The sequence below is a fragment of the Lepeophtheirus salmonis genome, chromosome 1, assembly GCF_016086655.4.
Source record: "Lepeophtheirus salmonis chromosome 1, UVic_Lsal_1.4, whole genome shotgun sequence".
Taxonomy (NCBI): domain Eukaryota; kingdom Metazoa; phylum Arthropoda; class Copepoda; order Siphonostomatoida; family Caligidae; genus Lepeophtheirus; species Lepeophtheirus salmonis.
This window is the reverse complement of record NC_052131.2, coordinates 33,610,392-33,754,570: the sequence shown is the minus strand read 5'-3', so window position 1 is coordinate 33,754,570 and position 144,179 is coordinate 33,610,392. Positions and strand designations below refer to the sequence as shown.

Genomic DNA, 144,179 nt, shown 5'->3' with positions numbered 1-144,179 from the left:
AAATCAGAGAGTCGGCTAAGATTTTGAAAAATTACATAATGTATCAAATTACTTTATTGTAGCTTCATAACGTGGAATTAAGGTGAGATTTTCGTCAATCAGAATGACACATCTTGTATGATTCTACGAGTACTTAACATTGTGTGTTTTTGAACTTTATAATTTGTCGCAGAAACTGTCATTTTTATCTGTTTGATAGCCGTAGTGGCTAAAAACTTGATCTAAATATTTTTTTAGATTATTTATAAAAAAAATTAATGAGAAAAAAATATCTATAAATATTCGACAAACTTTCTTCGATTATATTATTATCGATACATAATTCTTCAACAATAATAGTCCATTGTAGGTTCTAAGATAGTTCCCATTATTAGAACGGAAGAAGAAGAACTGTTATTTGAACCCACAACCTATAAATTCAAGGTCAAATCCCTCCCCCAAATGATGCGTAATTATTGCGTAGAGTTATGCGTATCCGTTTGTCGTTGTTGTTAGATTGTATATGTAGTATTTTTTTATGTTATTATTTTTGAATAATTATCGTTGTCTTTTAAGGGTTTTTTTGTTACCTTCCAATACTAAAAAATGACAAGAGACTTACTTTTAAGCTTGGGTATCATAGCCAAACACACTCACAGACAGATATAACTTTTTTCTCATAAGTGAGTTCTCATTTAGTGCCTACTGCATAGGTTGATACTATCTACTCGTACCCTAATGTGTTTTTGTTCTTTCATAATGATATCATTCTTTTCCGTTTGTATATTTATTAAATTTGCTTCCGTTTCTCGTCTCCTATTACAAACATAAATACACTGTTGGTAAATTCATGAGAAATAAGATGGTTCCGTAGTTTATAGGAACTCTTAAAGGGTAAAATCATCATATCTAATTGCATCTCACTTTTTTTTTAAATAAATCCACCTTATCGAATTATTACCCGCTATTGTTCAGAGTAATTGTGCATCGGCAGAAAGACAAATAAAACTTTAAAAATATACAAGATAACTCCCCCCCCAGTGTTACTTTCCATTTTTCATGAGCATACTCACCCGTAGCTACTCAATATCCATTCATATTTGTTCTCTCATTAGGACTGAACGAATGATACGAAAAATTCTTAAGTCCGCTCACTAATAAAAACATACAAAATTCATATTACATTATATTCCATTTACATAAGAGAGCACTAACAAAAACAAACTGAAACAGCCCTGGGGCATTTGATGTCAAATTGACCAGAGTATGTTACCCAACCATCTCAGATTTGGATCATTTTTGGTACAATAGTTCAAATTAATGATTTGATCAAGTGTGCTCATTTCCGCTCAAAATTTTTAGTCGTTCATTAGATATAGATACTTGTCTAAGTCCCTTTTTGGACAAATATTTGCAACATCGCTTTAATGTCTTATTACCGGACGCAACTGCTTCTTGTATGTTATTTATACAAAAGAGACTAACTCTTGAAATTTGGTACTTAACAATTTAGAAGTGTGAAGATTCCAAAAATGCAGTCAAAAATAGAATATTTCTTATGACATTCATTTTGATTATTTTTAAATCTGATACACTGGATCAAGAAACTCTAATGAATATACAGCTTTTACAACATGTTCTAAATATGTAGGAGTATCACTTTGCCAAAAAAAATGTTGTATTTTTAATCATAGCTCCCAGAGTAAGATTTTAAGGTTTGGTTACTTATCTCTGTAAATTTGGTAAACTTTACGTACGTGTTTATACACGTCATTCATAATATTGATTAGGAGTTCACAATAAAAAATAAAAGAATAAAAGAATAAATAAGTAGTTTATTGTATATCCCTTGTTTTATAAAGCTGGACATAACGTTAACATAGTTTGTTCATTCTTCGTTTTGACTTTGAACTGTCGTTCTGTCGCTCTTATTGGTTTTATTATCACAATTGAAAAGGCTGATTTAGTTACCAGAGTAAAAACATTAGAAGACTATATTTTAATTGCGATTGGTCATCTAAATAAATTTTTATGTTACGCTGTCTCAAGCAGATCGCCTCATAAATTTGAATGAAACCCTTGGCAATGATCAGGTCGTTGTTTTAGTAGTATTTCATTTGAATTTTGATGCTACGTAAATACAAATAGAATACAACCCAGAAGAACCAACTAAGGTGCATCATTTTGAGCGGAAACTATAAAATTTGGAAAAACCAACAGAAATATCCGGGTCCTTAGAGCAGAACTCAGCATGAAGTTCTTTCAAATTGAACAGAACTAACCTTGGTCTTCATATATGGATATATTCCTTGAGGTACTAACTGAATGAAGGAAAACTTGTAAGAATTTGTTGTCTCAGTAAAAATATCACAATTTTCTGCTTAGACGTAAGACAATATAGTATGGAGGAGCGTGGTTACAAATGAAGTTCACGAAAACAAAGATATAAATAATAAGTTTTTCCATCTTAGTCATATGAGTGGCCTCCTAGACATGATGCTTGTTGGGTTCCCAATGCCCCTATTTCTCCAATCCCAGAGTCAAAACCTATCGGCTAGAAAATGAAGTTTAGTCATCAGGAATTAAATAATGATGATATATGGTTAGGAAAAGATAATTGACACTTTAGGTTGCAAATTCCAAAAAAATGGCGAGCTAACAAATAAAAACCGCTAAGCATAACTATTTAAGTCACCCCCCCCCCTCCTACCCCTAAGCCAAGTGTCCTCTTTTTTGGAAGTCAAAATATGACCGCCATAGATATATTTTAGGGTTTTTCACTCACCCAATTTTTTTTAATGTTCCTTTAATTGGTTAGATGGAGTTGCACTGATCAAGTATAATTAAACATTATAGTATTATAATTACTCCATCTAACCTAAGAATTTTGAGTGAAGTCCATTTACTATATATATATAGTAAATTTCTTTCTCTGGGAATGAGCTGAGCGCGAATTTACTCACATTGAGTTCAAGAGAATAATTTATCCCGTGATCGTTGTCCATGAGCTACGTCGATTCGTTATCGATTTTTCTCTTTAGGAGGACTAGGTCAATTGTATTTATCGAGGAGACGTATTTTTCAAGGAGAAGTTTTAAATTTATGACATTATAGTATAAAGTTAGACATTTTTGACCGATATTATTATTCAAAAATTTTAAATGATGTTTTTTTTTTTTTTTAATTTCAACAACAAAAAACTATGCAGAAATACGAAACATTTTTCCCACATAATTCTTTTGAGAACAACCACTGTTTTTGACACCCAATATTAAACATTTGACAAAAATGGGGCCCAGTTTGTTTTCCCCATGGTTTCTTCATCCCCCAAACAGTGCCCCAATACATAATTATTAGTTATTATTTTTACTGATTTTGAAGGCAAAAACATCTTCATTTATTATTAAAATAAAGAGATAATAAATCCCCAAGTTTCATCACTTAATGACACAGCTTCAACATAGTGAAACACTCCTATCATTCAATTGAGTTAAGGAACTTAATGTTGTTATAGACAAACGTTTGAAGCCATTGAAAAGTTAATTAAACTTACTTCTATTTACCTATCGTTCAGTGTTACGCTTACCTCTTTGAGTGTGTTGTAGACAGCAGCAGGTAGCCCCTTACCATATATGAACATCTACTAACTAGGTTGGTACAATTAGAGCTACATCAATATTGGATTTAAATTAAAAATTAAATACAAAGAGGTAAAGGAGGGCCGATCCTACTCGTACTAACTGGGGTATCTGTATACATAACTATAAGTGGGTATGATATTCCCAATAGGGAAGGATTGAAAAAAAAAGGTTTAATTATACTTAATTAAAAACTGAATTCTCAATAATAACAAAAACAAGAGGAAGATTCTAGTGCAGGTATTATTAGGAGTAAGGATATGGCTGGTTAAGAGAGATTGAATTATGTGCATTTGTTTATATTTATGGACCATTAGTTCATAATCCTTTAGAATAAATAATAGGATGGTATTGTATGTATACCTATAGTTAACCAATCTATGAATTCTTTTGCCATGGAAGGGATTTGTGTAAAGAAAAAACTAAGTTTAACAATTAAAAAAAGAAAAACGATTGATGAGTCTAGTCTGGTCTTTTTTTCTTTTTTGTTCATTATTTAATAAGTCGTGTATGAGTTAACATCTCCCTCTAAAAGAAGAATTCTTGCCTATCTTTGATGTAAATTGATTTAATAATACATAATTAAATAAATTTATATAAATTGAAATATAATTATTATTTTTTCACTGCACCAATGCTATTTTAAATGTATAGCAGTAATTTATTTATTCTCAACAAAACCATATAAAAGAAAGCTTATATTAAAAAGAGTCTTAATTCAGTAATAGCTTCCACCTTTTCTTTGTAATTATACACAAATCCCATCTCTAGCTATGGTATACACTAATAAGGGATGGAATACTAATAATAAATACATACATTAGCCGTCAAAATAAACATAGCTGCACGCACTAAATAAATCATATATTTTATATATTGGCCCAACTTTTTTATGGTCTTAATCTACTTCCCTCTCCTTGATAGTCGATGTGAAAGTAATATATCCGTTTTTTCATATCCCATATGACTTATTTTACATCCGGGGCGAAACAACCTACAATCTATTATTAATCAATTTTTAAGAGTGAAACAGCTCTTAGATGGATAAATGAGAACCTCTTAACCTTTTGACAAGTCATTATAGATGTGTGTAGCCTAATGCTGTCCTGCTAGAACACAAGTCCCCTCCAATTGATGAAAGCTTTTTGAATTCAGCTTCACTTTAGTGGTTTTAAACGGCTTTCTGAGACATTTTTAGGTCCTGGGCAATAGAAACAGTACTTATACTGTGACTGGCTAAACAATTACCATAATTATACCGACTATCGGTTTTATAAGACGTGCTACATCTTTTATTTCAAATTTACCGTAAAGGAATTGAGGAAACCGAAATTGTGCATGATTGACTGTTAGACTATTCAAACCCATAAAACAGCTCATATTTTTAGCTGCCTGGTTTGTATTTTCACCTTAGTAATAAAGTTTTTAGTCTTAAAGACGTTGCAAGAAAATAAATATAGTCATTTACCTAGTACTGCGTAATACGTGTATATATTTTAATTTGTTTCTTCAGTTTTACTGGTCAAATCTCGTTTTTTGATGACAAGTCTTTGACATACTGTTATTAAATATACTTTCAGAGTTCATTTATATCAAATCAGAAACACTTTAATACGTATTTATCATTTTTGACTACAATAACTATTTTTTAAATTCTTAAAAATACGACATTTTATTTATCCTCCCTTCATTTGTAGAGTTGATATGTTAAACATGACAAATATTTATATCTTACAAACTTTTTATAATAACCTGAAAATTTCAAAGGAAAAACATGAAAAAATCATATCTTTCGATATTTAAAAAAATTTCAAAATAAAATACGTCCACGAAGGACCTCTTTTTCGGACGACGAAAGGTTATTATTATTATTATTTTTTTTTTTTTTGTACCTTGGTACAACTATATTTTAACTTATTATGATAAAAACATTAGTTTTAATTTTTTAACATATTAAATACAATATTCTTCAATATTACAGTAAAATCCTTAGGCAATGGTGTTCTTGTGCTTCTAAATTTATATAACAGAATTGGTACTTTGGAAGTTATGTAATTAATTTCCGTTTGATATGGGCCGGTATAAAAATAGGAAAAATCTTTAAGCACAAGATGCAACTTAAAATTGAAAAAAAAAAACACTCAATCACTTGGTCCATTATATTAATTATATGCGTACACTCGAATAAAAAATGTTGGAATGCCTCCAGTGATTGTTTACAGAAGAAACATGTTCTCTCTTCCGATGTTTGCCATATAAACTACCCAGGGTTAGTAAGTTGATAACTACTCTATACTTCATCAGTAAGTTTCATCAGTAATTGTTTGTTATCCTCTTAAGGCATCTTATTATCTATCTCTCCGACCGAGGCATTAAAGCCAACACTATACGAAAGGTTATTTTATTGTTTAGATGAATAAAAAAAAATCCTACGGTAGCAAATTCCAAACTTTTGTCATTAGGGTACAGTCTAATGTACAGGGTGCTAAAGCTATCTATGCCACCCCTTCGGTGCACTCTTTTGGCCAAATAAAGGGACAAAGATTTTTGATTTTTTTTTTTGAAGAATAGTTTGTTCAAACTTGCGCTTGAAGATTGAAGATATTACGTATTGAAAAAAAATCATTTTCACCGCCAAGATAGCTTGTACACCCTTTATATATTATATTTTTTTCCCCCTATTACCCATTTTATTATGAGTCATAACACAAATAACTCTTCAAACAATTACAAAAGCAATTTGATAAAGTTTCTTCAGGATTGAATGGAAATGTATTCATTTTTTATATAAAATATGGTGTGGTCTATTGAACTACGAAACCTTACTAATTCAATAATTAATGAAGGTTGAGGGTTTGAAATTTATTTATATTTCAATTATATCAAAGCATAAACAATTAGTTACAAAAGAGAACAAACTTGAGCTCTCTATCTTACGTAGAAATCGAGAAAATTAAATTTGAACGTGATTGATGAATTTCAATTCGAGCAGTTGGGCGTCTACAGGACCACCGTCTTCCCAGTCAGCAAGACTGAGACGATCGAGAGTAAGAAGGGCTCTGTCAAAAAGGCCAAACTGTACCCGGAGGAGAGGAAACAGCCTATGGCAATCCTCTCAAGTCCATGAGAGCCCAAGCAAGAGATATCGGGGCTTAACATTAAAGTGGGTTGAAAGAGCCTGTGAAGGTAAAGAGGCCACTTTTGACACCAGGAATGGCAGAAACTAATCTTCTCCGTGGTAAGACTCGTTTGAGTTCTTTTGAACTCTTTTTTTGACACTTTTGCCAACCCCCAGCCCTACATCTCTACTGCCAACCCCCTCGACTACCACTTTTGGATGGATGTCGAGCGAAAGTCTTGCTGTGGACGTCATCCAAACACCGAGGACATAAAAGCCATGGCAGAGGACTACATCAGCAGCGGGTGACAGGCCTTCCACCACCGCCGCCTGGAAGTCATCATTGCCACTAAGGGCACCTACAAGAGAGCGCATCCATTAATTTCGATGACATTATATTGTTAATAAATAAATTATACCTTGTTGAAGCTAAAATTCAAAATGTACAGATTATAATGAAACACTCGGTATATAAATCTTTGACGTCAGTGAATAGGCTCTATTGTAAAATAGGTGATGTCAAATCTGCTTCTACATAGATAGTATAATATTTCCTTCCTCCTCATTCTGTTATAATTTGAATAATACTCATATTGTTTATGTATGAAAATTTGCAAGTATTATTATATAATTTAAATATACTACTGCGACATAGATTTTGCATTACTCAAATTTGAATATTTTAGTATGCAGATCTAATTATCGAGAAGGGAAGAAGATTTGTAGGATATACTATAATAACTAATGAGCTCAAATTATTATTCAACGTTTCCTGATAAATAATATGTTGGTATGTATGTGTTTGTCCGTATTTTGTTGTCAGCTCTAGATATTTCTTTTTCCCTATTCAATTTTCTGATCCTTGATTAGAAGAGTTAGATGGGTGCAAGAGCGTTGTTAACTTATATTACTTTGTAAACAAAGTGACAGAGAATGATGCCATCTTGTAGTCAAATAATACAGCTCCATGAAACATAATATTATGAAATATAAAATATATGTATGTTACTCACAACAAGATTACCCTGAATATTTATGTTATGTCCCCAAGCAACAGACTGTAACATCACCTTGCGGATAATAAATTTTCCTTGATTTGCTCATGCCCTATTAACTTATGGCTAGCTATGCAAACTTTAGGCCTTTATGTTCCTTTTCTGATATTTAAAGAATGAAATCAAGCTTTGAGCAGTTCCCAAGAATTATAATGATAATATAAGAATGTAAAAAGTTATTACAATTACTACTTATGACAAATTTTTAATACTATAAGTGTCTGATATATTATTAAACTATTATTTGTCTGTCTTATTTTGACATTCAAAAACAGAACAATCATCCACTATTTTCTTGGGATGTACCAATAAATCGAAATTGGTATCGGAATCGGCAAGAATAGTCTTTTTTTTTTTTTAAATTAGTATGGGAATTGGCTTAATAATATATTTATTTAAGTGGAATAATAATAGACCTTTATAACAAAATGCAGGTCATGACAAATTATTGGTCTACAATAACGTTTTTATTGATATTGTGAGTCCTCAAAACACAAAAATGACCTTCAAACTCTTCAACAGATCCAGGTTTGGCCTTGAAACCTTATAAAACAGTTAACGTTTTTATTATTCAGAGCCATATTCGGCCATATAGACAGCAATCAAAATTAATAGCAACTGATTAATAACAATACAGCATTTCCTGAATAAACTTTGAATGCACAAATCGCATATAATGATAAAGTAAAACTTGAGACCCCTATGAATACCTCTCTCAATGTATTTAAAGGTTCAATTCTTGCACAAGGAGTTCAAACATCAGGGATGTCAAGTTTCAAGCATTTGGGGCGATATTCATTTAATTTTACTGCTAGAAATTTGCATGTAAATGCCTATCACATTTGCCTTTATCCATTGAAAGTAAAAAGACTATTCAGTAATGCTAGTAGGAAAAAATTGACTCCTGAGGACAGAGAGGAAGTAACTTTTTTAAATTTCAATTTACAACAAATTATAACTATGATTTATAAATTTATTCTTTTTTTATTCTTATAGAATTTGGTTGCTTAGGACCTTTTTAAATGGCAAATATAAACAATCTTGACGTCACATGAAAATGCTTATTAAGGGTAAAATACACTGACAAGAAAAAGTTTGGAAAAGGGTTCTAACTAACTATGACTTTATCATCAGGTAACACAATAATTAGGTTATTAAAATGAAGAAAAAATAAGGTTAAATATGGGTATAAATATTTATTTGTAAAAATCAAAGTATTTTTGTTTAAATTTTAGCATCATCAAAAAATCTTCCCTTTACCTCCAAAACTGTTTTACAGACTTTTGGCATTCTCGCTCTTACCTTTACAAGATGAGCAGGTCTGATATCATTCAATCATTCTTCAGAATGTTCCACAACTCATTCTTACTTGTGGGCACTTTTCCCAAACTTTTCAATCTAGGTGCTCCCACAATAGCTCTATTGGGTTCAAATCAGGAGATTGAGCTCGTCATTGCTTAATAAATAAGAGGTGAGAAATTTTTTTCTTTTCCAATAAGTTTTTGTAGAGCTTGGATGTATGTTTTGGGTCATTGTCTTGTTGAAAAACAAACTTCCTTCCAATTAATATCTGTCATGAAGGAATAACTATCGTCTTAAGGATAGAATGATAACCATTCTGAAGGAGTTTACTACCATTGTCTCATACTTGCCAGGGAGAAACATTACATATGAAATTAAGCCTGTCCAAAACAGACAAATAATTACAAAATATTTAATGCATAAATATATATTTATAATAATTTTTATCGTGTTATAGTAAAAAATATTAATAAAGTCATATACATTTATGAAAATGACGAAAAAGTAATTTTTTCCAAACTTTTTCTTGCCAGTATATGTTGCCGAAAAAGTATTTCAATTCCATTTCAATGCATGTGTTAAATTTTACTCCTTGTCTTTCTCCTTACATTTAAAAATAATAATAGTAATATCAAATAGTACATGAAATAAAGGCAAGTCGTGCATGCATCAGGCCACTGATTATATCTATTACATATTTTGTTTAGTTTGCTATATATTTATATGTATAAAGAAACTAATTGAGACTACTATTACAACCAACGTCTATCTATGTATCACAATGTCACGACGACTTACTGAGAATGATGGAGTATTAATGATAGCCAGTCCTAGTAACAATTTACATAATAAAATTTAAATAACTTGTTCTTCTTTATTTTTCAAAAAAAAAATTTAAGTAACCTTGACCTTTTGGTAGTCCTTCTTTTTCTTCTTCTTTTGACACGGCACAAAAGATGACTTTTACTCAATTGTCCACAACAGGAGGTGTATCTATATCTTTGGTCGACACAACACGTGAATCCACAGCAGAGTTAATTAAGTATGTTCATAACATGTATTTCCGATAAGTTAAAAATTAAGAGATAATCTATGTATTTTATACCCAGAGTTCCTATTCATAGCCAATGATCCGTGATGACTTAATGAAGTGTTATGAAAACGTGTTCTCACTATCAATAACTATATACATACGTGACGTGGAAAAAATGATATGTTTTACCTTTTGTGACAGAAGTTATACACAAGGAGAGTTCATACAATGGATGGAAGCATTCCCATAGTTAGGGTCTCAGACCTGGGAGGGGAATATCAATTCAGATCTGAACTTTATGTTCCAAAAAGCCCTTACAACATACAGTGTCGTGCACAACAATTGGAACAAACTTCGGCCTCATCCAGATCCTGAACAAATACATTGTGACGATTTTTAGGTTTTATTTATTAGGAAAGATGGAAATAGCATATTAATTTTTAATATGACCTCCATGGGCCTCAATGACTCCCTCAATTCTCCCATGGAGTAACCATTTTATTACAATACATAAAAATATTAATCTTGCATAAACAGTCCCAGAGTTGGTAATAGTAACTTTACAGTCAAATTATGGTTTTAGCATTAGTAGATCTCTTAAATAAAAAAAGAGGTTGCATTATTTGGCCTAGCTTTCAATTTTCTATGTGTTACACTTTTTCAATAAGAAGACGCTAAATGGAAACATTTCTGAATTTCAAACTGTATTGCAATTAGACCGTGTGTTACCTTTTAAAAAAGTTGGTATGTCTGACATTTGATTATACTTTAACTCTTACAAGGCAATATGTGCATTTATGAAGTACAAACAATCATAACCATTTTACTTCCAAAAGAAAAAATTTAATATTCCATTAACGGTCCCAGAGTTGGTTCCAATTGCATAATCTGGACCTACTGCGCCAATTTGAAATTTTTGAATGACAGGAGATCAAATGGCACCAATTATAGTACTTCAACATAATTTGTTCTGGTGTTATTCCCATTCAAATATTCTTTTTAATTTGAAATAAGAAAAAAAACTACTTGATGAGCGAATATAAGTCACCTGTGAGCAGGAAACACTGGACCGTGATGAGCTCATACGATTAAAAGTTGGTTACAATTGTAGTGCAACGCCCGGAATACAGTGTATCCAAATAAATACTCAAAGGTAGCTTTGTATCGGCCCTTAATATGGGGCTTGCAGTCTGTCCTTGAAAAGAGTCCCAAATTTTGGAGCCCCAACTAGAGGGCATCATATTCACTAATACGATATTTAATTACTTTACCAATTGAATTTCTTTAGTAAGAATCTAAGTACCCTTTGATGTATGATAATAGTTTACCATAATTCTTAATTTAGACATAATTAAGTATTTAATCTTCTTTTAAAAATTGGTAAATATTAATAGATGAAGACGTCATGGGTTAATAATCATAATGACGACATCTAGCAAAGATTGTTCTATTGGATTACTTTTGCATCCAATTCGAACGCGTTCTTAATATTTATGATGGCACCAGAAGATTCATCAAAACTTTGGGATTGCCACATTCCTAATAAAAGGATAATACGGGGCTTAAGCAGGGCCATTTTTATGCAGGTAGTGGAAACAAGTGCCACATAAGCCCCAATCTTGAGGGGGGCTCGCGTTTAGAGTAATTTTTATTTAAAAAATTTAATATTTAGGGGGAAAGGATTAGCCTTTTGAAAAATGGTCATTTAAAAATAAGATATATATTCTTATCTTAAATAAACTAATTAAATGAAATATGAACACAATTTATTGAAATAGGTCATATGAATATTTGTTTAAAAAGAGTAATAATACAAATTTATCTTCTATAAAAACGTCATTGGACAAATATCTTGAAAAATTTAACTAATTTTTCATACAAAAAAGGTCGTTTGAAAAAAGTGATTTATAATCAGACAGGATTTAATTTTGTTAAATAGTGATAGTACACATTTACTTTTTGATTTTAGATAGTTTTGAAAATCATATCAGATAGGTGACGTCACTCATTGTTGAATAAACGGAAATATATTTAATTTGGGATTTTAATACCCCCTTATTTTTTTTGTTTCTCCTTATATTATTTTTCATTTAGAGGTTTTAGAAGATTAATTTTTTCATACAAAAAGATACATAATTTAATTAACAATATTTCTTATATTATAGTTGTGGATAATTAGTTGATTAGATAATTAGTTATTGACAATTCTGCAAAGACCTTAAAAATGTTGTTTTTTCCAGAATATAGCCGTTTTTAATTACGCTATTATGATAAAAATTTCAGCCATTTATAATTCTCGCATGGAACAAAATCTGATAACATAAATTTTAGCTCTCAAGAATTATTATGCGTGGAATAATTCGCATTTTAATCATTTTGAAAATTTCAAATTATGAAAAAGAAAACTGTCAACTTATGTTAGAAATATATGACTAGCTTTTATTTATGAGTGCCGCCACAAGGTGGGAATTTTTGTAGAGCACCCTAGTAATAATTTGTTAGTATAACACAAGTAATTGATGATAGATAATGCTGGAGAATTATCTTTAATAATAAACTTTTATAATTTTCTGAATAGTACATTCAAGACAAAAAATTTGAAGTAGAATAAGGGTGTCATTAATAATTATTATTTCATAATTATAAACCTAAATTATGTTTTGTTACTTGTTACCTTTTAGATCTTGGCTTCTAGTTCCAATAACTAGCACGACTCCAGTTTTTTCACTTGTGCATACATCAACTTTAGTAACTGCTGGATTTATTTTTTAATTCGTTTTTATTATAGATTGATTGCTGTGTTGAGATTTAGTTTACTGGTATGTTTTTTCAACAAGAATAATAGCAATTTTAGTGCTTATATTTGTGTAGGATTTTAAAAAAATTGTTCCTTCATCAATATTATAGTAAGGATTATAATATTCATTTTGATCTATTGGACACAACTTTGTATTATTTAGATTTAAGAGAATTTTTATTCTGACCGAAATAGAGATTAGACTGTATTAATATTTTGGCTTTTCTTAAGATTTTTTTTTTTTTCTAATATTTATATAATGAAGTTTAATTTTTAATAAAAGATTAATTAATTTTTTTAGAATAACCTTTTTTTGGTAAAAGATATATTATTCTTTTGTGCGTCTTAATCAATTATGTCCATATTTCATTTAATGACTTTTCTTCAATTTGATTTTTTTAAAAGACTATATTCATTTATTCCAAATGAAATATGACATAATTTTTTTATAGGAATGACATTAAAAAAATGATAATCATGACATATATAACCCCCCTTGATGGCAATGGGCCCTGCTTATAACTAGACCCATATTCAATCATATTTATATAGTATCTAAAAATTAGCAAATTCAGCTTTTGACAGATTATCTTTCTATTTATTTATTCCAATTGGCATTCCTTTTCTAACAAAGAGTTTTTGCACAAAGGTATAGATATGTATATCTAATTGACTAATGAGCCCTACCTATAATGGATGACACGTCAGATCTATATATATATTGGAAAACTTGGAGTATTGCACTATTTGTTAAAAATTTCTAACAGTTTTTGTATCATACCTACAATAATATACTTAGTTGCCTGGGTTTGTTCAATGTCCATATATACTTACAAAAGTACATAATATTAGGACTACAAAGAAAGAATGATAATAATTAATCATTTGAAACAGTGTAGATAAATTAGTATCATTTTAATGTCTGAGTTATGTCTTGAAACAACCCTGACATTAAAATGATTGTCTTTCTGACAATTTTTTCAAAATCTTTTTATAAAAAATACCAAATTTGAAATTTTAGAAAAGTGACAAAAAAAAAGATCTTTATAGGAAAAACAAATTTAACAAAAAAATTTTTTTATGAATGTTACTCTTTTTTAGGAGTCAAGATTTGACCACCGAATAACTTTTTTTTTTTTTTTTTTTTAGAAATGACAAAAAAAATTGTAACTTTGAATTTTTTATATTTGAACCGTTTTTTTTTTGGTTTTTTTGTTTTGTTTTTTTAAAGACAAAAAAAATTTGAAAGGATATTCAAACTTAAAAAAATTCACAAAAACACCTTGTCTTACCCCAAATTTGACAAAACAACTTTTAGTCAAAGTGCGTGCAACTCACCTCCCCCCAACCCATTTCCTGTTATAGTAATCTAGTTTTTAAGTTTTAAATAGATTTGAAACCCTTTACATTTTGAAGAACCCTGAACTTTACTCTAATTTTCTACGGAAGGAGCATCAAAACCGATGCTGTAGTTGAGGTAGGAATCCATTTTTTCCATAAAAATAACGGAGCTTGGATGTATTTGTGGTCAACTATCAAGTTTTTACCCTATAGTTGCAACTTGTATACAAAAAATTCTGAAAAAAATTGCTCAAGTCAAATAATATATTTTAAATAACAAACATATCAAAAGAAAAAGTTATTTTAAATAGCTATGGTATGGCCCGTACTCGGAAATAATAATTTTAACTATGGCTATAATGGCTTCTCCACAAACCTCAAAACTAAAAGTTCCTCGTCATTTTGCACAAATTCTAAATATGTTGAGTAATGATGCAGTCGAGTTCTGTGGGTCTACAGTATTTTTAAGGAGTTTATTCATCCAAAATCTTTAAAATGACTAATATGCTTTTGAATAATTTTGTACCAAAATTTGTCGTAATTTTCACGGAGATTTTCAAAGAAGTTAATAATCAATTCTAAATAAATCGCAATAAAATTAGAAAAACTTGTTACACAAATTAATTATTAATTAATGGTCTGGACAGAAGGAGGAAGTAAAAAGAAACAATCATCTTAAAAAATGAGTCTAATGGAGTCAGTGATATTTTAATAATTATGCTCAATATTCAAACTATGATGATATCAAAATTACTACATACAAATTTAACAATAAATATAGGAGGTTCAATTTTAGCATGTGGGATTATTCCTTGAATAACTGGGATTAATTTAAAAAGAAATATTCTCTTTAAAATAGACTATTAAAAATTCATGAAAAACTTTTGATTTTGTTCTAGTACAACAAAACATTTCTCAGAAATATAAATAAAAAAAAATTATAATTGAATTTTTTTTTTCCTTCTTACTTCCCTTAGTATTATGACATTACCATACTTTTAAAAACAGCTTTATTACATAATAACTTAATGACTTCCATATATGTATATTATGTTATATATTTGTAACATAATACGAATGTTCTAATAACCCATGGCATATTATGACGCATGAAAACCAACACAAAGGCGTATAAAACACATTGACTTTACAAAAAAAAAAACCCAGAAATCATGGAATGAAGGAGAATTGTGTCATAAAGCACTTAAATAAAATAGAAGGAACACAAAATAAGGACACACTTAACATATTTGTACCTTAGCCAAAACAAATATAGTGCTTTTATTATGGGCTATGTATCCATGTACTGGGTGGAAACAGAAATTGTACACAGTTTTCATAGTATTCTGGAATGCTTTATAATTCTTTGATTATATTTTCAAAACTATTTCAGCTATTTTTCTATTCATTTATGTCAACATACGTTGTTATAAAGGAAGGCTTCGTATTATTGACTCCACAATTCTATGACGTTTTCTAGGAACGTGACTACAGAATGAGGACAACAAACTTTCAGTAGCATGACTAAATTACGAAAAGCGGGATTTTTATGGGATAGAGAAAAGACAACTCAAAATTAAATTGTGATATCATATATGTATATAGCTATATTTATGATTCAATATGTTTTTCTTCAAATCAATAACAGGCAACACACGCCGGTGAACAGATGGGCAGCTCTTGAAGATGAAGGCCATGCCGTACTAGGCTGTCATGATGGAAAATTTGGATGAGAGGTGTGGCAGATATTATTCTCCGAGATGGCTCAAACTGCAAAGTCAAAGGGGTTGAGGTCAGCGTAGGAGGAGGACAACACGGAGGCAGAACATATGCCAGTCGAATTATTGCTGTAGTAGTTTTTGCTCTTCTTGGCTGTATGGGGTTGTAATATATTTATTGATGATTTAGGCAATCTGAATGGAGATACCAAGGGTCACTGTAGCCTTCTCAAAACTGACGCCGGCGTGGAGGAGATTCCAACCGCTTGCCTTTTTTGTTGTTGCTTCGACTTTTTGAAACTTAGAGACATGTTGTCAAAACAAAATATACTTATTTTTGTTTCATTTGTCGTTTGGTTACGTAATTAAACCTATTTATGAAAAATAACGGAGATTAAATCGTAATTAAATGCTACTGCAAGTATTGGGTCTTCTCTCTTTAGAATTTTTGAGAAAACTTTGATAGTTGTGACTGATGTTTTTATCAAATCCATATTTTTTTGAATGACATTTTTGTAGAAAAGTCAAATAAAATAAAAATCAACCACAATTAATATGATTTTTGAAAATGTGACATAAAAAAACAAATTTTGAGAACGTTTTTTGACGAAAACGCAGTCTTTTCGACAAATTTGAACAAAAGATTTTAATAAAGGAACTCTACACCATACCCTCCCTATAGTCATGTATAGATTTTCATCTCAACATGGGGCCAGAAATAATAATCAAATGAAGTAGCATCTGGCTTTGACTTCTCCCAGTAACTGATATATTTATCAAAGAATGATTGGGTGATTGTCGTCTGGAATGTTGTTTGTGCATTATAAGCCGTCTTCCCAAACACTCCCGTTCACTTTGAATAATGTTGGAGTGTGACTTGCACGAATTAAAATGTTATCCTTAAGTCAATTCATGCCATTCTCACATTAATTAAAAAATAACAGCAGCTACTGATATTTCAGCGATACTATGTAGTCCCGGCAATTTTAAAATTACTTACTTACAAACTCAGAATGTTAGGTTTTCACCCGGTATAGGTGGATTGAGAGTAGCCATTAAATATTACTTAACTTTGTTGTTGTTATTGTTGAACTGTGTTGCTTTGTTTGTGTTTTTTTTGTTTAAAAAAAAAGCCTCCATCATCCAGTCTAGAAATGAACTGGAAAAAAAATGATAACCAAAGTAAACCATTAGTCAAAATACTTATGTATCCATATATATTTTATTGTTTGTGTGGTAGTCCAGTCTTTGTTTCCATATACCCAGTTACGTAGAACGGGTTCCTGGTTCTGTCTTGTCATATATCCTTCAAAACAAAGATAGATGGATATATTGTAATTCAACAGGTCGGACAAAAGTTGATAGAACCATTAATCATTCCATTAAGTTATTGGTAATTTTTGATTTTAGTTATAAGTATAGATCTGAAAATGGTCCAGGTTTCAAAGTTACTCTCAAAGTGAGCATATTTTTTATGTCAAAAAATAATGCGTGTGCTTTTTTGGCACTTTGAGATTTTGACATTTTTCACATCTGTACAGACACAAAACTGCATTACAGCACCACACAACCAAGAAGAATCAAAACTTATCCAACAACAAAGGGAATACCTCTTGGCCTCCTTTCATGTGGCCTTCTCCAGCCCTGACCTAAAAATCCCTTGACTTTGTAGTTTAGATTGACTTGTACAAGAAAAAATTTGGGATTTGCTCGGAGCTGCCATCATGAAAGTGTGGTACGTCATAGACGCGGTTTCTATCGTCAAAATCGTCAAGGTTTTCGTAAATTAATCATGCTATTGCAAATTTTGAGTTCCGACTCTGTAAAAAGTAGGAATGAATCATTCAAAGGATGTGGACATTTAAACTGAGGCTGTAGATTTCAGAAAGTATTTTTTCTTGAATATTATTTATAGTTTATAAATACTAAAGAGGCTCAAAGGAACGAAGATACAAGACGGTTAAAATACTAATGAAGCAAACTAAAATGTATTTAAATTACAGGGGCTTCCGTAGGACTGTGTATTCGGAGAAGAGGCTTAATTTATCTGCAAAAAAATTAAAGTTACATTTTAAATTGAATATTTTATTTAGCCCAACCCTTGGTGACGCTCCTGAATTGTGTTCACTCATTCAAACACTAGGCTGATACTTTTGTAAAGCACAATGAGAATAAATCTGCAATGTTTATCTACCAAAATCCCATCCCTAGCTATGGAGGAAGACATAAGATTAAAAATAATATAACATCAAATACGTGACGTAGTTTCTTAAAGGTTTTATTATCATATGTATATTTGAAGTCCACTAATTGGAGAGGTATGATTGTACAAATCACATTTTTATACATCATTTATTCATTGTTGTCTCTTCATAATATGAAGTCCCCCCTTCTCTCTACCTGGTGCCGATGATGGGATATTAATGACGATGAATCTTATTAATTCATAACTATTTTTTTGTATGTAAGCACCTGCCTCATGCACACGTATTCCACTCCAATGGATGGATGGATCAGCGGGATGATTCTTTAGTTTTATTTATTCAGCTTCTTCCGTCCTTCTGACAGTCCTTCCTTTTTCCAATAAGTTAAATTGTACTTGTATTCATGCAAAAGAATCATCAATATCGAAAAGGAGGGGTTGAAGGTCAAATCCTCCTTTCCTTACCATGTATTCACATATGTAGTCACTACCTCACTTATCATAACCCTTACAAAAACCGCATGCAGGAGCTACATATAGGATCACAAAAAAAAGTCACAAATTATGGAATAGGTGGGTGAGGGAAATGTACGTACGGAGGGACGAACCCACGAAAATAAAATAAAAATCATTCTTTTGTTGTTGTTTGTTTGTTTTGTTTGCTTTTGAAGGGCTCTTGAGGCTTGAATGAACAAGGAATTGATGTTTAAAATAACAAAAGTACGAGAAAGAGTACAAAATGGAATGACCATCTCAGTTCACTCCTTAAAATATGTAGAATATATGTAGTACGTCAGCTTAAAAGCAATCATGCACAAAAATCAAAAAAACGGGGAAATCCCAATATATAATTTTACTTGATATTTATATTCAGCCCAATCATTCATATATTTATTTGAGTTAATTTTAGTTTTTGTACTCAAGAGTTTTAACTGTAGTTTAGAATATTTATTTGGTTTCAGAGGCTTATATTGGACCCAATATGGATTTTCAAATAAAATCTATCAATTTATCATTTTTTTGCGACGATCTATTTTGACTAATTTAAGTGCAATTTACAGTGCCTCGCAAGGGTTAATAAGAATAGTCTATTGACAGAAATAGAACAATAATTCGTCGAAAAATACAAATGCAGTCCGCAAACATTTTGAGACTAGATTTCATTGGAGAAGTTTTTAATAAAAACAGTTTTTTTACGTTTAGTGAAGAATTGGAAAGGAGGGAAATTTTGACCAAAATAGATTTTAATAGGTGGACATGTAGCTTTTTAATTACGTGAAAGGAGCGAAGAACAAAACAATTCGAGAAATACTGATGGCAGAAAACGATAAGAAACACTTCTTACGGTTGATTGAGAGGGCTCCAGAATGTAGGGTTTGATTTTTCCTCTTATTGGTTAAAAAATCGAATTATTGGTACTTTGGTAGTACTCAGGCAAGGCCTATCGAAGAAAGGATTTGCTTCTTCTGTGGGAACAATATAGTGACGTCCAACCATTTTTTATTTTAGTGTAAAACAAAGAATATCATATGGGCCCACTTAATCTGGGAATATTTTTCAAAATTCAACTTGATTTTAAGACCAAAAGATTTCTGTTTTATTTATATTGGTCATGGGTCGGAAAAAAAAATATTTATAGTAATCAAAATACAACATATTTTATAAAAATTAAGAAGTACGAGATCCTCCCTGTCTCCCTGTATTTTAACGGGTGTATTCAATATGATTGAAGTTTCTATTGAATCGACGATGTGTTGCGTTGAAATATAGTTCTACTGTTGTACAAAAAAAAAAGTATAATTCTTTGAATGAACAAGGAATGGAAGTTTAACAATAGAAATCACAAAAATATAAGCCAGTAATGACCACATGACCTTTCCCCTCAAAATGTATATATTGTACAGGGTCGTTCAGATACATCCATATCATTTTTAAGATCATCCTGAACAATAAAGAAATGATTTAACTCGTTTAAGTCATTTTTAAAGTGAGAGCTTGAGCCTTCGCTTTAATTTATTTCCACAACTTTAAATTCAAAACAAGTATTTACATTGGAGGAGATGCAGAGGAACATCATCATCGAATTGGCTTGCATGAGTCATAGCCCAGCATACGTCAATATGACGGTCGGGTATCCAAAGAGCACAGTCTACGACGTCTACAACCACTGGAAGTAGGAGGGAGAATATAAGAGAAAAGTGCACAAGTCCTAGAGTGATAAAAACGCACTCCCATATTCTTCGAAGGCCTGAAACAGTCCATGAAGGCATTTCCTGGGACTCCGATTAACGCTCTTGCAAAAAAGCGCCAAGTAAGCCGGGCAATTGTCTCCAAGGCCATACACACTGGCCTGAGTATGAAGTCATACCACCTATACAAAAGACATATCCTTACAAACACAATAACGGGCATCCGGAAGAAAATTGCTAAACGATTTGAATTCCCAAGGTAACCAAACCGTCTCTTTTTCAGATGAGAAACAATGGACTGTCGACAGATCCCACAACATCCAGAACAAAAAATGGTTGGCCACAGAAAGAACTAATGTCCCCATGTCTTTAAAACCAAATTTTTGGCCCGAATCATGACTTTTGGGGCATTGGAAGAACGGTAGTGTCCTGCCTCACTTCTTTTTTTTAGGCAGAAAAGAGGGTGGGTGCTGATAGTTATTGTAAACTCCTGTCGGACCAAGTGAAACCTTGGAATGTTGTCGAGTTCCTTTTTCAACAAGACTCAGCCCCCTCTCACAAGGCCTGCAAGACCCAAAACTTGTTAAAATAAGAAAAAGTGTCCTTTTGGGACCCCCTTACCAGGCCATCTAAATCCCCCGATATAAATCCCATGGGATTCATATACTTCTTTTAGAGGGAGTTAGAAAAAAAAATGTCTGCCAATTAACACAACAGCATTGACTCCTTGAAGGCCTCCATCATCAACTACTGGAACAAAGTATCCCGTGCGGATGTGGACAAGTCTTGTTAATCCTTTAGGCCTCATATTAAGAAAATGATTGGGGAAAATGGTGGACACATTGAATGAATTTTCCTTACATGGTTCACTTATTACAGTTAAAGGTGGTCCGGATTTACCTGAACAACCCTGTAGGTAATAGTGTTTTTGGTATAACGGTGTTTTAGTAGTACTGGGGTATTGACGCATTTAAAACAGGACTATGCTAAATTAGTTTTGGAACCGGTACTTACAATTAGAGATAGAACTGTGCTTGGAGCCGAAGAAGTGGCAGTGGCTACCCCCTTTTTAAGAATGTTTCTGAAGCCCCCCTAAAATGTTTATCATACCGGGTGGCTCATTGAAATTTGAACACTTATTAATTTAATTATTAATGAAGGTGATTGAGATTAATTCATATTTCGAGATATTAAAGTATAAGAAATTAGTTACAAAATAAAATTAACTTGAGCTCTCTGGCTGACGTACAAGTCGAGAAAATGACACTTGAACGTAGTCGACGAATTTCTATTCGTGCAGTCCAAGCCCTTGGGCGTCTCCAGAACCACTGTCTTTTCCGTTAGCAAGTCTAAAACATTGGAGAAGAAGAAGGGCTCTTTCAAAAGGCCAAAATGGACATGGAGGAGATAAAGAAAACAGACAGGGCTAAACCACTCAAGTCCATGACAACCCATGCTAGAGACCTCGGGATTTCACACCAGACTGTCCAGAGAGCTGTTAAAAAGTGGGTGGAAAGAGCCTTGTGAGGGAGGAAGGTCACTTTTGATACCAGCAATGATAGAAACCCATCCCCTTCGTTGATAGACTCTTTAGAATGAGTCTTTTGAATAATTTTTTGACACTTTTGGCTCCTCTACAGCCCTGATGCTTCCTTCTTGACTACGCCTTTTAAGGGCATGTCGAGGGGAGGCCTGCAGTGTCCTTTATTCATATATAGTGGTCAACAAAGACACTGTCAGCCATGTCTAGGACTCGATGACAGAGGACTACAGCCACATGGGGTGACAGGCCTCCCACCGCCGCCGCCTGGAAGCAACCATTGTTTCTAAGGACGGCTACATTAATGATCCAAAGAGCTCAGACACAAATCTATTTATAATATTAATTTTGTTGAAATTCTATTGTTCAAAAATAAATAAATCTTGTTCAAGTTCAAAATTCAAAGTGTTCAGATTTTAATGGATAACTCGGATATGCCTATCTAATAAGTAAACCATCTATATAAGAAGTTATATAACAGCGTTGATTTTTGGGATTAAGCACCCCCCCCCCTCCTCCCCAAATATTGAAAGCTTCAACGACCATGCAGTAAAGTATAATATATTTTCATAGATTATCCGCATATTAGAAGAATTAAGATACACGTTGGCATAGACTACATGCAATATTTGCATCGGAAATCCACGTGCATACTAAAAAAATAGCTGCATTATTTGAGTATGTTGATATTTAAAAAGAAAAAACACATAAAAAATATAGGAAATCATTTGTATTTAAGATATATTCATATCAATTTCTGCAAATGTCTAAATATTGCTATTTTCTTCCGCAAATTTCAAAAATTGACACTTGTTTAGTTATTCCAAACATCTCAAGGTGTATGATTGCCTATTCCTTGATATTAATATACTTCATCCAATCATGCTGTTTTCTATTAAGCTCTCATCCATAACAATTAATAACCTATGTAATCCTATGCACAATAGCTCTAAACATAATACACTTTTTGCATTTCTATTCTAGTACCCTTGAAAAAGGGCAAATCCTTTAAAGTGCAATAACTAGGCTGATAGCTATGAAAAAAGGAAATCTATTAAATAATTCTATTTATAATTACTATGACGTCAGATATGTACTTGTGACATTTCTGCAAATATACACTTGTCCTCAAAAATATTATACCCTTGTTCAAAATTAATATTATTCATACCCCTATTAATATCTCCCCAAAAATCTCACAAACTTGTTAATCTTTATCCTTAAGTTATTTCATGACTTCAAAATGGTATAAATACCGTTTTGTTGGTCAAAGGTTGGCCCCATCAAAAATTAACTCGTTCATCGCATAATATCTAAGGTTTTTTTTGTTGCAGCCTGTATCGGATTATAGAATAACAAAAGTGGCAGCAGTGGGCTCTATCTAAAAAACAACCAGTGCATAATTAGTAATATTGAGAAGAAAAAGAAATAATTATTTATTCTTAAAATATGAAAATAAATAATTAAATTTAACATTGCTTATGATTTACTAACGGCAATTTCCCAGGAAATGAGAAACACGTAGTTTTTATAAATTTAGTAAATTTGGGAGTATAAACGAATTAAAGCTACAGTGAATCAGAGGGTGGGCAGCTTCTTCCATTCCAATAACGCCCGTAATCCATCAACAGGATAATTTACACTGATTTTTTAAAGCTGTAATCAGTCTTATCTTGCTTCGATATTGTCGTTGCTTTTAGTATGTAGTAAACAGTAATAGGACAATTTATGGAAACCATTACCGCTAATGGACATTTTTCCAAAATGGCATAACGTAATTGTCTATAAATGAATGTCTAAAGGAATTTAAATGAGTCTTTTTATTTAGCTATAAACTTATATTATTTACATAAAATGATATTATTGGTCGATAATGTTATTTGAATTCCTTAATACATTGATTATTTTTTTTGAATAGATTTGTGTAAATCTGGTGTGTAGGGTCGAAAAAAATTAGCCATGACTTCCCTCAGACCTGTAACTATCTTTCCTTGCCCCTCTCTCTCCCTAATTAAAATTTTGCTGTTAAATTTGAAAATACTTCTTTAAAAAAAAGCAGTTTTGTCAAAAAATGAAAGTATGTAATCAAAATTGAAATTTAAGAAGATAAAAAAAACCATTTCTTATATTAAAAAAATTTAGAAAATTTTAGAAAAAGGTATTTTAAAGTTATTATATAAAATTTATTTTTTAAAAGAAAAGGTCATCCAAAAAAATTGACTTTAAAGCTTATATAACATTCTGTCAAAAATTGACCAAGTTTTTCGGTAAAAATTAACAGAGAACCATCCAAAAAAAAATCTAACACGGCTCTGACTCCCTTTTGAAGGGTGTGTTATCCGCCATTGCCTGTAAATTCAAATGATAGACCTCTGACTACACAACAGGAGATTAATGATCATATCATTTATAATAATCCTGCGATAATTTGACATTTTTTATATTTAAATATACAATATACTAGTAGTATTAGAGAAAAAAATTGATACAATCTCATATTCCTAAATAGGTTTTTTTTGTGTAATATAATATAACATTTAAATAATATTAAAATTTGGTTCAAAAATGTCACGCATAATATAATTAAAATAACTACGTTATTTGCTAGGCGCAGTAATGTCCCACTGAAGTTCGAGGATCCCTTGAAAAGGGATAAATGTTAAGGAACTCCCGAATGTGTTGTCGTGCTCACATAAGTCCAAAGTTTCGGATATAGTGTTATTTTGTTGGGATAAACGTTCTGAGCAAAAGTTATCAAAATTGGTAAAGATTACTGATAAAAATCGTGTGTATTTTAGACATATTAAGGAAAAAAAGTAACCAAAACCAATATAGTAACCTTCACAATTTGAAGAATATTTTGCAGGGCATCAGTTTGGCTGATTGACGTTTCATTATATCAGCTACAATCAGTTGAGAGCAGGGGGGGGGTCAGAAATATACGAGGATATTTGTTAAAGTTACTCTGATGACGATCCTCAATTCTATTCGGAGTCCAACACGGATCCACAACAAACCCTTAGGGCTATGTTCCATCTTTTAATAGCCTACACGAATGTTCACTCAGGTTTTGAATATAATTCAATGTATTAGAAAATGATGTTTACTACTCCTGAGTTAAATTACAATGACAATAGCGCTGCAAAAGACATTCAGAGCTTCTTCAGATTACCTATTAAAAAAAGGTCGTGCTAAATAAATACACACGATTTACAGGGTTGCCTAGATAAATCCGGACAAAATTCAATTGATAATAACACAGGTACTCTTGTACTGAGTTCACATCAGAGTATCGTAATTAAAAGGTTGCAGTCTTTTGTATAATATTCTTCCGATTTTTGTATCAAAATAAACACTTAGAGTCATGGAGCAAACCAAAATATCCTCGTTCATCGAACTTGTGTCTAGTACATCTACACCAGTTTCAAAAATGAGGAAAAGGAGGAAAGATCTCAACATAGTGCCAGAACTTATCATAAAGTCCCTCCTAAGGTTTCTTCCGGGTCTGAGAAGGATTGTGACCGCTGATCCATCCTTGAATCAGACAACACTGGCCAGGAGGAAGGGTATGGCTAGCAGTACCTTCCTAAAGGCATTGGAGGAGCTTGGTATATGTCTGTGCGTCATCACACGGAAGGAGGTCAGGTTGGGCCACTACAAGACTCTACTCTCTAGGCTAAAGACGTCAAATGCAGGTCACACCATCATTTCCTCAGACGAGAAATATTCACTATTGAACGCAAAAAAACTCTTAAAATGACATATGGCTTTCTATGTCCAAGGACAATAGGACAATGTCCCTTATGTGTACAAGCCAAGAACTTCAGCTCCATTATGGTCTTGGTGTCATCGCCAGCACAGGGAAGGTCATGCCACCATTCTTCCTCAAGAAGGGAGAAAAGGCCCATTCTATTGTGTATGTGGAGTGCTAGATTTCCCCTGTGCTTCTGTGGGCGCAGGCAAACGTCCCTGAGTCCTACGTGTGGCAACAGGACTCTGATCCTGCCACACGTCCAATATCAGCCAAGAGTTCATCTGCACCAAATTGTAGGATTTCTGGCCCTCAAGACCTGGACCTCCAACCCTCCCGATTGTCATTCCTTGGATTACTTCTTCTAGGAAAGGTTGGAGAGGGAGGTTAGCTCAAATCACTACAACATCGTGGACAGCCTGAAAAACATGAAGAAGGAGTGGGGGAGGATCTCAGCTGGAGAGTTGGAGAATGCATGCAAGAGCTTCGGGGCTATGATCAAGAAAGTGATTGCCGCTGAGGGGAGTCACATTGAATAAAATAATACATAAATGTTAAACAAATAATTGTTGTTTTATTGCTTACATCTGCATCTGGTCTACAATTTTGGAAAGACACTTTTGAATTTTATACGGATGCATCTTGGGACCCCTGTACATCAATACTGATGACCAATAACCATGCCATAAATTTCCAAAAAAATGTGCACACTTGACATGGAATCCCCCTACAGGAAATCAATTTGGAAAAAGTAATTACACTTAAATACATATGATCCAAAAATTTAGAAATATTTTATCTTTTTTTTTCTTCTTTTTGTTTTGGCTGCTCTTGACAACCTAATTATGATTTTCTTTTTTCCTTTCCTTCTTTTGGATGCATACTTAAAATGCATCACCTTGTCTGGCAGAGAAAATGAATTTTGCTTTTGAGCATTTATGTACACATATTAAATACATAGGTTATAACCATGGATATTATTTTACTTAGTACACACCTATGTTTGTTTTTATTAATAATAATAGTGGTAGTAGATGTATATGTACTGTCTTAAGGTCAATCAACCTCCGCATAGCCACCTCCCTTTTTGTGATAAAAGTATTAACCCTTCGACTTTGTCAAATATTTAATCATGTCTGTCTTGAAGACAAAAATAATACTTATTCAAGTACGTGAAAAATCATTGTCTTTCATTCTTCAGGTAAAACTTAAAGGTAAATATTCGTGTTGAGACTCGGTATGAACGAGTTTTTTATTGGGTTTGGTCCTGAGTGATTTTTTCATGACCTATCTGAATCGAATTCTCTATTAAACCCCCGGTGTCAAACCCTGGACAGAAGTCTCTTTTTCTATTTAAGAAAATGTAATTTTTTTTGTCTGTGGGATTGATCACATCTGACTTTTTTGTAGACCGAGTTTTACCAAGAGTCTGGTCCAGACTGAACTAATTCGGTCTTACAAAAATTGATATTTGATCGGTCTAGGATTTTTAGACCAAACTCCAACACTATTGTTAGTACAAGGCATTTCTCAGATTTATTAGACGTCGTCGAGGAGACAAACGTTGCCTAAAAAATATAGAAGATAATGAATGACCATAGCAATCCTGAGTTTTACTCACCATTTTTCATGAGCACACTAACACGTAGTTACTCAATACACTGATGAAAGACGTCCTCTCCTCAAGAATGAAATAAAATAATAGTAGCATGAAAAAAATAAAGGATATGGCTGATGAGCCAGAACAGTACCTGATTGTAGCTACATACACTCCATACTACATACAAAACGACTCTGCAATTTAATAAATATGACTATATTGTTATTTCTTAGATCAAAAATATGAATATAATACGCATCAGGGAGCACTATACGTTTTCATTGCACCCTGTAACACGCTCAATTCTGCATGCAAAACTCCTGCTAGATGTCACTAATATGACTACATTATTATTTCATATATCAAATATAGCTGTGTCAAATAAAGTCTCATGATTTAAATTAAAATTTCTAGCTAGAGTTAACATTTTTGGGTATTTCAATTAATCTCATAAATTTTGAACATAAAATCTATAATTGATCAAAATATGTCTATGAAATATTGAGATGTATGTATGTATTTATGATGTAAAAAAAAGTTATTGGATATTTCTCCTTTTTCTTGATATTGATTTAAGATTATTTTTTAGTCAACTCACTCCAAAGTATGTATTTACATATATTCAATACTAGGTGAGAAAATAAACATTCAAAATCAATATTTGATTACCATATATATCTCAAAATGCCACATTGCACAATCGATTGGTTGACTTTTTTTCAAATTTTGATTACGAGTAGTACAGAAAAGGTATGATATGGGTTGAAAATTACCTATGCAACATTGCATTGTCCTACGAGGTCATCTTTAGGTTGCACATCTCGATCAAATTATGAAAAATGGCAAAAACTCTTTACTTCGTGAATATTGATACTAGGAATACATTTTAGTTATTTTGCATGAAATAGTTTGATAGATATTTTTCTAACCTATAAAAAAATGTTGTTTTTTTCAAAAAATTGTCTTATTAAGCTTAAAAAGAGAAAAAAATTAGGAAAATTTGATGGTCTGCGTATAGTGCACATCATAAAGGATAGCTTTAGAAAAAAACTTTATTAACCTTTCTATGCAGTATGCCCCATACATGGGACATACTGAATTTTGACTAATTATGTTGTAAGCATTTCAATCTCGTTACAAAATAATGACTGTGTATATGCTCATAGTAATACAAAGTTGGATTATTTTCAGTCCAATGGAATACATTTTTCCTCATAACATAATGTATCAACTATGAAGTTATTAGAATTAACACAAAAATCAGCTAAAAATTAAAAGTAATTCATTAAAAGGTTTGGTTTTTTTTTTTTTTGGTTTTTTTTGTAGGCAAGAATAATATCAGTAATTAATGTAAAATAGGGATTAGTGCTGCATTCTAATCTTTATTGACGAAGTGAAGAACTTTTTTAACCTTTAAAATTTTGCATGGGATGTGTTACCTTAAGATGGCATTGTAGGAAAATGCAATATTGTAAAGGGGGTCCTAAATTTTCCGAACTAGGTGTAATCGAAATTCGAAAAAAATGAAAAACAAATTCTTCAATGCATTTATCTTTTAAAAAGATGAAAGGGAAAAATACTCATCATCAATTGGCCAATTGTTCTACCATTTTCTTCCAACTGCTTCTAGTTTTTAATAGTTGAGAATTATACAGCTAGAATAGGTAGATATCATTTTGATTTCGAAAAATAGTCGAGAAGATGGATCATTGTGATTTTTATATCTACTTAGAATAAAAACTTACAATATATTCACTTGTCAGATATCAATTTGTATACTTCCCTTGTCCTTTATTAGTATTCTGAACGTTGATTGGATGAACTCGTATGACGTATTATTCAGTTGTAAACAATTCCTTACTATAAAGGTCCGTCCGTGATTATTTATAAAATTCCGACTCACAAAAATATGAAAAACTAAACCTCTTAGAACCAAATACTCTATTGTAAATGAAACCTAGATTATTTACGCTTCAAATGAACTCTATTTTGGCGTAAAAACAATTGAAACCCCAAGCCGTTATTCATTTTCAAACAAAAACCTTTTTTAAAATTTAAATTGCATTTTCTCAAGATTGTATATAAAATGTAAGCAAACATTTCAAGTCGACGTAAAATTTGGCAAAGATTTCATTAATTTTTAAGTGGATTATCGTACTCAATTAGTTGGCTTAAACCAGGGTTATGAAGTCGGTAAATAGAATTCCATACTATGACTCCAGTATTTTGAATGTCACTGATTTATACAAATTTTTATTAATTACACAACAAATTATTAAAGAATTCACCTTGATCTCAGGTTTGACAGTTAACTTTCAAAAGTCATAAATGATGCCTAACTGTGGAGGAGGTTAAATATTAAGAACTTTGAAATGGTTCCGGCCCATAAAATATTGGGTACTGTGGTGACATTGGATGAGAGTGACACAATTGAGAATTCAGAATAAGGAGCGGAATATCGAAATATACATCTCTAATTGGAAGAAATATCCACGCTAGAATCTATATATGACACAGGCTTGTTTAATTAAAAGTCATCCATCTTTTGAAGGTCGCCCCTTTCTCAAAGAACTTTTGGATGAGGATGGATCAAGTTTATAGTTGTTTTTTTGTTTCTGACTGGACCATCCAGGATAATTACATAGAAGAGGACTACGCCTCCCAAAAAGTACGGTGGATAGGGATTGATCTCCATTATATTAGCTCATGAGATAAATGAAAAAGACTAGGTACTGGGGTAGGATTTATGAGGAAAAACTGAACAGCATAATAGGTTGTACAATTGAAGAGATAGAAGATAAAGGCCCAACCCGACTAATTGACATTTTGAGGGAAATAAGTCAAGTCCTTTTGGAAGGCAAACTTAGAGATAAATGAAAGCCCTACCAGTAATGGAATGGCAAGAACCGGTAGAAGATAATGGAAGGCTTACGTGCTCAGCAAACACATTATTTAAGAACAAAATAGATTTTGTGGGGAAGGGCTTTAATGACATACCAAATGATAGTATTAGGGAAAAACTTGAGAGGTTGAGAGTTTTAGCGGGGGAAAATATAAAAAAAAGAGAATATGGACCTAGAAAAAATTTATTTTGTTTTATCAGAGGATTGAATAATAATTACTTGATGTGGGTTTTGATGGAAAAATCTAGTATATTGGTGTTTTTGGCACTGATAAAAAGAAAGATTGCACAAAATGACATGATGATCACGCTATAAAGCTATTAAGCAGTCTGAGAAGTGGTTCGATGGATTTATCTCTGTACAGGTAACAACCAGAACTCTTTCTCTAGGTAGTATAAAGTAACATACTTACTCGCGTACAAAAAAAAATTTACAAGAAATGAAATGGATCAAAATCTATCTATTGCTAATACATTCATAAGTTTCTGAATATAATTTATGTACTCGTAACCGAGGAACAGGAATACAAAAAACCTTGCATTGCAACGTTACTCTTAACTTTGATTACATTGACTATTCACAAGACTAAGTAACTAGTTCACAAGTACTAGCATGGCTCTACCTAACAAATAATTTAGACTTTAGAGATCTTCGGGAATTGTGATTGTATGGACTAATGGACTTTAGAGCACGTTTGAAATTTGTGAAGTAAACTTATAATTGAGTTACCTTTAATTTCTGTGGTCAAACTCGGAGTCAGTACAAATTTTCCGACCCTATCAAAAAAGGTACCGAAAAAGAGTTAAAATATTCAAAAAGTTTTCAAAACCAAATTGAATACGAAAAAACTAATTACAGAATCGTAATCAGGCCGTCTACTACTAATAGAAGTGAATATGGAATTTTGTTGACTTGTGTAGTTAATTAATATACCTTAGATCTATTCCATAGATCGATTTGAGACATTGCAACAAGTACGTCTAATCACAGTATATGTGTTGTTGGGTGACGGATACTTATCTATTTTCCGTCTTTTTATTCATTTAGAGGTTACAGTACATTAAGGGATCATTCTTCAAAAGAATAGTATACTTATTTGTAAGTGGTATCTATATACAAAAAAAAATAAACTTCCTATTTTGAGACTAAATCCACGTCTTCTTTAATAAATAGATCAGGGCTTCTCAATCTTTCTTGCTCAATTTCTTCTTTTTTAGTATTTCATAGGAAAGTCTAACAATTCATTCCTTCTTGAGGACATCTGTTTTAAATGAACATGAATATTGATGATGTTAAGTGAGCCTTACTTTCAACAAGATATTCAGACTTGTTGGGGGGAGGGGGGTTGAATTTAATTTTAACCCTTCTTTTTGGATAATATTTTAAACAACTTCGAAAAAAATACTTTTTAATTTCCTATTAAAAAAAAAACCTACACCGAAAAATAATTTTTCTTTCAAAACCTCACCTAATCACATTTTACTGTAGTTTTATTTTTGTTTTTTTCAATGTATGCATCAAATATTTATACTGTCGATGATAAATTTTATATGTTCAATGAATCAAGATGTAATTTTACCACAGGGTCCACCTCGCAGAGGGTCTAGGGGAGGGGGTATTACCCCTCACTTTTTGCAATTTATATAGTTATAACAATATTTTTAGAGATAGCTAAGAGAAATACATAAATTCTTTTTTGCATAGACATAGGCTCAAAAAAGAATATATATACCATGTATTGCGTTCCTGACAACCACTATGAGCCAAATCCTATAAAAGATATAAACAGATACAGTTTAACTATTTTATCACCAATATTTTAACCCTGATTTGAACTATATATCATGGAATTAATTCATATGAATTGGAACAGAATTTAGTGGGAATTTTGTGACGTGATTATATAGGCGCGAACCAATATATTTAGATTGTAATTGTCAATTGAGGGAGTAGAAATTTTCTAAATTTAATGAATAGTGACATGTATAATTAGACATCTAGTTAATATACTCTTTCCTACGATTAACAACATCCACAAATGTTGGATCCAATAAATTAGTACTTAAAATGAAGGAACTTTAGTTGATTTGAAAACAATAAATCCTTGATATCCTAGATATTTCACAGTTAGCCCGCCTTTCAATTAACTCAAACAGAATTGTAAAAGGAATTTCGCTTCTTAAACTAATCCAAAGATTCTATCAACAGAGGACATATTTCTTTAGATTTGAAGATTTTGATATGATCAGAAAATTGATTACGTCTTTTTCTTATACATCATCCTCAATATATTTACAACCTGTGTAGAAAACGGCGTTATCTCTCCAACGCATAAGTTATGACTATATTTTGTTTTCAGCTGTCGATATTTCTGTTTCATTTCCTAAAATCATTGTTCTGAAGATTGCTTATTTGAGTTCGAATTGACTCTTGTTAAGGTGTAAAAAATTCCATAATATACTGAGTCCAACAGGGAAATTTTCTGAAATCAAGAAGCAAAACCAAAACCTTAATAACTTTTTATTAAAAAAGTATAATGAAAAATTTTATTGGAAAAACTTTTAGGAATCAATCTCAACATGAATGATTCAATATGGCTGCTTCCAGCCTTTATCACAGCCTCCAAACGAGGTCAGAATTTGTCTCAGGCTGGCAAAATTGAGGGGATTGAGATCAGGACTGGAAGAGGACTAGAAGGTCTTGTCCCAGAAGTTAACAAAATGCTCCTTGCAAAAGTTATGCGTCTTCAAGGCCATACGTCTTGGGTCCACACATAGTTCTTTGCAAAATAGTTAGCCTTCAGCCAGGGTAAGATTTCCCACCTCAGACCCGATTTTCTCATTGGGCTTGAAGAAAAAGGGATCCATTTTCTTCCATCAGAGGGCACGAATGTTTGGGCAGGATGTTTTGTCCTGAATGTGCCCTGAACTTCCTCAGGTGATGCAGCTATAATTCTGTCATTTTTGCGGTTCAAAACCTGGTGAGGAGATGGTTTGGAGTCCTGACAAAGCTCTTAAGGCCGAGGTCATCATAAACTGCCCTCCTGATAGGGATCTGGTCCACATTGAACTCGTCAGCCAAGTGGCACATTGATACTGTTGGATCTTCCTTGATCTTGGCCTCAGGGACTTGAGAAATGTTTTCATCTCGCTTCAAACCATTTCCTCCACTTCCTATTTTCCTTTTCCTTTTGACTCCTTTTTCATTCTCCTTAAAACACCCTGATGTTCCTGAATGTCCTCAAGGTCACGCCGACAATGTATAAAATTCTTTTTGGATCAACATCCGCGTCGAAAAGATCCCAAGCCCTTTGTCTTTTTTATTCCTGTTTACTCATTTTTCATCCGATTTTGATCAAATCAAAACAATGGGCAAGAAAAACACCACATTTATCAGAGCATTGCTTGAGGTGTCACTTGAAACCTTTGAAAAAATTTCCCTGTCGCACTCTGTAAAAGTCCAGTCCACACGGCAACATTTTCTAAACGATGTTGTATTTTTTTACTCATATTCAAAAAGTTTCGCATTCACACGAGGAAGTAATCTACATTATCCGAGCTAGTTAAAAATATTTTTGTATCTAATGATAATCTTATTATTTATGTGTACTTATTCAAGAACGGGAAATGAGAGCGCATTTAGCAAGTAAAAATTAACTCCACCTATTTATTTGAATAATTTGTTTCTACAAATTATTTCTTGTCCAATCTACTTAGTTATTTTACACGTAAACAGCGTTGACAGACTCATCCACTCTAGAAAATGTTTTGAAAAAATATCGCTATAGGCAAAACAGAGCGCCGGCCTCCTTTAGAAGCAAGCTCAAAACGAATAAATATTTTGCATTTTTCTCAGAAAATATTTCTGTGCGGAAGGGAGTTAGATAATAAATCACAAAGTTGGGGAGAATTTGATATAACTATTAACTAATTCAGGACCGAATCTATGTCTATTGGAAGATGAAAGGTTGAGCGATACAATAAAGGTCACAAAGTAATAGAGTCATTCAAAAAACAGACTCATCCGACTATACCTGATAACACTTAATATATATATCAATTATGCAAATGTATAAAAAATATATATGAACAGTTATGCAAACTTTCTAATACCTAATTCGCATAGAAAATATTATTATTATTATGCGAATAAAGAGTCGAGAATACCAAGTCGTTTTAAGTCACATTAATGCAGCTTTACTTTAATCATCAGAAGCAACCCATGGTTCATTTATAAAACTTTCTAAATCCTTAATAAATTAGTAGATGTCTACGAATTTGTACTTACTAAACTAAATGTTATAGTTCATTTGACATTGAAATTTCCTCATGCTTCAAGGATTTGATCGTGACTTTTGTAAGGGAATATCCATTTGTTGATTGTTAAAAATTTATAATTTTAGTCTTTTTTGGTTTGGTCATACTCTATTAGGCCGGAGTGCTTTGTTACAATATGTGCATTGCAGAAATAAGTGAAGGTTGTTGCAGGGTGTTTGAAACAAAATTGTTCCTTGATACCCTTTTGATCGTCTGATGCAAAGAAATTGTACTAGTAACTTACAAATACGTATTAGTTAGAGAGGGTGAGCTGGAATCAAACCCTTCTTTTCCAAAATCCTATTCAATTCCTAATCCGGACACAAGTACTAAAAATCTAATAGGTAAAATATTATTATGAAATATATCGAATGACTTATATTCTGAGTGTATATGGTTCGTTTGGTTACGAGCTAAAGTCCACATGATTTTGAGTCTGTAACGAGTTCAAGCCCATGAAAAAGGACTACAGTTCTGTTAGGGATTATCATGGAAATCAAATAAAAACGATATATTAAATTATCAAAATTCTATACATCCCAAAATTGTATAGTAATAGATTTGAAAAGGCTACTTCCATTTACATTACGCCCTTTTCTGGCCACAAATTTAATGTATGAAGTAAAACTTTTTGTTTTGTTGTGAAGCAAATTTTTTTACTAATTTCAAATTTATAACTTACTCCGATAAATATTATCATTTTTCTAAAAAAATAATATTAATGAAAAAAAATATATTTTATATTTATTTACTGTTCAATCGTGTATGTAGATACGTATTTATATTATAGTGAAAATTTAGCATTTAAAATGAACTTATGTATTGAAATATAAGGTCGACTTAAATTTATAAAAAATAAAAGAGATAGCTACGACTGTAAGAACGACTAGTTAATCCTTAGAACCGGTGAATGTTGAAAAATTCTTACCATATTTATTTACTGGCCGGACCGATTAGAGAAAAGACTGAAAAAAGGGGAAGGAAAAAATACTGCTTAGGAAGTCAGCCCCAGGACCGATCCTAAACATTACTGATAGATAGTTATGTGTAAGTCCTTATTTAATTCAGTCTCATCGGTGCGGTTCTGTTCAGTCCAGCATATCAGTCCTAAAATTTATAAAGTTTGGTCCTTGATAACGTCACTCAACTGATTTTTGTTTTATCATTTCTTGTTCTGACAGTCCAAAGGACTTATAGCTCTTAAGGACCGTCCCAAGGACTGATAGAACGGGACGGATCCGAATAAATAATGACTCACACAATACTACTGATACCCCTTAATATGAAAATACATTGTTCGCTTATATAAGGGTTACATGTATTTGCATATCATATTTTTTAAGATAATTATCTACCTGGATGTTCCTCCATACATTTGTAATTTATATATTTAAGCAACAAGAGAAAAACACTACTACAATAATTTAAATTAAATTTTTTTTTTTTTGCTCTATTTTATAATAGCCTTGACTATCAAAAAAAAAATCGCAATACCTTCCTTGTAAAGAAAAAAACACCTCATTGCTTTAATTACAATCCTTTTGTGTAGCTTGTTAAATAGAGATGCGAGCTATTTATTAAGCGCGAGGTTTCACTGATGAATTGCACTCATAACTATTTTATCATTATCATAAATCTATAATATACTCGTATAAATATGCATACTAGTGATGGGTTTTGGTATGAAAAGCCAACACCGGTCTGAAAATGATTTTTAGTGGAACAAACTAATTTGCTGATTTTAAAAAATTCGATCAGAACCTCTCTTATAGAAAAATTTCGGTCTGAATGGGTCGCATCCGATCACGACAGATTTTATGGATGAATTTCTGATGACGTCATAGGTCTTCCAAATTATAAACGTCATTAAAATAACGTCATATGAAGTTTTAAGTGTTTCACTAATTATATTTGTGCAGATCAAGGGTATCCAACTTCAACATTTCTAATCAATGTGTGTGTCATTATCAAGAATAATGGTAAAAAACAAACACAGACTACGGGAATATGTTTTAATTTGTACGTGCCAGTGAATATTCCTCAGCGTGCTAGCAGTAGCATGCGTGCCATAGGTTGCCGACCCCTAGTGTAGATCATAAATTAAGTGGATAGAAAATGGTCCATAGATTGAGGCCAGGAAAATTTATTTATATATTAATAGCGAAAATTATCGGTTGAAAACGATTAAATTTCGGTTTTTTCTCTGATCTGGACCAAAATACTAGTCCAAATCAATCAGGGGAAAAAAAACTTAAGGCCGAACCCGAGCAAAATTCGGTCTCGGACCGAGTCTCAACACAAGTAGTAACCATATCATTCATACATTGACCTAAAAATGACCTTGATTTGACCCTCTCAATGAGATTACTGCATCATTTAAAAAAAAATTATCTACCTTTCTCATGGTCAAATGGTTTATTATTCTGATTCTGTTTTTGTTGTTTTTTAATCTTGTTTCTCCAACCATTCTCATATATATTGAATGTAAAAATAAGGACTCACTGTGCAAACAATTTAATTGCACAAGTCAATTTGAAAAAAAGGTGTCCAAATGACGAAAATGAAATAAAAAACAATTCTTTGACAAGTAGTTTTTAAAAATATGTTATAGTTTAATAAATATTATACCATCAAGGTTTCGTGTTTAATTTTATTCCCTTGAAAAGGGGATGTCCATGAAATTACAATCATATTTTTTTCTTAAATAAATATAAATATATTGTAGAAGTACAATTAAAACACATCCATGGGTGTTTGTCTTTGAGGGATATAATTTTATCTCTCAATAAACCAAAAGTTATTGTACACTGTAAAAACATGTAATTTAATTGGTATTAATGATTAATCAGTTTATAAAACGAATACTCTTTACATGGTAGACGCATTCTTCTTTTTAAACGAACTAAGAGCTATTTCTTATTTTTTTATGTAGAATGGAAAAGTTATGAAATTATATTTATCTTATGTCATCTGAATAATATTTATTAACACAAAAAATTATTTTAATTCCTCAAGAACATCATTGCACAAATATTTTAATTAAATTAGATTATTCATTTCATAACTTTGATGATATAAAAAAAAAACATAGCCTGTTCCATGTTTAATTCGTGTTTTGTTTTTGCTTTTTTTGTGAGGTAGTTGGAATGAAAATCGTATGTATTTTGGATATGTTAAAAAAAGAAACCAAAAATCAAAATGACTACCTGAACTATTTGAAGAATGTCTTGAAGGAGAGCAGCTATGCAGCTGTCATGACGCTTCATTAGATCAGCTGCAATCAGCTGTGACGAGGGGGAGAAGGAAATAAATAAAGATATTGACAAGAATTACTCCAATGTCGAGCCCAACAAAAACTTATAATTATGACTCCGCAGCAAATCTTCAAGGTTACTCGCTGTTCAATCAGGTTTTGAATATAATTGAATGTAGTTGAAAAGAAGGTTCACTTCTCAGGAGTGAAATAATAATGACAACTGCTAAGGAATATAAAAAGTATTCTTCAGATTACATTTTTTTAAACGAGCTAAAAATATACCTGATCATATTACTAGACGTTAGTATTGTTGACGTAAGCTATTTTTAGATCCTTAACATGCAAGTTTTATTAGAATGAAAATCATTATTTTCATTGTTGAACTGGGATAATATTTGGATGTAAAAATAGGATTGAACAAATGGAAGGATTTAAACTTTTATATTCTATTAAAAATCTATCCAACTATTACCTAGTTTTATTATATAAATGACTCTAATATATTTTTAAAATATGCTATTGTATCCTTATACAATCTTATTTACATAATGTATACAATTAATTAACTACTAGAATTGATACAATTCTATATACTTTTGTCTAATTATTTTACCTTTATAGTCCAAATCTATCAAAAAAATAATAATCATTGTATTTATCCAACAATATTACTTTGATTCTATTCAAGTATCACTCTCTATGATTGGCATCAAGTAGCATTCAAATCAGGTGTGAAGTTTCATAATGATTTAGTAAAAATTTATTAATTTTATGTTTTAAATATAATATTAACCATGAACTCACAAGATGGCGTAACCTTCAGTTATGATGCAATTTATGACATCCGTAGAATATATAGTTATACTAAGATGCAATGGTTTTTCAACCCATTCTAAAAAAGTGTAATATTTAAAATCCTTCTTTATGTATATAGACAGAGTTAACATTCACACATCAAGTGCTATCTCTGGCGTATGTGCATCATTTAATTCGGCAACGTTACATCAATTAGTTCCGGTGTGAGGATGCATGGCATTGTATGGAACTTTTGTAGTATTATTTGTTTCATATTCTCTCTGTTTGTTTTGTTTGAATAGCTCTACTGTGAATTTTTTAATATTTTTTGGCAATAGTTGATATATTTATGACGTCATATCCCTCAATTATCAAGAAGTAAATAAGCTATATATAAGAACATATATTGAAGGAGACATATATTTAGAGGAAGAAGATTAATAATTTGATTGTAGGGATATGAAGCAATTTCAAGCTCGGAATCAAAATCATGAGGGATTGCAGCTATGTCTACGAAGAGGAAGAAGTAATCCATCTGCTCAATCCTTGTTGTTACTTAAGTATCATCTACTCTAAAGCAGTGATGGTCTGTCTCAGCTAAATATTATTAATACTGAAGAAGTGAAATAGATCCCATTTGTAAGGGTGTGAGAATATAATAGTTTAGGTTTAGGGCTCATTAGTTTAAAGGCTATGAATTTTTTCACTTAGACTATTAAAATATTACAGTCCTTGCCCTTCGGACTAACTAAAAATATATGACCAAATAATCCATTTTCATATTCTTTTTTCTGTTTTAATAAAATTACAAAAATATTAATTTGCTTAAATGTGATATCACTCCCATTATACCTAAATAACAGTTCATTTAAATTCGGACTAAAAATATTAACATTTTGTTAATAAAATATATTTGCAGAAAAAACCTCACTCTCTTCTAAGGCGTGATACAAGTTGGTGATCCCAAGATACTTAGAGACAAGGTAAGTCAGTCTTCATCTTTTTAACCTCGCCAGGCGGATATGACGTCAAGGCGATAAATAAAAGTGCTCCCTAATATAGTCGGTTGTTTCTATTTACAAGTTCATTAATTATATTTATATATCCAGATATTTTATATATATGACGTCACATAATTGGGCGTGTGTATCAATAAAATTCATGAAAATAGCGTCTCTGACCTACACGGGCTCTAAGTATATTGGACAAATCCTTCCTTATTTGCTAAGAAAAAATATAAATACAAAGGTGAAAATCCAGTGTGGAATGGGAATGTTAAAAAAAAAGAAACTGAAAATCAACATGGCCACACTAACAATTTGAAGAATGTTTTGTGAGGAGGAAAAGAATACTGCTCATGATGTTTCATTAGATCAGCTACAATCAGCTGTGACAAGAGAGGAAGGAAAAAAAGAAATAAAAAGGACATTTACTCCGATTTTAATTCCCAATTCTACTGTAAGTACAGCAAGGACTTAGAATTATAACTCTGCAACAATTCCAGAAGGTTCGACTCCGTCTTTTATAAGCAGACATGAATATAATTGAATCTATTTTGAAAAATAGATTCACTACTCAGGAATTAAATAATAATGACAACTGCTAAGGAAAAGAAAATTCATTCCTTAAACTACCAATTAAAAATTAACGGGCCAGCTAAAAAAAAAACACACCGGATTTACATGTCTATCAAAGGATTACACAGGAGTTCAACCAGGACTCATAGTAGAATTGGGAATCGACATCGGAGTAACTCTTTCCAATGTCATTTTTAATTTCATTCTCCACTTCTTCCCTCGTCGAAGCTGATTGCAGCTGATATTATAAAACATCATGACAATTAAGCTTCTCTCCTTCAAAACATTCTTCAAATTGTCAGAGTGTCCAGTGTCCCTGCTGATTTTCAATTTCTTATTTTAGCATGCCCGAAATACACACTATTTTCATCAATACTTATGAATGTATCTGTGTCCATTTCATAAAGTGAAATTAATATTTCAGGAGCGTCGACACTGTGTTTTATATGGAAGACTTTACTTATCTAATAATTATATATAATATAAGCTTCACATTAAAAAAAATAAGATGAAACTGGTACATTGCTCAAAAAAAGGTTAGGGACACCTTCTTTAAATTTCTCCCCAAAGTCAATTATTTCATGACCCAGCACTTTTATTAACGGATGAATATCGTTTTAACTTACGCACCATGGGCTAATTGTGAAAATGACTATGTTTACGCCTTTATTTGTAGGTATATATTACATAAATATAACAACCCTACTATCATGATCCTCACTCTTGGCGTCATGGGAAGTGATATATGAACATTGTACGCATATATATACATAATATTACATACATGCAATCAACAAATCATCACCCATGCCAAGAGATCCAATCAACAGGACGTTTGAATGAAAGATAGTTTCATATCCAATTGAAATTTGATTTGGCATTCAATAACGACTTTTAAGGAATGATAAAAGCCCTCTTATTAATCCTTGTATGAGTATTTACAATATCCTACTTATTACTTAGATGCAAGTGGCTTTATTAGGTACATAACTGCATAGGGTAAATATCCATTAATGTAATTAATTTCAATATAAATATGTTAGCTGCTACTAATAGATATACAGGGGCATCTGCAGGGGGTGGGCTGGAGCTCCTTCCTTATTGCTCTTTACTATAAAAATTCAAAATTCGATATATCTTTTTTTTATATTTTATTGCTTGAAATTTAATTTTTGAAAGTTTGTTTTTTGTAAACAACTCTGGTTTTTTAATTTATTTTCCCTATTTAACTATAAATTTTTGAAAAAAAAATCTGAAAAGTTTTATTTTTTAACTATTTTTCAATTTTTGAAATTGTTTTCCAAAAGTTGATTTTCTATGAATAACTATGGATTTTTGAAAAAAAAATAAAAAAATTTATTTTATGCAACTTTTGTCTCAAACGTTTGATTTTTTTTTTTAAATAAAAACAAATCGAGCTTCCCCCAAAAAAAAAAAAAATATATATATATATATATATTTATATGATCATGCAGATACTTTTGGCATATTGACATTCCGATAGGGGCAGATTTAAAGGTGTATCGGACCTCAACCCATTAATGTAGTAATAAATTTTTTTTAATATTTTTAAATGAGACATTTTAATTCAACTAATATGGTTGTTAACAAGAGGGCAAACATCCCCCCCCACCCACCCCGGAAAATGGGCGTTCTTTTGGCCAAGAAAGAGAAAGTGATCATGTGATCAATATAGGCAGATCTAAATAAATTTGAAACATACGTATATGCAATTATCTTTGATTTCTCAATATAAATCGTCAACGATCGGAACCAAAATTTTACGTACAAAAGCACCACAGTAAAAGAGTGTTCCAAATACATTTCATACAATTTGGTAAAGATTTGTGAATAACTCAATCTAAAGTCTAAAATAAAGCATTATTTATTTTTGAAAAAAAAAAATAATTGAGTAGTAAAAAATCAATATGAACTACGGATGAAATTATTATTTGATATATGATCTTTTGTAAGAGCAATAGGAGAAGGTGGGAGTCATTGTATGTTAATATCCCCCTCTAAAAGAAGAATTTTTTCCTATCTTTGGCATAAACTGATTTAAAAATGCATAATTAAACTAATCTAAAGGGAGCGGGGATCAAATTGTCGCCAAAATATTTTTCTACGAAAAACAACACAAAATATACATTTTTTAAGTTTTTTATTGAAAATCAAAACTATGACGAGCATATAGATATAGAATAGCCATTCATTCAATATAATCACCGTTGGCATCAATAACGGCTTCAATACGGCCTCTGAATCGGCCACAGGCTCTTTTCACCATATCATTGTCCATGTTGCCGAATACCTCCTTGATGGAGTCCATCAGGCTAGCCTTGGTGCTATGGAGATGTCTGTTGGTATGTCTCTCGACATAGCCCCAGACAAAATAGTCCAAAGGATTAAGGTTGGGAGAGTTAGGAGGCCACAAATCCTTGGTTATGACGTCATAACAGTTCTCGGTTAACCACTGCATGGAGATTTTGGACACATGGCAGGGTGCTGAGTCCTGTTGCCACATCCGGGGCCTGTCTCCGGCCTTCATGGACCTGGTAGGGTCATCCTCAACCATCTTTTTTACCTTGTCGACAAAGTCGGTGTCCCTGACCTCCCTGTCGGCGCCCTCCTCCTTGGGTGCCCTCTTTATGGTGGAATCAACATCCCAGGTATCCTCTAGCTTCTTACGGATACGCTGAACAGTCTGTAAATTCACTCCTAAGGTTGAAGCAATCGTTGAATTTGAGATTTCACCTCCATTATTAACCAATGCCATGACTACGGCGGACCTCGAAAGCTCCTCGTTCCACTTATAGCTCTTTATCTCCTCATATGATGACGGCATGATGCTAACTGAACTACGTATTATCAGCTGACAAGAATAGCTTTCTTATTTGGTGACCGTTTTTTATTTTATAATGTCGTCTTCAAGTTATCAAGGTTTAAAGTAGGCAACAATTTGATCCCCGCTCCCTGTACATGAGTTTATATATAATTATAATATGTTCCCTCCCCTATTTGAAATCTAGAATGTTCTTTATTGCAGTTATTCATTTATCTCTCCAAAAAAATATATAACAGGCAGCTGATATTAACAAGGATCTAAATTTAGGGCACCATATGTTTCACTCCAACCTTCTCCTCATTTTTTTTTTATATTTTTTTTCCAAAAAGAAGCACCTTTAAACTAATATTTTTATTATGTTGTACATTTTTAAGTCCATTTATAGCAAAGATAGGCACTAATGCTTACTTCAGGTGGATAAGTTAACAGCAAGACGACATATTTAATAATGAATAAATAAGAGGAAATATCCCACTCAATAACCGGTTTTCTATTCCCAATTTTTCAAAGTAGTTTTTTCATTACAAACATGTCAACTCTATTTGTACTTAATCAGTGCAACTCCATGTACCCATTAGAGGAACATTAAAATAATCTGGCAATGATTTACGTGTATAGAGAATTGCTGAGTCCATACGAGCACGATAGGCGTTAATTTAGGACTTACCCCCCGGTTTTGATGATTTTAATGATTGTTCCATGGGATGTCCTTGGGCCCGATTTGGAGTTTCCTTAAAACTCCATACTGGACCTGGTCAATGAGTACTAGAAAAAGGAGAGTGTACCCATATAGTGGGTAAACAAACTCAGGCTTATATTTAAAAAAAGGAGAAGCAGAATAAATACAGAAGATAAACCATATAAATAAATCAGTTCCATGTACTAATTTGATCGGCTGGAAAAAGTAATTTCATATGCAAGTATAAAGTAAATAAAATGCCAAATTTCAATTGAATAAACATTTTTATTACAATTTGGAGCCATCAAAGAGTTCATTCCTTGTAATGTATATATTTAATTTATGTAACCACATATTAACATTAAATTATTAAATCACAAACCTCCCAGATATGTTGTCTAATTTCACTGTTATAAATACTCGTAATATATTTATTATAATTGAGAGTGATATGTCGTCATCCCCCACTCCAACGAAAAAATGTCTGACGTCGGTCTGAGCAAAAGGCAAAGGAGTAAAATTTAATATGTTCAATTTTTCTCTCGAGTGACGACTCTGAAGTAGGTTCCCATCGACCAATTGGTGAAAGAATGAAATAGGATGACTCATGAAGAAATACTTCCTGACTTCTTACGTACAGATACAATCCCAATGTTGAGCCATAGAAATTGCTGAAATATAATGGATTCAAATATTTGCTTAGTCTTCCAGAGTCGGATTATCTCCAAACTTTGGAAAACATCAATCAAACATTATAATCAACAACTAACTAATAATAATGAACAGCTGAGGAAAAGAAAATCCATTCTAAAGATTTAAATGTGAAAAAAAACCGTCGAGCTAAAAGATACACATGATCTACGTCACTAGACGTTAGCATTGTCGACGTCATCCATTTTGGGAGCCTTCATAACCAAGTTCTATAGAATAAAAACCCTTCTTTTTCATTAGTATCAAGGAAAGTAGTGACAATGGAGTCACCGGGAAAATGAAACAACACATAAAATGGTTAAAACCTTTACAGCCTATTTAAAATCCATGCCTCTAATGCTTCATTTTATTATTTAAAAAAAAAAAAAAAACAGCAATAAACAAATATTTACTTTAGTCTGTGTTTGTATAAATAATAAGAAAACATTAATGACCTGGGCGTGAACCTACGCACATTAAGTTTAAGCAAATAATTTCCCCCGAGTGTATTGTCCATGAGCTACGGCGATTCCATCAGTATTTATACATTTTAACTGGATTCAGATCTGGAGCGCGACACTATTGAGTAAAATACAGTAATTTAAATTTCGGAACGAAGTACAGTAGCACTTTGAGATACAAATATCCCAATTAACCAGTTTTTACAATGTTAAAACCTGGATTCTGAGCAAAAATTAGCATTGACTAACAAATTGGTCGATAATTGGCGACATAATGTGAGAACTGCTTCAACCTTAGTATTTTTTAAATTATTTATAATGTTATTAATTGTTTTGACGTACGAGCTCCCTCCAGGAATGAATATAACTCGTATGTCAACAAATAACTGTTTTTTATTCATTTTAAATATCGGCAATTGTATGCAGAAGTAATAGTAAATAAAAGTTTTTTGGTCTGATTGGGGAGTCTATTTAATATGAATGAATGAATGGGAAATTTATGTTAGCCTCATGATGATTAATTAAATAATTTTTTTGCAAAATTTTAATCAACCCACATCTTTTTATGGCTGTAAATGTATTAATAAATTGTTGCAATAAAAATAGCGATTAAATCAATTGGAATATCGTAAAATATCAAATTGATAAATTATTTCAAATACAGAGAGTAAAAATAAAATTAAGATTTTTTAGAGCAGCAAAAGTCTAGAATGTAGAACATAGAGGACGCTTTGAAATTCTCCTCATCGAGTGTCATTATATTTTACTTAACTTCATTTGTGTATTAGGTTATTTTTTTTTTAAACAGTTAAAACTAACTTTTATAGTTCTCTATATTTTGAAAATGGAATCTAAAAATTTTAATAAACTTTATGGAATGGAATGATTCTAAATGTATGATTATACAATCCATAGTTGATGAGTTCAGAAATAAACAATAAACCTAAGGTAATATTGCTTTAATATAATTATTTTTCCATCAAAGGAAGTCAAAATTTATAATTTTTACTCGCGAAAACTCTATCGGTATTAAATATTAAACAGAAGATAAATGAGTCCAGGATTGCTCTTCGAAAATTTACGAAATTTTTCCGTTAGTTTCCTACGGATCTGTTTTTTTTGTGACACTATTTGAAAACTGTAGAGGAAATACAGTTTGTCACTTTAATTACATCCCTCTATTTGAACTTTTTTTACTCAAAGTAACGGACCTCAGCAATGGTTCTAAGAACAAGAGAATCAAATATGGGGTGACTCAAGGAGTTCTAAGAAAGGAATGAATTTGCTGTGTTCTCCATGACCTTTTCTGTATATAGTAATAATAGTAGATTTTATTACATGAGCTACGTGTTCTGACTTTAACTTACATATTATGTATATATGTAGATTCAATGTTGGTTAGACTCTGTCCTTTAAAACGACAGATCTTTATGGACTGATATATATATATATTTATCTATAAAGATTTAAGTGGAACAACATCTCCAAGTCACCTTATGTCTGGACTTGGAGATGTTGTTGTTTTTTTGTTTTTTTATCTTAAAAAAAAAACTCCCCAATGTTAAGTCTATTTAGATATAATATACATGTTAAGGTTGCATAGGACCGTGATGTAGGACTAAAAATCGGTCCCGTACAAGTCAGTCCAATCTTATCAGTCCTTGAAAAACGTACCAAATTTTAAAGTGCCCTCAACAAGGCATCATTTGCAGTAACATTAGCATGAGAAAAGTAAGAAAAAAAAGTATTATCTGCAAGGAAATGAGTCAGTCTGTAGCTTGTTGATAAAAGTAAATTAGTTTTTAAAAAGTGGCGCATGCTAAGAATACTTTTAAGAGCGCCCCCTGTATGAGTAACATACCCTATATTTTATACAGAATGAGCACCCAAAACGGTTATTGCTTGAGAAGGAGGATAAATAGAATAAAAAATAAAGCTAAATCTATTATTTAAACATATCATAAATTTGTTCTGAGTTGTCTCTTCTTGATTCCATTAGAATAATGTTTTTTCGTAATTTAGTCATGCCACTGTAAGTTTTGGGTTCCACAGTGTACTAATTATTATTCAGGGAGTTCTACTATTTTGCCACACCAATTTCTGTCACTTTGTTTACAAACTATTCTAAGTAAAAAAAAAACCACGTCTCATTAGTTTAGTAAAACTGAGTCATCTTTAAATCACTTATTTTATGAGGTTTGGTGTTAATTCCCATAATTTGTAGGTTATTTCATTATTTATTTTATGAGGGACATATTTTATTTATTTATTTTATTTTTTGAATGTATTTTTGGACTTCCTGAGATTTTTTTTGTATACTATATAAAAACAACTTCTGCTCATAAATCTCTTTCCCTGCTTACTCATCTACCACCTATGTATATATTATATATTGTATACTTACCTTTGTATAATATACATACATACATGAGTGAATACAATCTTCATTACTTTAACCTTTATTTTAAAAAAAGTCATTTGGTTACAAAAAAAAAAGATAAGTTCTAATAATTTCTCTCAATATTTAGGAGTCGCGCAACCTTGGGTGCTTTTTTATTAAATAACATTTATATTGTGTACAAGTTGGGATTTTATAAAAGTAGTAAGTTGTATTGGTAACAGATTGTAAACGTAAAATATAAATGTTTTTCGTCAATTCAAGCAATTTTTTGGCAATAAATTGAATATGCTAGAAATGAAATGTATTTCAAATAAAAAAGCAAGAATTAAAAAAACTTTTAAACTTATTTTTTTATATATAAAAATAGATTAAATTTAAGATTTTGAAGCTGTACATCAGTCAATTAATTAAATGTGTTCAGTAAAACATTAAATAAATATTTTATGAATGATAGTCGTTTGCCAATATATTTACATAGTTAAAACAGAATTAAAATATTTATCAATCTTATTAATAAAATTGAATGTTAATCAACAAAAATTGTGGATGTTAATTTAATAATGAGGTCCCTGATGTATATCTTGACGTCATTTAACAAAGAGTGATATATTTGTTTTGCATACAATTCAGTCGCTTCCTAAAGATTTTGAATGGACTCGGAGTATACGTAAATTTTTTGAACATTAACATTGATAATATCATAATAACACAGCTTTTCATTGTTATTGTCTGAGAAAGTACGAGGATACTGCCCTTTTCCAGATGGCAAGTAGTTTATCAATAACGATGTCATTTTTGGACTGAAAAAACTTATTCAAAAAATTAAAAAAGGAAAAACGGTTGTTGCGTGTGTTCTTTGTTCTTTTTGGGCCATTATTTAAGAGATCATGGTGGTGTCAATTTTTTTCTCTCTCTTTCTCTCTCTCTGAAGAAAGTATTTTTGCCTATCTTTGGTGTAAATTGTTTTAAACATGCATAGTAGAATAAGAATTTAAATATAATTACAATATTTGACTGCACTAATGCAGTGTCTAATGTATGTATCAGTAATTCATTTTCTTTCCCAAATTGATATAACAGGCAGTTGCTATTAACACAAGTCTGAATTCAGTAATACCACATGTCTTGCTCCCGCCTGTTCTTCGCACTGATTTTTTCTTTGAAAAAATGACATCACTACTCATCAATCATTGGTACTTAGTAGCAACATTTTGTACTTTGGAAGTTTCTTCATAATTATGGCTATATAGCTAACAATTACTCGCGGGAAGTGGCGTCGAAACCATAGGGGCCCCCACTTTTTAGACTAAGTGTAATATTCATTTAATAAAGATGTCTAGTAGGGTGACTGTGACGTCACCATTATATAACTTGTACCTCCCATTTGCAAATGATTCTCGCACCACAAATTGTGGTTATTAAATCCCGGTTCTACCCGAGTCCGAAGTTCATCCCCCGTATCTATCCATTTCTAAGCAAATAACCAAAAACTCTATGTAAATAACTATCTTAAAGGCTCTTAAATGGTTGCCCTTTTAAAGGATTATCCGTCAAAATTGTTAATTCACATTTTAACCTCTATTATTAATCCACTAAGAAGGGAGGAGATTAAAAAAAGTTGTAGCTGCAAATTTGTGGAGTAGATAGGACACAATTAAAAGAGTTTGATTCAAATATTAGGACAAGGTGATCTATTTTTGGATCCCAGATATACATATGTGCAATTCATATTAATATGTAATAGTGATAATATAATAAAGAAATTCGCCAAGAAAAATGATTGTAAATTATTGAGAAAAAATTTAATTGTGGAGTCATGAAATTCATTACACTCCATGAGAAATAATATATGTATATATACTCCTATGTATGTAGATACCAATAAAGACGCCCGGAAATACATATGAACTAAGTACTTATTCTAGATTGAAAACGCCGACAAAGTCGGGGTCAGCTCCATCATAGTAATATCATTAATCGATAATAATAATTATTATAGAATGTAAAAATAACTCTCGTTCTTAAATAAAAATATGTGAGTATCAAAGATAAACCTACTTTGGAAGAGTCAACCAACTTATCATTTCAAGAGAGATACAAGTTTAAATAAAATGGATCTTTTAAAACACGAATAACATTAAAACCACAGAGACAGATAATTCTTACAATTGTATATTCAAATCCTTCCCTACTTCTTTTTTATTAAGAAAATCAAAATTTTGCTGTTTTTAGTGGTCAGCTGTCGACTTTTCTGCTTATTTTTATCTTTTCAGTATTTTAAACTAGTCAAGGGCTTTGACTTGAAATTCCTAGACCGGTCTGAGACGTTTATCGTTTTTTAAAACCCGAAACAATTCGATCTGGAGGGGTGTCTTACTAAAATTCCGTATGACTTTCTTTTTTTTTTAAGTACATTTCTAACGGTTTTTTTTTTTTTTATTTATTTATTCATAAATTGATTGATCTTGAATAGATCCCCCTTGAGACCGAACCGAAATATAAAAGATAATGTACAACACCGCTTTGTTATAGTCATTTTTACAGATGGCCCAGATGAGGACAATTGACTAAAAATGAGTTTTATGTGTTTAGTGGGAAGAAGATGAAATTTAATAGATTTGATTAAAAAATGAATAACAAGGATAGCACATTCCCTTCCAAAATGGTTTCAAATTAGACAAATAATAATTAAATTTTTGATCCACAGACGGGGCACAAATTCCAATTTCCTGAAAGACAACTTTTATGATAGGACTAAATTCCTTTATGAATCAAAAATTGTCCGCTCCAACGAAATGCTCTATATGAAATAGTGAGGTTACTAATATTTTCGAACCTAGTTTGGTACCAAAAAAGGTATTGGTATCTTGGTACTTTTATAATTAAAAGTACAAAACAGAAATTTCATGAAAGGATTTTCGTTGGAGGTGGAAACTAAATTTTTTTAAATGTGAAATATAAAAGTTGTGTCATTGGTAGGCCATGTTTTTGATGAAATTAGTCTTCAAGTACAATATCAATTATTTATTGTATTGTTACCGTGTGTGTGTGTGTTGTGTGTGTCTAGTTATCTTCATGTTATTAAAGTAATGTTTCTTTATTCGACGATTCCCAATACCTCAGAGGAATTCCGGGTACTACCGCTATTAAAGGAATAAAGTTATAGAAAGGAGCTTTAATAAATTGATAAAATGTGTATGTGTCCCAAATTTGTAAAGTATTTGTTATTAATATTTGGACAAAAGTCTCCCCCTTAAAAATGAATATCTCTCACGCCTATGGTAGTATTTCATGCATATCTTCAAAAAGACCCTGAGAGATATACTTACATTAGAACATTATCACTCAACCTCCTACTTGAAAAAAATTATATTTTTATATAACCACATACCTAATATAAAATTACGTATATATATTAATCTTTCTTAAATGGAACCCCCTTCCTCTCTCTCTTGCATTTTTTATTTTATTTAAAGAATTATCCTTCAAAATTATAAATATAAAAATATTATCCCTAAAATAGCATCCCTTCTCGTCAGTGCCTATCTTTTAATATCTCACAATGCTTTAAATGTACATATTAGGTAATAGTAGCGATACACATGCTACGTGGCTGAATAGAGAGGGTATAAAAACAGAGAATGAAGGTAGAAGAAAAGAGACAGAGAGAGGGATTTAGAAAGAGACCGAGCAAAAAGGAGAACAGGGAGATACAGCGAGAAGAAGGGAGATTTAGAAAGAAAAAAAGGAAAAGAGGTTTTATTTCGGTCAAAAACAGCCTCTCAATGACCTTGGAGGCCCAAAAAAATATGATAGAAGCATGCTTGGTTATTTTATACATCTACTTGCTAAATTTCAGACTGATCTATTAGACCGCTTTGGATTCCATGATTGATGATACAAAATGCATACTTATAGATATGTATAAGATATACCCATGAGGGTTTTTCTCTCCCGGGATCCCGTTTTACCAAAATTTCTTGTAGTTTTATACCTCCGTTAAATTGGAGCTTTACTACAACAACCGTCTTAAACGTTTTAGCTTAAGAAATGTAATTTTTTGGAAAAAAATTACAAAATTATATTTCCAATATAAATTTTTTTGAAAAATAAATTTTTTGTAGAAAAATTTCAAATATTAAATTTTGCAATAAAAAGCAAAGATTCCTTTATTTTGGGGGGTCTACTACCCCTCCAGTACACCCCCTGCGGACACACAGAGTAATACCGGGGAAACGGTGTCTGGAGATCATATTATGACCGTATCTATATATATAATGTGGAGTACATATTGTTAATATGATGATGATGTAGGGAGGTGAAAAATGAAGAAACAGGAGTTATACTAATAGCAGCAGCAGAAGAAGAAGAAGCTATTTGGACAATGGTTGTTTAAACCTTGAAGTTAAATATAGGTAGAGAGAGATATAGATTATGCCTATGTAATTTAATTATTTCATATTAAAATCTGGGAGGAGATGGAAAATTAAAATATATATCTAAAAAAATATACACGCACACAGATGGAATCTCAGTTGGTGTTTATATTTATTTAAAAAAATACATTTTATATATATGTATATATATTTCAACACCTTACCACCTATTCACAACGACAAATATAATTATGGGTCCACTATGGGTCACTGCACTTCCCATTATGAATACTATACACGTACCAATATCCATTAGACTGTTTCAAAATTATAGTCACAATGGAATTTTAAACGAGGACAATGTTTTCTCATCATTTTCCTCAATTTAAGCTAATTTCGATAAATAATAACACTGAGATGTTGATATTGACATTGGAGTATCGATTTAGGTAAAGTGAGATACTTATGACCTAAAACGTGTGGGAGACTTTTTCTAGTTGGAACCTTAACAGTCTTTTTATATAATTATTTCAATTCAATTAGAGTTTGCTCGGGAGACATAAGTTCCTGTTTGAGTCTGAGTAGAATTGAGGATTGTTATTGGAGTAATTCTAGACTGCCGGGACAAGGGTTATTATTTACCCATTTTAACAAACAAAGTATTGAAGTCCATGGTAGGATCCTGGGTGAATTGGAAACAAGTTTAATAACTATTCATTGAAAACCAAATAATATGTTTTAGTCAATGTATCCATCCTCGGAATTGATGGCGAGCTCCAGACGGTGGTGGAAGCTGCTGCAGACCCTCTGAATGTACTCGGTGCACATGGAAGCCTAGTCTTATTGACGGAAGTCTTCAGTGCGGGGGTGCTGTTGTGAATTGGATCCATGGGAGAACTTTGTTGTCCAGAAGTTTGACGTATTCATCAGCTATTACCCTGTATATTAAAGGGAACCACACGAGATTAATTGCCTTCTCGTTGGATACAACCAGTCCTAACATCATCACTGAAGCCGAGTGCTTGTTGGTGTTCCTCTGCTGCATACTTAAATGTCGCTACTCGATAATTCAGACTGCTTAAAATGGTGTCTTCTCATCGGAAAAGATCACAATGAGTCAACAAGTTCCCTGGAGGTGGTTCTGGATATTTTTTGCTCGCTCCACTCGGACTTTTCTCTGCTTTTCTGTAAGCAAAGGCCGGGGAATAAGACGCAGAGACTTTTCTCCTGCCTGTTTGAGTCCTAGATACGGGTGAGGGGGCCTTGTTCATCTTCCTGACCATGTGGGCAATTGAGGAATTTGGCTTTTTTTTTATATCAATTCTCTTCTCGTACTGTAATCTCATGGTGGCGAGTAGGACAATGTTTTTCTTAGCAATCGACAGCTAACTTTGCGTATCTAACTATGTCTATGTAAATAACTATGTGCATTTTTAAGTTGTAAAAAATGGCTCTTAACCTCTCAAAATTTGTATAATAAAGATGAGTAAATAGTAATGGTTGGATCTCATATGAACGTCATGACAGCTAAGCTGCTCTCCTTTTTTGTTTTTATTTTGTTTTTAAGCGAACCGATAGGTATTATTTTATACACCTCCACCTATGAAGATAACATATCAAAGTTCTGAAACCTTGATATATATCTTATTTCTTAACCGATTATTAAAATTTAAAATAAATGAAAAGTTTTGACTCAAATTAAATCATTTTTGTTTTATAGCAAAACTGAAAATAACAAAGTACTCTTGAGAAATTATGCTCTTGAACTCAGTGTACGTAGCTCCGCATCTGGGTCCTTCCTAGAGAACGAAATATACTCAATGTATATAAACTTCATAGACAATTCCTAGGGAAGATGAAGTAATTGTAATTCTATAATGTTAACTTATAATTTATCTGTGCAACTTCATCTAATCGATTAAAGGAACATTTAAAAAATAATGCTATTAAGTACTTCTACAATAAAAATGGCCGTAAAATTCAGCTGTTAAAATATTCTCAGGTTATTATGACGACTGTAAATGTAAGCATATTTCCTTTATTTGTCAAACGATGAAATATTAAAATTCAAAATTAAGTATAAGCTTCTCAAATTCAAATGAGATAATCATCATGTTTTAGGAATAATAAAACTGAATAACTATTATTCAATCTGAGGTACATCGATTTTGAATTTAAATAACCATACGTCATTTTCCAAAATAATAAGAAAATGTTATTTTCTGGTGTAGATAGGTATCCCAGAGCTATAGTGATACCGAGATATTGACACATTTAAAACAGTACACTACTCCATTGATATTGAAAACAGTACTTCCAGTGCCCTTACGTCATAAAAGCAATGTACTGTCGATAACTTAAGCCCTCTTAATTTATGAGCCAGAAAATAGTTTTTTTTTTTTGTGGTGCTAGCTAGCCCACTCCACCACACGAAACAAAAGTCCTGCTACTTCTATCGCCGCAACCCCCCCCCCTACAAAAAATAAGAAGACATTTTTGCTTCGTACTAAAAAGTGTAATACTTGATTTTTTTTTTCGAAAAATTTAAGGCTTGAAATTTAATTCAATTTTTTCTCCAAAAAAAAATTTTTTTTTTCAAATAACAATGGATTATTTAACAACTGTGTATTTTTGAAATGTTTTCCAAAAAAAAAAACCACAATATATATATAACCCTACGGACGTCCCTGAAGGATTGTTGCGAGCGAAATATGACAGTATTCATATAACATTTCATTAATTTGTCAACCAATTAATTATTATAATGTAGGTTTAATTTACCCAAATAATTAGGAAATGTTGTCCTTCCTTTAAAATTCAATTATAACTACAATTTAGAAACAGTCTGATGTACATACTTTGGTGTTATTCCTCAAGCTACAAAGTATTTTAGAGACAGCAGTTCAAAAAGAGATGAATCTGTCTGTCTCCTTTCTTTTTTTCTAATGCTATAATTAATGTGTCTCGTCCATGGATATTTCCGTAATGGTGAGAAAACTCCCGCTTCAATGGCTCTCTGATTGTCTCTAATTTATTGTATGTAGACACTATATTTAAGACAAACATCATACCTATATGGTATATGAGAAGAGCTGGAGATGGATACAAATGATTAAGTGGATATACCTACGTAATAATATGCCCAAAGCAAGAAGTGGTCTTTGCTACTCTTTTGAACGATCCAATCTAACTCTATACCATATATATTTTTACTGGAAGAAAATACACACGGATTGTGATCATTTTATGATCCAATGAACATGGTGGCATTAATCAATAGAAAATCTCTCTTTGATCTGTCAAGATTAGACATTGCAAACTTCAAAGAAGCACATTGGATTGTATAGGTGGCACATTCAGGAAGTAACGAATAGATTGATGAAGCCTACTCATTATATAACTTTAATAACAGGATTGTATCTTGCCATTGTGTTAGTATACATGAGTACTTTCACATTTTGTTCAATTCTTGTGAACTTGAAGGGGTATTCCATTACTTAGAAGAACAATTTCCTCAAAGTGAAAAAACAGATGAAATATTATTTTTGATTGAAAATATACTAATGTCATTGACATAGTTTCCTCGGAGAAAAACACAAAAATGTCCACTTAAATCTTTATTTGATTTTTTCTTCTATTATATTCTATGACGTCACTTTTTTTAAAAATGGTGGAAGATCACATTATATGGAGAAGGAGATGAATTTCTCCCTTATGGAGTATAGAGGGGAGAAGGGGAGGGAAAAGAGTGAGTCAAAGTCGATCCATAGACTGAGGAAACAGGACGGAGGAGGTCACATCGTAGAAATAGTAGTAGTACTTTATATAATGTGATGTTATCTCCTCCATCCTCATCCTCAGATCACGGATCGACTCCTAGTCCCTCTCCTCCAACTACAAAAATATAGTTTTTGAGTCACTTCATTTAGCAAAGTTATTTCTTTATTATTAAAAGGTTTGGATAATTGAATTTCAACTTTACTTTGTCACTGTCTCCAATTTTGAGATAGAAAGAGAAAGTATGACGTGTGAGCAAACTTATACAGTGTATCCATCATTTTCCTCAAAAATAATAAAGGCCTTTATTAATTCAAGATTTCGTTCATGTTTAACGTAATGATGTTTTTGCGGATTTTATTCTTTTAATGTCCATTTTGTAAAAAGATAATACCTTGTCGGGTCTCTTTACTGTTACTGTTTGGATATTTTTTTCAATCACTACGTAAATACACCAAAACTCCGACTGACATCCCATCTAATACTCCATGAGAGGAGAAGGGGGATCAAACACTCAAATCCCCATAAAGCAGGCCCCGATTGTCCTCTCCACTTTCAACAACGATGCTCGTAGCCTGTAACATCAATTTTGACGAAATAAAGATATTCATATAACAGAGATACCCAGGTATGTAAATATTTTACTATATTTGGATATTCATGCATTCGACATATTTAATGATGACAAGATAGCTTATTTGCTCATAGACAGAATGACGTCGTCGGCTTATAAATGCAAACTTTATAACAATATTTATTTCATATTGATGTTTAAAAATGCAAAAAAAAAACCCAAAACGGTGTCCCTGAAAATCACAGGTATTACCTTGTTTGAATGACATAATAAGACAGAAGATATTTGCATTGCATTGATGAAAGAATTATGGAGGATTTTTTAAAACAACACCAGATCTTTGATCCCTACATTCTAAAAAGTCCCATCTTTCTAATTGGAGGATTGCAAAAGAAAAGATAACATTGCGAATGAACGTTTGTTAATTGACATAGACAGGCTGTGAAAAAAAAAAAAAAATGAAAAAGTAATCCTAATAATTTTGGGAATGTTATCGGGAGAGCAGACATTTTATTAAATCAGGTCAGAGGTGTAGGTCCCTCTTCCCAAAAAAAAAATAAGGAATTGTTTTTTTATCACTAGCAATTTTTTGGGTCAGGATTTTTAACAAAATAGGGGTAAAAATTATCTCCTTTGAAACATTTATTTTCTTTAAAAAAAGGTAATTCGTACAGATTTTGCATTTAATATTTGAAATTATTTTCCAAAAAATTCAATTTTGTATGAATAATTATAGATTTTTGAAACAAAAATTATATATTTGAAATTTAATTTTTCACCTTTTTTTCCAAAAAAAAAAAGAAAAAGAAAAATTTCAAAAAAAAAATAATTTAGTATAAACAGCTGTGAATTTTTGAAATTTATTTCATAAACTTTAACTTTTTGGATTTTTTCAAAAAAAAAAAAAAAAAAAAAATTCACAAAAAAAATCAAAAAAAGGACCCCTCCCAAAAAAAAAAAATCCTGCAGTAACCCCTAGTTACTTTCCATGATAAATTCAAATTTCAAATCTGATTGAAAAATTCGTGTGTGCTCATAACTGAGGGAGAGTAACTTTTAGGATTTGTTGGGAAGTTATACACATAGTAAGTCGTATTTGGACATCTGAGTAACTCTTGCATATGTCCTTGTTTATCACCCTCTCCCCCTCCTCCCTTACCACAGCGGGTTGTAGATGATCACCTTCGAAACATTTTTCAAATTGTCAGGGTTACCATGTTGATTTTCGGTTTCTTTTTTTTTTAACATGCCCAAAATACACACAATTTTCATTCCTACTCATTGTTACTCTCTGTTTTGCATGAACAGGCCCATTGATTTTTAATTTATACTTAGATGGTCCCTTCTCAAGAATAAGGTAACAATGATGTCACAGCATTGGGAAACATAAAATGATGTTCAGGTTGCAACTACAAAAAGTTGCTCCTGCAAAATATTTTATACACCTCTAAGTATAACCCGTTTTACCTTTATTTTTCTTCATAAAACCTCTTTGTCAATGTTTTTTATCGCTTGCGTTAATACGTACGTGCATAAATAATTCAATGAACTAATCGATTCATCAATAATAATTCCAATTATAACTGCACCATTTCCCGGACTTGAAACTTGATTTAAAATAATCAAACTTTTGAATGCAATTGATTCACGTTTTAACATAGTCTTTATAACGTTTTCTACAGGCTATTTGGAGGTACATATATTTGAGGTCTTGTGCATAAAATAATTTTGTAGATGTAGTTAGCAACTTTTTTCTATTAATTCTGCATTCCCAGAGTTAAATACCTACAAGAATTTGTAAGTTAAAAAAAAATCTCCATGTATATTTCACATTTAATTATTTCCTAGTATAATCCGCCTTTATTTATTGAATTAAAGGGTAAATATATTTGAAGATTCACTTGAGATAAAAATTTTAACGATTCGTGCAAATTATGTCCATGTACAAAAAATTATGTGCAAAAAGTACCTATAAAATACTAGTGTTGTATCGATTTGAATAGATTAAGTCGAACCGAACCAAGTTTACTCGATAAGGATTGATCAAACGGGATTACCTCAATATCCCAGAAATATACAGTGAGTGTATTTTGTTGATAACCAGGTACGTCGCTAGCAAAAGTTTCCAAAGCTATTGTTTATATTTAATGATAGAAAAAAAATGAAAAGTTAAATGATTTGGAAAAAACATTATAATATTAAATTTCAAATATATAACTTTTTTGGGATAAAAACATTCAAAAATCCATAGTTATTTAAAGAAAAGTAATTTTTTTTTTTGAAAAAAAAATTGAAAAATTAAATTAAATTTCAAGTATTAAATTTTGTGGAAATAAATTCGAAAACCCACTGTTTTTTTTAATAAATATTAAATTTTTGGGAAAAGAGTTGCAAAAATTAAATTTTAAATATTAAACTTTTTGGAAAAAAATTAAAAATAGTATATTTTTAGGAAAGTTAATTTTTGTAAAAACAAAAACTCCTTAATTTTGGGTTCGAAAGGCTACAGCCCCTCGAGCCCACCCATGCAGACACCCCTGCATATATATATTTATATATGTTGTGAAAAGTTTGGATCTCTGTACAAGTTGCAATTTCTTCATTCTAAAATATAATATATTCAAATTAGATGGTTATTATGTATTTATGAGTATTGCAACTGTGAGGATTTCACTTTATAGCGTGCCAGAGAATACTTATATTTTAGTAATTTGTATTAAAGGAGTAAAAAATGACACGATTAATATATCAATAATTCATAGAATACTCAATTATTCTCATCCCAATACTGTAAATCCTTCAGTTAAAATTATTTCTTTCTTTTTTTGTTTCTTTGTAACTTGTGCAGTTTTCTAATACAAATTCAAATCAATCTTTAGAAAACAGTAATTAATTATGTGTCTTTCTAGAAGTTCAAAAATTGGTTTCCCTGGATCTGACTGAATGTTAAATTTCAAGGGAATAAAGAACACTAGTTGTGGGCATAATCCATTTAATACATATCAACAAAGATGGAATATCTCACCCCTAAGCATTTTTTGTTTTTTGCTAGTTTTATGAACTCCACATCTTGGATTTTTTTTCTTCTTTTTGTGAGCCCTAATACGATGGTATTTTATTTGTGTGGTCCACCAAATAAATATAATTGGACTCAATTAAAAACCATAATAGTTATAATGATGATGTCTGTGGGGGTCACTCAACATTGCTCAAAATTGTTGGTGTTTGTAGCTATTTGAAGGACATTCCAACAGGATTTTCTTTCCTTTTGTGTGCTTCCGCTATATTAATTCCTACTAGGAGCATATTGTTTTAAAAGGGATAATCTGCAAACATTTTAGAGCTAGAAGATTATAGAATATTATAATATCCAATATACTTTTCGGTCAAACATTATGAGAATTAATTATTATATACATTTTCTTTTTCAATTTCACGTCGTTAACTTCATTGTATCTCGCAAATAGGGTTAGTCTATATAATTGATGTATTTAAAACGGTGATTGGTATTGAAATTGGAAACTTGTAGTGTCATTAGATGATAAAATATTGGTCCACCGATGACGTAACTCCACAAATTTCCGAATTAGTTATCTACAAGTGGCAAAAAACTGACTATATGATCATTTTTGTCTAAATTAAGTTGGCTACAAGAATACTTTTTGGTCGCTTGGGGCACTGGGTCTCCAAATAATTGATTGATTAAATATGCAACTTCCATGATTTTATGAAATAACAATAGGAATTCTACGAAAAGAAGAAAATATTAGATACGTCACGAGGTAAAATGATAAAGTAACGTCATATGGGCTATCTCAAAAACGACATCTTAAAAGAGAAAAAGTTTTTGTGTAGCCAAGGACGGGGCTCCTCAAGCTAATAGGTGCGTTTCGTCATTTTCTAAAAAAATGTTTTAAATATGAAAAAAAAATAAGAATGGAAATACTACTAATAAACTTTCCTTCAAAGGAAACAAAAAAAAAAGGCCAATATCATTTGGTAGATGTTAGTTAATTATTCCCAGCAGTATAATTGTGTATTATCAAATTACTAACATTTAGTATCAGGCATTGCTCAGAGTTATTAGACGTCAACGAACATATAAATTTTGCTTTAATAATCGAGAAGATAACTAACTCCCCAACAAATCCTTGGTTTTACTTTCCCTTTTCCTGTGCAAACTCACGTATTGCTGGTCAATCAGTAATTAGACGAATAAAATAATAGTAATAGCAGCTTCAGCATTGTTTTAATATGATTTCAGCCAAGGAGTACTTTAGCGTGTTGCTATATGTCAGCTAAAGTCACATTCACTTTTCCAACTTTTTAGGTAGAACTTACTACCTTTTTTTTCTTTAAGCTGTATAGGTATATGATATACATCAGGGAGCACTATTTACATTGCACTTTATAACTTTTTTTTCTTAAATACATACAGATAAACGTTTTTTTTAATTATTGTAAATTCTTGGGAATTGTTATCAGCTTAACAAGAGCTGATAACAATTCAATCAATCAACGTTGTTTAGAATAATGATTTGAGAAAAGGTACAAATAGGTTTAAATCATTATGTTACATGAAATAAAGTCGTGGATTAACATGAAAATGTAAATTGTTTATTGTTAGCAATTGTTCAACTATTAAGAAACAAGGCCATGTTACCCCCAATGTCTTTGACATTTTCATCGAAAGAAACCCCAAAATCCGCTCATAAATCTGCTAAGTATGACGTACTTCCCCTACTCCCTGTTTTTTCCGTGGTTTTCTACCTGATGAGATAATGAGTATCATATAATTAAGATAATTAGGTGAACAGATATATGTGTACATAATATGTGGTTTTTTAGGGAAATTATATAAAAGGATAAGAGGCCATAGGGAAGGATTGGATAGACTCAATATTATTATTTCAAACAATGGAAACTCAATATAGATAATATCTCTATAGGTACATTATTAATTCGTCGTCTCTGTTCAAAATCATAAACTAATTTTATGAGGGATTCGTAAAAAAATAATACTACAGATATAAATGTCTAGACTTGTCTAAAACAATGTGTATTGTACACCAATATATAGAATAATTAATTAATAAATACATAAACAAAGACGTAGATACCATCTACGAAATCAGGGAACCTCCGAGAAGGCTGATCTGCAAATTGTTTCGAGAACTACAAAGTCGAAATGACAAGGTAGTATGGAAACTCAAACTTTTTTTATTCAAAAAAGAAGGAATTTTGAATTATAATTTAGACAAAGGTGAGGATTACCTGTTTGTTACTCGTCCCTGTAGTAATAATGATTTTTATTGTTCAGTAATCCGTTGGATTACGAACGACATCGTTGTCAAATAAGTAGAACTCATAAATACTTGTATCGTGTCTCGATTTGGATATGATTTTTTTGTGTAAATTACTGGAATTCATCCAAAATTATAAAAATTCTTATTAAAAACTCAACATAGTGGTTTGAACTCGAACCACGGAAACTCGAAATACTACTATGAGTTAATTAAATATCTAGTTATTCAATTTTGATATCAAGGAATATTTTGGCCTAATACAAATTTATAAATAACTATTTTAAAAAAATGATACTCATGACGCCAAATTTACAAGTATTTTTCATAACAAAAGATAAGCTTAGCGCCATAACCTACAAAATATAACAATTAAAAAAGTGATATTTAGTTCAAAGGATGCCACAATCTTACTCTTTATAACTACGTAGGCCAGGGGCCGCGGTATATTTTTATGTTATCAACAATTTCAAATACTAGGTATTCTGGAATTTTGACTCTTAGAACTAAATTGGCTATTTATATTCGATGGCTATATTCAAACTGTATAGTCAAAATACACTGAATGGCTCATGCATAAGTTGGCCACTCTGGATCGAATAAAGCAAAGTTGTGCACTGTGCATCCTGCAGCCCTTAAAAGATAAACGACGTTTCCTAAAACAAATTTATTTATTTGTAGAAAAAAAAGGAGACATATAAATCTTCTAAAGTCTGCATACGACCCTATTCACCACACTTCTCCTATACCAGAAAGAAAATTGCTTCACAATCTACTAATTTATTCGTTATTAAAATTGAAAACAGGGAATTTGTTTCCAAAAAATCACAAGTCAAGTTACAGAGCTAATACTTTATGTATTTATTGAATATATAGAACACGTATTTACTTTTATTGTATCTTGCAAGCTTTCTTCTGTAAAGTAACAGAGAGAAAAATACCCAAAATCAGTTAGTGTTTGACCAACTCTTATAATTTAATAATTTTGGGTGGAAATTGTTCACAGTTTAACAGGACATAATTTTAATTCAACCAATCAACGTTCAGAACACTGATTAAGGGAAAATAATGTGAAAAATTGTGAGCAGACAACAAAATACAGAGTAAAGCCTTGGGAAGTAGTTAACTAAAGAAAATTATTGCGCCCTCTAGTGGCTTATATTTGCAGTATATATAATATATATGAGTATGATCATTGAACATACTAGATAGGACTTTAAATTGTGTAGAGAATCAATCATTACTTTACATGCTTAATCATGATCAAGTACTTTAATATTAACATTATCAATAATAATAAAAAGGCTTTAAGCCATAGATTGAATCACTGATGATTGGTAAACTCAACCATTTAATGAATTTAATCATTTAACGATATATAAAATAAAATATCACTGCTCTTTGACAGACACTTAGGATAATTTGTAAAACTGATTGGATACGTAGGGCTTAGATATATCAATGTAAAGAGTAAGTAAATATACGAAGGGTGTTTGTAAGATACATCACCAACACTCCAAGGATTAATTATCAGATGCAGTAAAGGACCGGCAGTAGCATGAACAAGTTTTCTTACACAGGGTTGTCTTCAGGGGGTGGGCTAGAGGGACCCCAAAAAAATTAAGGAATTTTTGCTTTTTACTTGAAAATTTAATATTTAATCTTTTTTCTTCAACAAAAAATATATTATTTCAAAATGAATTTAATTTTTCAAATTATTTTCTCAAAAAATTTCAAATCGATGAATAGCTATGAATTTTCTGTGAAAAGCAGTGGATTTTAACTTTTTTCCAGGAAATTTATTTTTTGTGAATAGTTATGGATTGTTAAAAAAATTTAATATTTTATTCCCAAAATTTAATTTTTTTCGAAATTTTTTTATTTTTGTATTCTTTTTTTAAATTCCAACTTCCCCCCACCCCAAAAAAAAATATATATATATAATCCTGTAGATACTTCTGTTAAATTATACATATTATCAACATACTTTCAAACTCTATTGGAACCTGTTTTAAATATATACAACAGATAATTGAAGATTCTACATACCATTTGATATGAGACCTGGCTTCAAGGTAGATATCTATGCAGAATAAATGAGATAAAATATACATATAAAAGATATTGGCTTATAGCAAAAAGGTACCTTAATTTTTGAGGATGACCGTCACATTGGGCCTATAGTATATAAACAGAGCCTATTTAACCTTCTGACCCTCTTGAAGTCCTGATCGCAATTCCCTCAACTTCAGTGTGTGGAGTGTCTTATAGAGCAAGTTTGGGAAGACGTCACACAGAAATGTGCAAGAGCTCAAGGTCAACATCAAGAAATAATGTGCCAACATGTCCGCCGATTATATTGCAGCAATATGCACCAAATTCCGACCTCATGTGGAGGCTGTGATAGAGGCTGGCAGTGACTAATTGAACAATTCTTGCCAAGATTGATTGCTAAAAGTTTTTTTAATAACATTTTGCATTATACTTCTCCAATAAAAAGTAATTAAGATTTTGGTTATGCTTCTTGATCGCGGTTAATGCCCTATTGCACTCTGTATATTAAACTAACAACTACAAAAAGTCCAGCCCTCTTTTATTATATGTAATATTATTTTCATCTATGCTGAAGAGCCTCTCCGTCATTAGGTGATCTGCGAGAACTGATTCAACAAAAGCTATGAAAATTGGTTATTAAACTCTTCAAGATGCTTTGAACGAAGCTGCTAAATTAATGCGTATCTTTTAATAATAGTGATGGGCATCCTTGAAAATGCAGCTATGATAATAGTCTGGGATGATGACCTGCTCAGAAAAATCAACTTAACTAGTAAAACATTCCAACAGGTACCAATCGAAGTATGCACTATTCCTATCCTCTGTAGCTCACTCAATGAGTTCATAGGACATGCTAGGAATAATTTTGAGGTCTATGAAGCAGAGGCTGCAACATTCACAGCAATAGATATAAGAAAATATAACAATTGGGGTTTGAGGGGGACTTTACAGCAGAGTTCGTCTCAATAGTAAAAGATGAGAAATCCGTCATGGACATAATCAGAAATATTTTAATATAGTTTGTTTCTCATGTTTTAAATATTAGGTTTGAGATTAATATTAATTAATTTCACCAATGGAGGAGCCAAAAAAATACCGGTTGTCTAGCTGAGTTCATTTATTGAATCCGGATCTGTTTGTAGACATCTAAATTATTTAATTAATTGTATATATACTGTCATTTGATGGATTTGAAAAATAATATGTTTCATTCATTTTCTAAAAAGACTGTTAAAGATCGGTCCTAGGATTAAGAGAATTAACCAGGACCGGAATGAGAGGACTGCATTCCTTATAGGTTTTTGAGACTGACCCAACCCAAAAAGTTCCCCTCTCAAATGAGGAATAATATCAATATTGTGGAAACTAATATATTAAATTCGATCAAAATATTTGACCTTTCTAAAAGACAACATCATCAAAAAAAAATCTGGTCTGCCCATAGAACTATGCATCTCAAAATCATAGATGAAAACAATATGATAATGAGATACTTGATGATAGTAGTAACTTGTGTTTTTCCCAAAGCTTCTATCATGGCTATTTAATAGTAATAGTAATCACTAGTGCTTGAAAGACGAAGAGTAACACTGAGAAGTTGTTGAGTAGTAATAAGAAAAATCTTGTGAGAAATAGAGTTGAGTATCCACATGGAAGTAATTCCTTACTTTATCATTGCTAAATACGGAGTGGTATTTACGTTTATTTCGTTCTCCTCGCAGCTAATCGAAAAAATGTCATGACAGATAAGGTATATAAAATCTGTCCTAGGAAGGGAGAGGGGTTTGTTCTTGTTGGTATTCTAAACAGGATTCTTTATTCTTCCAAAATGTTCTTATTATTGTTTAATTCTTAAAGGCAGAACAACTAAGTATAAAGCAATAACTTGTGCGTGTGTTTATGTAAGACGAAGAGTAACAATGAGGGTTTGCTTGGGAGTTATAAGTGCAAGTCGATGCTGGACTCGGAGTAGAATGGAATATTGACATCGGAGTAATTGCTGTATATAGCATTGCTTGATACAGTCTGGGTAGGGGTGTGCGCAGGGGAAATTTTTGCTTTTTACTATAATTTTTTTGCCGTTCGGGAAAATTATGCAATAGAGCAACAAATTGAATATTGACATTTTTTTCGGAAAAATGTAAATATTGTACATTTTTGAAAAAAAAAATAATTTTTTGTGAATATCTGCAGATTTTTATTAAAAATTCCAAGAAATTTAATCTCTTGTAAAGAGCTGTGGATTTTTGAAATTTGTTTAAAAAAAATTTTTTTTTTTGTTCAATATTTGTTCATTTTTCCCCAAAAAATTAAATTTTAAATATTTATTTTTTTAGGGATATTTTAATTTTTTTTTTTAATTATAACAATTGGATATTTTTTTCAAAAACCAAGCCCTACCCGAAATATAATCCTGCGGATACCCGTGGTGGGCTCCTTCCAAAAATTATTCAATTTGCCAGGATTAACAATTTGATTTTCAACTAAGCTCATAATTTACGAATGAAATAAATGCATTCTCTAGGAAGAAGAGGAACCAGAGGTACTGTCAATATCTATGCACTTATGTACACAATTTCAAGAGCAAACCAAAGTATCCTTGATATAGATAAAATTATGCGCATAGGAATGTATATTTGTCTTATAAAGAACGTGAACGAGACGTCGTCTATATTTGCTCTTTTAATCACCGTATAACTAAATAGTTTGTTAGTTATTGAGGAGTATCAAAATGTCCATATCTTAGTATTAAACAAAATAAATGAGGAACAACCCCCTCCACCTGGGTTGTACACACAGAACTAGAGAATGAGGAAGACATAATAAGGCCCAAAATCTACTCTCTTTCCTACGGATATGTACCTATGTATGAAGTACCTACAAAACCGGTTCGGAATACATAATAATGGGGACTCTCACTGCGAAAAATCTTTTTTATTTTAATTTACTTGGATTCTTGTAGGGAAAAAAGATTATTTATTCATCTTTAAAATATAAATATACAATATAAGAATTTGTAAAAGAAATATAATACATATATCATAAAATATTTTGAGAAAAGAAATTAATAAATATATATATTTTAATGATATAATCTCGCAATGCACTACTAATATTATTGTTAAGTATCAAAACCATCACGAAGGAAGGAACTTACACAGTAATACACGGGGGAGTGCGTTTACAACAAGATGAAGGAGCGCCAACACTCAACCACTTTGTTGATGCTGCTTCTCTTGCCTGCTCAATAAAGAGAAGATAAAACGCGCGCCCACACTGTTGCCGCGCTCCTACTTCTAGTTAGGCACACGGGATTGACCTCCAAAACCTAATCATCTCTCTTGATTCTTGTAGCTTTTAACTAAGTATTGTTAGTTGTTGGTTAAATTGTGTCTCGGTAGGACGGGATCTCCGTCTTCTTTCGGGAAAATAGTATATATATATATATATAACAAAAGTGTTGATAACTAGTATATTATTCATAGATGATCAAATTAAGACTATGATATTCCGTGATTCTTGACAGAAATATGATGTACTAATAAACAGTGAATCTACTACGTAAAGTTATACATAGTTTTTGTAATTGGAAGAAACGTTTTTGTAAGTAAAATTTATTATATTGTTTTTTTAGAAGTAAAAATGTAGAAATGAATTATAAAATTTGTGAAGTAGAAACGCTTTTATTAAATACCCTTACACAAGTAATGGAATACTCTGAGATGCTTTGTTTGTGTTTTATAGGTTTAAATATAATATATTTTACATTGATATATTATAAGTAACCTCCATGCTACTTTTAATCAAGATGGAGGCTACAAGTTATAAGTATTTAATACGTCTATCCTAAGAACGATGTACATAAGTACTCATGTAGATTGATAGAATTATAGATATGAAATCTGAGCCATTTTCCAAGGAATTCTTTTCATCGGGAGATGATCTATTACATAATAGGAAGTCATTCTTCCATTCTTATATGTTATAAATATAATAATTGTTGCTTCTAGCTTTTTGATTGGTTATATGAGGGAAGGGGGGGGGAGAGAAATGGCGGATTCCTTTTCCATTACACTTTAATCACCTTTTCCCCAGAAAAATATTAGAATTTTTATACATATTACAGCCACCGGTTTTAAGCGTGTCATATCCTGTGTGTAAGAGGTCACCTGCTTCAAGCGGTGACCCTATAAGTTTCCTTTACCTGACCGCTTAATTTACTGCTATATATCGCAACTCTTATTATTAGACAACTTTACATTTCATTTACTCAATTGGTTTACTGAAATCATTTCTTACGTTCCGATACGAACTTAATAGGGATTTAGGATACGGTTTCTTGATTACATAAGGAATGATGTGCTTTAACTAAATTCTTAATTAGATATTGAGTGACTAAATAGAGCAACTTAGTTCAGACTCTACCTATGACCTATTTTACCTTGTTTATAGTATAGTATACACAATGTGCAACATTTGTCATGTTTACTTTGTTGTGTTGTTCATGGCCTATTTACCTACTTAGGAAGTCTGAGTCAAACTTTCTTCTTTCAACAATAAAAACTGATTCATGCTCTCTGATTATAATTTATTCCTTTAAATCACTGGATTTGTCACTTTATTGCTACTACTTCTAAGTGTGAGACGGAAGGAGTCACAACTTCTTTCTTTTTACATGACGTTGTCGTCATTGGATTTACATTAAATGTCATGTTAGAACTCAGTCAAAGGGAAACATAATCAGAGCATCTACTTTTTTTATGCACGCATTGAGTTACGTAACCACCTGGAGCGTCTCTCATTAAATGTACATTTATCGATTGTCTTTTTACAAAGTCTTAATTTCGTTTTGTATTTGAGTCTGAAATATATATTTCGGGGCCAGGCGTGTATTTGTATGGATTTTGAAACATTAGGTTAGTTCAATGCTCTTTGTAAATTCTTTGAACTTGCTGACAACTATTTTGCATCTTTTTGTAGCCTGTTAATCAACAAGTTGAAAAGCATAGTTAATTGTATTTTTGTTTTGTTTTTGTTGCATCATACAGTATTTCTCCTGTTGTTTATGTCTTACGTAAGATGACAACATCTTGTTGGTTAGAGTTTGAAATGGTTTTATTACCTAATAAGTCTGACTGCAAAATGCATGTGTGTACATATGATAATCCCTGGTCATTCTTCTTATAATTATTATCTCCTTCTACATTGGGCGTGGCTCCTATAGGTATCTTTTATAATATAGGCCTTTTTATTACTGTTTAAAAATAGGTATGTATTTTAATCCACTCCCCTCTGTATACATAGGTAAATATACTCTAATATGTAACATCAAACTAATATTTATTGAGGGAGAGATTCAAGCTGTAGGTCATAGTTCAAAAATTTATTTTTTGAGTTTCAGAAGGTTATAAATACTCAAAAAATTTGTTCATAATTTGTTAATGTTTCAATAAAAACAATGGATAATTTACTGGAACATATAAAAAAAGATAAAAATGTAAAAAGAGTTGCTGCCATTTGTGACTTTCAAAATTATCATATACAATTTAATTTGTCAAATGAAGCAAAATTGACTTAATCGTTTGCTTAATAAACTGTCAAAGCGCAGGAGTGATTATTTTATCTTCTTTTTATTAAGCGGTTGTTTTTTGCACCTATAACAATATAATATAATAACAATATATATTTTCAAAAGTGCAAATTCATACTTGGATTCCAAAAATATATTTATCGATAATCGTAATAATAATATCCCTAGCCATGCACGACCACTTCCGTAACTTGAAATACCAGAATAAAAAACCTCTGAATTGACCTTTAGATAATATCTTTATAGGGCCTTATAATGATAGAAAAAGAAAATATAGGACTCAAAGGGGTTTTAATTGGTAGTTCGACATGATTAGGCAGCAATATTTTCTGAAATCCAATGGCTGCAACATAAATTCAGCTGTAGAAAGTAATAATATGTATTATTGAACTCAATTTAATCTGGATTCAACCAGTTCTGGTTACATTACAATACAAGTTTTCATCTCAATATCATTTTAACAATAAAGCATTTACCATTTACAAACTCGCAATTTGTTGCATTAATAGCTTTGAACAGTATCCACAAACCAATTCTCATGACTACGGAGTATTTAGTCGAAAAAACGGGATATCAGTACTAAATTGTTGTATTATAATAACTAAACTTTTGAAAGGGATGCAAGTTGTACTTAAACTAACAAAAAATCATCGTCACAATAAAATCATTAGAAACTCATAGATGTTATTTGTAAGACCTTATTATTGAGGCCAAATGAAATATCATACATCAAAGGAAGGATAAGAGTTAAACACCTTAGAGAACAAATTTGTAATCAAGTCTCTTTTAACAAAAATAGAATGGTTATATATATATTTTCCATGTGTATTTGTAATATGTGAGCCCGGAAGGATCTTCTCAGAATATTTGACGTATTTCTGATTTTTTAAATCAAATGTATTATAAATACTTTAACAAATTATATTTTAATTTATTTAACCACATTTTTATTTGTAATTTAAGATGAATTCATATAGGTATATATTATTTAATTGTAGATTCGGTCTGTCTTCATTTTACTCTTTTTTATTCATATAATAATGGAAAGAGTAGAATAAAGTAGTGGTGTGTGGCTTGAGTCGAAATAAACCGAGTCGATAGATAAGAAAAGGAAAAAAATGGCTTCTTAACCGTATATCAATAGTCGGAAGCTAATTTAATTCCCTTTAATAGTATGTTAGATTTATCTTTATGTGCAGCCCCGTGACTGAAGGGGTACCCCCCTTGCCAAGGAAAATTTCATTGTCAAAAAACCCTTTGCCAACACATCCCGCCCAAAGAAAAATCCTAGTAACGTGTTTGTTTATATGTATACTAGTATTGGGTTTCACTCTGGAAATTGTAGACCGGCCTGATGTTGTTATAATTATAGCTCATTCGGCCCAACTTTGGGTTGTAAATTAGGTTTTTAATCAAATAAATTTGAGGGGAAGGGGGGGGAGATTTTTCGATCTACGGTTTGAATTTCGGTCAATAGTAGAAATTTCAAACTGCGGCATGGACAAAATTATCGATCCATGTTGGTTTAGAAAAAAAATTCTCAACCTTTTTTCAGTGATGTACAACTACTTTAAAATATTTTCCCCCCTAACAAGTGCAGAGCATTTTTAGTGAAAAAAAGACACAAAACACTCTTTCAACACTTTCTGTTTTATTAAACTTTGAACACGTATATAGCATGAATCATGCTCATTCTTCATCTTTCTGATGACTCTTTTTTTTTCTCAATAGATGGTATGATAGTCAGATCCTATTTCTGTGGCCAGAAGACTCTTGAATTGATGTGTTTTTTTTAAAATATATTTCAAAATTTCAAGTAGCCTTGTAGTGTCTCAAAGAAGCCCCAAAAGGGGCTGTGTTTGCCTTTTGAGAACCACTGGTCTAAGAAAAGGAAAACCGGTTCTTCCGTGTGCTCACACTTCTTTTTGTTAATCGGTCGTCGTTGTGTTAAATCCTTCCTCTCAAGGAAGAATTCTCACCTATCTTTGGTATAAATTGTTTTAGAAATATATAATAAAATTAATATATATGAATTTAAATATAATTACAATATTTTCCTTGCACTAATGCTATTTTTTTAATCTTCCTTAAAGTGGTCAGGTGGAGCTGTACTGATCAAGTATAAGTAAACATTATAGTATTACAAATACTTCTTTCGATGTAGGAATTGTTTTTGATGTCCATATGCATTAACTATATTTCCTTCTCGAGGAGGGACTCAGTATCGAACCTATGCACAATTGAGTTCAACAGAATAATTTATCCAAAGATTGTTGTCCATACAGCTCCATAAATGCAACTTTAAATGTAGAAGGTTCTCCCCAAAATCAAATAAAAACAGACAACTAATGTTAACTAAGCTCTTCATTCATTAGTACCATACGTCTTGCTCCTGCCTTCTCGTCGCGCTATTTATCCTTACAAACTACTCAAATCTATTAATACTATGAGATATTCCTAAACCTAATTGTCATTTTCATTTACTATTTTGACGATTTCTTTACGAGTTCTTGTGAACGACAACGAACTAGTTGGACTAACTGTGAGATCGTGCAAATCGTTATAACACCGTGGTAAACCTGTGCCTAGTTTGTCTCCTCAGAGGTGGGGAGAACCTCATTATTAATCGTGATTGATTAGAAAATCACTTGAAGACAGCAGCCCAGGAAAATTAATCAATTTGATGAGGGTTAGTGATAAAATCAAACCCACTTTACTCTGAGCTTTTTCAATTTGAAAATTGACTCACAATTTGAGTTGAGTCGGAAAACTCTGGACTCAAATTCAGTCAAACTGATTATTGTTAGCCAACTGAACACTACTCTCGTATATGTAAAACAACGTGTGGACTGACTGAAGAAAATGATTTGTTTCCTTCCGTGAAACGATCAGTATTAATAAAAGAAAAAATGTTATTTATGACGTAATTAGAACTTACGTAATATGATTAATTAATAGTAATTTATATAAATTATGTTCATGACAGTAACTTTTCCTCTGGAGTGACAGAAGAAGGCTTGATACTACACACATAATATTCATGCAATATTGATTTTCAAATATATATGTATGCTTATAGCGTGTGTGATATTGTGAAATTGTATCACGATTTACCATTTGCATTTATTTTTCCCTAAATGCCTAAAATAGCATGCCCTAATTACTCAAAGTTCATCTCCATTCAGTAAAGAAGTGAGTCAATTTATAATCAAAAGAAAAGAAACCTTTGTTAACTAACTGTTACAAAATTATGTATTTATTCATTTACTTTAAAAAAATAGATATTAACAAAACCTTTCATTATAGTATTGTTATTTTTCATAATCTTTCTAATCAGTGTCTATAAATTATTCATACAGTACCATGTAACATTCATTGTGGATATTGAGGTTTTAAACACTTTTTTCATAGTTACAGCAACCCATAAATCCTTTTCTTTTACACTTAAATGAGTTATGTTAAATGGAAATTGGGGATATTTTCCTAAGGCCGGGAATTTTTCTTAACATTATTATAAAATATATGTTTGCTAATATAATTTGCACTTATTCGCTATTCATGATCGCCTTGAAGTACAGTGTGCTTATAAACAGTGTTTGTCTATTATTTGATAATATATGTATGCTAACATTTGTACATCAGCTGGGGTTTCTTTGTTTGTTTAATTTACTCATTGTTCACTACTATAAATTATTTGGTATTACCTCCTGTTAAATTGGAATATCGAATTAATCAAAAGTTTTAGTGGGTGGTGATTTAACCAGCTATAATCTATTTTCTGACTTTTTGCCCTCACCACTTTTCTTTGAACCCCAAAGATTGAGATAACTTATTATTCATTTCAATATAAATATCAACTTTTACAACACTACTAAGAGGCAAGAGCTGAGATATCAATGACAGACTATAAAGTATTTCACAAAAATATATAGTATTTTGTTACCTGTTGTCTTTTTACTCCTAATTTTCCCCTTACCAGTGTTCTGAACAATGTCGATTGCTTGAATTCGAATTAGCTCTTGATAAGCTGTCAACATATTCAAACAATTATGGAGTAATAATTAATTAGATTGTCAGGAAGAATTTTTTTACTACTACCTACTGATTTTGGGTTTTTTTCTTCTGTTTCTTATTTAAGGAGGAAGGGTTAAGGGGTATAATATAGTTATCGACGTGGTATAAAATACTAAATAAAAGGTAGTTGTCCTACAGTTGTCTACCATGACATACATAATTACGCAGGGGCGTCCGCAAGGAGTGGGCTGGAGGGGCGTCTTAGTCCCCCAATCTTTTTTTTTATGCTTTTTACTTGAAATATTTGAAATTTTTTCCCAAAAAAAAATAATTTTTTATAAACAGGTATAAATTTTTTTCAAAATAAAAAAATATTTTGAATTTTTTTTCTTTTTAAATAGCTATGAATTTTTAAAATGTTTGACCAAAAATTTATTTTTTTTATTTCTTCCAGATTTTTTAATATTTTGTAAACAGCAGTTGATTTAAAAAAAAATTAAATTTCATAATTTTTTTACTAAAAAATTTATATTGGAAAGTTTATTTTTAAATTTTTTTTAATAGCTATGGATTTTTAAAATGTTTCACTAAAAATTTAAATTTTGAATTTTTCCCAGAAATTTTAATATTTTCAAAACTGCTGTGGATATATTTTTTTTTTTAACTAAAAAAATTTACCCAAAAAACTAGCCCCCCCACCCCTTTACCCCCCAAAAAATATATAAACAATCCTGCGGACGTCGCTTTTATTATTACTAATTTATTAAATTGGACCCTGCAAGATATTAATTCTCTTATAAATTATTTCTCCCTATTTTGAAAATGCAAACGTATTAGTGTGCAAGGACCATTATATATGTTATAGGGATCTCTGTCAGCTAGTGTTGATTTGGTGTTTAAAAAAACTGAAATGAGTGCACTCCGATCAATCCGGTCCTGATTAATTTTGTCAGTTCTTGGTGGGCCCTTATTGGTATTTTATGATAACTATTAACTGCAACACCTAAAATGACGCATTGTCCACTGAGCTACATACTCAAAATGCAACTAATTCTTATTATGAACTTTTTGTCCATATTTATCGATGCAATTTATGATGATGAACTTAATTGTAAGAGGTATAGGAAATCCGGGTTTCAAGAGCTTTATCTGACCATGTGACGTCATAATACTGAATAGTAACTCTTATTAATAAAATTCAATGCATATTATTTCATTAAAAGGAAGGAACCCTCTATTCAAAGAGTCTTCATTTTTGTGCGTTTTTTTGTTCCTTCATAACCTGGGCGTGGGGCCCATCATCATCATTAAAATACCTACCAGAAATGCGGGAGGAGAGGGGGTGCACATATATACACCACACTATTTTAACAATAATAATAATCAAAGAAGAATCTACCTTTCAGTTATAACTGTAAGTACTTATTTATTCAAAAATATGTTGTACAAACATAAAGATATTTCCTCCCATATTTTGAAATGTTGTATTTTTTTTTTTTTTTTTGAAATTCCATCGAATAAAAAAATGAAAAATGGAACAATGAACCACTTAAAGCTTTAAAAAATCATTCTAATAGGATAATTTGACGTCATTATAGTTCCAGCAAGATGGTTAACATATGGTATATATAGATGTACGTATATGAAATACATAGAGATAGGCTTAAAGACTTAATTGGCGAAATGACGTTTAGTCATGAGGGGTTAAAACATTCAATTAGCACGACTTATGGGCTTTAATTAGACCTTGATTAGATTGTATTTTGTAACTTAAAAAAAAAGAAAATTAAGTAGCCTTTAATTCATTTTATTATGGAGATTTTAAACGTAAATTCACAAGGATACAATGTATTTTTATCTCAGCTGTTTTCATTAAAAATTTCATTAATGAGTTGGTTCTTGCTTGATTTAAAGCAACTAAAGTTATGTATTATGAACTCAAAACGGGTATTACATAGGGTTTAAATATCTATAAAATGAAGAGCCTTCTTTTAGAATTTGTGGCATTCCATACCCAGTCTTTTATAATATTGAAAAATAAAAAATAAATTAAAGTTAACGGTTGGCAACAAAAAAAATAAAAATAAGGAAGGCTTGCTACCATATGTTTTTCAAATTATGATATTTTCCATTTTGCCAGTCGAGGTTCCAAGTGGATGAAAAGATCAATGTGCCACTCATCCAAATCTTGATTAATTTTACCAGTTCTAGAACGTATCTGTATCGGTCTTTAATTGATTTTGCGTCTATCTAACCATATGATTAGTTCCGCTTGTCTGACCAATATATTCAGATTTGATTGAATATTATTTGTTAGAATATTTTTTACCCATATTTATCCCTGGGGATAAATTTACACCAGATTAAGAACCCTGATCTAAATTGTACACAATGCCTAGCACACATTTCTGGTTAACTCAACAGATCCCATAAAAATTGAATAAAACGCCCAAAAAAAGGGCATAATAATTGGTAGGAAGAAGTAATTTCGTATTTTTTGCTTTATTTCAATACTGAAAGTGTTACAATCATACGATTTAAGGCAAGTATGACCTGTTCTGTTTGATAACTTGTTGCCGATGAGAATCCAACTTCATGATGACCTTTTCGTTGAAGCTCTTATCCCAAGAGGCAAAAAAATCAGAGAACAAATTCTCACAGGCCTCTATCGATCCCAAATTTGTACCTCCAAGCACGTTGGCCATAGACAGAAGCAGGTGGTAATGACTTCGTACCAGGTCCGAACTATTGGGGGGATGTATAATAACTTCCCATACGAGCTTCTGACGCGTCATCTAATATGTGTGCGGCCTGGTATTGTATTGATTGTGTCATGTTGCCTCCTATTCACCAATGTTGGCCGCTTCTGTTCGATCGCCAGCTTCATAGGGCCGATTTGATCCCAATAGAGAGCAGAATTGAGTGGGGTGAAAATCGTAATAAAGAATCGAAAAAGTATCGGTCCCGTATACATTGTAAATTTACTTGGTCGCTTTCGACGTCTTTTTCACATTCCAGTAGTAAAAATGTAAAGTATGGCGAATTTCTAACATTGTCGCTATATAATTCCCGATTGAACCGACCAAGCATAATGCTCTTCAAAAGCATTTGTAGTATACACTTACACCTTTACAACGCCTTAGCGTATGATCCAATTTGACGAATAATGAACAAGATATACTTAGTTTTAAATAATGGGGTGAGAAATACGAAATTACTTCCCCCCGAACCTAAATAAAATCCATTGTTTTCATACTATTTTCTTCATTTTTGTCCTAGATTACCTTTTTGTTGATGATTCATACATACAGAGTAGGGATCCAAAACTTGCAGCCACAATTTATTACCACTTTGTCCCCGTTGTTTTTAATCACGTTATTTCATTATGCAACAAAACATCAGCTGAAACAAAATAAACAAATTTTGTTTTCATTTCATGTCTCTTAAGTGTAGAAATGTCGGAACAGCAGCACAAGGCAACACGTTTCCAATACCCTCTGCACCGGTGTTAGTGCTAAAAAGGCTATATAGGCCGTTAATATCTCCATCCAGACTACCTATAACAACAATAAGTACATTCAGGATGGGATTTCTATTGAAAGGTGTTCACAGGCAAGGAGAAAAAAAACTTTTACAGCAACAATATAGCTGGATTTGGGCTTGTCTCCATGTGGCCCTCCTCCAGTCCTGACCTCAACCCCCCAGAGCTTCCAGTTTGGCTCAGAGCTGCCATCATGATAGCGTGGTACGCCATAGACACGGCCTTCATTGTCAGATCTATTTTCCGGAATATGTTAGTGCTTGTGAAGGAGGACATATTGAATAAAAGACATGGCTAAATATAGTATTTAAACATATCACAAATTATTTTTGAAAACTGTCTTTTCTTGATTTTACACAAATCAGGTTTATTGTAATTTATTCATGCTACAGCAAGTTTTGGATTCCCACTCTTTGTATTCATAGGTATAAAAGGATTAATCTTTGTTGTTGATTCTTTACCACGTGGAAATAGATATGGGATGCATATTTATCTGCCTTCCAAAACATATGTACATAATATGTTTTGCTCATAGTTTGTAAAAAAAAAATAATGGGTTCATGCATGCAGAAAGTTTAATTTATGTGGTTTAGTGGTCTATGTATAATCATTATACCCATACGTGCAAACATAACTCATTTTCTAATTTAATCTACTTACCTATTTATATACTTATAATGATCATTTGCAGACAAAATCTCCGTAATGGTTCAAAGATAATATGTGTATGTTGAGTTTATGATCATCGTGGAAGATGTTTATGTATGTAATTAAATATACAACTCGCATTTAATACATCAAATTATTGGTTGGTAATTAAGTATGTATGTTGTCCGGGACGTCTGCAGGATTATATAATTATATATTTTTTTGTTATGGGTGGAGGCCTTGGTTTCTGGAAATTAAAAAAAAAATACAATTTTTTCGAAAAAAAATTGCAAAACTAAATTTTATGGAAAAAAAATTGAAAAATTACATTTTTATGAAAAAAATTGCAAAACTCCATAGTTATACACATAAAATTAATTTTTTTGGAAAAAAAAAGTTTCAAATATTAAATTTTCTAGTACAAATCAAAAATTCATTTTTTTGGTGGTGGGGAGTTACAGCCTCTCCAGCTGTCTTCCCGTGGACGCCCCTAGTCGTGTACAATTTGCAACCCAAAAGAAAATAATTTTTCTTGGAGGGAGAGGGTGATACATATTTTTTTCAAATTTTCCGACTGGTAAATATATAAATGAGCCCATCTACATTAATAAAGCAAAGTTCCACCAAAGGACGTCGAACCTTTTTTAACGCTCAAAAACAAACTAATAATTCAAATGTTGTGGACATGTCTACCGACATAAAATAAATGAAAAAAAAATTGAGAATTTAATTCGGAAATAAAAATATCAATTTTTTTTTATCAAACCTCGTATCGGGACTGTCTGATGTACAAGAATACAATCAAAACCTCACAAGATCTTACTGGATTCGAATTTATGAAGAGGGTAATTTTTCAGCCTAAAAATGAAAAATAATTAATTAATCCCCCCTAATTGTTCCTCTATGTTATTGGTTAAGTTGGGGGCTGTGAAACTTGTATAATACACAACCCGCACCCCAGGCTAAAAGTCAATTCACACATCACTATAATAACTATATGAGGGATTATTTCTCCGTGAAAATAATAACTCCCTTAGTTGTAAAACCGTGAGAAATCCCTGGATCTTAAGAGAGAAACTCTTGTACACGATATATAATCCTGTCTTGTTCCTTTTCCTCCTTTGCCCTTTCAAAACACCAATTTTAGGGAATTTTGCATAGTTTAAATGTTATGTAAACATTAGTGTTGAAACTCGGTCCAGCACCGAATTTTTTTTTCGGTTTGGTCATAAAGAATTATTCTAGATCGAGTTGGACCTATTTTTGGCACAGACCATGAACCAATCTTTTTTCGGTCTCTCACATTGGACCGATTTTTTTCTTATATTATGAGAGACCAATTTATTTTTTTTAGATCATCAGTCGTTCATTTTTTCCAAAAAAAGCTCAAAAGTACGCAATAAGTTCTACGACAAATACTGTATACATATAAGAGACGGCCGGATCAAAATCTATGTTTAAACTTCGTATTACGTCATTGTACTTGAAAAAAACATGTCTTGCTATAAACAATTTATCTTTAAAATCAGTCTAGACCGATTTTTTATGTGCTCGAACTAGACCGCATTTATCCTTTGGACCGATCTAGACCGAACTTTTCCTTTAGATCCATCCAGACCGAATTTTTATATGAGACCGGTCTAGACAGAGTTTTTTTGTAAAATATAACGATCTCAGACCGGTCTAGGATTTCCAGACCGAACACTAGTCAAAATAAACATTTATTCATATTGTGTAAAAGTTGTTATGTAACTTTTATAAGCAAAATATACATTTAAATTTCTTCGTCTTAAATAAAAATCGTGATAAAAAAAGTTCAAAAATCCACAATTTTTACAAAAAAAAAATTTTTTTTTGAAGAAAATTTAAAAACTAAATTTAAATTATCAAAATTTCAGAAAAAAAATTCTACGATTCAATTTCTTCGAGAGAAATTTAAAATTTCATAGCTATTAACAGAATATTAAATTTTTTTGAATAAAAATTTTAGAAATTAAATTAACTGACTTGGTGTACATTTTTCAAGGGTTTGGAAAAACCAATAAGTGACCGAATGTGGTCGAAATGGGTGACAGCGGTCACGAGGGGGTGAACCTCACACCCCTATGAGTAAGAATAAAAACTGGAAAACGTTTTCTTTTGCGTATTAAGCGGCCGATTTGCTTACCTTAGGAGAGTCATAATGAACAACCTACCCTTAAGACCCACTGCGCCGTGTTAATCTTTCACCCAGCAGGTGACATAGTTAAATTCGTTTAAATTCTATCAAGTCTCTACAAAAATTAGTTTTCTATGTGTCTAATATATGTGGGGTGTCAACATGAAAATATTCTTGATAAAATATCAAGAAAAAGAGAAAAATCCAATTTAAAGATTTTTTAGAATGAAGGGGATATTTCGGAGTTTTGTACATTGAGAATAATCACCGTTTAATTTAAATTTTTGAAACAGCTTGATATTGATTTTAATATGACTTGATGAGCAAAGAAGTGTATTATAGCTCGTTGCTAAACCTTACTTTAAGTAATATTAACAAAGAAAAGACACTGGGAAAACATTTATCCCCATTTGAATTTCTAAGATAATCAAATCAAAGCCGATTCTTATAATCCTCATCGCTGAAGGTAGCCATATTGGAACAAATAGAGGGATCAATTATAAAAACTTTGGGACCTTTAACTATCAGAATGTTGGGGTTATTCCATGTGCCCCATAAATATATCTCATTTTCTGAATAATTTACCATTCTTTAAAAAAAAGTTCTCTCTATTTTTTCATCAATCATCAATTTTAGGTTTTTTGAAGAAAAATGGCCACAAAAAGATGTAGAACAAAAATGAGATTGTAAAAAGGATTGATCAGGCCTTTTCCTACTTTAAAAAATTTAACCTCAACATGTGGAATAAAATCATTGCATGGAACACATAGCTATAAATTAAATATATATTTGTAGTCTCTACACTCAAATGACTCAATAGTGTCTATAAATATGGCCTTAAAGTATAGTATTTAAAAAAAGATTTAATACAGTTTTCTTATACAAGCTACAACTTGTATAAACTTGCAACTTGTACACAAGATATATATATATATACCTTTATGAGCAGATATCTGGATAATTTAATGGTATGTAGCAATAATTTTAAAATTCTATATTATGTCGATGGGTATGGGAATAGTAGAGACGACTGCTACTTGTATTAGAGGGAAGCGTATGAATATTAAAACCAGTTCCATGGCAGGGTCTGTTATAAAAAAGTGTACTTTTAATATTATAAGTACACATATATTTATTTATATTATAAATATATGTAGGATAATGGTCGTTAGACGGAAGTAAATTCCTTCTGTGTATATTGCCCATGAACATCCACATTGTATGCCCCAAACTCATTTTATGTTGTAGGAAAAGGGATGGAAAAGGAAAAGGCAATAAAATCCTTTTTACTTCTGAGCATATAAGTCCCTCCTATTTATCTTTATATCCATTAGAACGGTTTGTTATTCAACTGTTTGTCTATTGTCGAAAAGTTGTCAATTGGTACGAAAAAATAGCCTATCCAATATTTCATTGACTTACAATTAGAGATAGGGCGTGTCGTGGAGGGATCCGAAGTACCAGAGTGCGATATAAGTAAACTTGTATTATCCGAAACGATATGAGATCCGAACCGGCTTCGGGTACTTCAAAACTACCATAAGTTCCATCATCTTCCGTGTATGTACGGCATCTATAAAAACAAGTCACATTGTGTCAATATGACTGTTGTATAAATAGTTATAGATAGAAACAGTTAAACTGTGTAAGGACTTGCAATTTGCAACCCACGAAATCTTAATGGTTATTTGGAGTAGTAGGTGCTTGTATGACGTGTGGGTGGAAAATAATACAAGGAATCCTCTCTATCTAGGTATTGTTATTATTGGACCTATACACAATCTACGAAAATGTCCCACACCATCAGCAAGTAACAGGATCGATAAAGTTATAATGTTATGTAGAGTTATAAAACAAGTTATTCAATTATAATACATATTGTTAAGGAACATCATTCTATAAATATTACTTTTATATGTAAATTAATGGATCAAAATACATTATTTCCCACAATATCATTTTGATTATACTATCTCCCAACCTTTTTTTCCATAAAAAAAAAGAAAAAGAAAAAAAAGAGGATACAAATTACTAAGTAGTGAGCCAATTACATAAGAGTATTCCTTATTTAATAACTAGCGGTAGTACCCCGGTATTGCCCGAAGTTATTAGGCGTCTACAAACAGAAAACTTTCTTTAATAATATAGGAGATAAATCCTCCATTTTTCATAAGCACACTCACACGTAGTTAGTCAAGAATAAAAGGATAATTGCAAGAACATGAGAATAAAAAAATAATAATAAAAAAATAATATGCCGTGATGAGCCAGCTGATTAGCCCGTTGCTAAGCCTCATCTATAGTCACATTCATTTTTTTAATTTAGGAAGTACTTCTTATTTTTTCTTCTCTCTCCTAATATGAGCTGACCTTAACACTTATGAGATTTCATACATTGTTACATACAATTTTTAAACAATTCTATTCAAATGTTGTTGTTGTTTTTAAAAGAAATCACGCACACGCTTGATTGTATTGTTATTTCTTAGATAACACAGTTTATACAAAAAGTTGTAAGCGAAGGCTCAAATACGCCTTCTAAAAATGAAATTACTACAATGACATAAGATAAATTCAAAAGTTTGTTGGTCGGATATATTTGTCATATTTTTATGGAGCAAACATTACTACAACTGTTTACAACAGTGTTTATATGACGGTCTTTAGCGCACAATCAAACAATTATGAACAATCACAAACCCGTCTGAAATGTTTTTTTTTAGTACGAAATCTTATCTTTCTAATACTCTCTAGTGTAAATTGATCGTAATTATACAACACGAGATACACATTTATAAAGCCATTTATTGGGAAAATAATGGAATTGTTTTTGTTGCATATATCATATAATTTACAAAACATTAGCTTGTTCATCACTTTTTTAATTTGTGTTGGATCGGGTTAAATAATTGATAAAAGCAGGAACATCGGGTTATAAAAAAACAAAAGCATACACTATTTGTGATAATGATACAAATGAAGAACTTGAGAATTGTGAATTCATGAGTAGGACTAATGTTAAGCGAAATAATAGGCTAGACCCTCATGAAATCGGACTTGCTAGAATTTTCAATTTGGAATACCGTACCAACTGTGGGCAAGACAGATAGATTTGGACGTCATAGAGTATAACAACGGTATATTAGTACTCTTTGATGTCACTATTAAAACGCATGGTGGAAGTCAAACATGAGTGCAAAAAGCGTTATGGTATAACCTTTCAATTTCTATTAACATTAAGTAACACTAGTTTAAAGTTAATTCCTTATTAATAATTAATTTTCACAATATTTATTATTTACTAACGGAATCCCGATATTCAGTAAAGAAAAACCCTAAAGTCAATTACTCCAGAGTCAACTAGCATTGATTTCCCCTACTTGAGGAGTAAGGCCGTTTTTTATATTACATTTACATTTTCAAATACTAATCTTTGCAAATGACTTATCACTTTTAAATAATAAAGAGAGAATTAAATTAATATTAATTTTTCCATATTAATCCTTGTTTATTGCATGAATTAAGAGAAAGAGCAAAAAATCGAGTATCATCAGATATAATTCCTTCCAAGAAAAGGCCTTGATGCTTTCAAAACAACTTGGAATTGAATATCTCTCCTTACAAAAATATATATACCCTAATAATTGACATTTCCAACACTTGGAGAAAAAATAAAGAATTTTATAGCCAAAAAATAAAAGTACTAATAAATACAAATTAGGCCCTTGTTTGCCCAAAGGGGCACCCCAGAATTATGATGGATCACTCTTTCTTTAAAAAAAGTTATGTTGGGGATTTTTTTAATATTTGTTCTTTGTGAAAACAATAATTATAAAGAGAGAAATATCTTGAGTATTGCGTAGTGACGCGGCAAAAAAGGATCTACTATTATTTTAGTCACAAAAAATCCGTATAAATAAATATGATATTTTTACCCTAACGTTAAAGAATATAACTTGATCAACCTTTTAACGATTCATTTATACGTTAATAGAAAGTCCGCTGAAAAGTTAGTTTGCTATCATAGTAAAAAACATTGATATGGCAAAATTTGATTTATTTATTCAATGTATGATTACCTCCGAGTGTGATACAGCGATTATAGCAAATATACAATTCTTCCATGACATTTTTATTGAACAATTTCTCTTTAGTCTCAAAACTGGTATCAATTTCGGCAATTACCTCTAACTTTTTTTTAAAGAGAGTATTCTTTTGAAATCTACAAACAGGATCAAGTCAATATGGGTCAGATATGGAGAATACGGTGATGGGGGAAGCAAATATAGCCTAATCTATGGAAATTTGCCATCGTTTTCCGTTGCTTGTGACACAATAAATTGTCTTAATGAAAAAAGCACATTTTTGTTCTTGAAATGGGATCTTCTTTTTTTTTTTTTTGTGATTTCATCCTTTAAACGCTCCAACAATTCTATGTAATAATTAGAAATTCCAGCCGATTCCGATAAAAAAAAATCCTGATTAATATTATAAGTAAAGGAAATACATGAACAAATAACTAAATGATTTACTTTTTTTAATGTTTAACTTTTTATTCATTGGGCTTGACGAGAAAAGACATCAATATATCAATCATAACTATGATTATAGTTAGTCGTAAATAATTTGAAATTAAAATTATTTATAAAGTTAGTTCTTCTTTGTGCTTAGGAGTCCATTTATTCCTAGTTAGCTCATTACCTGCATTACTGAATAGACTTTCATTTTCAATTGATGGGACTGAATTTTGTTATTCTTATTATACATATGATAAAATTAAAGAAAGATAATTTTATACGGGGCCCCTACAGGCAGGACCCCCTTATCTTAAACCTAGGCCAGTCTAGACTATGATTGTCACTTTCATTTACTAGTTGAACATTTGAAATAATAAAATTAGAAGTTTTGGTGGTGCAAGCTCCGATTTAAATACTAATTAATTATAGTAATATCAATTATATGTCAGTAGCCTGCTAGCACTGTAAACCGAACAACAATGTCCTATTCTCACGTAACCGGCTCAAGTAGCTTCAACCCCGTTTAAATAGTGTGTGAAGTGGGGTCGAAACCTTACTTCTTTTAATTTTTTTGAGTATAGTTATAGTTAATTATGTAAACCCTTTGTATTTTTATTAGCTGGTCCGCTTTTTTGGAATTGGTAATCTAAAGAATGGATTTTTTTTACTCAGCTGTTTTCATTACCATTAAATTCTTGAGAGGTAAACTTCCTTTTCTACAACATTCAACTATACTCAAAAACTGATTAAACATTCGTGAGTCCCTATAAAAGACTGTGAATAACCTTGAGGATTTATAGTTGTAAGTCCTTGTTGGACTCAGTAGAATTGGGGATCGGCAATGGAGTAATTTTTGCCAATGTCATTGTTTAATTCCTTATACCACTCATCCTCCGTCGCAGCTAATTATAGCATATCTAATCAACCTTCATGATATGCAAGGATAATAGAAATACAAAGTTATAATATAAAGCGTGTACGACTGATATTTGACCTCCACCACGCTTTTTAATATTGACGTCATTGTATATGAGTGGTTGCATGTTCTGTCAAAATCGGATTTTCTTGCCCAGCAGTCGGTACGGTTCATCAAATTAAAAATTATAGCAGCAATAAAGACGTCATAGACAGTGATTGGTCGCGTTTTTGTCAATATCTGCCCGTACGATACATCAAATTGAAAATTTTAGTAGCCGGCTAACATAATGGTGTAACTTTGTATTTCTATTAACCTTGATGGCATAATGTTTTCTATATTTAATATGCCCAAAATATACACGATTTTGATTTATAATAATTAGTGATAAAAATAGAGTGCGTTTTTTAGCTCACCCGTTTGTTGTTTTTAGTTGGCAAACAGAGAATGAATTCAGGGCTACCATGTTGTTTTTCGGTTTCTTTTTTATTATTCCCAAAATAAGCACGATTAGAATCACTGCATATAGTTAAAAAATATATTTATAACAAACTCCTAAATAATATCCCCACTAAAAAAAGAGTTTATATCAAAAATTTGGAAAACTCTTTGACTCTTGTGTACACTGTCTAGTAAGATCTAGTTACGCCTCTGCGTATTAACTCTCAATGGGACATCTCTGTATACATATTATATAAGTAGTTACATAGTACCTATCCACAATATTTTTGCAGACTCATCCTCCCTGGTTATGATGAATAGCTGCTTGATTTCATTTTCAGTCTTCTCTCTCACACTCTTTAAATACCCCTTGAGGCAGCCTCCTTTCATCTCATCTCTAGCGAGTCATTCTCTACTCATTAACGTATGAGGCAGGCAGAACTCATTTTTCATTTATTTAAATCGAAAACTACAACATATTTTGTATAAAAACCGAAAAAAAACCCACTTTTGAGTTCAAACAAATAAAATATATGTACAAAAAATAAAATGATAATTCCCTCCTTATCCTATTGTTCTTGTTTTTTTCTCAAGGATGAAATGGCTTCTAAATCACGGATGGTAAGCAATAATTATACTTATTAATTTATCTACCTATCTCTACTTTTGTATGAAAATAATATAAAATATGGCTTCTGTTCTCGAATGTTGTTTTATAAATATAAAAGTGATTTATGAGGATTGTATAATTAGATTTTCTTATAATCATAGCATGGAACTCATCCAAGTTCCCTCCATTCGAACTTTTCTTCTTTCAATATGTGTTTTTATTTGTTAACAATTCATTTATTCAATGAGACACTTCATTAACGAATTATCCTTCCATCTTGATGCACTTTAGTGTCTATACCGTGTACGAACATTACGACATGGTATATGTTATGGAGTCTTATATATATGCATATTCTTACGACATGGTATATGTTATGGAGTCTTATATATATGCATATTCTTCCTTGTTGGTTTATAGAAAAGTACATCCGGAATGTTTGTCTGAAATTACTTATTAATATCAGCTGTGAAGAAAGAGCTTACGCAACAACCTTTTGTAAAGGTAGTTTTTTATTACGCAGATCCCTTCTTGGATTATATGTTAACTATCAGTAGAATCCGGCATTTCTCAAAGTTATTAGGGGTCGACGAACATAAAAATTTTGCACTAATAATATTGAAAAAAAGCTTGGAATTAAATTCTGTTTTCATGAGCTCACTAAGACGTAGTTACTCACTCAATACATAGACGTTCTCTAATCAAGAATAATAAAATATTATTCTTAGCTTGAGGAAAAAAAATAATATGATTTAATGAGCTCGTTGATAAACCTCATATGAAGTAATATTTTTTTTCTATCCTATATTAAGTACTTCCCTTTTTTCTTTCTTTTTTATACAAGTTGAACTAAACGCCAGCAAGATTTCATTCATTTTATACAGTGCTAAAGCTAAAGGGTCTAGCCTAAGACCCAAATGATACGAGGGTACCAAATGATTGGTACTGATGCCAATTTTTTAAGAGATTAATCTGTAAAAAATTAATAATAGTAATTACATAAATAGTACGAGTATGTCCATTAGAGCCACTCTATAATAATCTGCCAAAAATTTTAGACAATCTAAAATGAACATTAAATTGAAATATGGATTAACACTTTAGTTTTATTTATTTTATTGATGACTGGTGTATTCTTATCTAGTATTTTATTCATTTTTTTAGTATTAGAATAATAAATTATCAAATAAGTGATGTCATAAGTCTATATGTATATTGGCTAAGCAATATTTTAAGGAACCGTTTGATGACCTCAGTTTGAATTTAACAATGGGCAAAAAATACTTTTGTGGCATCAAACGAAGTTTTTAATGTGACTCATTTCGATAAGAGTCCTATTTATTTATCTGTCCAAAGTCTGATACTGATTGAAAAACGAAAAGAGAACATTGAGGTACACGATCCTAGATCTTTTCTTGGCCGAAATATTGGTCAAGAAGAATTCACTCAAGAACAGACAGGGGGAGGGGAGAGGCCCTGTCTATTGTATACAATTGACAGGGGTGTCTACAGGATTATATTGGGGAGGTAGCTAGGTTTTTGGAATCTGTAGATGTAAATCCATATCTACTCACACAAAAAATCAAATATTAAACTAGATTTGATCTGATGCATAATTTGCCCGAATGACGAAAACAATAGTATTTAAAAGCCAGAATTCCTGAATTTATTGGAGCGCTACAACCCTTCCAGCCCACCCACTTTGGACCTCCCTGATCAATAATGTCTAAGCTTAAAATATGCTTTTGTATGAATGTTCAAATACATACTTAATTATTCAAAAGTCCTTCAAAAATAAATGGAAGGAATTTCTGAATTATCTTTTCTCAAACTTTTTTTAAAAAGCGTCATCCTTTAGTGTCTTACATATCTATCTAAACAGTGTCTACTGTCTATATGTCAATTTATCTACAATACACATATTATGATCCCATAATGTAGTACTGTACATAAACTTTAACCTTATATTAACATTCTGTCGATTGCTGTTTTCCTGAATCATACATAGAAACTCCCTAAATCATTCATTTCAATTAATGATCTGCAAAAACTTGTTGTTGAAAACAAATTGTACACAAATAACCTTAATTTTGATTCGTATTAGCCTATTTGGGGTGAAAGTATATTACCTATATACAGGGGCGTTCGTAGGGGGTGTGCTGGAGGGGCTGTAGTCCCAACCAAATAAATGAATTTATGCTATAATTTTTTTCCCCCATTCTGGCAATTTATGCAGCAGAGCAAACAATTTAATATCTGATTTTTTTTTTTTTCAAAAAACTTAATATTTGTAATTTTTGTAAATATCTCTAGATTTTTGATAAAAAAAATTGAAAAATTTTTTTTGAAACTTTTTTACGAAAAATGTAATTTTTTATTTTTCCAAAAATTTAATTTTCTGTGAATACCTATGGATTTTTGGAAAAAATTTTACAATTTTTTTTTTTTTTTTTTTTTTTTTTTAATTCCAAAAACAAAGCCTCCCTCAAAATATAAACCTGTGGGCACCCCTGTAGTATATACTGTTTAATATACTGGTACCAAAGTCGTACCGGGATACCGACGCATCGAAGACGATACTATACCGTTATGTACAGTGATGCTAATTTGGTGCCTTTTGGGGATATACAAAAAAAAAAGAATCGGAAAACTGTCGTAGTAACTCTGACAAATTGAATAATGTATTGAATTAGATCAGCTTAACGTCATTATGTCTCATTAGATCAGCTGAATAATAGAGAGGAGGAAGGGGGGGGGAAGGAAATAAACAAGAATTACTTCGACGTGGATCCCCAATTCTACTCTAAGTCCAACAAGGACTTACAATTATAACTCTGCAACAAATCCTAAAAGTGACGCTCTGTCTTTTATGAGCACAGGGGAATGTTCCACCCAGTTTATTACATATCAATGATAAGTTGCATTTAGTATGAATTAAATAATAATGGCAACAACAATTTAAGAAAAAAATAGCAATAAAGGTGAATAGAAATACAAGGTTAGACTATTATGTAATCGGGCTTGCTAGAATTTTCAATTTGATGTATCGTACCGACTGCTGGGCAAGAGAGGCAGATTTTGACAAAACACGCAACCACTTATAGTCTATGACGTCACTATTACTAGAATTTTCAATTTAATATATCGTAACGACAGCTGGGCAAGAAAAACAGATTTTGACAAACACGCAACCACTCATCTACTATGGCGTCAATATTAAAAGCGTGGGGGAAGTCCGTCGTACACGTGCTATGGTATAACCTTGTATTTCAATTAACCTTGATAATAATGAACTTTTTTTTTTAAAGTTTGTTGAGTGTGCTCTTTTTTTTTTTTTTTTTTTTTCATTATTTAATCAGTCGTAGGCGTATTAAGATCTCCCTCTAAATGAAGAATTCTCGCCTATCTTTGGAGTAAATTGATTTAAAAGCATAAGCAAATAAATACGTATGCATTTAAATATTATGGAAATATTTTCCCTGCACTAATGCATTTTAAATGTAGATGGGTTTCCTCTTTATTGAAGACAAGCTACTATAGCTAATTGTCTTATCAATAGTTAAGAATTGATGTAAATAGAATTGACTAGTTTCGTCTGTATGTTTTCTTTTATTTATGACTGCCTGAAACAAATAGCAAATTATTTATTAAAATAATCATGTTAATACTCGTACGCACGGAAATGCAACCAAATAATTTTTAATATTAAGATTGCTCATTGTAGAAATTTTATGTTGTTCGTAATAATGCTTTTATAAATTTTCCGCATGGCCTTTATAAAATTAAAAATGATATGTGAAAAAACAAATTCCGCCCCCTAATATTTATATCAACTAGGGGTATCTTTCCAGGGATTCCGTCGATAAAATACTCAAAAATGACAAACTCCTTGCGAGCTGGTGAGGGTTTGCCCTAAAAAATATTCGTAATAGGTATTTGATAGTAAATACAATCTTAATTTCGGTTAACAGGTTTGATTACTCCTTCATAAATACGTTGCAATGAATAAAAAGACGGATTTACAAGTGAACCCCCGGGTCGCTCACTTACTCAGATGTGTTCTGTGTTCGGAAAATATTAAAAATTTGTTAAAAAGTATTAGCTGGGTTATATAACTATGCTAAATTCCCAAGAAATTTCGTTTTCAATTATAAATTACATAATATTAGCTTCCTTTATACGGTAATTTATTCCAATGAAAAGACGAACACATATTGAAAAATTAACTTGATATTTAAAAAAACCGATTTATTCTCCATTACGCATCGACAAGCAATGATGCTGAACAAAGCACCCATGATTGAGTGACAATCCCTTAATTAACAAATGAAACATCACTTAAATCTTCACTTTCTAACGTAGGAAGTATGAATTAATCATCAATCTTTGGCGACATATACAAGAGTAGGCTTAGCTTTAAATGTATGTTTTCTTCAGTAAATCTTCTATATTAATAAGGCAAAGTGTATTTGTTTGTCCTTCCAGAACTCATTTTTATATATGCACTTAAAATGTTTTAACTGCGTGACTATTTGATACAAGGTATAACAATCTAGCATCAACGAGCGTGTGTAGCTAAAGCTCAATGCCTCATTTTAAAAAGAAAAGTGGAGTACATAAGTGATAAGATCAAATTGCGTATTTTTTCAAAAATCTTTAAATTGTTACTGAGGTCACATTTTTCGGCGGAATGAATTGAAAGTTGGTTTGAACTGTACTATATGAATGTTGATAAAAGAGCTTAATTGATTTATCCACTTCAGCATCTATCACGTCCCGGATCCAGTCCCGGAAGGAGGAGCAGGCGTTGACGAATTAGTTTCTAGGCATGTTGGTCATTGTCTCCTTGCTGGCATGATGTGTTCGATTTGTTTGCGATTCAAATTAGCTTCAGACAAAGTAATCAATCGGATTAAGATCCAGCCTGCTGGTGGGCCATATTTCCTTTCCAATGAAGTCATAGGAGTCCTTACTCAGACACTTCAGTAACCAGTCTGAGACTTGACAAGATGCGGACTTTTTTTTTAGTCTGAGAAAAATCATCGCAACGGCACAACACCATTCCTCCGTAAAGTCAATATTTTTTATATCTGCAGTAGTTTCTGTTTGCAAAAAAAAAAAAAAAAAAAAAAACAAATATCATAAAGAAATAACCGGTGCACGTAATTGCAGATTTGATCTGAAAAGGTCCTAAATATATTTATATTATTCTAGAAAAGTGTGAATGTCTGTTTGTCGATCCTTAATACCTCTGATTAATGCCGGGTAGTATCGTTAGTACTTCATATATTACTTGAATTTTAATCTCATCTCGTAATTTCCCAGAATCTCTCTACATTCCCGGGAAATCAGAAATCATTAATCAGTTTATTTAAATTAGCCAACCATAATGAAAGTTCATACAAATTGGACTTGTATTTTTCTTCTAAAGTCTTGTTATTGATTCATTACCCATTAGTCATTTAACGCATTCCATCTAATGGGTATGGTGATGCTATAATGAGATAATCCATTATTTGTTATTTGTCTTCTTCAAGTAAGATGTCATCATAAAACATCTCATATAAAACTACTTTAATGATCCCTGGATTATTATGTATGTAGAATTGTCTTTTCGTGATGCTGAGTCAAAGTTAAGTGGATTCCCAATTATGTACGTATAATATTGTGTGATCAGTCTTCTCATGAAAACAAAATGTATTTATGCAAAACTTGACATTTAAATTGCATGTGGTCTTTTTTTTATTATTATCGTATTGTCCTTCCTCTTCCATTTCCTATAGAACACCCCTTTTATATCCGACATTTCGTTGTTTTACACAACATTGTAATATCGTATTTAATTTTATATGTCTGTTTTTAGTACTCACACACATGGAATCCCAAACGGTCCAGTAGGTCAGTCTAAAAGTTAGCAAATAGACATATAAAATATGTACCTATGATATTTTTTGGACCTTTAAAGTAATTAAGAAGCTGACCGAAATAAAACCTAATTTCCATTCTCTCTTTATATATCTCTCTGCTCTTCCCCTCTGTCTCTTTCTACATCCACCACCTCTGTCTATTTTCTGCTAGCTTCATTCTTTGTTTCTATTCCCATCTATTTTGTCTAGACTAGATATTTTCAATTCAAACCAAAGCAACTGATTATATTTCAAGTGCTCTAATCTAAGCTCGCTGAAGTTGCCCCTCTTTTATATTACCTAATCTTTCCTTATAAGACCAGATATCGCATCTGTTGAAAAAAAAAAAAAAAAAAAAAAAAAAGCAGAAATTGAAAATTCTTTAAATGTTTAAATAAAAGTCGAGAAAAAAAGTAAAACCTAAGCAGGCTCCGTGCACCATTTTTGAAAGTGAAGGTGTAAATAACTGTTATTTTATATAAAGCTTGTTATATGTTGGCTTAAGGACTAATCGTTCTCTAGTCCCCAATCATGATGTCTTTTTAAATCCTCTCCAAAGTGTCTATGGGACTTTATTATAAATTTATGAAATGCCCGGTTTTTATGGCTTAAGTCGATTTTCTGGATATAAAAAGAGGACGGATGATCTCCTTAATTTAGTATACTATAGGGATTTTCTGTGAATATAAAATTAAAGTCAATTTAAAAAAATAACGAACGATCAAAATTTATTTTTTATTATTAAAAAAATCTAAAATAACAAAGAAAAATCAAAGTCTAACCTTACATTTTACTAATTTCAAAATTTTCAACAACCTCCTTAAACCCATCACTAATTGAGTCATATGTCATTATTTTGTAAATAAAATATGTACAGCCTAGTTAGAAGATAATTATACATTCTCAAAAAGTGGGGTGCCCACATCTTCCCTGGTCCCCTCTGTTGCCTAGCCCCTGATAGGACTGTAGCAGTCTCATAAAAGTTTGACGTCTCGTTCTAAATCTTGAGGACGTGTCCGAATCTCACGTAAAAGTCACCCTATATAAAAATCTTTGCCAAATGACGACATCATTGATATTAGCTAGGAAGATTATCATCAATCATAAATGCTTCACTCATTTTCATAAGATTAATACACATATACCTTAATTAGGTGTAGTTTAAAATAATTGCAAACTATTACCATACATGCAAATTCTTAAATTTTGATTGAACGAATTCAATTGGTAAACTTAACTATATCTTTAGTAAAAATAGAGGACGTGTTTTAAGCACTGGTAACTCTAGTAATTAATACGAATTATGTTACTTCATAAATATGTACCCCCATAATTTCATTGACTTACTTTCGTAAATAATAGAATTCATATTCTAATAAATTACACTATGCAAAAAAAAAGAAAAATCGGGTCTCGGAACGCCCCTCCCCCCCAAGGTAAACCCCACATTTATTATTATTATTCAGGCTATAGAAAATGATATTTAAAATTTTCAATTGCAGAAGGTCTTAAAAGCTTCCATATACTATCTTTCATTTTACTGAATTATTGTATGATTCGACACATTCCGTAAGAACAAGATAATTTAATAAATAGTTTATCTTTAAAATACTGGAAGGTTTTTATTTTTGTTTTCAATTGTCATTACCGTAAATTTTTATATATATAGTTATTTCATTTCAAAATATGGCTTTGATGGATTGATATACCAGAATATTAACTCTAGTCTGAAGACTTCATTTGATATACAAGACTTTGTTTACTTCCGAATGTTCCTTTGAAATACAATCCTTATTTTTTTATATAACTAATCGATAATGTTTACGATCTTAAAGTGAAATTAGTGACGCTTGCGAATGATTTTCAAAGTAATTGTATTAATATAAGTAAAAGAGAATTAATTATATAAAAATAAAAATGTAATCTAGGGATTCACTTTCGAGAAAAATCATCCCAGCTTGCTTTTGTGTTGACGGGCGACATATTATGAAGTAGATATTATTAGTGTTGGGGTTCTGTCTGAAAATCTTAGACTCTCGGAGCGCGTTATAATTTTTGAAAGACCATTCAGTCTGTACCGGTCTTGTAGTAAAAATCGATTTCGATCAATCAAATAAAAAAAATGACATTTTTTAGTTAAGAAAATTGCACAAATAACAGCGTTGTCCGCAGGTGGTAGGCTCTAGCCTCCCCCTCCAATTAAGAAAATTTTAATTTTTACTTGAAATTTTAATATATGATTTATTTTTCAGAAAAAACTTCTTTTATTTTTAAATTTTTTCCCCAAAAAATTTTGTATTTTAATTTTTTTGTGAAAAGCAGTGGATTTAAAAAAAAAAAACATTTTTAAATTTTTTCCAAAAAATTAATATTTGAAATTAAATCTTTAAAAAAAATTTAATTTTTGGATTTAAAATATATATATATAATAATCGAACCCTACCCCCTAGAAAAGAATATATATATATTTAAGTATATAATCCTGCAGACGCCCCTGAATAACAATCAATTCAAACTGACCCGCGAGTTGAAATTCGGTCTTGCATCAACTCTTAACACTAGATAGAATAACAAATAAAATTTTGTTAAAAATCATAATCATTAAGTCAAATAAATGACTATGATTTTTTGATTTATGTATACATCATCATCTTAAAATAAGTTTGAAAGTTTTTATTGATAAACGTATTTGAATAGAAAGACGCACCTTAGACCCTTTTATATATTATTTATTTATTAAAAGAGAAGTGTTAAAGACGAAGAAGTTGTATCATGGATTTTGCTGTGTAGACTGTAGATGGATATAAGTTAGATACCTTTATTTCGAGCAAGGGGAGAGATTTGTAAAGAAGATTTCAAAAGTTGTGCCTTCATTAAATTTTTATTTTTTTTTAAAGAACAATAACTGAACTTAGATCTATTAAAATATAATTTGCATAATATTATTATCTAGGATTACCTTTTTTTGTTGCCTTGTTATCGAAGGCAACTTCATAATAATCATTACAATTAAGACACTCACACAATGGGCATGAAATAGGAGACGCTTAAGATTTCCGCCGGAAGACAATGAGTTATTTCCATGCACTTCTATTCCTCCGCCTGAGTGTAATTCCTAGATCATATTTTTAAAATATTGGTAATTAAAGTATATACACATATATTTATGTTTATTATACACAAATAGAAGGTTGACTTAAGCACATTTTTCCTTCCATTGAAGGACTTTTTCGATATTTATGCACTACTAATAACTCCTCATTTCCTTTTTCAGGCACACGCACACAATATGCCAAGTACATCGGAATTACTTCGTTATGACCCCACAAACAACGCCGTAGTCCCTGTGAAAGATAAGAATCCTCGTCGTATTCGCCGTCCACTTGCTCCTCATGAAGAATACACAACAAAGAAGAAAGTGGAAGTCAAGACAACGACCAACACAGAGAGGCGGATACAGAGACAAGTGGTCCTAGAGGATGGGCGTGTTCTCGCTAAAAATGATCCTGAGATCATTGTGGATAAAGTGGAAGACTTAGAGACTAATGAAACAGAGCAGAGCCATGATGATCTTCCCGAGAGTGTGATTCGACGTATCCAAAGTGGAACTGTCTCTGGTAAAAAAGTTGTCAAGGATTCTTTTCGTCGTACGGTAAATACACGTGATGTGACAGAGAATGTTCACTCAACCCGTGTCTCCAAAGACTTGGGTCACATATCCAAGAAGGCTTTACGCAATGTTCTCAAGAATAAGGAAGTGACTCCTGAGGATGTTATTCGACGTAGTGAAGTAAGAACTCGTGAACGGAGCACTAGGCAGTTGATTCACTCCCCTGATGAAACGAAAACCACTACCTACAAGGCAGAATCTCGTAAAAAAATTGTGGACACAACAGACATCCATGATGTATGTCATCTTGAGAATGGAAAACTAAAGTCTGAAACATACAAGACTGAAACACACGAGATATTTGATGACAGGCGGATACCCTCGGATGGATCCTCCCTTTCAGGATCTAAACCATCATTGAGAGCAAATGATGTTCAGAAATACACTGCAACGAAGCGAGAGAACTTTACCGAGTTCTATAGATCTGGTGAGAAGAAGGATGATCCTTTGGTAAAGGTTGGAAACGGTCATAATGTGACTTCAGAGGATAAAAATATTCATCGTGGAATCACACATGACTGGACGAAAATGGAAGAAAAAATACGACGTAATCGAAGAATCATGAATATAGATGGAAGTAGTCGAACGGATGTTGTGACTAAAAAGCCCTTAAACTATGCTCACGAGGAGAAGAATCGGCGCACCGAAACAGATAAGTGGTTAGATGAGCATTTTGGATCAGATTGGTCTCTGACCAACTCCTCCAATACCTCACAAAAAAACAAGAAAAAGTCGAATGAGGAAGAAGGTAAAACGATTCGTCGAACCATGTCGTTTAGCTCCGTTCATAATCCCAACATGAGTCGATTAGTGAAACAAACGACAAAGACTTATGATCCAGTATCTGGAGAAGAGAAAGTGACGTATGCAACCATGTCTAGGATTGATCCAGCTGTTAATGCAAGCACTCTATCTCTTCCTATTACAAGAATTGATGTAGGAAGTTCTTCAGGAAGAAGCGGAAGTGGTGTAGGTGGAACCACTCAAAGACAAGAAGAGGTCGAGGTGTATCAAAGTCCTCCAATCCGACGACAGCAATTTCATTATATCAACAAGGATACAGAAAATAGTTTGGGCTCTACATATGTTACCAATTTTAGAGCAGTCCCAAACCGAGCAGTCAGTACGGCTTCTTCTTCTGGAACCTCTGAAAAAAACGCTCAACATGTCCAACACGTGAATATTGAAGTCAAATCCGGTAACTCACCGCCCCTTATTCATGATCGCATACAGCGACTTCGAACAGAACATTCATCTCGCTCAAGGAATAAAAAGGTCACGTCCTCTTCCATCAATCATTCTAAGCAACGATCACAACTAAATCGCTCAGACGAAGAAGAACATCAAAGGGGACGACACATTGAAGATTCAAAGACAATCAGTTCCTCCACATCTCAGATCAATCAAATCCATGAAAGAAGCAAGTTTAGTATTCCAATTAAAAATAAAGCTAATAATACAACAACCCTCAAGTACAGGAGTAAGTCTTCTCAGCCATTGTATCGTACAGAACTTCGTAGAGAGCAATACTATCCCTTGGAAAACAGGGTTCATTTCATTGAAAGACGTCCAAAGGAGCTTGAAATTAAAATACATCCAACACCACTCAAAGCAAAGAGTCCTCTTACCTCTCCACAGTTCCAAACTCCACCTCAAATCGTTAGCCAAAACAGTACTACAAAATATATTCAAATTGAACCCAAGTCCTACCGATCCTTAGAACGCACGGACGGAGTCGAGTCCCCATCTGCAATACATAACATTCCTCTTCGCAAATTTGTTTCTGAAGAAAGGAACCATTACTACTACGACCGTAAAAATGACTTTATCCACTCCACTCCAATAAAAAAAGCAATGTCAAAGCCCTCGGGTCTTGATCACTACAATCCCCCTCCAACGCCTCCTCCGGCCCTTACTCCCAATCGGCGAAAGCAATTCAGAGAGCAATTTCTCCTTGAAAGCAAAACACCCCTACGAAACCATCACCCAGGAGCAGAATATATGAGTCCTCGGAAGCACATGGAACGCTCAGAGAGCGAGCAAACACATCGCCATCATTACCAGCAATCCCAACATAACACGTCACAAAGAACATCTAGATCCGTGAGTAACCGCCCCAAATACCCAGAACCCATGGATCCACCCGTCCCAGCCCGGAGCAAAAGTAAAAAACCACGAGGGAAAAACTCTAGGGAAGACCGGACCCATAGTTTCTTAGTAAAAACTCACTCTGGAGGATCCTCTGGAAATGATGCCTCTCGTAAAATTTACCACGAACATCCTCTAGTAGAGGCTGAAGTACAACGCTTAGACAATTCCTACAATGAACGCATCCTTCACCCGAACAGTAGTAGCATGACGGGCGGCAGTGGAGGGGTTCTTAGTGGGATCCTTGGGAAATTGAGCCCCAATCGTCGCTCAGTCTCCACTGCCAAACTCAATCAAATCTCATCTAATTCATCTTTAAATAAATTCGGTGGCTCTGCACGGGACTTGTATTTTGCAGCTCCTCCTGGAAGCTCCCCCACGGCTCGGAGCTTCTATGAAACAAATGATGCACAAAAGTTTAAAACAATCATTTTCTTATCTGGAAAATGAATTTGATTTTAGAAATAGAGACAACTAAATACATTGTACTTTGTGGACTGACTTAAAAAGAAATTTCATTGATGAAATTAAACTATTAGAGTCTGCAAAAAAATGTTTTTTCAATATAAGAGAAAAAGTGGAATCAAAAATTTGTAAAAAACAAAAAAGAACACAAAAAAATTATTTTATGGGCATAAATTCTTATATTTTATATAAAAATAATTATAGTTTTCTGGGAGCTCCCTTTCTATTTTTTTCAAAAAAAATATTTAGATTTATATCAAAGTATATTATTTAGAAATATATATATATATATTGTAATTAAATAATTATAATTAACTTGAAATAAATTAGTTTTTCCAATGACTTGTGGATTTATATTAATTCCGTACAGATGCAGGAACATAAAATTATTTAGCCAATATTAATAATCAGATGCAGTTGCGAATGCAGATAATTATTTCGTACTTCCTTGCCAAAAAAAGAAAAGTATAATAAATTAAGTAGGAGGGGGAGAGAGAGAGACTGGTGAAAAAGAGAATCATCGTAAATTGAATCCCAAATAACCCCAATATAATTAGAGTGTGCTGTTGTATTTGCATTAAGAATCCGGATTTCAAGGATATTTTTTTAATAGGTTCGTACATTTTTATAATTTATGGCTCATCTATGTGCGAAATTTTACACTTAATTTATTTTTCGCGTGATATTTCGAAAAAAGAATTTAGATGTACATTGGCAAGAAAAAGTTTGGAAAAAAATACTTTTTCGTCATTTTATCAATGTTTATGACTTTATCCATTTTTTTAAATCAAACCAGATGAAAATTATAGTGAAAAAATGCAGATCCATAAAATATTTTGTAATTAATTGTCTGTAAAAATCCAGCTGTTTTGGTCAGGCTTAATTTCATATGTAATGTTTCTCTCTGGCAAGTATGAGAGATTGGTAGTTAATTCCTAATCACAATGTTTATCATTCTATCCTGAAGACAAAAGCCATTCTTTCTGGACAGAGATTAATTGGAAGGAAGTTTGTTTGTCAACAAGACGACGACATCCTCAACAGGCCATCATTTTCACTAAAATTATAGTAAAGTATATCAGCTTACCATTTACTTTTTTCGCCATAAAAATAAGATAAATGGTTGTTGACATATAACCTTTTGAAATTATGTTGTGTCATTGTACTAATTTCTCAGTTCTTATACTCCATATGTAGTGGGAACGCTTGAGCCTTCGCTTACAGGTTTCTAGTACCATATGGTTGACTTATATTTAGAGTTGATATGTGTGTAACGAAAAAACTATGTTTAAAAATTAGAAAAGGAAAAATCGTTGTTGCGTGTGCCTTTTCTTCTCTTTTTTATTTATTTTTTATTATAAGCCTTGGGGCTCTTAACTTCTCCCTCTAAAAGAAGAATTATCGGCTATCTTTGGTGTTAAATTATTTAGAAATGCAAATCATAATAAATATATATGAATTTATATATAGTTATAATTGTAAAAGGTTTTCCTCCTTATAGTAGTAATTTATTTACTCACAAAAAAAATATATATATATCCTATAACACAAGTTGATATTAACAAGGGTCATAATTCAGGTGTACCGTATGTCTTATTCTCGCCTTCCCCACGCACACTTTTTTTATTACAAGCTACTCAATTCAAACATTAGGATAAAAATGGTTTAAATGTACGTTTTTTTTCTCAAAAAATAACATTTTTTTATACATTCCTTGTCAATATTCAGCAAGATTTCATTTAAAATATGTTCCCAACTTCTTAGCTCAGTGACATCTTTAGAATATTGTTTAATTTTCAAGAAACCGATCTGGGGCTATTCTATTATGTGGGTAATAGAATATTATATTAGTCTTATAAATAAACAAAGATAAAGTGTTTTCTTTTCAACTGTTTTCATGAGTCGTCTTATGTAGTATTTAAAGCAGCTGACTCTATGTATTATTTATTCAAAGAGGTATTACATATGATTTTAATTTTCATATTAATGTATATCAATTTTGGACTTCAATTCAATGTATATAATATCTATAAGTAAAGTAATATTTATTTCACAATTATAATTTAAATATCATAAGTCACCCATAATAATTAAGAGTAAGCAATAACAAAATACAGAAGACTCGCTGTCATACGCTGTTTTTCATTTTTGTCGGTCAAGATTGTGAATAAAAAGCTTGGCATGAGAAGGTATCGTCATTTATTTTCTCTGTTTGGGTTAAAATTATTTATATATATATTTTTTTTTTTGGGGGTTATTTTTTCCGAAAAAATTTCAAAAATTCCAATTTTTCCTCTGCTGCATGATTTGACTCGCCTAATCTTTTTTTTCTAGAAAGGAAATCCTTAAAAAAATATTTTTACCACTGTTATAGCATAAAAAAATTGCATCCTTACGAAAAAAAGTTCTAGAAAAAGCAGAAATCCTGATAATAAAAATCCTTTCCTTTATTTGAGATGTTAGATAAATATTAATTTATAACTCATTTTTTCTCTTAATTTCGATCCTTTAAATAAGAGGTACTTAAGCCGCTTTACCTCAAAACCCCAATTTCAGAATCTTAATAGAACTGTCTTCTCTCTCTCCTCATATATTCATTTTATTTAGCTCAGAAATGGAATAATCTTTTTTTTGTAAAATGCAGTTGTTCCAAGATTAGACCATCATGTAATCAGACTTGCTATAATTTTTAATTTGATGTATCGTACAGACTTCTGGGCATGGCAAATAGATTTTGACAAAACACGCAAGCAATCATAATCTATGACGTCACTATTGGTAGAATTTTCAATTTGATTTATCGTACTGACCGCTGGGCTAGACAGGCACACACAACCAATCATATTCTATGACAGCACTATTAAAAAGCGGGTTGGAAACCCAACATCAGTCGTACACGCGTTTCGGTATAATCTTATATTTCTATTAACCTCGACTTGTTCGATTTATAGGTATATACCTATAAATCGATTTTGAATGGATATTTTTGAACCATCTAAATTACCACTAATTAAAAGTTTCGATATTGTTTTAGTTTAGATCTCTAAACGAAAGTCTTGGTCTAGGGATTGGTTGATCTTTACACATGAAAATTGGGAGTAATTTTTTGCTTGCCCGTCTTATTTAATCTTATGAGTTTTTCTACTACATTCAATAATATTCAAAACCTGATTGAACGTTCATGTGTACTCATAAAATACAGAGAGCAACCTAGGGGATTTGTTGCAGAGTTATAATTGTAAGTCCTTGTGGGACTCAGAGTATAATTGAGGATCAATATCGGAGTAATTCTTGCAAATGTTCTTTATTTCCTTCTCTCCCTCCCCCTTGTCACAGCTGATTGTACAGATCTAATAAACTGTCAATACAGTTATACTGCTTTCCTTCATCGCACACTTTTTTATTACGTAGTTAATTATAAACTCATCATATTATTTTCCTCTATAATAACAATATGTTGATTTTTTTTCACAAATGAACGTTTAAAACAATGACAAAGGGAAAAGAAGCACAAAAATTAATATTTCCAAACAAATGTAGGTCAAATATATGGAAACCTCTCCAAACAATCATTAAATTTTTATTAAGTGATTGATAAAAATCCAAAAGCAGCCTTCATTGCCCTCATCTATGAACTTTTGACACATGAGGCAAATAGATTAAAAATAGAAGGCGAAACAAGGTCTATAATTTTTGCAAATATTTTTATGTGAAGGATACGGTTTATTCAAAACAGCTTCGTCCTTACGATCTAAAGAGTAAAGAGAGAGCGAACATCATCTGTTATTGTTCTTCGTCTTGTTGTACCCGTGCTCTCCTTGTAGCATCATGCAATTCAATTTTATTTTTATTATTTTACCTTAATCATTATCTATGATTGATTCCTTATGTGAACGGTTGGAAATAATTCATTTTGTACATACAGGAATGCAAATCCAACATTTTTAACGTTTTTCATATTGGTCAATTGACATTAGCATTCAAAAATATGTAAAAAGAGAAAATGAATACCAAAATCGTGAACATTAATTACGAAAAATAGTATGAAATGAAATTATTAATGTATCTAGAAGAATTTGACAAAGCCTTATTTGTAATAAATAGGCAGTAGGTCATGCTAATTGCTAGAAAAGACACCGAAAAATCATCAAGATGTTTACCCATACAATTTAAACCCAAAAAATTATTTGAAGGAGAGGAGCTTTGGTGGCATGACGTGTCATTAGAACTGCTACAATTATCTGTGTAGAGGGGGGAGAGAAGGAAATTAAAATGAACAGTGGCAAGCATGACAAGGATATAGATCCTCAATTCTACTCTGAGTCCAACAAGGACTTATCTACTCTATGTACAATTATAACTATCTATCAAATCCTTAGAGTTGGGGCTACTCTTCGTCTTCTATGAGCACACACAAATTTTTGAATCCTGTTAATGTATAAATGAATGACAATTAGTAAATAATCTCACTAGTGATGAAAATTGTGTGTATTTTGGGCATGTTAAAAAAAATCAACATGATGGTAATCCTGATAATTTGAAGAATCTTTTCAAGAAAAGAAGCTTAGCTGTATTGACATTTCATTAGATAGCTACAAGCAGCTATGATGAGGGGGGTTTGGAGGGAGAGAAGGAAATAAGGAAGGACATTGGGGAAAAATTACTCCGATATCGATCTTCAATTCTACTCCGAGTTAAACAAGGACTTACACTTCTCCAGAGCAACCCCTGATTGTTACTCTCCGTCTTTCATGAGCAGTTGAACTTATTATTACTGTAAACTAAAATATTATGTCTTTAAGAATGAAATAATAATGATAAAAGCTTTGAAAAATTAAAAAACAAAAACATACTTAGATTACTAACTAGAAAAAGCAACTCCCGCTTTCTATTGCATATTTTTTACATCTCAGAGTACATCAGTCCATGGATTACTTAACATCTGGATAGACACAAGCCACACAACCTCATTATTAGAACTTTTAAAATAAATAATAAAATTCGATTAAATCACAATTGTAGAAGAGAAGAACTAATTCTTGTTAAAAAGTGATGAATCACTGAACGCAGAGATTGAACTTATCCGATAGTTAATTGAAATTTGTGATTTAAGTAATCAATCTTGGAATTGTGGATCTTCTGGTGAAAGATTTGAAAATCCTATAATGTATCGCTCGGAAAAAAATTATATTATTTCAAAGGAAATTAATTGAGCAAGGTCGGAAATTGTTTGATTGAAGCTGTTTATTCTAATAATTGCTTCTTGCTCTGTAACGTCCTCATACTTAGTCTTTAAAAAAGCAAGTTAATCTAAAACTTTGCTATATGTACTTATTCGCTTTGCAACCACCAATGACTTATTTCATTGATTAGAATATTATTTGCAGTATTCCACATTTGAAATTTCAAGTCTCTTTGAATTATTACACTAAATCCAATACAGGACATCCTAAAATGAATTAAAACTAGTTGTCAATCATTAATTAAATAAAAATAAAAAAACAAAAAAATAATTTATTATCTTCTAAAAAAGAGAGTTATCAGTTCACTAATTTTGTGTGTTGTGCAAAATACCTTAATCTAATTTTGTTATGTATAGAAAAGGAACTTCGTCTTCCATTCAATCCACTATCATTTTTGTAGGCACACAATTGATATCTAATTGGTGTTTGAACTCCAACAAAATAGCTTAAACTTTTTGCACCCTTAATTATAATTCATACTTTCTCCGTTTACATCTCACCTCAGCCATTGACATTATACTGGTGGTCCTTTGTTTAATTGTCACTCTTGTTTTTTAATCCTAAAGATGATATTGTATTTTTTTTAAGATGTGTCTTTTTAGATCTCCAATTTTTCATTAGGTTTCTGTTTCAAAATCTTCATGTTTAATTGAAGAGAAAAACAACTTTTTTAGAGCTATCAACAGATTTAACATCTATATAAACCACAATAATTGTATATTAACACACATCATATATAAATAAAATAAACATATAGCATTTTTTTACCAGGTATCTAATTTATTGGCATAACTGATTTCCATTTATTAAGAATTTCCATGTTTGATGTTGGAACCGTTATACAAAGAAGTTTTTATTTTATTATCATTGAGCTTTCGATCAGTTTTTTTTACCAGTGTGGAAACAAGATACCTTAAAATTTGAAGGTATATTTTACGTCTAGGAAGAATAATCCATTTCTATATAATATAATATTTATAACTAATTGACGATAAAATAATATATATTTATTTAACTCATTGAATAAATACCGAAATAATTTTAATAGAGAGGCTGTGTGATTTTAAAAGCAAACAGTTTATCCATATATTAAGTAATCTATGAAATGGTCTAATGAAAAAATTACTGAATGCATAGAATGAGTCCTTAAAATTTCAAAAAAAAAAAAAAAAAAGAGACATTGACAGTCTATGGAAAAAGCTCCCTAAGCCTAAGTAAAATATCTTGTTTTTTAAAATATCATCCGCTTCAAATCCTGGGGATCATAGTTCACGGACTTTTCTCTAATACCGAATAGTCTGTGAAAGGTCCTTTTACAATAGTATTTAATGAATTCTATTTATTTACTTTTGGCTAGAAAAATACAAAAATGTCAATTAAAACCCATAACGATTGGTTTACTGCCACGATAGAGTTATATTAATATATTTAAAAGAGGTTTTGTGATCACAAAATCAAGAAAATATCCTTAAATTTTAATATAGCCTTTACTATAAAAACCAAGTTATACCCTAACACATGTACAAGTGATGTTTGACTTCCACCACGGTTTTAATATAGACGTCATAGTAAGTGAGTGGTTGCGTGTTTTGTCATAATCTGTTTTTCTTGCCCAGCAGTCGGTACAATATATCAGATTGAAAATTCTAGCATGCCCGATTACGTGATGGTCTAACCTTGTATTTCTATTAACCTTGACAAAAATGTATCATTCAGGGTCGTGTCCAGAGGAGGCTGTTACTCTATGTATAATTTGAGCAGGAAAAATGAAATGTCAGTGGGAAAATTTGAAAAAAAAAAAATTATAATTTTAACATCCTCCCAAAGAAAAATCATGTGGTGCCAAGGGTTAAAGATTGCATAAATCCCCAAAGCGATTATATATTAGGACAGGAGCACAGAGTTGATATTATTCAGGCAGATTACAAACATAGAAAGCGCCAGAATACAAATGTCATTTTAGAGGGTTTTCTTGTTTTAAAATTAAACATTTAAAATCGACTTTTATAAATTCGGCTTGTAAAATGGACTTGGCAAAATTATGTTTTTTTTGTTTGTTTTTTTGTTAATCCTCCTTTATTATATCCCAGTACAGGGAGTACTAGAGCAATATAATTCCAGGTTTAAAGTAATTGTTTGACCTCCTATGGATTACTTATTAAGTAATCTATAAATAAGTAGGACAATATAATTGTCGGATCTTGTCATTTTTTTGTGATCGCGAAACCTCTTTTTTTTTACAAAAAAAAATACTTTATTGAGAAAAAAAAATAACTATAGCAAGGTTTTTTAGCCTTGCATTAGGTCTAAGACCATTTTTTTTAGTTTTTATAATCCCTAATTTAAAGAATTACAAGAAAATTACATATTTTTAACCAGTAAAAGTGTTCAATATTGACTGTTTTGACTTCTTTTTCAAATGTTTCCTGACATTCAGAAGTAGATATTAAAGAAATAAACGCAATTTTAAAAACTTGCAGAAACAAGATTGAATTGACAACTGTAGACTTGTTTGATATAACACGTAACTTATTGAATTTATTTGGTTTTTTGGGTGGAAAAAATTGACTATGGATATTACAAAAGTTTTAAAAAATGGAGTTCATCAAATCCCATTCTTTGACACGAAAAAAATGAGTTTTTAAATAAAAATTAATTATCTCTAGTGGTGTGAAGTATATTAAGGAATAAATCATTTTTCCTTAGACAAATTATTATTTAGTAAGTGAATTAATTACAATACATACTATAATATATAGAAATAAAGATTGAGAACAGCTAATTTATACAAGGAGAGGGAATATAAGATATTGAAATAAATCCTTATAACCTATTTAGAGGAAGTCTTGAAGCAGCTTGTTAACGGACTCCCTGAGCTTTCTTCATCATGATAATTAATAGCTACAGTACTACTACTCATTGATCTAGCTGAAGGTGCACTGAGACATAGATTAGAGCGTGAATTGAGAAACTTATTCCTCTCGTATGAAGTTAAACCATCAACTTTTTCCCCAAAAACCTCTTCTTCAGCTTTTCGTTTAATAGCTAGCATCTCAAGTTTACGAGATCTGGTAGAGTATATTTTTCTCAAGGATTCACGTTTCTTCTGAAATTTAGTTTCGGGGAGATAAAAGACTTCTAGTTTTGGAGCCTCTTTGTTTTTTGAACAGGAAGTCGTACTATTCTTTTTATGGGATCTGAAAGAAAGGATCAAACAAGATAATAGTCGGATAGTAACATAGAAGTATATAATATACTCTCAGACAATAATGTCTCTGTACCTCCTATTCTCGTCTTCGTCCAACCATTCTATCTTCGAATGCTTGAAACCTGCATTTCTACGCTGCTCTCTTCACGTACATATATATTCATTGTTAATCATTATAATTAATAATTACGTAACGATTAAATAGTAGAACTATCAAACTCTCCTTCAAACAAATCTCTATGTAGAGTTAATTTACTATATATGTGCAATACAGTTTTAAAAATAAAGATTAACAATGCCTATATTCGAGACTCTCCATGAATATTTTAGAACGGATCCCAGCCTCGAAAGGAAGATAATTTTCTCTTACTTCCGACGTATATTTTTGTTTAATTGCTAGTGTAGTTGAGGCCGGAGAAATACACCTTCTCAGTCCTAATTTGGATGTTGATATCCCCTGAGATGACATTTTATCTACCTTATAATAAGTATTTTACAAGCCAACATAATATACAAGTAACAGTTTATTTGATCAATAAAGGGGTTTTTTTTTAATACCTAGTAACTTTTCATTTGGATATTATGTTTTGAATAGTTGAACTTATTTATTTCAAATGTTTTAATCAGGAGAAATGAAATTGATCATTTGAGTATTGGATCGTGTAGATATTCTTATCCTGGATTTCAGACTTTTCTTTGTGTTTGGATGTTCCTAATAATGTTTTTCGAAGAAAGAGACGTATTTTATAAAAAGCATAGTACAGAGCATGATTACAGATCAGCACGATCAGTGAACCAAGTACTGTGAGGATTGCAACTCCAGGGTTTCTCCAATCTAATATGGGATAAATGTATGGATCTCCATCTAAATTCGTTCCTCCAGCAAAAAAGTATATGATTGAATAGGAGATGTACCTAAAAAGAAGTCTCAGATATTTAAAAAAAATGTTTAATTATTGGAATAATCAGCTCCATACCAGACTCCAAAGAGAATGGGTTGATAAAAGTGATAGAGAGAGACATTGCGCTCAATAATAAATATATCAATGACACAAACAACTGAGTTCAATCCATGAATAAAAATATTCGAATAAGTGGCTTTGTCATCATCGTATGCATATAAGAGAGACCAGTAAAGGACAGTAACCGTAAATGCCGATACGATGGTTATGTTTCCAAGTGTTCCTTTTGCACTTACCCATAAAGGTACTTTCCCATTGTCCTTGGGTAGCTGAATACTTGCGTCGTAAGAAATTCATGGATTATAATGAATAAGTTACGAATATACATTATATAATTATGATATATTATGTAATATACAAACCTGATAGGGATATTTTCTCGATTTTTTTTCTCCTTCAAGAAATAGATAATAGCTACAAAAAATTCCAGAGTAAAATAAATATTCACTAAAGTCATACTCTGGAAGAAACCAAACAATTTTTATCTACATTCCTCATACTTAATAATTATTAGGACTCACTTGTATTGTTAAATAAGAAAATACTATTAAGCCAACCCTAGCATTCCCCAGGGCTCCAGCAAATATTATATGTATTGAAAAATTAGTAAATACAAAAGCCCAGATGATGAACCTATACAACAAATATATTCCAGTACTAGTAAGGAAGGGAGAATGTGGGCCTGTCCACTCCGACTCGAAAAATGAGGCATATGACCAACTGGAAGCAGCATCCTTCACTTTGGAAATTATTTTCTTAGGCTTTACAGTCATACCCGTGAAATCAGACACAAATGACCAATACTACTAATATATTAAGATTCCAGAGTTTATTCTCGAAAATGAAACACGTTACAATCTATAACACATTCATACAAAGATTAAAAGGCAGTGAAATGAAACCCTTTTATTTTATTCCTTGTGATATTCGCCATACTTCTATCTTATCTTACTAACATAAAATCGCATAAGAGATAAGGCTTTGTATGAGCTGTAAATTATAATAAGCATTAAAATTGATCAAATGATGTACAAACAAATTCGTACAAGATAAATAAATATATACACCAAACTATAAATATTTGTGAATATCTAAAATATATATAACAAAATATATAAAAAGCAGTAATTCTCAGAATAAAATTCATAAATAAAACTATGATGACTTAGAATGAGCTAGAATTCTAGACCAGGGATGAGCTCTAGCATAATAGAACATAATTAACCCATAAATAACTAAGGGTTGAACAATAAGAAATACAACTGGGGGAATAAATAATAGACACCAAGCCGAAATGTATGCATTCACTTCTTCGTTAAGCGGGGTTGTTTCCAACAACTTATGTTTCATAATTACTTTAACTGAATTAATGAAGGTTGGAACACAAAGAAGAAAATTGACAAATGAATGCCACAAAATGGTGATGCGTGTTTCAGTCTTGACTTCCTTGTACTGTTTTGAGTATTTGAGGACTTGGAGATAAGTGTCTCCGCTCTCGTCTATCTCCTCATCCTCTTCTTCATAATTCAATCTCTCAATCACATCCCAGTCTTTAAATATGCCAGGAAATGAGAGGCAATTGAATAAGTGAAGTATGCTTCCATTGGGAAATTTTTTGAATCGAGGAGAACTAAAGAATTTAATACTCCAGAGAGATGTCAACTGCACGACAATGGATAAAAGGAATATGACATAATAGCTGGATAGGTTGAGGAGTGTGTAGTCTGTCCTTTTCTCGGCGGATATGTTATCTTCCACCCCTAGTTCATCATTAAAAGGAATGTTGCTTCCTCTGTCAAAGTGAACAGATAAGCCAAAAAATCCCAAGGATGGAGCAAAATATAAAATGATAGCAAATATTTTGGCACTAAGGGCAAATGCAGAGAATAGAAAAAATACAAGTTTCGCCAAATCAGGAAAGAACCCCATTTTTGAAGCGGACTCCATTTGTACTCTAGTAAATACAAGACGAACAAAATGTATGACGAAGTTCAAGTATAAAACATAGCTGACAGAGTTTTTATGCGCTCCGAAGATCTCAATGACTGGAGATCCAAAATTTTGTTCAAAATTGATAGAAATTAATAGCACAACTTGAAGAGCAAAATGAAAAAATGTCTCTGTCGAAGCCTCTAAATGCTTGGACTCTTTCAAGACTTTTCGTATTCCAATTCTTGAGGAACGATTCCTCTCGAAAAAATCCAATAGATGTAAAAGCTCTAATGAATCACCATTTGATTTGTCTTCAAAATACCGACTCAGATACTTCCATATATCTCTTTGAATTTGAGCATTTTTGTATGCCAGTTGAAATCTGGAGACAAAGAGGTATCCCGGAAGAAAGGGAGCTGAAAAAATGCAGGATGAGTAAAGAAGAACATTGACCCAAGTTTTAAATTTTTTATCGTCATGGATACCATAGAGGGAACGATAATTTCTCCCAAAGTATATACCAGAGAGAACAAAATCTGGGAAAAATAGTATAAAACCATAAAAAAGCAGGATTTGACCGTCCATTTCTCTCCAAGGAACAACTCCATTATGATAGTCGCTCAGTATGTTCCACAAAAGAAAAAACAAAATCCAGTCACCAATTAAATCAATGAAATGACCAAGAGTCTCGATGATAAGTCCAAGGAACATCTTAGTCACCTTCCACCATTGGCTGAAAAATTATGACTGTATATAGTACAATCAAACGGTAAAGGAGATATTTAAGTATGAACAAACCTATTGATGATGGAGTAGCATTTCCATGGAATACATTTCAAGTAAAAATTTCTAATAGCAGGTGGCTCTGCATTCCAATAAAAAAGAGCCGAGAAATGGTAGCCTAAATTGTTCTTAAGACACAAATCCATATGAAGCACATTATCCTCATGGTAGAGCATTTCCATTTCTCGAAATAAAGAACAAAAGGATACAATCTTCCTTTCATCACTTTCACAGAGCAAATTAAGTATCTCAAAGAAGGCACGGATATTTTGGAGCCATAATGGAGAGTCATGAATATCTGCAAAAATTTCATAGAGTCTTTCTTTATCAAGAGACTCGGGTTCATCAAGAGCATTATCTATATATACAATGAAATCCAGAACTCTATTTAGTTCATCTCTCTTTGAATTATCTGTGACAGGAACAGCGTCATCAATTGAAATGGAGTCTCCTTCATAAGTCTCATCCACGAGACCACAAGTCAGGATTATTTTTTGTATACCCATATAGATCAGTATAACGACTGGAATCCCAATGGCAAGTATTGAAAAGGTCCATTGAATTGCATTTAAGCCAAAAAGAGTAAAGTCCGTGGACTCCGTCGATGAATTCGAGGATCCATAATAGATGCAATTGTTTTCATCACTCCGATCGAGACAGTCGTAGACACGATCACAGTTTGTCACGTTTTTAACACAGAATAAGGCCATTTTAAATTGTAGCTAAAGTGTATGCTATTAATTAATTATTATTTATACATTATTAAGCTCTGTCCTCTGCTTATTCAGAGTAAGTATTAAACATAGCTTGAGTTCTTTGAGAGTTATCAATCGACTATCATGTAATTCATGAAAATTCTTACCGTCATCCTCTAGCCGGTCTTCCTATAAAGCACACTTATAAACTCTTCTTTAATTCGCTTCTCAATCCCTTTTCTTATCAGTTCTTTGTTGTTAGTGTATTCATTCGAGACAAAGGTGTATTTGTCTGACCAGGTAATAAGTTGAATCAGAATTGTCATTTGAGTCACACATCGACATGGTACGCAAATTCAAACGAGCAAGTTCAATTGACCATTTAATTAACTGATTACCTTATTAATCAAAAGGTCAATGATGATTGATCGATTTTTCTAATATTTTTTTTACAATAGTGAAATTAATAAATGGGACAGGGTGGGATCAAATGCGTGCATTTCAATTTTTGGTTCATGACTGCTCAAAATCTCGTATAAAATTTTCACTTAAATCATAAATGTATAATTCCGAAAACTCGATGAAAAAAATAGGTAGGTCCCTTTTTATTCAATGCAGTAAACAATATAGTTTCAGGAGCTACGAGGATTTTTTCCTATTTAAATTACTAATTAGGTTACCCAAAAAATCACTTTTTTATCATGGGAGTGAAATGTGTGCACCACTTGTTAAAATTGTAGGATTTTATTTCTTTCTAAATTAATGTTGCCCACGTGGAATAGAAGAATTAAACATTTTAATGCTAGCAGGCAAACATACATTAAGCATTTGAAAAATTCGCCTAATATTTTGGGACAAACCTCTAAACGCAAAAATACACGCCCTACCCTAATTAATGCATTTAAAGTTCATAAATTTTTATTTGATATTTAATTTGAATTACTAGATACATAATAAATGAATTATACTCTATAAAAATATAAGCGGATTGTAAGTCCAAATCTCGCATCAAGATATACTCATTTTGTATATACATAGTTGCCCTCAGCAGTCCGGCATGGTTCCAGGAGGTATGATTTTGAAGAGTAATTGACTCCACTGTGTTAATTTATCAATAAATGGAAGTTTTAACTTATATCTGACAAATGGAAGGTAAATGAATCCACCAAAAGCCATGAAGAGAGCGGAGTAAATGTATTCGACTCTTGGATCGTTCACAATGGGAGCAAGCACGAGATAAATAGACATAATAAGAACGATTATGGGTATGGCTAGAGGGACTTTGTATGGACGAGGTAGATTTGGTCGATTTCTCCGAAGTATCAATAAAGCCAGCATTGACATTCCATAAAAGATCCAGACGGTAAAGGAGAAAAAATCTATGAGTGACTCAATGTCTCCACTCACTATCATAACAATGGCTACTAGTGCATGAAAGAGTAGGGCAGGTGCTGGAGTAAGAACGTCCTTATGTACGAAAGATAAAACATCTACCAAGTGACCTTCTCTACTTGCAACATAGCAAAGTCTTCCAGCTGCAAAAATAGTACCGTTGGCAGATCCAAATGTTGAGACTGCGACTGAGAGAGGCATGAGAAATGCAAATGCACCAAGAATACGATTTCCAAAAGTAATGGCCACAGCATCTGATATGAGCATTTCAGAGGGAGACATTACACTCAAATATGAAATATTCACGAGGAGATAGCAGACAGTAACCATAGGAATTGCAATTATGATGGATAAGGGTAAATTTCTTTTGGGATTAATGATTTCCTCTGTCACATAATTCAAGTTATTCCAACCATCATAGGCCCATAACCCAGAATAAAACGCTGTTGCAAGAGCTCCAATACTAGGAACTTTTGCATATTCTTCTGGAGTGGATAGAAATCCAGATGCTGCAGCACCATTTGTTGAAATGATCTTCCACATCCCTCCACCGACAATGATTACAATAGCAGCCAATTTGCAAAAACAGAAAAAGTTTTGAACTGCTGTGGCTAGACGTACGCTGAGACAGTTAACAAGGGTTACGACTGCAACCGTAACAACACCAACAAGCTTTAACGTAGTATTCGATGGAGGGCACTCATCAGTGAATGCTTCCACGACATATTCTCCAAAACTTAAGCATATGATTGCTAATTGACTCGGTTTTATAATCATAGTAGATACCCAACTAAACATGTAGGCTGGAAAAGGGCCAAAAGCCAACATAAAGTACGCGTACTCTGCGCCTGAGGATGTAATCATTGTACCCAATTCAGCATATGCCAGAGCTCCAAGCATACTTACGACTCCACATAACCCCCATACACAGAGAGAATATGGAACACTTCCAGTCCGTTCGAGTAGTCCTGTAGGAGAAACAAAGATACCCGATCCAATCATTGTTCCTACGATAAGAGCAATCCCAGAAAATAAGTCCACTCTCCTTTTGAGCCCTGGTTTTTCTCCATCAGATGACTCTCCACATCCACCGCATTCATCTTCAACAGCTAAACATCCAGAGTCAAGGGTTTGTGGAGCTGTAGAGGAGGAATCGTCTCGAAAAGATATTCGCTTTGTTAATGACATTCTTTTGGAGGTCGACTATCAAATAATATTCATGTTTATGTGTTGTTCATCAATGTCCTTAATCGTGTGTGTGTTCTACTCCTTTACATAGACGTACTTAATACATACATTCATTTGCCTTATTTTTAGAAAGCAATTACATTTTTAGAAGAGTAACAAGCTGAAGTATAGTATTCACGGCAAAGGAGAAGCTGTGAAAGAGCTTCTTCTTCTTTCCCTTCTCAGCATTTCTATAAATGTTGTAATTAATTTAATGAATAGTATCAGATTTCTCATCCAATCTTACTTTATACTTTTATGCATTAAATACAATGTAGATAGTGTAATCCTCTTATACAAAATGCAAGCATACTTTTATTCATAAATGCGAAGTAATCATAACTTTATAAGTAATAAGGCCATAACAAGTAATTGACCCATCTAACTTCCTCCTTGTTTCCAAGAGACTGTCTTTATATAAAAATATTTTGACATAATATATATCTAAGGAATCTATTTAATTAATAACTAATTAGTTAACCATTGGTATGATCAATGAATGTATTACGACTACATAACATACTATCATAGTTATGTTATATCAATGTACAAAGTATAAAGAAGGCAATTTCTCATGACTGAGTATTGATATATTGTTTCTTAAATATTTTATTAGTATATTCATATACGTACAATATTGATATCAGAGTTATCTTCTTATTAAATTAAGCTAAAATCGTGGCCTTTATTCAAGGTATGTATTTGGAAGGTGGAACAAATAAGATAATCAAAAACTCATGACTGGCCCCCCTCATCCCTTTGGCGTTCCCGAGGAAATGTTATTCCCTGTTATTCCTCAAAAGCAGTATGATAGTTCTCATCAACTCATAATTGATATTCAAAGTCAGTGTACCGACAAGGTAGGAAAGAATCCGAACTCTCTATTATTGTGCTATTTTGAGCTCTCTACCTACTACACATTACACCTTTTAGGAACACTCAATAGCTGATATCTTCGATGAGAGAGTTCTAAGTGCCGTGCGATCCTATGTGACTCACACATCCTTTCTGACAGATGATGACCTCACTCATCAAGCCTCCCTCGTTCAAAAGCTATTTAGTTTACAAAAAGAGTTTCTGAGGAATGCTTCAGACTCCTACAGCGTACCTAATGCCTCAGGAAGTGGACCTCGACAAGCGGATCTCATCAATCAAATACGAATACCAAAAAAGTCCTCCTCTAAAAAACAATACAAAGCTCTTTATGAATTGATACAAACTACTATTTCTGCTGCAGGATGGATTATCAAAGACACAAAACCCGTTGAATTCCTACAAGAACAAAGGTGTTTTGAGATTGTACTTAAGGAGGGTGAGTTGTCAGGGATTCCTCAAAAAAGAATGGATCAATTCCTGGCATCGCGTTCTTCTTCACCTTGAGAAATTTGTTGAAGAGTTCTATCCCGATGGTTTAGTGTGGGAAAAGGGATCATCATCCAACGCCTCTTACCGCGTGCCCTGAGAAAGGTTTTGCAGTATCCATCATGATTCGTGTCACTTATATCAGATGGCAATAATATAAATACATTTTACATTCTCATTATAATACCTTAACATAATATTATGTACAACCGTATCATTAGAGTAATGTATTTCATTCTTTCAAATTATAATTTTATGAGTCATTGTTTTTTAGCGGAAAAAACAATCAAGTAAATGCACTGACAATAAGTAATAAGGAAATAAACAAAAACGTAACTACATTAATAATATACATACTCAGTTGAGATCGGGTATTTAGCATTAAAAAATTGCTCTACGTCGGTCAGTTTAAAATGAACTAAAAGAAGTCAATACCAAAATATTATACAATATAAATTGAGCTGCCCATCAGTTCAAGATCAGTTAGATTAGATCAAGGATCAATAATGTTAATATTAATTATTATCATATTCTCTTTGAAACTTTGTAGAAAAAATAAACTCTGGATAATTTGCAAGACTCATAAATGAGTACATAGGTCATACATACACGGTACCTATACAAGAAAAAGCCAATCCGGCATTCCACAAGCTGTTTTCTTCAGATAGACCGAATAAAAGAGTATTAAGCATTCACCCAGAATACAGCCCGAAGAACAACAACCACTAGCTAGTCATTATTATTAATTAGGGGGGAAATGGGAAATAAAAGTCTCAAATGATGAGTATTCATGTTCAAATTTTTATTTCAAGACAAAAATGGATAGAGAGAGAGAGGCATGACTTTAAATACAATGATACTTTAGATACACACACTTGTAGTGCATAAAATGAAACGCAAAAATATCCAAATTTAAATTTTGTACAAAGATTTCGTTCTTTTTCCATTTCTTTTTTTAAATAGATAACTATTGGATTGTGACTTTTAATATCTTAATAAGAATCTAATTGTATATACACATAGATAGATATATTAAGATTATATATATATGGATTATACATACATAATTGTCATTTCTAATGGGTCTTGGCAGTCGTGAGGAGCACAACTACTATAGATTAAAAAAATAATAAGTATTATAGGATTCAAACATTTTACTTAATTACTATTACACTTTTGGTTAAAAATCATAATAATTATTGATAGAGGAGAAAACGTATAAGGAGAGGAAAAAATTGACGACATCTTGGTGTAGTGAACATGATGATGGTGACATAAAGTACATAGTAGTTAAATCACTACAACATGACTTAAGCCGTACTTGTTTCAGAAGCAGTTGGGGTTGCTGGAGCCTCAACAGCAGCAGCAGCAGCACCACCACCACCACCACCACTACTCCCATTCTTATTTTGGGCCTTATGTTTACCTTTGGGAGGTAGTTTTTCCATTCCCAATACCTTGTTGATTTGACGATAAGTAATTAGGCGAATGAAATACTGAGCACTATGAGTTAAATCCTCTCTCTGTTGAGGAGTCAAATATTCAGATACATCGGTGTCTTCTTTCTCACAAGGATCCTTCAAGCCTGATCCTCCATTAAGAAAAATGCCCGAGCTGATCACCTATTTTAATTTAAAGAAAAGGATGTTGATTAGTAGTAATAGTTATAAGACTGAAGAAGCAATTAAATAAAGCAACATCATACTTCCAAGACTCTTAGAAGAGAACTAGCAGGGCTCAGGGGCTGGTGTGCAGAAAATAATGACCTTTCAACCAATAGCTCTATTAACCAATTAGAAAGACAAGACCATGAAGGGTCCCGACGTGACATTTCCTTAATAATCCGTATACATTCTACACAAGATGGAAGGCCAGATGCCATGGAGGCAAACCAGTTACTCCTTCGAAGTTCAATAAGAGCTGTTTCCACTTTCAAATTGTTGAGATACTCCTTTTCTTCAGTTTGAACACCGTTCATCACATCTTCCTCAGCAGTTGTTTCTTTTTCAGGAGACTTGACTTTAGATGAGGTGAGTGTCACTTTTGTGATATACGACGTTCTTTCCTCTCCTCCTTCGTCGTCCACCTCCACCTCATCTTCACCTTCCTTACTTGGTGAATATGATACCTTGAATCCAGCTTCTTCTTCAGAAACTACTATTTTATACGCATTGGGAGAATCAAGTTCTTTTAATTTTAAAGTCATAGCATTCGAGAGTTTTAAAAGATCATCTATCGTGGGCATTTCCTTGCACATAATAACTAAATCCACGGATCGATCAGAGGATAAAAGAAGTCCTTTCGCTAAATCTCCTATTCTAGCTACCCCCAATATGTCTCTATATTCCTCTTTATCCTCCTCAGACACTTCTTTGCACCCCTTGGCTTCTTTGGCATTAATCTCAGCTAACGCATCACTACAAGATCTCAAGGATTCTTCGACTTGTGTCACAAGCTTGAGTATATATTCCAACTCATCATCTTTGGGATAAATATTCTTATGCTTTGTTATTACATAGTGATCATCCACGCTCATTTTACCACGGAATCCAAAGGATTGTACGTAGGGCTGCACTGGGGCAAAAGGAGGCATCACTGGACTAAACATTCCATGTGCTCCATGTTTCTTGGAAAAAGAAGTTCCTTTTTTCCTCTTCTTGTTCAGACTTTGAGTAGTCGATGTGTTGTTATGATCCTGGATTAGGGCTGAGGAATCCGAATTGTTGTTGGCATTCGAAGAGTTGTTTTTGTCTGTTTTTCTTTTGCGATTGTTACCGGACGGGGCTTCCGGTGGTAAATTATCTGGATTCAGACTATCTTTAATTGCACGTGCAGCAGCGGTTTTAGCTTCCTTTTTCGAGCGCCCTGAAAAGGAACAGAATGAGAAAAACCCAGAAAATGAGTCAAAGTCCTCCTTACCTTTCCCTTCCGCCGTGATTTGCATAAATGTACAGCGCCAAACAAATGTCTTCATGTGGGGAGGGCCATCCTCCACGACTTGGTTAAATACCGGCGCAGGGAGCTTCCGCTGAGTACTCAATTTGAAGAGATAATCCAAAGGATTCGCCGCTCCTGTCACGACACTCATCCTAGTACTAAAGCAAAGTCATGAATCACAGCCTGCATTACGCAATACTGCACACTCACATTCACACGAGAGACTCCTTACCTTTTACAATCAAAGTCCAGCTAATCAAGGATCAGTCCTTTGTGGAGAAGAATTCTCAATTCAAAAGATGTAATCCGGCGTCAACCCTTTCTCGTTCTTTCAAGTAAGAGATAGCTAAATCAATCTATATTATTTCTCTATGTATTATTAATAGCCTCTGGCAGGGATCCCAAGTCTTTGTACAAAACTTCTCTTAGCTACTTATTCTCTTTCCCTAGCTACTTCCTCTCTATGACCTCATAAAACATAAATGATCCACTGAAATTACTGCTAAAATAGCAACTTTTATAACTGGCGTCACATGATAAGATTATGTACAAAAAATAGAAAATATAGCATTTGGTGTTGATGCCATTTTTCTATTTTCGAGCCTGTGTAGAGGAAGGAAAAAAAGGAAGAAATTTGGTTCGAAGAAATTATTTGACACTCACTCTCAAAATTATTATGTTACATATTATTAAATAATGCTTTATTTATTCAAGCTTCTTCTTCTTGCGAGCCACTCAGTCATTATCGGATCAGTGGAGTGAATAACAATGGATAAATTGTTAGATAGGAAATTAGTGGAGGATGCAGTTCTTTTGAAGCATGTAAATCTTTCATTGTATCATTACGGTCCTTTTCAACATGTTTAAACATCATTTACCTTTTTACTTATAGGTTCCTTTACTACAAAAATCCTTATCTGGAGAATGGGGATACGTTTATGAAGAATTGATTGACTTAAGTTACTCAGGCGGTCCCGAAGCGAATCGATTCATGAGTTATTTCTACAGTAAGGCCTTGAACCTGACTGACAGTAAAGTTCGTATCCTAAAAATCATTCATAAGCTTGCATTCCATGGCTCAAGAACATTTAGAAATCTTTGGAGAGAGTCACGATACGATGAAATTCTTCGGGAGTACTCCAACTCTGGCGGAATATCGCAAAGGCTCTCCAAAGTATAATTATATTATATAATCGACTCAATTACTTGCTTATTAATTAATTCACTTCTCGCTCCTTTCTCTACGTAGGAGACTCGGGAATATATATTTTCTGATGAAGTTGTGAACAAAGATTCCGACGAGTCATTGGAGGAAGTAACTCCTAGACTGAGTCACAGTTATTCTGGTCATGGCTCAAGCAATGTGAAAGACAAAAAGTATGATGGTTTTGGCAAGGATTCAATCACAAATAAAGGTAGATAAATAACCCGGAATCCAATGACCATACATCATTTTGACTATTTTTATATATTAGAGAGTTGGACAGACAAACTCCGTGATTTAGTAGAAGAATCCCTCGTATTTACAAATGAAAAGTCAAGAATTATTGAAGAGTGCCTTTCCTCAGAGTCTCCTGGGGATTATGTTGCCGTCAACATTCCTCAAACGTCATCTACATTAATTTCTTCTTCCAGTCCTGATAACAGTAAATTAAAAAAATCCTCACCAACTCATAAAGCTCATATAAAAGGTAGAGCTGGAGGAGGTTGGGAATCAGATGAGGAGGAAGAAAAAATTGAAAATAGAATAGAAGAGACGTACAAGGTCGCCTTAAATATGTCAACATCTGAGTTGGTTGTTGAAATGAGGTAAGATCTAAAACCAATCATAATCCCAGGCAATGTACATGGTAGTAGTAATTAAGAAAAATTAATCTTTAGAGAGGACATGAAAGTCAATGAAAACAATGACATATCTATAAATTCCTTGGAAAGTATGGAAATAAATTCATTCTGTGATATTAAGAAACCTCTTAAATCCTATATAGAGGCAGATGAAGTCGTTCAAAAGTACGTGATAAAGAGTTTTTTTTTTATATATTTACATATTTTATTTTTTTTAGAATCAGGAAACTTAACATCCTTACATCCCTCTCAGTTTTAAAATCAAAACTATTGTCAGAGACGTCAAACGAGCAACAATTACATCGAACACTCATCCTTATCGAGCAACTTCTAACTCTTAATCTCACACGTCCAAATATTTATAAAGAGGCATTTAGTGAATCCTTGGTCATGCTCTCTAATAAGTTTGAATCCCTCAAGTTCAAAGCTCTAAAAATAAACCTCTGGATCGATGCGCTTTTACTTTAGAATGAATTGTTTTTTAATTCGTTTTTTTTAAAGAAAAAATGTAAAAACCTATGATATAACAATATTACGTAATACTGAGTATCCTTTGATTATATAAAATACCAGGATCTATGATTTTACTCTTATCATACTCATTAGAGCTCTTCCTTTTTTCCTTCGGGACAAATGTTGGAGCAGAGTTGAGACTCTAGTTTTTCGGCATTCTCAACTGCGTACAAGGATATGATTTCATCGTCTAAGTCTTCAACGATGCTCTGGCACTAAGTAAGAGGAAAAAAGGATAATTAATTCGTAATAGAAGTAAGTTGAGTATTTCATACATGGAACGTGAGCTTTTTGTTGAGTTCATCATCAGGAAGAATATTATAATCGCTAAAATTTGGATTCATATTTCCCTTTGGAGTGGTCAAAGGAATAACTGCCAGCTTGCCAGTCGACTTATTGGTTGCTTGAGCGTAGTCACTGAAGCGTTCACATATTTTATCAATCATTTCATACAAACTCTCCTGAGATCGGGCATATGGGATCTAGCGATAAGGTTCAAAGACATAAGTGAAATACGAGATAATTTAATAAATATAAAAAAACCTCTGGTCAGGACTCACAATCGTCTTTTCTTGTTTTCCATTAGAGTCTATCCGAAAAGTTCCAGTTACTGTTTTTTTATTGGGATCAATCCCAGCAATATATCCGTCAATTTCCTCACTGAGTGCCCTACAAACTAAACACTTGAGCTCTCCACTTGAAATTGTTTTTTTACTTCCTTTCTTTTTCTTTTTAGCCTCTATAAAATGATTCAGGGAAAGGATACAAATGAGCAGAAAAATAATTCGAGTCTTCATTTCTTGGATTTCCTACAATCACAGAAAGATAACTGGATCACCCCGCTAGAAGAAGTAACTATTTTGCTGTGTACATCTAATTTGTACAAAAAGAGTGAAGGCACTAGATTCATTACGGGCATACGATGATTTCACTTCTTTTCATTGGTTCTTCCTTTTTCCTTCTGTATTTTCCCATCTCAGTATCAACATTACAGCTTGTTTCATGTGGACTAGCCAGCTAAGCTGATGAGAGGTTAATGCAAAAGCCATTATAGGAAAAAAAGCCCAAAAAAATCGCAGTGTTTGATCGTCGCCTTGACGAAACAATAATAATTAAACATTTATAAGTCAAATTTCAATGGGTAACATTTATTACTTAATTTAATAGTTTCCATTTAAAAGACAGAACTACAACTCCTTTTTAATCTTTTTGCAAAACATTTGGCAACAGTTCTGGCAAAATAAATAGTATAGCACCAGGATACAAATCTCAGAGGTCCAACACAAAATGTTTGTAAAAACATGGTTCCAAAGGAAACTGGACTCATTCCACAAGTAATACAACGAATTAACCATCCATCTAAGCCGACGGATGAAAGAAATACACCATTTAAAGTATCATCTACGATTCCTTTAGCTACGGTTTCGGGTTGAAATAGTCCTGCCGTTTCTGACAAAAGTTTAGTCTCTAGAGGCTTTGATTTATTTTCCTCAGCGAAAGAAGGTGTATCCGTATCAGGAGGTAGATTTAAAGTAACGCTAATACCATGGGGACGAACCTCCATTTCTAAAGACTCCGCAAATCCTCTAAGTGCGAATTTTGAGGCAGAGTAAGCTGTGAAGCCATAGAGACCCATGACTCCTGCTATGGACGAAATAAGAGTTATACGGGATGGAATTTCCTTATTTTCTTTTTTCAGATGAGGCAAAACCACTTTAGTTACGTTTACAGTTCCAAAGTAATTAATGTTCATCATACAATTATAGTCTTCGATAGAGGTGTCTTCTATAGTGCCTGCCATAGAGGATCCAGCGCAATGAATCACCATTCTAAAATATATACACATAATGATATAAGTATTCAATTAAAATTGTACATCAAAATCTCACCGAAGATCTCCTCCATCTCGAATTGTTTCCTCAAAAACGTTGTGAATCCCCGATAATCCTCCCGTAACATCCACAGAAAATATGTTGACTCTTCCTCCCGTTTCTTTGATAATTTCTTCCCTTGCATCCTCGAGTTTTCCTTTATTACGTGCCCATAAAGTTACCAAACTTGTTCCTCTTTTCAAGACTTCTTTTGCAGTTGCTTTACCGATCCCAGAGGACCCACCTGTAATCAATACATGTGAATAAGGTATGGATGAAGTCAACTTCTTTCTCCTTATGTAAAGCCAAGAGGTAATAATCACGAGAGTAACACCGAATAATCTAGACAACCAGTGGCATTCACATTCCATATTGATGTTATGATCATTAATATTCTCAACTGACAACTAATAAAAATTACAAACAGCCCATGTTTTTTTTTATATCTATTTCCATTAGGTATGACGTCAGCGTCATATTGTTGCGAGAACATAGCCCCTATGCCACCCAAAAATTGAATTACTTAAGGCTAAAAACAGTGTTTGAAGTCGTACTTAGCAGTGCTCACCATAGATAACCCTGAAATTTCCAATAAGTTCGTCCCACTTCCGATAATATAGCTTAACGCTAATTAACAGCCCAATACGCCAAAATAATAATTAGCCTTAGAAATGTTTTAGTCTTATTACCTTTTATTTGAAAATGCCATTCATAAGAATAAGCTTACACAAAATACAAGAATTTAGAATCTTTGGATAAATACAACGACCCCAAGCGAGTTTCACTTACGAGTCCACCCCAACTGAATGAAAATAATTTACTTTTAATTCCAAGAAACATAAAGTATAAATTTTGGGGTATGTACATGAACAAAAAAAAAGTTATATTCCATATATAGAACAGAGATCTTGATTAATTAGAAGAGCTATAAGTCGGCATGAGAATTTAATCAACTTCCTCCATTCTGCTAGCGTCTTCGGCGTCACCTTCTAGAGGAGGCATCTCCTCGTCAGCAACCACATCACCAAGGTCAGCATCATCATCCTCATCAATGCCCAAACCAAGCTTGACCATTCTGTGGATACGTTGAGAGAAGACAGCGGGATCTTCGAGTGTGAAACCTGAGCTGAGGAGAGCTGTTTCAAAAAGCAAGAGAACAAGATCCTTGACTGATTTATCATTCTTGTCAGCATTTGCCTTCTTGCGGAGTGAATCAACGATAGAGTTATCAGGATTAATTTCAAGATGCTTCTTAGCAGCCATATAACCGACAGTTGAGTTATCCCGGAGGGCCTGGGCCTTCATGATTCTCTCCATATTAGCGGTCCAACCGAATTGAGATGTAACGATACAGCATGGGGAATTGACCAATCGGTTGGAAACAACTACCTTTTCGACCTTCTTGTCCAATATATCCTTAATAATCTTGCAGAGGGCTTCAAACTTAACCTTGTCTTCCTCGAACTTCTTCTTTTCTTCCTCATCCTCAGGTAATTGAAGACCTTCCTTGCAGACTGATACAAGGTCTTTTCCATCATAGGCCTTCAATTGTTGGACAACATATTCATCGATGGGCTCGATCATGTAGATAACCTCGAGTCCTCTCTTCTTTAGTCTCTCAACGAAAGCAGATTGGGAAACAACATCCTTGCTCTCACCAGTGATGTAGTAAATACTTTTCTGGTTCTCCTTCATACGTCCAACATACTCCTTGAAAGAGCACATAACGTCACCAGAGGCAGAAGTGTAATATCTCAACATCTCGCTCAACTTTGTCCTGTTGATGTTGTCTTCGTGGACACCCAATTTCAAGTTCTTACCGAATTGAGAGTAAAAGGTATTGAAGTTGTCCTTGTCATCCATAAGATTTGTCATCAATTCCATACATTTCTTAACCAAATTCTTGCGGATAACCTTCAAAATCTTATTTTGTTGAAGAGTTTCACGAGAGATGTTCAATGGAAGATCCTCCGAATCAACAATACCCTTGATGAATCCAAGGTAGTCAGGGATGAGATCCTCGCATTTGTCCATGATGAAGACTCTTCTGACATAGAGCTTGATGTTATTCTTATTTTTAGAGTTCTCAAAGAGATCGAAGGGAGCTCTTTTGGGGATGAAGAGAAGGGCACGGAATTCAAGTTGACCCTCGACGGAGAAATGGGTAACAGCAAGGTGGTTCTCCCAATCATTTGTCATGGACTTGTAGAACTCAGCATATTCTTCTTGAGTAATATCATCGGGATTACGGGTCCAGATGGGCTTTGCCTTGTTAAGCTCTTCATCTTCAGTGTACTTTTCCTATTAAAAAATTTAGAATAGATTATTAAAAATAAAGATTTAGTTATTGGATAAAACTAGATCAAAAAACGGCAAGGGTAGGTTATGAGAATAGACTTCAAAAAACTAAGGTAAGAATTACATAATAGAGTATTAAATACCTTGACAGTTTTCTTTTTTTTTATGTCCTTTTTGTCGGCATCTTCATCTTCACCAACGTCCTCAACCTTGGGCTCAGTGGACTCTTCTTCATCCTCCTTTTTGTCCTCTTCTGCTTCATCGTCGGAGATTTCCTTTTCACGCTCCTTTTCCACGAGCAATTTGATGGGATAACCAATGAATTGGGAGTGCTTCTTGACAATTTCCTTGATGGAAGCTTCTTTTAAGAAGTCTATTTGATCCTCCTTCATGAAAAGGACGATCTTGGTTCCGCGAGAGATACGTTCACCTTCAGCGTCTTCTCTGATGGTGAAGGACCCACCAGCAGAGGATTCCCAAATGTATTGCTCGTCGTCACTGTGTTTGGATGTGACGACAACGCGGTCAGCGACAAGGTAGGATGAGTAGAAACCCACACCAAATTGACCAATCATAGAGATATCAGCACCTGCTTGAAGGGCCTCCATGAAAGCCTTGGTTCCAGACTTGGCAATCGTACCTAATTAACGTCAAACAGAGAAATGTAATTGAGAATTCGCATACATATAAATTGCCAGTAACATACCCAAGTTGTTGACGAGATCGGCTTTGGTCATTCCCAAACCAGTATCGATGATGGTAAGAGTGTTGTTTACGGTGTCTGGAATTATCTTAATGTAGAGTTCCTTCTCAGCTTCCAACTTGCTAGGGTTGGTGAGGGACTCATATCGAATCTTATCGAGGGCATCGGAGGAGTTGGAGATCAATTCACGGAGGAAGATTTCTTTGTTTGAGTAAAAAGTGTTGATGATCAAGCTCATCAACTGAGCAATCTCGGCCTGGAAGGCGAAGGTCTCCACTTTGTCATCTGCAGTCATTATGGACGATGTTTTTGAGAAATAAACGTTGTTAATAACTTGAGTGAGGTTCTATTCAACCGAATGCGATCGGGGCAATGTGCGCTACAAGACTAAAAGCCTCCTTCAAGTTGCAGCTTCTTTTATAATACATTTTCTTCTTTTGCCTTCTGTAACATTCGAGAAACACGGAGAAAATTCTAGAATTGCTCAATAAGTAGGAAAAAAGATGGAGGCGTCCTCTAGAAAAATACATAATTTTCAATACTTCGTTTCATAAAAGGTAGCATTCCGCAGAGAGGCGCTACCTGTCTCTTGATATATTGACAAAGAAAGCATTTTCCGGTCTTCTTATTATCGTCCTTATCAATATTATTTCTAGAAAAAAACACCGGCAATATTGATCGTTAAAATTGTATTATTCATATTATCCTGGACAATTTTGTCCGAATCCCTTAACTAAATTAATAATTGGATCTTGAGACCTTTACTCCTTAGTTATTTTGCTACAACGGCGTAGTATCGGTCATTAACATACTCTGTCAATATATAAAAAATATAAATTATGAGGAAATTTCTTCTTTGTCGTAACGAATTATTTCTCTTCTAGAAGGAACAAAGAAGAGTCTGGAATTTTCGTTATTAAATATATTCAGTTATCATTGCAGGCTAAAATTTCTCGTACTATTTAATTTTATTGAATCAATTATAATAAGATAAATCCAAAATATTGTTCAGGTGCTCAAAAACTAATTGCTAGCATTTTAAAATAGGAATGAAAATTCAATACGTATGTGTAGTATTGATTAATTATTTTATATGTTCTTATTGATGAAGTAGTTTGTCTCATCATACTGAGTGTTAATACAATTGGCATATATATAATATTCAAAGTTTTAAAACTACGCATCATTTTAGACAAAAATAACTGGCTTCTGCAATAGAACGTTTTCACGCGACGTCAGCACTGTTGAGTTGATGTCGCCCATTTTGGAAGCCTAAAGAACCCATTCTTATAACAATTAAATCCATTTTTTTATTTATTATTAAGTAAAGTAGTGAACTATTGGATGTCAATATGGGACCAACAAATAAAAGGACCTTAACCTTACTGTTTGTCAAAAATCTATCCCTCTATTCCCTGGTATTATTAAATAACTGACCCTAAAATGTATTAACCCTTTACCTTCCGAATTTTATGTAATGAATTAAAAAGAAAAATTATCATTTGTATAAACTTTTATAGGTATCAGGATATAATGTATATGAAAAAATATCAAAACTATATTAACAAGACTATGCAATCCATTTGGTCACATAGCCTATTTATGTACCATGGCTTTGAAAGTACATTAGGGTGAAGGACTAAAAATAATAACACTAGAAATTATTGATAAATAGTAAAAATATTCTAAACATAGAAAAATATATATAATATCCTTCAAAAATATATTCCTTATAGGAACATATAAACATATTCCTTATATTGATTATAAACTAGAACTGTACTCTAAAGATCACTTGGTCGTTTGAAGATATATACTTGAAAATTAATGCTATACACGTGTTTATTTAAAAAGAGACTTTGAAGTACATTGAGGCGGTAAAGGGTTAAAAATATGTTATTACATCGGTTTATATTCTTATTTTCATATTGTTGATCTTAAAAAAAATGGAACGAATAAGATATTTTTCTCTGGTTATTCTACTTTTCTTGTCCCTAATCGATCAACAACAAAAAAATAGTACAAATTTAGACATTTCATACAAATTTTCAGTTCTAAATTTAGACATTTCATACAAATTTTCAGTTCTAAATTTTGATAAATCATATTCAAATATCACTGTTTATAATTTGCATCAAGTCGTATTCCATACAGCTTTAAAGTCTTTTTTTACTCCTAAAGCCTTTTAATGGAGTTTAATCAAGATTGATTTGAAATAGGTCCATTTTATATAGTAAAATATCAACTTTGAGCCCTCAAGATGGCATTTCCTTTAATAATGATAGAATTTATGACGTCAATGAAATCACTACACATTGATTCCATTCCCCTAGCTTCAAAGAAACACACTTGTGATTGAGGGAGTAACTAACGAAATGACCATTTTTCCGTAATAGTAACTACTCATGAAAATAATTAATAATATATAAATTAGAACATGCATAGTAATTGCATACGATGTTTTTATATAGTAACCGTCCCAAGATCAGGTTTATAAGAAACGCTCATAAAAAAATATGTCCAATCATGAACTTCCTAATCATATTAGAGACATGATATTACTTATAATTTTATGTTGAATGAAATCACGTTTGAAAAACATATTTTTTTATTTAAAAAAAGTAGTTGTTCAACATTGTTCAGTCACGAAGTATTGGTGGAAGTTGTGAGAATTTGTTTTTCGAATTCTTCCGTTAATTTTTTTACACTTGTTTATTTATCAGCTACCTCTACAGTTAGCAGCTTGCCTTTTAATGTTGCTTTTATCTCAAGTGTTGAAGCGCGGAGTTTCACAATTCCAGGTAATTTCAACTACAATAATATCTAAAGGCAGGGAATAAAATGAGTAGATTAGAAATCCTGGGTCTCTACAAGTCTCTTCATCGAACTGCTAGGACAGTTTTTATGGGAGATTTTGTCACAACACAAGCAGCACTTGGAGAGATCCGTTCCAAGTTTCGAGAAGAAATAAAGGATCCAGAAATGATGAAAAAAGCCTATCAAGGAGGTGTTGAGGCTGAGATCGTTCTGAGGAAGGGTGTTCTTCAGTTAGAGGAAACAACGGAGTCTCAAGTTTACAAGGCCAATATTCGTCCAGAATTCGAATTGGAGGATAATATACTCTTTCGAAGTGACATTACACCAGAGGAATATCAAAAGTCCATAAAGACATCCAAAAGGAAAAAGAAATAGTCAAATCTTTTCTTCTAAAAGTGTCTTCCATTTCATGTAGTGATTTATATGTGCCTTAGACCATAGTCAGTCATTCTAACATTGAATTGGTTAATTCCCTGTAGCTATTATTTAGATCAATTACTGTGATTATCCTGTTAGAGATGATAAACAAGTGTTGAATAGGTCAACTCTTTAAATGTCAATGATTTGATTAAATAATACTGTTCAACTATCTTCAAATAGAAAAATATATTTAGTTAATTCCTTATTTTAACTTAATATCAATTGTATATATTTGTTTTGTTTTTTCATCTCTTGACTGAATCTCCTTTGTACGTAATATGGAAGGATTAAACTATATTTTATAAGACTTTTAATATGAAATTACTTGATATGAAAATTCTTTTTTAACTTTATAAAACTACCAAACGTATTCTGCGTGGTTTACAAAATCTGACAAAGGATGTTCTAAGATATTTTTAATATTGAAAATATTCAAGCTTCTTCCAAATATATGTACAATTTATATAAGTACTTTAATAATATTCATATTGTAAGTGGATTAATCAATGATACAAATTGTTATGGCGGAGATCAGCTGAACAAATTCACTTTTCCCGCTGTTGTTATATATTTATGAAGTTTGGCTTGATAGATGGCGCTGGTTTCACTGTTTTTATTCGAGGGAGAGATTCGTCAAATCCCTGATACGGTTAGGGAAATATGAGTTTGAATAGTAGTGTAGACTCGACTAATGATGATCACAGTACTTCACGGCTTCCGTGCTTACTTTGTGGATGTGGAATGCCATCTAAAAACCTCCAGCATCATATTCGTGAATGCCACAACGTAACTGAACCTGGGATATTCGACCTCTTGCTGTATGGAGATGACTCAAAGTTGCGGACATTGCGGAAATACCGCTGCAAGACCTGTGGGTTTTCTAATCAAGACGAATCATTTGTTCTTAGTCCTCATCGAAGCCACACTTCAAAAGAAGGAGGATTTGGAAGTGAAGTCCTTTGTCTGGTTCCTGTCGTGAAACGAATTTCAAACCCCTCTCCGCACTATGAGTGTGGGGAACAAGTTATTGTAAAGCTCAAATTCTTTCCATGGTGGCCTGCAATTCTTTTGCAGCCACCAGGTCATCTAGATGATCTCGAGTCGCATTATGATCCTGTCAAACGTAAATATCACGTCGGTTACTTTTCTGACAAAAGAATGCTCCGAGGATGGGTTCCGGAATGTGATATTCTACCTTTTACCTGCGTTCGTAGTAAACCAGGGTCCAATCGTAGAGATTATAAAGCTGCTATGTCGTGGGCAGATCATTGCGAAACGTGGAGTAACGAGAATAGAAGACTAAAATTTTGTTTTACGTCAAAATCATAAAGTTTTGAATTTGTTTAGCTATTAATAATTATTGCACATTTATATTTTCCTTTCTTTAGATTTTTATATACATACATACCTACTCAGAATCAAGTCAAGTATTACCTATGTGCACATATATGTATTTGAGTTGTTATTGATTTTACTTGTACATTTTTATAAATGGTAATAAATTGTTATAATGAATACTATGTATAAGTCCTGTACACAAAATTATAAATATATTTGTATGTACAATATATTATATGTTTCTTAGATGTCTGGTTTGGGGAAAAAAATTGTTCTCATTACTGGAGCAAGTGGCGGAATTGGAGAGGGAACTGCTCTGCATTTTGCATCACTTGGAAGTAAATTATCTCTGGTTGCGAGACGCAAGGAAGAGCTTGAAAGAGTTTCTGAGGCATGCAAAGCAAAGGGGGCTCAAGATGTTATCTATACAGTGCAAGATTTATCCTCTGGTGAAGCTTGCTCTGCTTGTGTTGACGAAACCTTTAATTACTATGGAGGTATGACAGTATTTTCTTTGTGTACTCACAATCTCTTGTTAAAAGAAACTATGGTAGCTGGCTTAATTTATAATAATTTATTATTAAATCTATTTAATAATTCGCCAGGCGATGTATCAAATATAAACTTCCTGCATTTTTATGACCTAATACAGGGTTCCCAATCAATAGGTGGCCTACATAGTTCATATCTAGACCCTGAACCTCCTTTTAGGGGATCCAGGGAAATAAATCAACATATTACGCCAAAAATATTTCCCTCCATACATGCGCTGAGGACCTTCGACTTCCACAAAATGGTTGTTTTTACGCATTTGGGAGCCCCTGAACCAACATTTTACCTAATTATTTCTTAAATATATAATTACTTATATAATATGTATGTATTAGTTAATTACTATGCATCTTATTCTTTCAAGGATTGGATGTCGTGGTTAATAATGCTGGAGTGATGTACGGTCAGAAGCTACAGGAAGTAACTCCTGAAATATTTGATCATTCCATGAATCTCAACATTCATTCAGCTCTTCGAATCACTCAATCCGCAACCAAATACCTAGAAAAATCAAAAAAACAGCCTGCCATTGTCAACGTATCAAGCATTGCAGGTCTTAGAGCCTTTCCCGGAGCTCTTGCGTACAAAATATCTAAAGCGGGACTTGATCAAATGACGAGGTGTACTGCCTTGGAATTGATTTCGAAAGGGATCCGAGTCAACTCTGTAAATCCTGGTGTCATTGAAACAGACTTATTTAAGAATGCAGGGATGTCGGATAAGAGTAGCAAGAGTTATCTGGATAGGGCCAAAAAGACACATCCTATAGGCCGACCCGGACGGGCAGATGAAGTAGCAAAGGTCATTGCATTTTTGGCATCAGATGATGCCTCTCTCATTGTCGGCCAAACGATTTCTGTTGATGGAGGTAGAAGTGTGGTCTGTCCATACTAGGGGGGTGTCTCATCATCATGATTCATGTATATACTGAATAAATACTCCATCGATTAATAATGATTATTATGACTGAAAAAATACAATATACTACTTTTGAGAATTTATTTTATATTTTATTTTGAGTATTGGTACACTACATAGTAGTATATGTACATCCCTTTCTACTAATATCTACAATTTAGTATCTTCATATATCTATGTACAATTATTTTACTTATAGGGGCACTCATATACAATAAAAATATATACATAATATATTTTTACAAACGAAAATCAATAACTAGAAATAAATTGAATGTATTTTATTCGCTTTCAAATTCCGACTGAAAAAAAAAAAGTGATGTAAATTATTATTTTTTAAGCCCTCAAAAGAGCTGAGATTATGTACATACATCTATGATGACATAAAATAATGTATTGATAATAAAAAGAATTCGTCTCTTTCTCATACTATTTTAATATAATATCCCCGTTATTGAGTAGGAAGAGAACAAAGAATATGACGCTTATTAAATAATAGCTGAATTAATTCCAATGTTATATTAATTTAATTAACAAAATCACGCAACTCTTTCAAAATGGAGGAACTAGTTGAGCTTGCATATCTAGAACATATACGACATTAATTTATATCATTGTTATAATCTGTGTCTTAATCCGTGTAATAGCTAAATAGAATATATATTCAGCATAATATGGAAACAACTTCCTTCTAATCAAGGTCCTCCCACATGTACATTCTAAGAAAGAAATAATCAAACCAGTCCTATCACATCCACATCTTCCTTCATGGTTTTATTTGTATGTATATAAATTATACCTCAACCCATTATACATTGATGGATTGTATCCCCATTCTTTTTCTGGAGTCAAATGTATATCCCCCTCTCCTTCAATTAACGATATTTATTATTGGATAACGAGAGATGCCAAATTGGATGAGACGAGGTGTTAGTGGCCTTAATAATTATTTACTATGGGGATCAACCTTTCTATTTCCCCTGGATATACCCTCCTTTTACTTCCTGTCCTGGGACTTTTTTATACATTCATGAAATGTCTGGGTTTTATTGGTTAACCCGATTATGAGTTGTAATGCCTTTGACTGGGGAACACTCCTTACGATCCTTGGCTTGGGTTAGAATCAGGATAGGAAAAGTCATTATAGTGCAAGTACAAGCCCAGTCCCAAGTCTTTGTTTACAAGATCAACTCTTGAATATTTTCATTGAGTCTAATTCAAGTTCGCTGAAAATAAAAGTTACTTTAAAGAAGACCAAATATACCTACCAAGTGAAAAACTTTAAAGTAGTGAGTCTTTGGGTTTCAAGTCAAGTCTCGAGTCTTTGACTGTATGACCAAGTTGAATCGCAATTTAAGTCTCCAAAATATGGAGTCTAGTCCAAGTCCAGCTACAAGTCTCGAATCCCCACCTCTTGTTGGAATTCGCCAATATAAATAAATCGTGAATAAGGTATTAGAGGAATCCATGGAATGATCAACATCATCTCCTCACAGCATTAGTTCTATTATATTAATTACTCAGACGGACTTGGAAGGACAGATGCGAATTTTGGGAAATGTGTAGTTCCCAAGGAAGAAGATTTTTCATTTTAGTTTATTTCCCCATTTTATTTACCTTATATCGGTTACTTCCTTTTGTCAGAGAGGACAAACATTTTCTCATAAACAATTAGGTCCTATGGGATCCTTTAAATAAAAAAGTGCCAACAAATCCCAAGATCATAAATCAAGAAATATAAATTTATTAATAAATTTTTTACAAATTTAAAAATATGAACTCAAAACCGACACCATGGATGCTCTTTTTTGGAAATCAAAATATGATCACCCTATTAGCGGTTGGTCCATTGAGATCTGGACACATACTAATTCAATAATTAATTAAGTTTGAGTCATTGAGATTAATTCATATTTTGATATATTAAAGCATAACCAATTAGTTACAAAAAAAAAAAAAAACTAAGGTCTCTAGCTTACGTACAAGTTGAGAAAATGACACTTGAACGTGATCTACGAATTTCCATTCGCGTACTCCAAGCAGTTGAGCGTCTCCAGGACCACCGTCTACGCCTCAGCAAGTCCGATAAGTAAGAGAGGAAGAATAACTCTGTCAAAAATACCAAGCTGGATACGGAGGAGATAAAGAAAACAGCCCAGGCCAATCCCCTCAAATACATGAGGGTCCATGCAGAACTTTACAAAGAGCTATCAAAAAAGTTTTTTGAAAGAGCTTTGTGATGGTGGAGAGGCCACTTTTGACACCAGAAATAAAAGAATCCTATCTCCTCCGTTGCAATATTTTGAACTCTCTTTTGACAATTTTGGCCACCCTAGAGTCCTGATGCCAAACCCCTCGACTACACTTTTTGGGTGCATGTCGAGAGAAATACCTGCAGTGTCCTTCATCCAAACTCTGAGGTCCTCAAAGCCACAGTCAGCCAGCACTGGGACGCTATGACAGAGGTCTACATCTGCAGTGGGTGTCAGGCTTTCGACTGCCCCCTCGAAGCCATCATTGCTGCTAAGGGCGGTTAGATTAAGGATTAAGAGAGCTCAGACACACATCTATTTATAGTATTAATTTTGCTGAAATTATACTATCAATTAATAAATTATATCCTGTTGAAGTTTGAAATTCAAAGTGTTCAGATTTTAATGTACCACTCGTGATTCGCCCTTAACTTAAAATTTGACAAATCTAGCAATCATCCATGAGATTTGGGCATTATCAATCAAATATACAACCTCAGATTTAAACAAACACCCTCAATCATCCTCTTACTCTCCTATGGATTAAATTAATTTATTTCCTCATTGTCCGCCCTAGTTACTTGGGGGAGCTCATAGAATATATTTATTTCTCTAGAGCTCCTTGGAGACTTATAAAGTAACTTAACCAGCAATAAGCAAAAAGTTAGGTTTGGACTATTATAACAATATATGTATCATTGAGTTAATCGCTGTTGTTTTTGACAAAAATATATATATTTACATAATTTATGAGGATATATATATACATATTTAGTAAATCAGCCCACCATGAAAAAAAAATAAAAAATAATGTGATTGAAAAGAATTAATGAAGCACAAATACAAAATTATCTATCATTTTTCTACCTATTCTTGATTTATGTGTCGAAAATATGTATGTACGTAATTGACTTGTATATCATTCATAAGTTGTCTAGTCTAAGCTACATAACAATTCACGCTTATTATGCAAGTTAGTATCTAGAAATTTAACGAGTCCAAACGATTTTGAATGCTCATTTATGTAATATAAAAATAAAAGTAACTTTTTTGACTGAAGGGACTTGATCAGGAATGAAAAAAATAATTCCAGTTTTGATGTAGTCATCCTCAAATTATACTACCTTTATGTATTTAATATATTTTAAATATCTATAATTTGTATTTCTTTGTAGGTTGACTGTGTGGGATTCAGTCTCTTAGTAGTAAGGATCTATATATTTATGTACATATATACTTACTTAACTGGTATTGGATTTCAATCTGAGACCGTAACAATTTTTGTAAGATCAAACTAATTTAGTCCTGATTGGTTCCACAGAAAAATGACATTTGATAAGTTTAAAACTACGTATATTTAAAATTAATTATATATATATATATAAATATTTAACTTTTTGAACGGAGAAGGGGAGGGGGCTCAAAAACCAAGGCAAATTTAAAAAATTAAATTTTATGAAAAAAAAAAATTTAAAATATATAATTTTTCTTTTAATTTTAAAAATCCAAAGCTATCCTCAAAAAATTTATTCTTTTGGAAAATAAATTCAAAAAACCGCAGCAGTTCTCGTTAAATTAATTTTTTTGGAAAAAATAAATTTTTCCGAAATTTTTTCAGAAACCAACAGCTATTCCCCAAAAATTACAAATATTAAGCTTTATGGGAAAATATTTCAAAAATCCACAGTTATTAACAAAAAATAAAATTTTTTGAAAAAAATTTCACATAATATGTTCACAGGAATTTAAAAATTTAGAAAAAAAATTGAATAATTAAACAAAAATATCAAATATTAAATTTTATAAAGAAAAATTTTAAAAATCCATAACTGTTTACAGATAATTATTATTTATTTTGTTTGGGAAAAAAAAAATGAAAAAGCTCGCCAATAAAGACAGATTTTGATAAAACACGCAACCACTCATACACCATTACTATTAAAAAGTGTGTTGGATGTCAAAAATCAGTTGTACACACCAAGGTTTATATAAATACAAGGTTATACCATAATGTGTGTACGACTGATGCTCGACTTTCACCTCGCTTTTAATATTGAGGTCATAGAAGATGAGTGGTTGCGTGTTTGGTCAAAATATGTTTTTCCTGCCCAGCAGTCGGCACATTACATTAAATTGAAAGTTCTGGCAATAGTGACGTCATAGACTATTAGTGGTTGTGTGTTTTGTCAAAATCTGCCTGTCTTGTCCAGCAGTTGGTACAATAATTCTGATTGAAAATTCTATCAAGCCCGATTACATGATGGTTGAACCTTGTATTTCTATTAATCTTGGTGCACGCGTTATGGTATAACCTTGTATTTCTATTAACCTTGAGTATAGCTAAAGTTGATAATATTGTAGAGAAAAACGCGTGCAAGGAGAAGGGGGGAAGACATATGGTATCATTGTTTAAAATACTGATGTGATTATCATCTACCTGCTTTATTATGATTTTTGAGGGTATAACGAAAGTATTTATTAGCAAAATGTTTAATGAAGATATACGACGTATAATTGACTTCGACGTTTTTTATCCGTTACAGTAGATTTGAAAACGTCACACTCCATGAAATTGTAATTCATTATGAACCTTATTCTCAGAATAATAGCTAATGAAACGACAAAGTAGAGTATTTCGAAATATATTTAAAGTTCAAAGTTTAAAAAAGAAGGCTTTAATTAAATATAATCTACATATTAAAAAATATACCATCATACATTTATGTTAAATATACAAAATTAAACAATGGAAATCATATTACTAATAACAATAAATTATATATACAGAATATTGAAATAATAGATTAATTCAAACAATATTGTCTTGTTCTGACATCGGAATCCAGTTAAATATGTCATAACTTTAGGTTGCAAGACACAAGCGAGACGTGGAGTTTAATCAAAAAAAAAAATCACCCCTCTTCTTCATGTGGAAGTTGCTATATGCAATTGTGCACAGGATAGATATATCTTTACCGATGAGATCTAACTAATTATTAATAATAAAGTAAATGTCAAAATCATAAAATTAGACAATAAATATACTAATAAAAAAAATGTTAGAAATAAATCAATCTTAAAGATTTAGAGCAAATGCTAATTATGTAGTAATGTCCGGCGATATTACTCCTTATTAAGAGTATCAAAAAAGATGTTTTCCCCGTTATTTACGCTTATATACTTTACTACTTATATATACTATTATCAAGAAGGATATACACAATTGCTAATTATAATGCTACACCCAATGTAACTACCCCCGTTGTTGTGACCATTTAAACAGTTGTTTTTGCCTTTTATGAGTTGTATATCATAATTTTTGATATGCTTAGCTAAAATAGAATCATATTTTATGATTAGATAAATAAAAAAAAATTAATACTTTCCGTTAGATGGTACAAAATTCATAGTTCCATTTGTAATTTGGTCTGGATGACACTAAACATGCTAGAAATTATCTTAACTTCACAATTTACAAGGGGGTATTTCTATAAATGACATCACTACCAACAACCTTATTAATTAATGATGGTTCCTCGGGAATGGAAGAATTTACCCGTGTATTTCTCCATAAATTTTTTGAACGTAGGATGATTAGCAATGGATAAGGTTATATTACATGCAATAAGCATCGTTGTGAGATCAAAGTTAAAGTCTGACTGGATGTATTCATCATTAACTTGATTTTTTAGATGAATATCCATGCTCTTGATATGAGATGAGGATAATGAGTGGCGTGTAATTCTAGACAGGGAACTAAAGGCACATTTATATCGACAAATACGACAAACCATCTGTTTCTCATCCGGTAAGTATTTTCCAAATTCCAGGGCCTCCATTTTCATAAATCCAGACAGAAGACGACGTAATTTTAGGCATTTTATTCAGTTCTCTATCGACTATCATCATCAAAAATTATATTAATATTGAATAATAAAGGCGGTAACGATAACGTTCTTGATTGATAGAAGAAAATGTATATTATTTAATCAATGATGCCATAAGTATTTCTTCTCTTCTCCTCGCACACTTTTCTATTCTTACCAAGTATAGCTATTAGAAAAGGAAAAATAATTGATGAGTGTGCTCTTTCTTCTTTATTGGTCATTATTTAATCATTCTTTGGGGTGCTAACATCTCCCTCTAAAAGAAAAATTTGATATAAATTGATTTAAAAATGTATAATAAAATAAATATATATGAATTTATACATAATTATAATATTTTACCAGAACAAATGATGCTTTAAATATAGAAGATTCTCTTCTGAAAGTGAGCGTAGAAACTGCGCTTTAAAGAATGTCATAAAAAATATGGTTCTTTGACAGACGACACATTATCTGCTGATGGAAATCACTTTAAAATATAGTGCTCCTTGCACGCTGATAAGTTAGAATTTTCAAAATAGGGAGGTATAATTAATTTATAATTAGATTCATTATCTTTACTCTTATCAACATACATATATATATTTAATTTGCACTCAAATATTCTTAATAAACAAAAGTGATTAAATATCTAAGCTAGCTCCCACCACAAACTAAAATTCTGCGGAAGCTCCTACCTTGAAGTGTATGTCTATTGCACTTAACACAGGGATGTCAGTGATCGGATTTTCCCCCACCCCAGATCTTGAGTTTTACATATCATTTTGGGTTCGTTGGTTTTTCGTAAAAAATGAGCTAATGAAGAACAATTACTATGTTTTATTTACTTATTCAATTCAAGTGTATTATACACTAGTGGATACAGTCTTGTACTTTATGTTACATACACGTTTGAAACCATTTTAAAAGGTTTGGTTTTAAGACATTACGGTGCTAGAGGAATTTTTAAAACGTTAAGCGATTGTGGAACCCAACCTATTTTTCAATTTCAGCAGTATCTGTTGCAAAGGGTAAACAAGCTTAATATTGAATTTCCTTAAGAGAGTTTTAGGCTGATTGATGATATCATTGGAGTACAAAAAAATGTCGAGTTTCTTTGTTAAAGATCAAATACTTCAGTCAGTTGAGCTGTCAGAAATAGATCTGAATAATAATGAAGAAAATAAATAATTATATTAATATTCTTGTTTGTTTTTGTTTTTTTTTAATCTTGGGTTTTAAATAGCTACGTCTGGGGTCTTGTTGAAAAGTTCAATGGAAGCTCTGCTTTGACGAAATTTCAAAAATCCACATCTTTTCACAATAAATATAATTTTTTGGAAAAAAATTCCAAAAACTAAATTTTAATTATGAATTTTTTATTATATATTTTAAATCGAAAAAGTATAGAAAATTTCGGAAACTTCTATTCGTAAAGGTACAAAAATATTGGTATCGTGACATCACTATAGTGAGAATAAATATGATGTAAAATAAGAAATATTGAATTAATTTTTTTACTTCATAAAATATATCTTCTAATAAAGTATGACAACTCAGGGATTTTTCAACCAGTCTATCGAGCCGATACATTAGAACACAAACAACTAGGAGGTCTCTTGCCTCTTGCTGCACCGAGTGGTAAAATCTATTATACCCCAGTAAATACTCCACACTTCTTATATACATATTATTTTGGTCGATAATGAGGGCTAAATATTCAAATATCTAGGATGTATAGATTCTGGAAATGGAGTCATGATATTTTAGTGTAGACAACGTCAGCCCTAAGAATAGGCGTTATGGATAAATATTAAATGCGTTGAGGTTCCTAAATATTGACCCCCCATCTTAAACCTTAAGAACACGTCTGAATCAGAGTAAAAGTTGGTTTAAAGAACAATCTTTGCTAAATGATGTCATTACATATAAGGGGCCATTGATATCTTCATCAACAAAGATTAAAATACTATGAAACGCCGATGTGTTAAAAAAAAGAAACCGAAAATTAACATGTTCACCCCGAGAGTTTGAAGAATTTTGAGAAAAAAGCTGATTGGGTGGCATACCGTTTCATTAAATTAGCTACAAGCAGCTGTGAGACGAAGAAAATTAACGCAAACACCACAGCGTATGTAACAATGATTTAAAGATAGGAATTATTACATTGATGTCGATCTTCAATTCTACTACGAGTTCAACATGGACTCTATACTTATAACCCCATAACAAACCCTCAGAGTTAATCTTCATCTTTCATGCACTAGTGATTATTTTATATTAATTTTTTTCTCTTCAAAATAAAATAATAAGTATGACAGATTTGGTAAAATAAAAATAAAATATGGAGCAATTACAAAAAGAGCGGAATCTTAAAATGTCATATTTTTTCTTTTTTCTTTCCTTGATATTGACCATTATTTATTATAATATTGAATACTTTATGCAGGGGCGTGGACTGGAGGGGCTGTTGCCCATCCTTAAATTAAGGAATTTTTGCTTTTTACTCAAAAAATGTATTATTCGAGCAAATAATGCAACAGTGTATGAATTTTTGAAATTTTTTTGTGGGATAAAAATAATATTTAAAATTTAATTTTCTGAGAATAACTGAGGATTTTTGTCACTTTTTACCAAAAAAAAATCCAAAAACCAAGCCCCTGGAATATAATCCTGCAGTGTCGCCCCTGTAGTGGTGTATGGAAGATATTTCAAATTTTACTAAACTAATTCCATTGGTTAACTGTGGTACTCCATGGCTGTTTTGGCTATCATGGGCGAACATCACCTCCATCCCTTAAAGAAAATATAAAATGACATAAAATATCAAAATAACTTATTTATTAAAGTCACCCACACAGTTAATCCTATAATATAAATAAATCCCAATTATCAAAACAACTAGTATGAAATAACACGTAGCCTACGTCAAATAACTTACTCATTTTCATCCAGAGCCCTATAAGAAGAGTTACGCCACGAGATTTCAGCGCCTTCTAGTGACAGATATCAAATTGCCCTAAAATAACTTGAATACTAAAAAATAATTTTATTGAGCTTAATTGTGATAAAAAAATTAATTACTTAAATAATTATTTTTTTTTTACACATTCTTCAGCTTACAAAAGTAGAAGAAGCTATTCTATTTTCTTTAATAATCGCAGTTTGAAATCTTAAATTTATTTGCATTCTTATTCTAACATACTTAAATACAGTGAAATATAAAATTTCATGATATTTGGGGACATTTATAGACGACTTAATTAATGGAATCGCTACTTTTGTTATTGAGTTTACAATTTTTTCATTTTTTTGAATTGATTGACACACAATTTGAATAAAGCCTATATTTTTGCAAATTCATCCAAATATTTCTTGGCACAATAGATTAATCGTCTATTGGACGACATATTGTTCCTCAACGAAAGCAAGGTATTGAAATCGTTCGTAGATTTATTTGTGTCAATGAAAAAACTTTTGAACTTTTCAGAGTGAGAATGATTTTGAAAGGTTTTTCGGAGACAGTACCCAACAAAATAATGTAGAGAGTTCATTTCAGCCATGTCGAGTGGATTAATAAGGATGCATTCATTTTCTTCTCGAAACTGGTCATCTTCATGCTCTTCAAGATTTTTTTACTCTTCCAAAGACACGAGGAATGTAGAGTCGTCATCCTTTCTTTTTCTACAAAAATTGTGTAAGAGTAACGATTTTGAGCGCATTATTAAGCTCCATAGGAGAGAAATTTGGATTTTTATATCTAAGTTAAAAAAAATATTTTCGAGGCAATCTTGGGTGAATCTCGACCCAAACACAAATGCAAAATCAGCTTGAGAAATTAAATATTCAGGCAATTCGAGAAATGAGGTAGTCAATAAAACTATTTCCTTTTAAACGGGTGTCCAAGTAGGATTATGACCATCACCAATGGTTAAAGATAGGAGGATTTTGCAGAAATCTTGTACATATTGGACTCTTGATTCATACTTATCGATTTTGTCCCGAATTCGGATATCTTTCTCCTTCAATTTCTTTTTTAATTTCTTTTTTCTTCTTCATAGACTCCTTTTTGCATTTGTAGGTTGGTATTAATATCATTTAGATGTTCTACCTCAGGAGAAATATATGTAATACGAACCATATTTTTTTAAAGATAAAGTCACTAATCCAAAAACAAAATTACCACTATAAGAAGTTTCATCTTCTATTGTTGATGAAATTAGATTCATGTCCACTAAGTTTATGTCTTCATTTTCGGAAATAGGAGATTCCAAATAAGGAGTAAAGTATGTTTGATCCTGAAAGGAGATCTTTTTTCCCCTGAAATTTAGATTAAAAAAATTCTTGAGATCTTTTTTAAGTATTAAATTTGCTTAGCATCACCATTGTTCTCCAGAATGAAAAAGGGGTTGTTGGAGTTTTTGGTGAGCCTTGGGACTCTAGATTTTAGATGCTTAAACAATGTTGGAATGGCTTGAGAGTGAAGCCTTTTCCTTGCCTTGGAATTCTTTATGAATTGATTTTATTCAAAATGTTTAGAGCACAATCGAGAATTATCCATTGGTTTTCAAAGATTTATTTTCATTTTTAGGATCCATTACCTTCTACGGAATTCGTCCCTTGGAAATGAAAAAAGTGTAATCCCCTCAACTCCAGAGCGGTTCCTGCAATCCAAGGCACTACAAGAGGGCATACTTGCGGTATTTTTAAAGAATATATCGCCTTTGTAGAGGTCGTCACATAAAATATAATATTAAATTTTGAATGTTTTGGGCCGTGACTCCAACAAATGAGGAAGTAAGCTATCGTCAAAGCGGATAGCCTGGTGACATAACTTTACTTATTAGGCACTGTTTTTATCAAGAAACATATAAACATCAGAAATTCTATATATAGCCTGACCCTACCTCCAAGCCTTTCTTGATGCAAAGTCATTGATTAAATTATCATATGAGATCTGCTCAGCAACTGTGAGTTTGATTGAGATGATGGCCAGACCAGTGAGGCGTTCTTTTGACACGGTTGAACTGCAGTATGTTTTGATGAACTTTACATAGTTTTCAAAAGCTCATCCATGCTTCAGTATTAGTAACTTGAAGAGGTAGACCAAGGTTAATAGAAATGCAAGGTTAGACCATCATGTAATCGGGCTTGCTAGAATTTTCAATTTGATGTATTGTAATATATTGTATATAATACTAGAAATTATATATGATTCATTATAACAGTATATACTCTTTTATACGTCACTATTAAAAAGCGTTGGTGGAAGTCAAGCACCAGTCGGAAAAACGTTATGGGATAACCTTGTATTTCTATTAACCTGGAGTGAGACCAATTCTAAGACCAGTCTACACATACGAAAATACTATTATTATCATTTTAATGTTCCTTTAATTGGTCAGATGGAGGTGCACTGACTAAGTATGAGTAAACATTATAGTATTTGAATTACTTCTGAATCTGAACTAGGAATTGTCTTTGAAGTTAATAAACATTAAGCAAATTTTCTTCTGTAGGAACGAACGAGAATTAGTGTCGGATCGATCTAAAAGAACTAAAAAGACTGCAGCAGTCCTATCAGTCCGGTCCTAATAAAATTTCTCAGTCCTGGGACTGTTCTTGATCGGTCTTTAGTAGAAACAACAACAGCTAAAATGACGTATTTACTACAAAATACGTCATTTGAGTCGCTGAAGTTACATCATACCATTCATAACCTCCTTTAAAAAGACAAGATATCTGTAGGATATGTGTGCCTAGAATATATTATTATACGTTTTAGTTATCATTCATATTTTCTTAGTTCTTATATTCTTCAATCCTAGCTATGAGGGAAGAAGATAAGAAGATATCTAGGGCCGTAGGAGTGAAAGATCGATGTATCAGTCCTTAGTACCGTTGAGTTGTAAACAAAAGATTGGACTAATAAAAAAAGACTGAAAGGGGCGGGGGGAAAAAAAAGTCTGAAATGGTGATCAGACCTAAGACTGATCCAACTCTAACGAGTGTCGAATCTACGCACATTGAGTTCAAGAGAATAATTTCTCCTGAGCGAGTTTTCCATACCACATTTGTAAATATTTCTCCCTTTCTTAGAAAAAAGTCAGAAGATCTTTGATGGAGGGTCATGCAACTTTTTCAACTTATCCACCAAGCTCTCTGCTGTCCAAGTAAGATTGTTCCTTAACATACAGTGTAGTGCTACGGGTAAGACATTGTTTTGTCATCTCTTCATCTGTGAGACTTAGGAAATGTGCCCAGACTCCAAACTTATCTCCCATCTTTTCCATTTTGAAAAAATCATTATCTGGTTACACCAACAACAACATCATGGAAAAATTTCATCTCAAGTTTGTCATGGGCTCATCAATGCTTCAGAGGAAAAAAAGGGACACTTTTTGAATCCCAGCTGTTTAGTTTTGAAATTGTCTCCTTATTTATTTGTTCACAGATTTATGTGGCTCTCATTTGTACTGCCACAATGCCTGTTGCCCTGTAATTGCAAAAAAAAAAAAAAAATCATTTTTGTTGAGGAGATTGTCTCCATTATCAAAATATATTCTAGTACACTGCATCTGTACTAAGAAATAGTAAAGTGTATTACAGGGTCTTTGGCAATCAGTGCCTCTCACTGCACCTGTCTCATATGTCAATCTGGTCCAAGGGGCCGAACATATCTCCATTCAGTCTGAAGAACATCATTTAAAGGGACCAATACTGGCAGTGGCATGCGTCCAATTTTGAGCATTGGACCTTCTTCTTCTGAATGCAACCTCCTTAGCTATGGAAGCTAAAAAAACTATCTGGGATGATAATCCACAATAAACTAGGTTTTGCCAGTTGAACTAATGCGTATAAGAGATTTAAGATACACACTTGTCCTTAAAATTAATTAATTAAGTTTCTATATGAGTTATATGTGACCCAAAAATCAAAGAATGCCAACATTACTTGATTCTAGAATCTCTTAATTCAATTGGTGTTTTATTGAAGGATAACCAAAAAATGATGCTATGTTCAAAATTATCCATATCCATTATCCATAAAATGGAGACGCTCGCATGGCCTTTGTTAGAGGTTATCTGAAGAAAAAAATCAGTTTTTGGTCAACCATCCTGTGGTCTGATTAGTCTGCATTAGTTTCAT

The 144,179-nt window shown here is 32.2% G+C and overlaps 13 protein-coding genes across 16 annotated transcripts; 5 read left to right on the top strand and 8 right to left on the bottom strand.

Annotated features, from left to right (window-relative positions):
- Positions 1 to 66,615: 66,615 nt before the first annotated feature.
- Positions 66,616 to 98,008, top strand: LOC121125563 (uncharacterized). 3 transcript variants are annotated; one of them, XM_040720774.2, is made up of 3 exons: positions 66,744 to 66,875; positions 85,692 to 85,718; positions 94,888 to 98,008. In XM_040720774.2, exons 2-3 carry the CDS (start codon positions 85,698 to 85,700, stop codon positions 97,879 to 97,881), a joined length of 3,015 nt encoding a protein of 1,004 aa, XP_040576708.1. In that variant the 5' UTR covers positions 66,744 to 66,875; positions 85,692 to 85,697; the 3' UTR covers positions 97,882 to 98,008. The 3 variants fall into 3 exon arrangements, with proteins under 3 accessions (XP_040576710.1, XP_040576708.1, XP_040576701.1); XM_040720776.2 differs by lacking the exon at positions 85,692 to 85,718 and having other exon boundaries at positions 66,616 to 66,875; XM_040720767.2 differs by lacking the exons at positions 66,744 to 66,875; positions 85,692 to 85,718 and adding an exon at positions 74,048 to 74,290.
- Positions 98,009 to 105,650: 7,642 nt separating this feature from the next.
- On the bottom strand, positions 105,651 to 106,887 carry LOC139905996 (uncharacterized). Its single transcript, XM_071890078.1, has 3 exons — positions 106,647 to 106,887; positions 106,421 to 106,489; positions 105,651 to 106,336 (listed from the first exon to the last, which is right to left on the bottom strand). Exons 1-3 carry the CDS (start codon positions 106,814 to 106,816, stop codon positions 105,970 to 105,972), a joined length of 606 nt encoding a protein of 201 aa, XP_071746179.1. The 5' UTR covers positions 106,817 to 106,887; the 3' UTR covers positions 105,651 to 105,969.
- Positions 106,888 to 106,927: 40 nt separating this feature from the next.
- LOC121125526 (uncharacterized) lies at positions 106,928 to 108,113 on the bottom strand. Its single transcript, XM_040720727.2, has 4 exons — positions 107,831 to 108,113; positions 107,672 to 107,769; positions 107,325 to 107,585; positions 106,928 to 107,262 (listed from the first exon to the last, which is right to left on the bottom strand). Exons 1-4 carry the CDS (start codon positions 108,080 to 108,082, stop codon positions 106,971 to 106,973), a joined length of 903 nt encoding a protein of 300 aa, XP_040576661.1. The 5' UTR covers positions 108,083 to 108,113; the 3' UTR covers positions 106,928 to 106,970.
- A 10-nt stretch (positions 108,114 to 108,123) lies between these two features.
- LOC121125484 (uncharacterized) lies at positions 108,124 to 111,024 on the bottom strand. The gene is made up of 3 exons (XM_040720679.2): positions 110,887 to 111,024; positions 110,040 to 110,746; positions 108,124 to 109,974 (listed from the first exon to the last, which is right to left on the bottom strand). The coding sequence occupies exons 1-3, from the start codon at positions 110,890 to 110,892 to the stop codon at positions 108,465 to 108,467; spliced, it is 2,223 nt and encodes a 740-aa protein (XP_040576613.1). The 5' UTR covers positions 110,893 to 111,024; the 3' UTR covers positions 108,124 to 108,464.
- On the top strand, positions 110,929 to 115,045 carry LOC121125546 (uncharacterized). 2 transcript variants are annotated; one of them, XM_040720747.2, is made up of 3 exons: positions 110,929 to 111,019; positions 114,033 to 114,198; positions 114,272 to 115,045. In XM_040720747.2, the coding sequence occupies exons 2-3, from the start codon at positions 114,076 to 114,078 to the stop codon at positions 114,716 to 114,718; spliced, it is 570 nt and encodes a 189-aa protein (XP_040576681.1). In that variant the 5' UTR covers positions 110,929 to 111,019; positions 114,033 to 114,075; the 3' UTR covers positions 114,719 to 115,045. The 2 variants fall into 2 exon arrangements, with proteins under 2 accessions (XP_040576681.1, XP_040576688.1); XM_040720754.2 differs by lacking the exon at positions 110,929 to 111,019 and having other exon boundaries at positions 114,066 to 114,198; positions 114,272 to 114,510; positions 114,576 to 114,743.
- On the bottom strand, positions 111,620 to 113,947 carry sbm (L-type amino acid transporter sobremesa). The gene has a single exon (XM_040720687.2). The coding sequence runs from the start codon at positions 113,297 to 113,299 to the stop codon at positions 111,764 to 111,766; it is 1,536 nt and encodes a 511-aa protein (XP_040576621.1). The 5' UTR covers positions 113,300 to 113,947; the 3' UTR covers positions 111,620 to 111,763.
- A 442-nt stretch (positions 115,046 to 115,487) lies between the features above and the next one.
- Positions 115,488 to 118,085, bottom strand: LOC139905767 (zinc finger RNA-binding protein-like). The gene is made up of 4 exons (XM_071889466.1): positions 117,870 to 118,085; positions 117,620 to 117,795; positions 116,406 to 117,565; positions 115,488 to 116,322 (listed from the first exon to the last, which is right to left on the bottom strand). The coding sequence occupies exons 2-4, from the start codon at positions 117,786 to 117,788 to the stop codon at positions 116,011 to 116,013; spliced, it is 1,641 nt and encodes a 546-aa protein (XP_071745567.1). The 5' UTR covers positions 117,789 to 117,795; positions 117,870 to 118,085; the 3' UTR covers positions 115,488 to 116,010.
- A 109-nt stretch (positions 118,086 to 118,194) lies between these two features.
- On the top strand, positions 118,195 to 120,049 carry LOC121125501 (uncharacterized). Its single transcript, XM_040720701.2, has 6 exons — positions 118,195 to 118,459; positions 118,530 to 118,811; positions 118,887 to 119,052; positions 119,113 to 119,446; positions 119,519 to 119,647; positions 119,701 to 120,049. Exons 1-6 carry the CDS (start codon positions 118,406 to 118,408, stop codon positions 119,948 to 119,950), a joined length of 1,215 nt encoding a protein of 404 aa, XP_040576635.1. The 5' UTR covers positions 118,195 to 118,405; the 3' UTR covers positions 119,951 to 120,049.
- Positions 119,940 to 121,088, bottom strand: LOC121125535 (protein canopy homolog 2). The gene is made up of 3 exons (XM_040720737.2): positions 120,556 to 121,088; positions 120,271 to 120,477; positions 119,940 to 120,210 (listed from the first exon to the last, which is right to left on the bottom strand). Exons 1-3 carry the CDS (start codon positions 120,790 to 120,792, stop codon positions 120,085 to 120,087), a joined length of 570 nt encoding a protein of 189 aa, XP_040576671.1. The 5' UTR covers positions 120,793 to 121,088; the 3' UTR covers positions 119,940 to 120,084.
- Positions 121,089 to 121,122: 34 nt separating this feature from the next.
- Positions 121,123 to 122,293, bottom strand: Kdsr (3-ketodihydrosphingosine reductase). The gene is made up of 2 exons (XM_040720713.2): positions 121,885 to 122,293; positions 121,123 to 121,824 (listed from the first exon to the last, which is right to left on the bottom strand). Exons 1-2 carry the CDS (start codon positions 122,235 to 122,237, stop codon positions 121,170 to 121,172), a joined length of 1,008 nt encoding a protein of 335 aa, XP_040576647.1. The 5' UTR covers positions 122,238 to 122,293; the 3' UTR covers positions 121,123 to 121,169.
- Positions 122,294 to 122,540: 247 nt separating this feature from the next.
- Positions 122,541 to 125,409, bottom strand: Hsp83 (Heat shock protein 83). Its single transcript, XM_040707950.2, has 3 exons — positions 124,871 to 125,409; positions 124,308 to 124,804; positions 122,541 to 124,167 (listed from the first exon to the last, which is right to left on the bottom strand). The coding sequence occupies exons 1-3, from the start codon at positions 125,160 to 125,162 to the stop codon at positions 122,812 to 122,814; spliced, it is 2,145 nt and encodes a 714-aa protein (XP_040563884.2). The 5' UTR covers positions 125,163 to 125,409; the 3' UTR covers positions 122,541 to 122,811.
- Positions 125,410 to 127,494: 2,085 nt separating this feature from the next.
- Positions 127,495 to 130,991, top strand: LOC121125461 (3-oxoacyl-[acyl-carrier-protein] reductase FabG). The gene is made up of 3 exons (XM_040720665.2): positions 127,495 to 127,668; positions 129,690 to 129,939; positions 130,359 to 130,991. Exons 1-3 carry the CDS (start codon positions 127,621 to 127,623, stop codon positions 130,886 to 130,888), a joined length of 828 nt encoding a protein of 275 aa, XP_040576599.1. The 5' UTR covers positions 127,495 to 127,620; the 3' UTR covers positions 130,889 to 130,991.
- LOC121125472 (complex III assembly factor LYRM7) lies at positions 127,666 to 128,331 on the top strand. The gene has a single exon (XM_040720670.2). It carries the CDS (start codon positions 127,709 to 127,711, stop codon positions 128,057 to 128,059), a length of 351 nt encoding a protein of 116 aa, XP_040576604.1. The 5' UTR covers positions 127,666 to 127,708; the 3' UTR covers positions 128,060 to 128,331.
- Positions 130,992 to 144,179: the final 13,188 nt, after the last annotated feature.

Excerpts from the sequence above, each read along its gene's own strand:
- LOC121125563 (XM_040720767.2), top strand. The coding sequence starts at position 74,078 with ATGCATATTATTTCATTAAAAGGAAGGAACCCTCTATTCAAAGAGTCT. Across the intron at positions 74,291-94,887 it reads TCTACCTTTCAGTTATAACT|GCACACGCACACAATATGCC; the intron begins GTAAGTACTTAT and ends TTCCTTTTTCAG.
- LOC139905996 (XM_071890078.1), bottom strand. The coding sequence starts at position 106,816 with ATGTCATCTCAGGGGATATCAACATCCAAATTAGGACTGAGAAGGTGT. Across the intron at positions 106,490-106,646 it reads ATGGAGAGTCTCGAATATAG|AGAGCAGCGTAGAAATGCAG; the intron begins GCATTGTTAATC and ends ATGTACGTGAAG. Across the intron at positions 106,337-106,420 it reads GACGAAGACGAGAATAGGAG|ATCCCATAAAAAGAATAGTA; the intron begins GTACAGAGACAT and ends CCTTTCTTTCAG.
- LOC121125526 (XM_040720727.2), bottom strand. The coding sequence starts at position 108,082 with ATGACTGTAAAGCCTAAGAAAATAATTTCCAAAGTGAAGGATGCTGCT. Across the intron at positions 107,586-107,671 it reads CGAGAAAATATCCCTATCAG|TATTCAGCTACCCAAGGACA; the intron begins GTTTGTATATTA and ends TTACGACGCAAG. Across the intron at positions 107,263-107,324 it reads CCCATTCTCTTTGGAGTCTG|GTACATCTCCTATTCAATCA; the intron begins GTATGGAGCTGA and ends ACTTCTTTTTAG.
- LOC121125484 (XM_040720679.2), bottom strand. Across the intron at positions 109,975-110,039 it reads TGCTACTCCATCATCAATAG|CCAATGGTGGAAGGTGACTA; the intron begins GTTTGTTCATAC and ends ATAATTTTTCAG.
- sbm (XM_040720687.2), bottom strand. The coding sequence starts at position 113,299 with ATGTCATTAACAAAGCGAATATCTTTTCGAGACGATTCCTCCTCTACA.
- LOC121125546 (XM_040720747.2), top strand. The coding sequence starts at position 114,076 with ATGACTGGCCCCCCTCATCCCTTTGGCGTTCCCGAGGAAATGTTATTC. Across the intron at positions 114,199-114,271 it reads AAAGTCAGTGTACCGACAAG|GAACACTCAATAGCTGATAT; the intron begins GTAGGAAAGAAT and ends TACACCTTTTAG.
- LOC139905767 (XM_071889466.1), bottom strand. The coding sequence starts at position 117,788 with ATGAGTGTCGTGACAGGAGCGGCGAATCCTTTGGATTATCTCTTCAAA. Across the intron at positions 117,566-117,619 it reads AATCACGGCGGAAGGGAAAG|GGCGCTCGAAAAAGGAAGCT; the intron begins GTAAGGAGGACT and ends GTTCCTTTTCAG. Across the intron at positions 116,323-116,405 it reads CTCTTCTAAGAGTCTTGGAA|GTGATCAGCTCGGGCATTTT; the intron begins GTATGATGTTGC and ends AAATTAAAATAG.
- LOC121125501 (XM_040720701.2), top strand. The coding sequence starts at position 118,406 with ATGGATAAATTGTTAGATAGGAAATTAGTGGAGGATGCAGTTCTTTTG. Across the intron at positions 118,460-118,529 it reads ATGCAGTTCTTTTGAAGCAT|GTTCCTTTACTACAAAAATC; the intron begins GTAAATCTTTCA and ends TTTTACTTATAG. Across the intron at positions 119,648-119,700 it reads GCAGATGAAGTCGTTCAAAA|AATCAGGAAACTTAACATCC; the intron begins GTACGTGATAAA and ends TATTTTTTTTAG.
- LOC121125535 (XM_040720737.2), bottom strand. The coding sequence starts at position 120,792 with ATGAAGACTCGAATTATTTTTCTGCTCATTTGTATCCTTTCCCTGAAT. Across the intron at positions 120,478-120,555 it reads GAAAACAAGAAAAGACGATT|ATCCCATATGCCCGATCTCA; the intron begins GTGAGTCCTGAC and ends CCTTATCGCTAG. Across the intron at positions 120,211-120,270 it reads ACAAAAAGCTCACGTTCCAT|TGCCAGAGCATCGTTGAAGA; the intron begins GTATGAAATACT and ends CCTCTTACTTAG.
- Kdsr (XM_040720713.2), bottom strand. The coding sequence starts at position 122,237 with ATGGAATGTGAATGCCACTGGTTGTCTAGATTATTCGGTGTTACTCTC. Across the intron at positions 121,825-121,884 it reads CGAGATGGAGGAGATCTTCG|AATGGTGATTCATTGCGCTG; the intron begins GTGAGATTTTGA and ends TATATATTTTAG.
- Hsp83 (XM_040707950.2), bottom strand. The coding sequence starts at position 125,162 with ATGACTGCAGATGACAAAGTGGAGACCTTCGCCTTCCAGGCCGAGATT. Across the intron at positions 124,805-124,870 it reads CGATCTCGTCAACAACTTGG|GTACGATTGCCAAGTCTGGA; the intron begins GTATGTTACTGG and ends GACGTTAATTAG. Across the intron at positions 124,168-124,307 it reads AAAAAAAGAAAACTGTCAAG|GAAAAGTACACTGAAGATGA; the intron begins GTATTTAATACT and ends ATTTTTTAATAG.
- LOC121125461 (XM_040720665.2), top strand. The coding sequence starts at position 127,621 with ATGTTGCTTTTATCTCAAGTGTTGAAGCGCGGAGTTTCACAATTCCAG. Across the intron at positions 127,669-129,689 it reads GCGGAGTTTCACAATTCCAG|ATGTCTGGTTTGGGGAAAAA; the intron begins GTAATTTCAACT and ends TATGTTTCTTAG. Across the intron at positions 129,940-130,358 it reads AACCTTTAATTACTATGGAG|GATTGGATGTCGTGGTTAAT; the intron begins GTATGACAGTAT and ends TATTCTTTCAAG.
- LOC121125472 (XM_040720670.2), top strand. The coding sequence starts at position 127,709 with ATGAGTAGATTAGAAATCCTGGGTCTCTACAAGTCTCTTCATCGAACT.